Raw genomic sequence first — 144,179 nt, 5'->3', positions numbered from 1 at the left:
TGTCCAGTTCACACGCCCTTTGCACTAGGTCAGTCGAGCCGACTTTTTTTTTTCTTTAGATGCTCGGCTTGTATGCCGCTGCTTGTCTGTTGAAATTCAGTAAATGAAAATCCTTTTGTACAGTATTAGTGCTCACATGGACTTACTCGCGCTTTGAAACTCATCACGCTCTGAAACTGTGTCAACTGTAGCCGATTGTTGCGTACCACCCGTTTTTCACCATTCTATCCTTATCAGTCATTTTCGGCGACTGCCCTGCAATAGTGATGAACGTCTCCATTTGTTGATCACATTGCCAACCGTTGGTTTTGGATGCTCCAGTTGAGCGGAAATGGCGATTATGGACATGCCACCAATGTGATATCCCATGATGACACCTCTCTCCTGAAGTCCCTGAATTCACGTCGTGGTGTCTTGCCACCTACATTCAACTGATACGATGAAATACTGCTTCCTACTGTCTTCACACCTGTTTTTAATTTAATAACAAACCTTGAGTATTTCACAACTTCAAATAACAGGGGTATCCGTACACTATTGGTAGACAGTTTTTTTTTATACCTCAATAAATAAGCAGCAACCAACCATCGTAGTTCGAAACCAAACAAACCTTCCTTTCTTATTCTACTTCTTCCTTCTCTCCCCACTCCAGCTGGTGCTGCAGTTTTTTTTTTTTTTTTTGGATGAATAATGTTTAGTGTTTTTACCCGAAAAAGAGCAGTCAAACTGACATATTTCTTCTCTTCCTCTAGCCTGGAGCATTTATGATACTGGCGTACTGTATGTTGATTATTCTTTTGTATTTAATATCATTATAAATATTATGGGAAGAACAACGAGGCCAAAATGTCGTCAGTATCAGCAAAATTATGCGTTTAAATTAGAGTGACATAAGTCCGCACTATGTTTGCTCGCTAAATGAGAAATATGATTTGTTAAAAACTTCCAATTTTTTCCCATTTTGTTTATTCATTTATACCCACTCACGAATGTTGGCGAATTTTGGCATATTAGTACAACGTGTGCATGAGTCAGTGAACAGATAAACCAGAAATTTTTATGGAGAGGAAAGATCACTGCTTTTGTTTTGTAGTAAGCAAGGTAACACTGCAACATTCGAAGATAAAAATCACCTTCAGATTATAGTTTTCTGCTCCTGTGCATGTTTCAAGCATCTCTGATTTTAAAGAGTATCATAAAGTCTATTTACAGAAATTACTCTAATTAAAGAAATTAGAGTGATTTGTGCATTACTGTCTTTGTAACACTAAAAACTGTGATTTCATTTAGATTATACTGGTGTATGAAATTGGATATTTGTCATATGCTAATATTTTAATATTTGCACTTTCATCAGAATTTCTGTTCACTTTGAAAATTATTCCTCATTGTGACCTTTTAATCCACGAATTTAGGGAGATCCTGGTAGTTCAGTGATTACCAGAATTTATAAGAAATGGTACCTTGTTGGAATACTACCCTCGAAAATAGAATGTGGAATACAGGGTATTCAAGTGTTTACTAGCGTTTCCTTTTCTAATTCATTGATTATTCGATTTACCAAGGATGATCCTCCCTGCTACACACTATCTCCCATGTTCCAAAACAAAACAGGTAAATAATTAGTAAATAGAAGAGAGAGAGAAAGAGAGAGAGAGAGAGAGAGAAATTGATTTCTTTATCTTTGATAAGCTTGATATCAATTTACAATATTCTTCAATATAGAATCTAATTATTTGAAGCATTTACTTTTTCTCATCTAATTTTTGTTGCAAATCATAGAGGGATAAGTGCATGCAGTGTGATGTTGTGTTCGGTGAAGCCTTGAACTTTCCTGATGGGATGGTGGAGCAGATCATTCTACGAAAGTTCGAGGTTTCACTGAACATCTCACTGATGAGAAATTTTTTTATGTCATTCTCAAGGATAAAACAAAAACGCTAGGTCTACAGAATGGATAGTGCAGATACTACACCTGACTTGCCAGGCCAGTATTTGGATTATTAAAATAACCATTTGAGTTTGGGGTGGGTGATTTTCAAAAGAAGTACGGATCGGCAGTTGGCATTTTTGAATCTCAAATAATCGGAAAACAATTTGAATCCTGACTGCAGAAAATGACAAAGCAAGTCGACATGGGAGAAACCCTCCCCCTGCCCCACATTATTCTTTATGAACATTCCCAACTCATTTTCATTTTCAATGTGTAAAAACAATAAATAAATATCTAATAGGCTATGCACATGTCAGCAGTTAACCTTTAGTAAGTTAACCTTTAGTAAGTCTTTATATCTGAAATTTTCAGAAACTTCGCCATTAATTGTTTTTTTAATTTATTCGTTGCGTGATTCGTGATGTTGAATATATTTGATTCTGGGGTTAACTACATATAAATAATTGCAGTAATCTGAGACAACTGCAGTTAGCGAGTTCTAATCTATATGCATAAAATTGTGTGTGTGTGTGTGTGTGTGTGTGTGTGTGTGTGTGTGTGTGTGTGTGTGTGTGTGTGTGTGTGTGAGAGAGAGAGAGAGAGAGAGAGAGAGACAAGAAACCAATTATGAAGCAGAACATGAAGTAATTTCCATGGAAATGTGGCACTTTTAGTAAGGGTAGTTGCATAGAGTAATAAGCTATAGATATTTCATAGTTTTCTTGGAGATAGATGCAAATAGACACTACTGAGGTTATTTTTATTATGTTTCTCTCTAGTAGATATTATGAAGGTATTGTTTAGTTTAATTCCAAATTTCTTTCCTAATTAAAATTATTTTTTTAAATATATATTTTGTCGTGTCTTCTATTTCTATACTACTTATGAATTAGCGGTCACATAAGATGGGAATACCCTAGAGCTCTCGGGAATCCCGGCCACTCTTGAACACGAAGCGAACGAAGTACTGCTCTGTCGGACTGAGTGCTACTTCGTTTACACAAGCCGGACCAAAGGCGATCATGGGTATCATGTATGGCGATTACTGCAGATGCTCAGTCATAGGTCTTGTGCAATGCTTCGTGTGTATTCTCAAATCATATACTTCTCCCCTCCCCCCTGCGCAAGATTAAATCCTGAGTGCGTCCCTTGACATAGCACATATGCACTTGGTTATTTCTTAGCATAATAATTCAGTACAATATTTTACTTGGTTTTCCTTTAGTTACAAAAGTGCTTCCAGAACCACCACCACCATCACCATTTGTGCCACCGATTACTGAGTGCAGTAAGTACACAAATACTTTCTTGAACTTGTAATTATTTTTTCCTTCATGCGTCATAATTACTTAAAAGAGCTACAAATTTATTCATTTATATTAAGAGATCAAATAAGTAAATAATTAGTTTATTGGTGTTAACGTCAACACATTAATCTGTAAAATAGTTAAGCCATATGTTATCTTTTTCTACTGAAATTATTTCAAGTTTTATGTATATATTAGCATGTGGCATAGAAAATACAGATGAAGACAGAATTATAGAAGGCGATGTTGTTCATCCACCCGACAGATATCCCTGGATGGTAAGGAAATATTATTGTTATTATTATTATTATTAATTTTATTATTAAAGAAATTGTTCTAATCACTCTCTTACCATACTTATAATATGAGCAATTGATAAGAAATTCTTCTAAACCATTTCCAGCTCTTAACAGACCTTAATTAAAATCTTGCATGTGGGATGAAAAATCCGAGTTTTTGGGACTGAAAATCATGCTTCCTCAGTATGAGATGGGCTAACTCACCTTCAGTTGAAGCAGTCGGTATAACGTTTCCTCCCATCACGATCAGAATCCAAATCAGGACTTTTTCAAGCCCAGTGTTCTATCGTTTTTTCAATTGCACTTTTTCAGTGGAAGTGCTTAAATAAATTTCATAGCTAAACAGCATGTGTATATTTCAGCAACTATACCACTGTGATCATTTTTGTCTCTAACTTTTCGAAAATAAACCGATTTTTTTTTCCTAGTAAGTTTGTTCATCACTAAATGCTTTTAAACAAGTTGTGTTTCCATTGTGCTAGGCTTTGGAAGAAGGATGGTTTAAAGATCACTTCTAGTGATCAGTAGAGAATTTTGTTATTCGGTTTTCTTCTAGGAAATTCGATATATATATATATATATATATATATATATGAAAAAAATTGAATGACTAGAACCGAGATTTAATTAAAAAGGTTTTAATATAAGCACACTACTAGTTTCGGCCTGTAACAGCCTTCTTCAGGTGACATTATAAAAGAAGAAACATTAAACATTGAGGGTTAAAAGACTATGAACAACATAGACAGTCTTTATACATAATTAGCATGAAAACGTTGTAGTTGTATTTGAAGCTGTTCTTTCATTTGTTGCATTGTTGGGAGAGTGCGTGCTTGCTGCATCACGTGAACGCCAGTACATGATTACAGCTGAATGACAATCTGGGAGGTTGTAGCTTAAGTTGTTATTTAGATGAACAGGATTGAAGATGATTTCTCTCGATTCCACAATTTTTCTCTCTATTTCGTCACTGCAACGGAAGATGTTTGTAGATTTTTCCCAGCAGACTTTGTGACTTTGGTTATCATCATTAGGATTAGACGAGAAGAGGATATGACTTGATAATGCACTTGCTCGCTGTCTCTTGTAAGTAATGTCTCTCATGTTTTCTTCCATACGCATTTCGACAGATTTGTCTGTCTGCCCGAAATAAGGAATATCGCAGTCACATAATATTTTATATACGCCAGGGTATTTGAGTTGATGATGACAAGGTTTTGGGTGGCTAATTAAGGAATGGATCTTTGGAAGTGGAGTGAACAAGGTTCTGATATTGTATTTTTTTAGAACTTTTGCTAATTTATGTGAAACAGTACTTATGTAAGGAATAGATATATTGCCTTTGAATCTATTTGTTTCTTCTGAGTGATGTCTAGGAGGATTAAGAAGGAATTTGTCAATAATTTTCTTGGAATATCCATTAACTTCGAAAGAAGTTTTCAGATGGTTTATTTCTGTAAGCAGTTCATTTGGGTCATCAAGAAGAGAACGGGCTCTATGTCCCAAGGTGGAAATTATTCCAAGCTTATGAGGAGGAAAATGATGGGACTGACTGTGCAGATATCTGTTGGTATGTGTGGGCTTTCTATATATCGATATTTTTAGTTTACCAGAAGAGCGAGTCAGTTTGACATCAAGAAAAGGCAAGGAATTATCCGGTTCAAGCTCAGCAGTAAACTTAATACTTTGATGTCGGCTATTGAGATGTTCGAGGAAAACCATAAGGGATTCATGTCCATGGCTCCAAACAATGAAGACATCATCCACATAAGGTTTCCAAACTTTAGGTGTTAAAATAAAGGAAGAGATAGCCTTGGATTCAAAATCTTCTAAGTAAATATTTGCAAGAACCGGAGATAAAGGATTACCCATAGCCAGTCCATGATTTTGTTTGTATATATTATCTTGAAATTTGAAGTAACCGGACCTGATGCAATGTGTAAGCAAGGCTAACATTTTTTTGGATAACTTGTCCTTGAGTAATGCTAGGACTTCATCTGTTGGGACATTAGTGAACAAAGAAGTTATGTCCAAGCTAGCGATGATGTCATTTTCATCAACTGTAATATTTCATCAACTTGCACGCTCCCAACAATGCAACAAATGAAAGAACAGCTTCAAATACAACTACAACGTTTTCATGCTAATTATGTATAAAGACTGTCTATGTTGTTCATAGTCTTTTAACCCTCAATGTTTAATGTTTCTTCTTTTATAATGTCACCTGAAGAAGGCTGTTACAGGCCGAAACTAGTAGTGTGCTTATATTAAAACCTTTTTAATTAAATCTCGGTTCTAGTCATTCAATTTTTTTCATAAAAAAAAAAAAATATATATATATATATATATATAAGCATGAATTTTGGGACACCTTGTGTGTGTGTGTGTGTATATATATATATATATATATATATATATATATATATTTCATAAATATATATATATATTTTAGATTAAGAGATTAAGAGAGATTTGAGATTTGAGATTAAGAGATAAAGAGCCTGTGTAGCTCAGTGGATGTGGCGTTTGCACACCACCGCGCTAGGCCGCACGAAGGAAGTCTTGGTTTCGAGTCTAGTCGGCGACTAGAGGAAATTTTTCTAAGCCTTTTTTCGACCGGTTCCCGAGTTAGTCGATCTCTGGCACGGGCAAGCAGGTTTTTCCTCCCGGAAACTCGGGTTTTTCGTCCTGTAAACTCAAGAAAATCGACCATAGAACCCACATTATTTCAGACATTAAATATATTGTGTTAGGGTTAGAGACCACGAGATGGCGGCACATTTGAGCCGTCTCTCTTCACTGCGTACCGCTTAATTAGTGATAGCCTTGGGCCATCTGTCTCTGATTGGGTACCAGTGGAGATTGAACTGCCCACTCAGTCTCCAAAAGTTAGATAGGGCTAAATGGCCTCGCCTACTCCCGTATATACGGGAATAAAAAAAAAAAAAAAAAAAAAAAAAGGCGTTAGCTGATTTTTTTTTATATATATATATATATATATATATATATATATATGTAGAAAGTATTTTTACCTTGGGTATAAATATGTTAAAGATACCAAGCAAATTTTAAACCATTTCCCAAGTAAGCAAACAGACCAAAAGTCAAGTTTGCGCCTGCAATTGATGCAAGTCTAATTGATCCCACAGGTAGTGCAAGACCAGGGCAACTCGTGGCAAAGGTGGAACAAGCTCCGATCACTAATCTTAATATTTACCCTTAATGCCAAAACACATCTCCAAGAAGGGGATGTATGATGTTTTGTATTAAAGGCAAGGGGCCACTCCCACTGACGAGACCTCAATAAAGTCGAAACCGGTCTGGGTAGTGGCCCTTTGCCTTTAATACAAAACATCATACATCCCCTTCTTGGAGATGAGTTTTGGCATTAAGGGTAAATAAATATTAAGATTAGTGATCGGAGCTTGTTCCACCTTGTTTTACATTTATATCTCCTCCAGAGATTTTTATTTAATAAGGTTAAAACACCTTATGGTAACTAGTTTTGGTGAAATACTTACAAGCTCTGTATTACTAAATCTTGATATTTCTAGCCTAGCTCCCACTGACGAAACCTCAATAAAGGTCGAAACCGGTCTGGGTAGTGGCCCATTGCCTTTAATACAAAACATCATACATCCCCTTCTTGGAGATGTGTTTTGGCATTAACGGTAAATAAATATTAAGATTAGTGATCGGAACTTGTTCCACCTTTGCCACGAGTTGCCCTGGTCTTGCACTACCTGTGGGATCAGTTAGACTTGCATCAATTGCACGCGCAAACTTGACTTTTAGTCTGTTTGCTTACTTGGGAAATGGAGTAAAACCAGGTTTAAAATTTGCTTGGTATCTTTAACATATATATATGTATATGTATATATATATGTTATGTATATGTATATATATGTATATATATATATATATATATATATATATATATATATATATATATATATATATATATATATAAAACACAGGTTTTTAATTAAAAATGGTAATTTCTTATTGATTCATAAAGTATACAGTATAGGGTTATGCATGGAATAGCATATCGGGTGAATGGCCTCCACAGCTTTGCTGGCACATACGCACTCTTTTGTCGAAATTTTCGATGACCGTTTTGCATAAATGTGGCCTAATTTCGTTGATACAGCGCTCAATTTCCTCCTTCAAGGCGTGAATGGTCGTGGGCTTGTTGGCATAAACCTTAGACTTCAAAAAGCCCCAAAGAAAAAAAAAAAAAGTCCAACGGCGTTAAGTCACATGATCTGGGCGGTCAATTCTGATCACCAAAACGAGAAATTACACTACCAGGAAATGACTCTTGCAGTAAATGAATTGTTTCTCGGGCTGTATGGTATGTGGCACCGTCTTGTTGAAACCGCATGTCGTCCACATCCACATCTTGCAATTTTGGTACAAAAAACTGGATTATCATGTCGAGATAGCGAGCACCATTAACTGTTATTGCCTTACCAGCCGCATTTTCGAAGAAGAATGGACCGATCATGCCTCCAGCCCAAAATCCGCACCAAACAGTGACACGTTGTGGATGCATTTGTTTCTCAACAATCACTCGTGGATTTTCTGAACCCCAAATGCGACAATTTTGTCGATTAACGAAGCCATCAAGATGAAAATGAGCCTCATCGCTGAAGATGATTTTGTTCGAAAAATAAGCATCCACTTGTTGTTGTTCCATAATCCATTCAGCGAACTCTCTTCGCTGTGTGTGGTCAGTAGGCTTCAGTTCTTGAGTCAATTGAACTTTGTAAGCATAAAGATGTAAAGAAAAGTGTGATGATACGCTTGCCTAAAATAGAGAGAGAGAGAGAGAGTGTCGGCTTGGTTGGGAGAGTGGTTAAAGTATTCGCCCCCCCCCCCAGCCAATAGGCTGCGGTTACGAATCCCGCTGTGGACATGGATGTTTGGGATTGTCTGTGAAAATACTAGTGGTCGGCGGTAGATGGAGTTGATGTAGAAGATGAATGTAGCTCCGGTTGGTGGAGTGCTGGAGACGGAAAGTTGTAGAGGAGATGCCCTCCCTCGATGAGTCATTGGACTCAGTGGAGGTGTTATTTGTTACGTCCATATAAAACGTTCAACGCTGATGATGAATCCGCGTTTAAAATTTCAACGCGCTCACACACACACACACACACACACACACACACACACACACACACATACATCCTTCAAAGGAAAGAAAAGAAAGAAAGAATCACTTTGAGATGTAGAAAAACATGACCTGTCCTGGTATGGTTGCCTTCTTTACAAAAGCGAAGGTGAGTTAGCCTGTCTGATTCTAGAAATGGGAAAGCGCTTTTCTCTGAAGAATAGTCTTTTTTTTTATATCGCAAACAAACCAGGAAAAAGATGAATTCAAGCATTTAACAAACACAATAGAATGGTTTCGCCGCTGTTCCTTCGCCTATAGTTACAAACAACATTTTTTTTAAACGATTTAAAAAAAAATTGGAATCTAAAATAAATCCCACTGTACGTTTTTGGTGATAATACCTACGAAACGGTAATGACTCATTGATTTTTGATGTTCAGATAATTTTTCCGTAACTATAATAAATATTGAGCCAAAGCAAGTTATTCACATTTCCGGGAGAAGAAAAAAAGTCTATGAAATTTTCGATAGGTTCACTCCAGTGTCTCCTCGTAAAATCCTACCTCCCACTGATTAATTACCTGTATAACGTTTTTGAAGTTATTATAGTAACATTACAAGAATTTGTCAATCGATAACAGAAGCGGTATAAATAACAGACAACTCATCACGTGCAATATTTTGTTATTGTTTTAGAGATATTTTCATTTGTGTTATTCGTATTCTTTAGGCTGGTGTGCTGATTGATGAAAATAAATCGTATTGTGCAGCAACTCTTATTACCAGACGATCTGTTCTTACTGCAAGAAGCTGCGTGCAAGGGTAAGAAAATTTCTGTTTTCCGGGAAAATACACTGCGTTTTATTTTAATACTATTTTCATTTTAATTTATTTTAATACATTATCTACTATAATAAATTCCAAAATCACGATATTTATTTCCTTGTAATAGCAAGTTACGTCCTATTAAAATATATGTGAACTAAATTCTAATTTAGATTAAAACTGAAATAATGCAACTGTTATATCCCAAGTTCATCTTAATTTAATTCTGGAATATTAGCCCGCACAGCTTTCCTTATTTCTCAATTATGGTGGATATTATTAAGAAGATATCCTGTCTTTCGTGATTTCTGTGAATATGGTACATTCAGAAGAAAGCACATTAATTAAAGCGAGAAATGAAAACTAATTACATAACCAATCATTTTATTTTTTTTTATGTTGAGCCCATACATGATAGGTTGGTTGATTCACCTATAATACCGTATATGGGTGGCGGGTTTGAAAAGGAGAAACTTGTTTACATTTGATTTAAAAGCCTGCATATTGTATTCCTTAGGAAATACATCAGGGGAAAGACTGCTCCAGAGTACAGCAGTAGCAGGGATGGAGGGGAAAAAGAAACTTGTTCTGTGGGTTTCAAGTTGTATTGTGAAAGGATGTTCTGCGGTAACTGTAAGTGTACACGCTTAGTACGGAGTGGAGCAATTTTTGATGCTATTTCAGGTGAACTTTTGCCATGGAAATATTTTTAGAATGCACAAATTGCAGAGACCAAACATCTCTGTGAAAGTGTGGGAAGGTGGGTTGGTAAAAGATAAGTTCTTATTCAGTCTAACCTCCTGTGTATTGAATCAATCACTTTGATGGAGTTTTTAGGAGTCCCACTCCAAATTTGAGAGCAGTATTCGATAGTTGTGCGGATTTGTGGTCTGTGTAAGGTTAAGATCTGTTAAGAGGTGAAGTAACGTCTTGACAGAAAGAGAAATAATAGTTTTTTAGAAGCTCAGGATGTAATGGTTTCTGATCTCTTTCTGGCAAAAGGATATAGAAAGTATCGTATGTTGGTAAGCTGGAATGGTTGGGGGCATTTACAATTACAGATATTTTACAGAATTCAGATATTTACTTTATATTACAGATATTTCGCGATGTGAATCATGCCGTATCTTCAGCAACTAGAAAATCAAGTATATTTATGAGCAACCCACTTCACAGGAGTTCAGCGATCCTCTGCTGTCATGTCCACGGTAGCCACTGAATTCCAGAATGATTAAAACACTAAAACCTTTGGAGTACAAATAGACATCGTCTTCAATCGCAATGGTGGGCTAAAAAATGAATTTCTAACTTTAGGAATACTTACATCTCCTTGCGATTTAGGACAATATACAAGTAACTGGACAAAACTTCCCTTATACAAAAGGACACGTATCATCTTATACTGTATGTGGTGCAGTTTTATATTGATCCAGAGGATTCTATGTTGTGTTAGTCGCAGCCTCTGTAGTTTAATAAATTTCATATAATTTAACTATGCCGTGATTCATTCACTTCTCCATGTAATGTCCAATTTGACAGAAATGTGATAGATTACAGAAAGAAAAAGGTACAGATAAGGAAGATGTTCTATTTCTTTTTTCTTTAGCATATGCGCAGCACAGTCCGATCAATCAGCAATATATAGGACTGAATCTCTTTATTATTCCTAAATATTATTCATAGACTTTTTTATTATATATTTTATTATATTATATATATTATAGAAGATATATATATATATATATATATATATATATATATATATATATATATATATATATATATATATATATATATATATATATATATATATATATATATATATATATATATATATATATATATATATATATATATATATATATATATATAATTTTTTAACTTGGGGATACTGTATATTAAGGATACCAAGTAATTTTATAAACTTGGTTATTTAAAAAATAACCAAGTTAAAAATTTTATTACATCTATATCTCTTCCAGAGATCCTTCTTAACACGTTCATTGCCAATCACGGGATATCGCGCGATGCGAGTTCTCACCAAATTGCCAATCACGCGTTATCGTGTGGACGTCGTTAACTAAATAAAAAAATAAAAAAAATTTGGCACCACACGAAATTCCAATTTTCAGCTTGGCAACGAAAGTGTTAAAAATAAAAAAACAACTTGCAGCAACTTGTATAGGTAAAGTTTATAAGGCTCTGTATTACTAAAACCTTGGTATTTAGGGTCTAGCTACTCACTGAGGAGACCTCAAAAAAGGTTGAAACAGGTCTGGGTAGTGATCCCCCCATAATGTATTGCAGTATACATCTTTTAGTGAGATGTACTTTACATTATGGGAAAATACTAAGAATAGTGATCAGAGCTTTAACCACCTCTACAATGAGTTGCCCTGGTGTTGTACCATCTTTAGACTTGAACTATGTTTCAGGCGCAAACTTAATTGTTTGCATACTTGGGATTAGGAGTTAAATTACCAAGCTTATGAAATTACTTGGTATCTATATATATATTTATATATGAGATTTATTAATATATTAATATATATAAATATATATATTATATATATTTTAGATTAAGAGATTAAGAGAGATTTGAGATTTGAGATTAAGAGATAAAGAGCCTGTGTAGCTTAGTGGATGTGGCGTTTGCCAACCACGGCGCTTGGCCGCACGAAGGAAGACTTGGTTTCGAGTCTAGTTGGCGACTAGAGGAAATTTTTCAAAGCCTTTTTTCGACCTGTTCCCGAATTATTCGATCTCTGGCACGGGCAAGCAGGTTTTTCCTCCCGGAAACTCGGTTTTTTCGTCCTGTAAACTCAAAAAAATTGACCGTAGAACCCACATTATTTCATACATTAAATATATTGTGTTAGGGTTAGGGACCACGAGATGGCGTCACATTTGAGCCGTCTCTCTTCACTGAGTACCGCTTAATTGGTGATAGCCTTTTGCCATCTATCTCTGATTGATACCAGTGGAGATTGAACTGCCCACTCAGTCTCCAAATGTTAGATAGGGCTAAATGGCCTCGCCTACTCCGGTATACGGGAATAAAAAGGCGTTAGCTGGTTTTTTTTTCCTTATTTTTTTATATTTAAGATTTATATATATATATATATATATATATATATATATATATATATATATATATATATATATATATATATATATATATATATATATCATCCTAAACCTTGAACATTTAAATAATAATTTAAGCTATAATCTCCCAGACTGTCATTCTGCTGTGATCAAGTACAGGCACTCTCGAGATACTATACGCGCACAATCACCCAACAATATAACAAACGAAGGAACCACTTTGAATAAAACTACAACGCTTTCACGTAAATCTGTATAGTAATTTCCTGTGTGGTTCACAGTTTTTTTATCTTTAATGTTTATTGTTTTAGCTTTTCTTTTATAAACACATCTGAAGAAGGTAAAAAGCTGAAACTAGTCGTGTAATACTATTAAACCATTTTCCATTTCTCTAGGTTTATATCATTCAATTCCTTTAAAAAATATCTCATATATATATATATATATATATATATATATATATATATATATATATATATATATATATATATATATATATATATATATATATATATATATATATTATTAATATGATCTGTAAATGTGACAATCGCGTTTTTTAATTTTCCTTTGATTATTCTGGTAACACAATAGCTGTTAAGGATCAAATCGGAATAAAAAGAAAATAGTAAAGTACAAATTGTGAAATGAATATTAAAATTTTCTAAATTGTTTCTTTTCTAGATTAATATTCTTTTAATAATTTCAGATATGCGCCATTTGATTTGAGAGTTACGCTTGGTGAGCATTATAGGCAAAATTTTACGTATACCCAACCGGTGTCCAAAATCATCATTTTTAACTACTACGTCGGCGACATTGCCATTCTTCACTTGGATTATCCAGTTGAGTTCAATCGTACTGTGCAACCGATCTGTGTACTCCCACCAAACATAAGAACAGATTACATAGTTGGTCGATTTTTTGGTTGGGATCCATCACCTGGTAAATATACATTTTCTATGTAAGCAACTGAACAATTAAATAAATAATGAAATACATTAATTTTTTAATAGGTTGGAATTAATTGTAGCCCAATCACAGCGTGTGTTCAATCGTCCTACATCATTTGATCATAGTTAATATAAAGAGGAGAAAAATAACTTCTCTTATTGAATTAGAGGAAGATTTTATTAACAGAAAAGCACTGCAGCAGTTTTATGGTTTCCTTAAGGATTTTCCTTGTACTACAATTACGCAATTAGTCAATGTTAATCTTACTAATGACACATCTGTTTGTCCATTCGATATTTACACAGCAAGTTATGCTTGACAAGAAATGATGTTCACGTTTTCATCCTTATTTTCCCAATCACTGTATAATATGGACCGTATACATATCTTCACGACTAGGTTGCTTATATGGTACTGAGAGATTTCATTAAGTTGTTCTAGTAATAACCCATAAGGCACTACATAATTACTTCTCAGGAGTGTGTAATACCTTTAATTATCAAAGAGTTACTACTCAGACCACGTTCTATCTTTATAGAATCTCAGCATATCACTTAACCTGGAGATACGCAGAGCTGATAGTAGATAATGGAGTATCTGAGAATCAGATACACGAAAAGTGAATGGCTGGCAATACGCTGCAAATTTTATATGCATATCATTCTGTTAAATTCTTTGATGGATGGACTAAATCCTTGACTCTTAATTCCTTTATCTGCATGTGCGGTTGAAAGTTACGGTGCTCGGCGTCTTCCTTGTAATTTTTTAACGGGGAATTTATTTTGAATTATTTATGACTTCTTAATATTCCATTCAGTGGTGTGTCGCTAGGCTAGTGAGGCGTATGTTAGTGGAGATCTTATCACTGTTTTGTAAATTAGAATCTTGTTGATTAATACAAGTACAGCTGGGCAATAGTCCAGTTGTAATTTGTGTTTGCTGAAATTTGTTGCATTCTGAACTGCAAACCTTCATTTAATTGTTCTCATAGATATTTGCCAGGACACCGGTTTTTGAAACATGTGTAGCTAATATCTTGTCTTCTGGTAAAGAGTACCGGAGAGCTTTCTTCTGAACTGATGGAGACTTTTAACCGGGTGAACGACTTTTCGAGTTTGTCGGATGCTATGATGATTTTACCATTGGCATAAAAGCGGTGATAGTAGGAAATATAGCGAAGGCCATAGTTTTGTGGCAACGACATGTTGGTTTTTCTCCCAGATAAGCTGGGTTATTTCTTCGAAAAGTCAATTAGTTGGCGTGCGTGTGATAGTGGTGGTGACTGAATTTAGTGCTGTTAATAGATAAGTTTATAAAGAACTTGTTCCATTCTCTTCAATTGTAGTTATGAACGGGACTGATCAGAGATTTCCTTGAAGAGCTGCAGGGAGTTGATTCAATTCCAGTTGATAGCGATAGTGTTGTCTACGCTAAATTATGCGCAGTGTCTAGGTAGATATAATGGAGTTAGGGTGAAAACTGAAGTCTTTGACTATTTGTAATGGTATGTGATAAATTTTTCAGTCTTGCTACATCTAGAGCATCTGCGCAGTACCGCGATCGATATGATGAGAAACTATCATTTCTCAAGATGACGAATGTGTTGAGGATTTTGCGTTATTTTTGGAGAAAACAATCTTCCAGGTTTTGTTCATGGCATTCAGATCACTGGCAGTTATTACTGTTGTGTTTAATCAAAACGCTTTTGGTTTGGAGGGCTACGTACTAAAATTTTCAGGCTGGCTGAGTTTGCATTTTATGAATTTCTATCCCGGCGGTTTTGAGAATTATAGTGAGAGGAATGGCAACTGCAATTTGGTTTATATCTTTTCTGATAAACATGGCAGTGGCCCCGGCATCGGGAATCAGTCTATCCTTAAGGAAAGGAATGTAGTGTCTGATTCTGAGTTTGTCGTCTGGGTGGAGATGAGTTTCTTTGACGACGATGATGTCCACCTTATTTTGTGTGGTATATTCCTTTTGTTCTAAAATTTTATTGTTCACGCCGCTGGTATTCCAGCTGATAATCTTTACTGATATGGGTCTTATGTTGTGGCTAGTCATAGAGAAATGCCAACAGCATTATCTGAGTGTATTTCAGAAGAATAAAACGACTGCTCTCCCATCAGCTTGATGGGAGCGCACTTGTTTCCCGTAGTGAATTTTTTTGTTGAGTAAATTTAATTACACATTAACTGAGATCTCTGGCTAAGTATGAAAGATGAACAGCTCTAATTAGTGGGTGTGGTCTCCCACAATTAGCATATTTCGCTGTTGAGTTTCTGGTTTTTTACAGGAGATGGGTTGCCTGCTTCCGTCAGGTGTCACAGGCTGTTTGTAGATCATATATATATCGTTGGTCGTTACTGATTTCAAATATATTAGTGGATATAGAGTTTTGTTTGCTCTATTCATACTGCTAACTTTAACTGGTTTGAATCCTTTCTTTTGAATATAGGTTGCAATTTCTTCTGTAGAAATAGACTCTATTACTCCGAGAAGTACAACTAACAGATTTCCTACCCACTATTAAGAGCAAATGTATTATATTATTATCCGAATAATCAGTTGCCGATGTTTATCAGTATTGAGTTGACGTGTTGAAATATTTTGTGTCAGTTTGATATTTCTCCATAGATTTTAGTGATGGAAAAAAACAGGCGACATTCATATACTTCAAGTTACAAATTGCAGGTTGTAAAATATGCGGAAGAGCACGTGTTGTGTCGACTTTCTACTATTATAACTATTCTTTGGTCTTTGGGTCAAATCCCCGTTATACTCTCTATCGGGTATCATGTGGTACCTCTGAGGGACAATGGAATTTCCTCGAGATCGAGGCAACACCAGAGTATCTGAGATCTACCTCTCGTAAAACACCAAGAAAATTTATATTTCGCTGCGCCACTTAGTGCTATTAGATTAACAATATTATCAATCAAGAGGTGGTCTCAGGGCAGTTCTTAAATGATACCTAGCAACTTTGCAGACGTGGCCAAACTTTACTTTTCTCTAGTCTCCCGCATAGGTTCGAATTACTTTTATAAGAGGTGCATCGGATTCCAAAAATCACAGATAGTCTTAGTTAGATACAAAAGCAAGGTTTATTATATATCAAAATATGTACATCCAATACTATTAGCTTAATTCCCATCATAAGGGAGTTCCTGACAGTTAGGACAGAGTTAAAATATTACAATACTACGAACATACTTATAAGTGATTATGCTGTAATTCTCCAAAGTAAGAATCTTATTTATACTCTTAAATACTTTAATCATGCATGATTATCACAATCTTTCTAATTCTCAGTAGTTCTGTCAAACCACACAAGATAGCATTTATATCTTTTACAATCCCTTTATAAATTAGCAATTCCCCACTCTAGACATATTCGTAATTTCTTACAACATATTAATGAACTTTATCACAGTGATAGGCAGTAAGAGGCTACCCCTCTCTAAACAATAGCAACACAGTCCTATTCAATATCATTTATGTTCCCCTTTCTGCTTTATCAACGTAGCACAAATCTTTCATTCACATTTAGAAATACAAATAAAGTCTATTTATCTGCCCTTTGGTTCTGTGTCGCGTCAATGGTCTACTGGAATCTGCCTCTCCTAGACAAACACTAGGAGATCCATGAACAAAAAGCCTTTATTCAGGGGTGCATGACCCTTATATTTCCCTCTTTTTTCTCAGCGTTTCTCGCATTTCGCGATCCAACACACTCACGTGATCTTAAGTCACGGCGTCCAGCCTTCTCTGCTATCGCACGTGCGCTGACGTCACTCTGTTTGCTTGGGGCGAGCCGCTCTCCCGCGTCACTGCTCTGTGACCTTTGGATTTCACTCCCCCCCTCATGTTGAATTTTGTGCTAACATGCTACATCTACTAATACATATTACTTTATAAAACCCTGCTAAAGGTTTACACTTTCATTATTGATTTTAACTCATTTGTGAATGGTACAAAATACACGCTTATTTAATTTTTCCTAGCAAAGTTTGCTTGATATATCTACATAGCAATAATTTTATACTCAGAGACAATCACCTGTATTTATATCCCTTTTTTGTTTGGAAACGGATGTTAGATTGTGATAAGATAGGCGTTACCTAATATTCCACTCTATCACAATCCAACACACGGGAATAGGGAAGCTGAAAGACATTTTGGACCTCTGCATACAGAAAAAATGATTAGAACTTGGCGTGGTTAGAAGAAGATTTTGTACAATTTGCATAATGAAAAGGGCGTGGAACTTGGAAAAACTGTGAAGTGGCCAGAACTAGAGACCGAAGTTTTTAAATGGGTGCAAGAAAATCGGCAAAATGGCATTGCCATTTCAATAGAAACGATTCGAACACATGCAGTCGTTTGCATGCGGTTTTTTCCAGAAAATTATATTAAATTTCTTGGGTTTATACATAGGAGCGTCTTATACACCGGAAAATACGGTAGGTAATATTTCAAAGATAAATACTAAGAAATTATGAATCCTCTAAGTTCCGGGCATATCACTTTTTTTCATCACTATTAGTTCTGGCCATTTTCTGGTCCATTCTGGTTTGTGTTCTCATTGCCAACCCTTCTCTCCTCATGAAGCTGAAGCACCATTTTCCTATCCTGTGAAATCAATAATGTTCTTTTCTCTTGCAAACCTTTTTACCTCAAACATACATTTAATATGTTCGAGGAGAATCGACACACATATTCCACTCTGGCACTGCTCCATAATCCATGTCTTAAGCCTCTGCTCCAACTTTGGCCATTTTTCTCATCTCCTCTTAAGGCACTCCTATTTTTTGGCATCTTGAGTAGTTATACTTCCTGTCTAAGCATACACTCAGTAGTGGGTGGTCCAAACTGTCGCTCTGAAGCTTTATTTCGATGTTCTTTGAGGATTTTTAACTTGAATTTTGAAGATATTACAATAGTTTTTTTCGGATATTTTTATGGGCTAGTGCTCAAAACATTGTTAATGCATTAATTTTTGGATCGACACACGGACTGTTCGTGGAGTATTAATCCAGTGCAATAACACCAGAACTCTACCCAACCAACGAGTTGCACACGTATGAATGCTTTCAGAGTTCTGATTGATTTATTCAGAATCAGCACTTAATGACGTCAATCTACAGGGTTAACGAAATCTAGTCATTGGTAGAATCCTGTTGCGGAGACAAGGTACCAGCAGTTTCGCCACGGCAACTGGAGGTCTCTCAACCGCTCACCCCCTTCGTGTATGAGAAGACCCAAAATTTTTGGTCTAAAAAGTTTAGAAAAAAGTATCGTCTTATACACCGAAAAATACGGCACACTTGATTAACCTATCTGATTCCTAATTCCTAAGCCATAGAAAGAAATGCAATTCCCTCAGAACTACCTCCCCATTAGCCAAGTTTCTTACATAGACAAAGTCGCTGAACGAGCAGCCCTCTTTCAGCTTCAAGAAGCAGCAGAAAATGCACAAATTATTCCAGATAACACTTCGGATTCAGAAAAGGCCATTCTATAACAGATCAGATTTACCGAATTGTTGAAATACATCAAGAAAGGATTCAAAGTGACGTCGCCAAATAATTTGACAAGATCTGGCACTACCGTCTAATTTACAAACTATTCCAAGCACAATTCCTAACATCTGTCTTCTTACTCATCAAATCCTATCTCAACAAATCCAAATTCTGAGTGAAAATAAACGAAATCAGATTTAGAGTAATAAGAATGACAGCAGGATCTTTATTATTATTATTATTATTATTATTATTATTATTATTATTATTATTATTATTATTATTATTATTATTTGTCACCTCCAGGGATTCCAATGACTCATCGAGGGAGGGCATTCCACCATTCAATCCCCCAACTGATCGCAACTACACCAACGCCATCTACTACCGAACATCACCATTAGTCTTTCCACAGATAATCACAAACATCCATGCCCATGGAGGGATTTGAAACGGCAGCCTCTTGACTGCAGAGCGGACACGATAACCACTCAGCCTGCCAGCCTGGAGAGTGGTTAACGTGTTTCCTCAAGAGGAGTTTCCTCAAGATTTCCTGCTTATCCCACTGTTTATCTCCATTTTCATGGCAGATCTTCCTGAATTTATTTTCTACTATCACCGCTGTTTGTGCCGATGATACATTCATCATAGCAAGATCACTTCGACTGGAACTAGTGACCAAGAAACTCCAAATTATAGCAACGAACTAGAAAAGTGTTTCTCCAGGTAGCAAATCTCCATCGGTCCGAAAGAAAAAATAAAAGAAAATAACTCTTTAGTACTCTTCACCAAAAGACAGGGAAACCCGATAGAAGCTCTACAGATGTTCGGAAAATCTACACCATGGCAAACCGCTGCCAAATATTTAAGAGATAAAGTAGATAAACCCCGAACTTCAGGATGCACACAGATTTCATCATCACCAAAGCTACCCAACTCTATTCCTTCTTGAAAAATAATAGTCACCTAAACATGAACAATAAGATTCTTCTTATTGTATATTTCACCAAAAGCATTGGTAAAAGCTCTCCTAACCTACGCCTCACCAGCCTACGGGAAATACCATAGTAAATATTATCAAGAATCTATAAATAATCCAAATTAAATGCCTAATGGATGGCGCTGAACACTCCGTGGTTCGTCAGGAATAGCCAGCTGTATCGTTATGACAAGATACCAGATATAATACCCTTCCTAAAAGCAACTGCTGCTGAAACGATAATCACGACTATCGACAATCACTGCAACCAACCAATCCATCAGACCGCCTACTACACTCCTGGAGACTACTCTAAATACAGAAGAACCGAAATCCATTGTAGCAGACAAATCATAAGCATCCGTTAAAAGCTCACAAGTAAACAGGCTGAGCGCCCTCTACCCGCCACTCTTAACCTCTAATAATGTTGATACATCACAACTATAGTAATCCCTCGATTAATGTGCCTCCGATTAGTGCGTTTTCAATTAGTGTGTCATTATTTTTCGATACCTAAATTCGATGTTACAGATTTTAAAAATTTTATATCTGTACATTTTTATGGCTAACTATTTTAAAAAATCACTCACCAGAATGAAATAATTTAGTTACCGATTTAAAACATTTTACAAAGTTATTTTTAATGGCATACTACACTACTTCCATGTACACCATGTTCCAAATTTTTACTGCCAAAATGTATCGTTCGCTATAGTACGCCCACAGATTCGAGACCCTTCGACACTTCTGCGCATGTCACAAAAACGAGAATCCATTCCAATAATAGGGTAATGACTTCGTCTTCTAGTATGATTTGTTTATTATTACACGTGAGAAAATTAACTCTTCTTTTATCGTCATTGTAGTTTTTAATGTGATAGCTATTTTGTTTGTATAACACTTGGGAAATTTTATATATAAAGCACGTGATTTCGCGTGTTGGCGACCAATTCGTACGTTCTTCATTTCTTTCTCCCCTTCAATAATAACGTCCAAGAGTTAATTAAATCTCATTCTGAAGAATTGAGTGATTCCGGCCTGCTAAATTTAGATGCACAGCGGGAAGATCCCGAAGAATATGAAGAAAATTTAACCACTGATAGTCAGCCAAAAGAAATTTCACAGAAACAATTTGAAAATATTTTTCATACAATCGACGTTTTTGTTTGGAGACTGACCCTGATGAAGAGAGAAGCAGTAAATTTTGCAGAAGAGGCAATAAGGCCATACCGTCGTTGTATGAAAAAAAGAAACAAAATGCCCGCCAAACTACGTTAACTCAATTCTTAAGAAGAAGAATAACATAATTTATATTCTGATTGGTTTTTTTTTTTTTTTTGTCTTTCAGCTTCATAGTTTCCCTTTAAAAAGGCCCCGAGACATACCTTAATTCTTTTATAAAACAATTAAGGTTCACAAAAGAAATTTGAGGAACGAATTATAATTTTTCCCATAGGTTACTATATTCGATTAGTGCGTTTTCGATTAGTGCGTTTTCGATTAGTGCGCCTGTTTTCAATAACGCATTAGGCACACTAATCGAGGGATTGCTGTATAAGTTTTATGTAATAACTAGAAAGTAAGATTGCTGTCGGTATTAATAACAAACAAAAGATTGTTTCGGTGTTTATGTTAATAATAACTACAAGTTAAAAAAAAATACGAAGAAAGATATTAGAGATAGTTAATATATCATCTACAAAACAAGATAGCAGTTAATATGCTCCCGTTATTTACAAAACTAAATTGGGAATAACTTATTCTAATTTCTATTCTAAGTGTGTTTCCAATTACCAATTACATGACAGTGATATATTTAAGCTGTGTGACCGAGTGGTTTATCAACTTGTTTCGTGTCGGCTTGATCATTATTCGAAAAATAATAGAAATCTTTTTTTTTTTTTCAAGAAATAATTAAAAATGGTTTGTTTAGGAAGACAACTTACTAAATGATCCGACGCAATTTTGTGTCGGTAGACATGTTACCAAGTTAAGAACTGAAATTCAAATTCTTGTTGAGATTATTGGTCAACCGACTTTAGCTTTAGCAGTTGAAAACGTCTCAGTTTTCAGTGTAAAAGTGGTGGACGCTAGAGTTTCTCATACCGAAAATGGAAATTAATATTCCACAGTCTATATTTATTTAGTCCACCTCGTTTAACCGTATGTTTTAAAATAAACAACAAAATTATAGCTGTATGTTTTCCTAAAAAATCGTACGTTTTATTTCAGGAGAATTTAAAAGCAGCATTCTCCGAGAGGACACTTTATTAATAGCACCCGACTACCAGTGTGCGGATATATATCCCAATATAAATGAAGGTGAACTATGTTCATTAGACGAAAATATTAAAGGTGATTGTTGGGTAAGCGGAAAATATTAAATATTTAATTAGCAGAAAGAATTCTTAAGAAAAACATAGATGCAGAAGTATTTAATTTAGTGGAGAATTTAGTGAAACAAAATGATAAACTTTTCGAAAATGGGCACGAGGTTAACTTCATCTCATCAAAATATAAAATGAATCAAAATTCAACTAGCTAAAACGTGAATGATCTGGGGTGCTCATTAGCCACAGTAAGCGAATGGAGCAAAATAACTATGTCATTTTTTTTTCAGTCATGCAGCATTCTAAACAAAGTGATTATTCACAAAAATTATAAATTTTTATTTTTTTTCGCACATTGCTGTATCTAAATCTATCGATGATTGCCAATGTAACAACAATATTATTTCTTCCACAGTACCTGTTAACAATAAAGGTGCTGGGAAGAAATAGAATCAAAGGAATAAATGTGGAGTTACAGATGGCACATCAAGTATAATGAAGTGGAGGATTATATTACACGCGCGCGCCTGCGCCAACACACACACACACACACACACACACACACACACACACACACACACACACACACACACACGCACGCACACACACGCACGCACACACACACCCTTGAAAACATTACCAAATTAGAGTAACGAAGATAACGTCTTGCCTTTTCCCTCATTTCGCATTCTACTTCATCGCATGATTATTTTATATGGAGTTGGTTTCTTTGGAATTATAGCCGAATTAGTTTAGGCTTATGGACCAGTGTATTATGCCTTTTTCTTAACTGCATGCGTTCTTCCAGCTGGTATGGTTGTTTTGACTGTTTAAAATACCGATTTTAAGCACAAATTTTTCGGCAGGAAAACCCCTGACAACCGTACATGATTATTATATCAGTTTTAGATAAATATTGATGATGACAGTCATTTCGATATCACGTGGAATGTTGCCGATTTGAAAGTACCAGGATTAATACCTTAAGATTTTTCGATGTATGACAACCAAATGTCCCAGAACATTCGTTTATGATCTAGTAGGCATGATTTCCATTAGTGAGCCTAATCTATTGCACTATAATTAGTCCTATATAGGGAGTGGAAGGAAGGAAGGAAAAGTCGTTCCTTTGCATAAAGGTAGTACTAAAATTGCGATAGTTAATTACAGACCATTCACCATCTCGAAAGTGATGGTAAAAGTATTGGAAAAGTTGGGTAAAGACAGAATTCAAGAATGGGTGCATCAGAGTGTGACACTAGGTAGGAGCAATAATTGATTGGTTAAAGGTCGATCCTACCTTAGCAATTTATTAACTTTTTATAATAGAAGGACATCTGACTTGGACACATGGCTACACAGGTTACTTCTGGATATTGCTAAGGATTTTCACTGGATTCCACATGGAATACAGTTGCACAAATTGGAGTATATATGGGCGAATACTAAACTGGTGATACTGATAAGAGAATGGCTCCGGAGAGATAAGAGAAAGTTGTGTATGGGAGAGCAGAGTCGAGGATGAGGCAGGTGACCAGTGATGTGCTCAGGATTTGTGGTTGGGCCGTTATTCTTTAATTTGTACACAAATGACATAGGAAATGGCTTAAAGGGAGATATTCAATTGTTTTCTGATGACGCAAAGTTGGGCAGCAAAATAAAAAATAAAACTGATGTTAAGAGTTTGCAGAATGATTTAAATAAGCTGGCAAAATGGGCAAAAGGTAATGGATATCAATTCGATGTGGAAAAGTGTCAAGATATTGTATTTTTAAATTAAAGCAATACATCTCTTGTTAACTTTAACATCTCTTTAACTTGTTAACATCTCTTTAACTTGTTACATTTAAATTTTTCAAAATTGTTTGTCACTTTTGGGTTGGGGACGCGCTAGTTAGACACTTGCCACAGGCTCTTGATATCCTTGTTACTGTACTGGTTATGCATTTTGGGATTAAACGATTACCAGCTGTGTGTACTACATTAATGGAACGGTTCTCCAAGAGATTGATGAGGCTAGGTATTTGGGTGGGTTGGTGGATAGGGATGATGAAAGTTCAGATAACATGTTGCTAAGGTGTACGCTAAACATTACGGTGTACTTCAATAAGGCAAGTAATCCAATCACCGTAACGTCCAGAGATAAAGTGGTTATTATTCCCCTTTATATGGCATTCATACTTCCACATTTGGATTACTATGCACACGTCTGGTCACCTGGATTCCTTGGAGATGAGGAGTTCGTTGGGAGGGTTCAGAGGAGAGTGACTAAGTCGGTGAGTGATGTAAAAAATGCTCCCTACATTGATAGATTGAGATCTTGTGGATTGCAGAGGTTGTTAAAAGGCATAGAAGAAGGGAGATGATAGGAACATTTAAATTACTACAAGATTTTTGTAAGATTGCTGCAGGGGAAATATTTCAACTGTGTCATAGTGATGGAAGAACAAGAGGTCATCCATGGAAATTAAGGACAAGTGCGTTTAACAAGGATGTGAGAACGAGGTTTTTCGCCTGGAGGGTGTGAAAAAGTGAAATGCCTTGCCTGCTCGGTCGTGAGTTTTTTGACTGTAAATGAACTCAAGAAGAGTTATTCTAGATATTGTTTTGATTGTTTGGATCTCCGGCGATGAGTCCACCGACTCCATGAAAATACCCATAATAATAATGTAGGCCAGGCTTGGTGGACTGAGTTGTAGCACACCTCCTCTTCAATCAACAGTTCGTGGATACATTTCTCTTCTCTTCTTAGGAAAAGAAGAGAAATGAAATACATCGAAGTTGATGACAGAAAAATCATCGAAGACATTCATTTTCTCTAAATACCTATCTATTTCTTAACCATCGTAATTCATGATTGTAATGTGTATTCACTCTACACTATTTACCGATACTTGTCCGAACACTTTGGGTTTGGCCTAAGGTGGACAAACCCAAATATTGGGTATGTCCACCTTAGGCCTCCGCTACCTTCGAAGGAGGCTTTCCACCAATGTGTGGCAGATATCAGGTGGAATATTAAAGCAGCAATGAGTTCAACCACACACCGAGGACTTGCTGCTCTGGACCTCAATCACCGCTCAAATTCGTTCCATAGGTATTCGATTGGATTAAGGTCAGGAATCTTCATGGGCAGGCCAATCGTTTAACATCCATCTCTTCATGCCATTCCATAACAGCTGCAGCTTTGTGTAATGGGACATTGTCGTCCTTAGAGTAACAAGGGCCTATTCCATAAAAACTCCATAGTGCAGCCAGCACCTGATTATCCAGAATATCAAGGCACCTAGCTGCCTTGATGGAACCATGGTCAACGATCAGTAGTCTCACTTCAAACCTGCTGAATACACCCCACACCAATACCCCTCACAACCAAACTCTACTGTGGGTACAATATACTGTGGAAACGAACGTCCATTAGACTGCGTCTGCACCCACATCCTGCTATCATACTGGAAACAGGTGAATCTCGATTCATCACTCCAGAGCACATGGTGAGTCACTGAACGACATATTTCTGAACTTGTCAGCTGTCCAGTTGCCACGCCCTTTGCACTAGGTCAGTCGAGCGGACTTGTATTTTGTTTAGATGCTCGGCTTGTATGACGCTGCTTGACTGTTGTAATTCAGTAAATGAAAGTCCTTTTGTACAGTATTAGTGCTCACATGCACTTACTCGCGCTTTGAAACTCATCACGCTCTGAAACTGTGTCAACTGTAGCCGATTGTTGCGAACCACCCGTTTTTCACTATTCTGTCCTTATCAGTCATTTTCGGCGACTTCCCTGCAATAGTGATGAACGTCTCCATTTGTTGATCACATTGCCAACCGTTGATTTTGGATGCTCCAGTTGAGCGGAAATGGCGATTATGGACATGCCACCAATGTGATATCCCACGATGACACACCTCTCTCTTGAAGTCCCTGAGTACACCTCGTGGTGCCTTGCCACCTGCATTCAACTGATACGATGAAATACTGCTTCCTACTGTCTTCACACCTGTTTTTAATTTAATAACAAACCTTGAATATTTCACAACTTCAAATAACAGGGGTATCCGTACACTATTGGTAGACAGTTTTTTTTTATCCCTCAATAAATATGCAGCAACCAACCATCGTAGTTCGAAACCAAACAAACCTTCCTTTCTTATTCTACTTCTTCCTTCTCTCCCCACTCCGGCTGGTGCTGCAGTTTTTTTTTTTTTTTGAATGAATAATATTTTGTATTTTTACCCGAAAAAGAGCAATCAAACTGACGTATTTCTTCTCTTCCTCTAGCCTGGAGCATTTATGATACTGGCGTACTGTATGTTGAATATTCTTTTGTATTTAATATCATTATAAATATTATGGGAAGAACAACTAGGCCAAAATGTCGTCAGTATCAGCAAAATTATGCGTTTAAATTAGAGTGACATAAGTCCGCACTATGTTTGCTCGCTAAATGAGAAATATGATTTGTTAAAAACTTCCAATTTTTTCCCATTTTGTTTATTTATTTATACCCACTCACGAATGTTGGCGAATTTTGGCATATTAGTACAACGTGTGCATGAGTCAGTGAACAGATAAACCAGAAATTTTTATGGAGAGGAAAGATCACTGCTTTTGTTTTGTAGTAAGCAAGGTAACACTGCAACATTCGAAGATAAAAATCACCTTCAGATTATAGTTTTCTGCTCCTGTTCAAGTTTCAAGCATCTCTGATTTTAAAGAGTATCATAAAGTCTATTTACAGAAATTAATCTAATTAAAGAAATTAGAGTGATTTGTGCATTACTGTCTTTGTAACACTAAAACTGTGATTTCATTTAGATTATACTGGTGTATGAAATTGGATATTTGAAATATGCTAATATTTTAATATTTGCACTTTCATCAGAATTTCTGATCACTTTGAAAATTATTCCTCATTGTGACCTTTTAATCCACGAATTTAGGGAGATCCTGGTAGTTCAGTGATTACCAGAATTCAAAACAAATGGTACCTTGTTGGAATACTACCCTCGAAAATAGAATGTGGAAAACAGAGTTATCAAGTGTTTACTAGAGTTTCCATTGCTTATTCATGGATTACGCATTTTACCACTTTTGATCCTCCCTGCTACACTATACCTCCCCCGTGGCCTAATATAGCAGGTAAATAATTAATAAATGGAAGAGAGAGAGAGAGAGAGAGATTTCTTTATCTTTGATAAGCTTGATATCAATTTACAATATTCTTCAATATAGAAGCTAATTATTTAAAGCATTTACTTTTTCTCATCTAATTATAGTTGCAAATCATTAAAGAATTTTATTTTTTCAGTAGATGTTCCTCACCAACGAAAAAATTTCTACCCACGCGATGGCCCTCTTGAATTACGTATGAATGGAAGACTGTACTTAGAGAGGGATAAGTGCATGCAGTGTGATGTTGAGTTCGGTGAGGCCTTGAAATTTCTTGATGGGATGGTGGAGCAGATCATTCGTTCAAAAAAGTTCGAAGTTTCACTGAACGCCTCACTGAGGAGAAAATATTTTTATGTCATTCCCAAGGATAAAAAAATAACGCTAGGACTACAGAATGGATAGTGGAAACACCCAACTTGACTTGCCAGGACAGTATTTAGATGATTAAAATGGCCATTTGAGTTTTGGGGTGGGTGATTTGCAAAAGAAGTACGGATCGACAGTTGGCATTTTTGCATCTCAAATAATCGGAAAACAATTTGAATCAGGACTGCAGAAAATGACAAAACAAGTCAGCATGTGAGAACCCCCTCAGACCCCCTTCCCCACAATTTTCTTTATGAACATTTCCAACTAATTTCCATTTTCAATGTGTAAAAACAGTGAATAAAGATTTAATAGTCCTGACAAGCCATGCAGGGGTGCTTAAGGGTCAAAGCTATATAACTGAGAGGAGACCTCCACATAGCATTTAAAGGAATGCAGAGAACCGACCAGGGATTCTGACCTAATGTCCAATCCTCACCTTCTCGTGGTGCACCTTGTTGGGTATCTACTTTGATACTGAACGAACGAGGATGGGCTGGAAATTTGGGATTTAGCCGACCAAATTGTATTCTTATTGGTTAAACCAAAATAAAAAATGATGGCACAACATGACAAAATTTCATGCCGGCTGGGGCGTCGCCCGGTTAAACAAGGCCCCCGTTGTTTTCGCCAGGGAACCAGGGCGAACAGCGAAAAGTCAGCTACTGGAACAAATCTGAAAACAAACCCCAACTCAACATCACCAGAGTTAAAGATCGGTACTATCAACGTAAGAAGCCTGAATGGCAAAGAAATGGAGCTAGCTGAGGAATTAGATAAGTACCAGATCGACATAATAGGGGTGACTGAAACAAAAAAGACCAAAACTTGTGAGATCTTTCTGAGCAATAAATACAAAATGTTATATTCAGGCAATGACAATCAAGGAAAAGAAGGGGCAGCCATAGTATTCAACACAAAATACGATGCAAATCTTCTTGAATGGCAATCAGTTTCAAGTAGAGTATTGTGGGCAAATATGAGAATGGGGAACTGGACAATGAGACTTATTTGTGCCTATGAAGGTCCCACAGAAGGTTCTACTAAGTAGAAGTGGAGAAATTTTTTGTGGCTTTAGAAAAAGCAACTGACACAATGAAAAAGGAAAAGTTGGTCCATGTTGGGGATCTAAATAGCAGAGTAGGAAATGATTGTGAGACATACAAAAATATTTTGGGAAAATTTGGAGAAAAGACCAAAGCTAATAATAATGGCCAATATCTGTTGGATTTCTGCTCAGAACATGGACTGCTTATTACTAACACGATGTTCCAACATAAAAATGTGCACAAATTCACATGGAGCGAAGAGGCTAGGAATAAGAAAAGTCTCATTGACTATGTTATTGTTGATAGTGATGTTTTCTCCCTGGTGCAGGACACCAGAGTGTACAGAGGATTTGAAATTCGAAGTGATCATTATTTAGTCTTGAGCAGGATAAACTTGAATTTCATATTGAAAAGAATAACATAAGAAAGTTTTAAAGCGAATAAAAGTTGAGCAGCTCTCAGATGTGAACTGTAGACTAAAATACAGAAAGATTATTGAAAAGAAAATGAAAGAGTTTGAGAACAGGAATCAAACCTTGGAGATTCAGTGGCAAACTCTGAAGAAAACATTGATTGATTCTGCCAGAGAGGCATGTGGTGAGGTTGTGTGCAAGGATAAAAAAATCAGAACTCCCTGGTGGACACAGGAAGTTAAAGAGGCAGTGAAGGAAAAGAAGAAAGCATATCAAAAGTTCCTGGCAAATAAGTCAGCTTTTACTCTTACAGAATACAGAGACAAATGTAAGAAACCTAAACAGTGTGTAAAACAAGCTAAACAAAAGTCATGGGAGGACTTTGGCAAGAATATAGAAAATAAATATCAAGAAGGTGGCAAAATATTCTGGAAGTTGTTGAAGAAGCTTAGGAATGGAGGATAGAGTGCTGTAAAAGGAGTTAGAGATGATAAAGGTGACATGAAAACAGGAGAAAAAAATATCCTTGAAGTATGGAGTAATTACTTTGAAAAACCGCTAAATGAAACAAGCAGTGATGACAGCACAGTGATAAAAAACACTGACCAGGCATGCAGTCAGAAATACATATCCGTACTTGAAGTAGAAAAAGCCATCAAAGGCTTGAAATGTGGAAAGGCAGCAGGATTAGATGATATTCGACCAGAAATGCTGACGTATGGTGGTATAAAAGTCTCTACAGAGGCCGCACTGCATAGTTTAGAAAGCCTGGACAGAGGGACGAATTCCTGATGTTTGGAGTAGAGCTCTCATAGTACCCATATATAAAAAGGGGAATAAAACTGAATGTGAGAATTACAGAGGTTTTTCCCTACTGAGTGTTCCTGGCAAGATCTATGCAAGTATACTTGAGAAACGGTTGAGAAGAATTGTGGAAGAAAAGCTTGGTGAAGAACAAGCTGGATTCAGGCCAAATAGAGGCTGTCAGGATCAGATCTTCACTTTACGACAAATAGTCGAGAAAGCATGGGAATATAACAAAGATCTGTATTTAAGTTTTGTCGATCTGGAAAAGGCATATGACAAGGTGCCAAGAGAGAAGCTATTCAATACGCTGCACTTATATGGTGTCAATGGGGCATTATATCAAGCAATACTTAGTCTTTATTTGAGTTGTAAGTCAGCAGTTAGAATTGAAGGAAGTACAGGAAGATGGTTTAATGTTAAATCTGGTGTGAGACAAGGATGTACATTATCCCCTCTGTTATTCATTATCTATATGGATCACATTATGAAGGAAAGTGGTATTAAACATGAAATCAAAATTGGAAATGTTAATGTCAGCTCTTTGCTTCATGCGGATGATGTTATACTTCTAAATAAATCCGCTACAAGTCTGCAAGATTCTCTGACTAAATTGAATAGTTGTTGTAATAGATATGGTATGAAGGTCAGCAATAAAAAGACAAAGACAATGAAAATAGGCAGAATCATTGAAAATGTCAACTGTGCTGTGAATGGAGAACCTGTGGAACAAGTAAAACATATCAGCTAATTTGGCACGATTTTTACTGAAGATGGTAAATTAAATATAGAAATAGACAATAGAATCAGCAAAGCTGGTATGGTGGGAAGTCAATAGAATAAATTCATATGGAATAAGAAAGAAATTAGTCGGAACACTAAATTAGCAGTATACAAGACAGTGTTCAAACCAGTTTTAACTTATGGAGCTGAGAGCTGGGTCAGAAGTAAAACACTTGACCAAAGACTAGAGACCGCAGATATGAGAGTCCTGAGAAAGATTAGAGGCGTGAACAGATGGCATCAATGGCAATATCATATATATAAACATTCATGTTTTAAACCCCATATTCTCAAAAATAGACTACAAAACTTATCCTATTACAGAAAATGATACGAACGTCAGAGTTTAGGACTAAATCCCCATACGCATTCTCATTTTAGAAAATTACAACTAAACAAATGAACAAACGTTTTAGACAGTCAACATCTAAAGATCTATAACTTAAAAATTCTAACCTCTGAATGATTCTATTCTTATTGGCGTTCTGTTAATTTACTTAAATCTAGTGTAGCAATATATATTAACCTGCCTTTTTTTATCATTAAAAACAACTCTATTCTTTCATCCTTACTTTTGATAATACCCACGTTTCGCTTGGTAGGGATATGTTATTCGATCAAACACAACTTATCAAGTTCCTCCATTGTCGAATGAATGAGAAGTCTTAAAGGATGAGTTCAAATAAAGAACAAAGATTATGGAACAAAGGCGTGACGTGAAACGACTTGTGACACTACCTACCTATCAATCTCTACGAAAATAAGAATCACCATTTACAAATGGAAGCTTCTGAACAATTAAAAATTTTCCCTCCTAGAATGACTCTAACTTCCAATCTTTCATAATGAAAACAATAATCGCTTCAGCAACATTCAAGTAATTATGTTTCATTTTCTTCCTATAAGTTACTTTGACTTGTAGCAACTGGAGATTCTGTAAATCCATTCTGGCCATTGAACATATTCTTACATTTGAGGTAGAAATCCAAAGCATAGTCTAAAATTATGACTCGCTACAGCAGAGAATTAATTTGATGAAAACCAAGGCCTATCTCTCAGTAATTCACTTCGGTTTTTTCAAAGACGTTCAGCTTCTGCTGCTTGCCTTGTCTGCAGATATTTCTATGATCACTTTTCTAATCACTGGAACTGGCATTGGTAATCTCTCACTCTCCTCGAATCTATTAAGACACATCATCCTCCTCATCATCATCATCGTTTCGTAAGTGTACTCAGAAAACATATTTTCATCCTGTCCCTTTATCCGATCTCTTTGCAAAATCCTTCACCCCAGTATGTATTTCGTAAAGAGGGCAAATGGATTCTCGAAATCTAAATTTAAAAAATTTCTTCTTTCTTTTCAACTTTCTGTCCATCTAAAGTGCTATATACAGGTTGAACTTCCTTTCTGGAATTAGATTACCCTAAAGTATAATTTGTCTACAGCTGAAACCTCATGTACGAACTACCTCAACTTCCTTGGTAAAAGCTCGACAAGTATTCGAATCACCTTCCGGACTGGATTCGATCCAACATTTTCTTCCAACTCAAAGGCTGTCCAGTTGTTCCTCTGGCTACAGAAACTTTATAGTTATTAAATTGCTTAACATCAAATAAAATGATTGTCTGGCTACTAAAGGTAGATCATTGCACAACACATAACACAACTGACTTCAAAGAAATGCTGCACGTTTTAGAGAAATGCTTGGTGAGGATAAATTTTAATCAAACTGGAAAATGTGTATATTCAAATGAGTATTTTCTACTCTTAGGCCGAATAATTAAGTTATAGTTTGATTTCTTCTCTAAAATTCATCATGTTGTATACAGCTATATTCTGACTTTTACGCTTAACAAACAAAAAATGGTGGGATGGGAAACAACGAAAGATTAATCTAGGAATTATCTACTGTGGTCTTCAAGACGAAAATGTTAATATTTAAATCTGATTTTTGGTAGAATTTCGAAAGATGCCAAAATCAATCGCTTCAAAGAAATGTTTGTAGAGGAACATTATTAAATTCGTACTCACAAAATGTGAAGTGCTAAATGAAATGTTTGTCTTAACTTTGCACACCATTACAGAAATTTTCTTTCTTTCAGACTGTGGAATACCAAACAATCGCCCAAAAGTGAAAGTTGTTCGTTGGAGAGAAACTGAACCATTTGAATATCCTTGGGTGGTAATATTTCTTTTATTTTCTTCGGTTTTTTCTTAAATTTGAAGATTCCTGTAAAGGATGTAAAAAAGTAATATATTATAATATAATATATTAATATAATAATATAAGTATATATAATAATATAGTAATATATTAAAATATTTATAATAAACATCATATTTAAGTAATAATTAAGTGTATATAATGTTCTATAAATAATAATTTAAAAAGTAATCCAAAGCCTATACCACTTCCTTTTTTTCCCTTTCTTTCCTATTTTTTTTTTTTTTTTTGAAAACAACTAATATAGTAGATAGCTACCACCGACTTGGAGGAAATTTTTAAAATTTCCACAGCTTGCAAACCGATATCTTTATTACTATTTTTTTCCTGACTGGCTGGAGAAAATACAGTCCTATTTGTCTGCTTCGGAGATTGATTAATCTTGACATCGGCAGAACAAAAAAGGGTGATTGAACCTAGTAGCGCATTTGTCTTTTACTTAGTCCAATTTATAATGAGATTCAAAAAATTTTCTGTTCTGTTCAGAGTTAACCTCAGACTAAGATGGCTGAGTTCCCTTCCATTTTCTTCTCACCGACAATTTAAATTAAACAGAATGCCCTTAGTTGCCTTTCTCTTAACTTTTCCTGAAACTTTATTTATGATATATTTGGAACGATTTTTAAATTTTCTTCTGTTATAGGCTCGTATCTCCAACCAAACAACTATGAAAAGTATCGGTGCAGGAGCATTGATTACCAGGCGACACGTCCTTACAGCAGCGAGCATATTTCCCGATAGGTGAGTTGTAGAAACCAGTACTGAAATCATGGCACACTTCTCTAGAATGTTATAATTTTATAATATATCGTAAAATTATGTAAGTTAGCTTAAATTATGGAAGTGGCCACTGCATCCTCTGCGCTTGGCTGCATGAAGTTTGACTACACTTCGAGTCTAGTCACTGACTGGAGAAACTTTTTCTAAACCTTTCTTCAACCGGTTCCCGAGTTAGTCGATCTCTGGCAAGGGCAATTGGTTTTTTTTCCTTCCCATAAACTCAAGTAAATCGACCGTTGAACCCACATTATTTCAGACAGCAATATATCCTGTTAGTGTTAGGTACCAAGAGACGGCAGCAGTTGTTTGCCCGTCTGGTAATCGGTGGCTGCCTATAATTAGTGATAGAATGGGCCAGCTATCTCTGATTGGCTACCGGTGGAGATTGAACTGTCCACTCAGTCTCCAAAAGCTAAATAGGGTTTAAAGGCTTGGTCTACTCCCTATAAGGGAATAAAATGTGTTAAATTATTATCTTTTTATTATTTTATTAAAATCATATAATAATTTTATCCATCCATTCAGCTTTTCTTTCTGTCGAAATGCTGTCATGGTAAACCTATTCAGTTGCATTCGAATCTGCTTACTGTTTATGTTAATGTTATTAATGCTATTTGCATTGTCTGCCATGTGAGTGAATTGCATGCGCCCTTTTAGCATGTTTTATATGTTAAAGAAGACTGATAGAAAATGTGATCATTCTCCGAAAAATTCTATTGAAATTGAGTGAGTAATCCGAAACAGCATAAAATGTGCGCCAACGAAACATATGTTCTAGAGAAGAGGAACAAAATAATCCACTTTTCATGAGGTTATAGTATAAAACACATTGATCTCATTTTCATTCCCTTCATGACCCTTATGCCTCTTCGAAATTCTATAGCGATTATTCGTGCATTGAAATTCTAATTCTGTGTGTGTTGGCAGGAGAAATATCACTTTACTGCAATATCTTAACCAATTAAACCTCCTCAGTTTCATCCATGTTATCCAATATTTCGTTGTGGAATATCGTGCTACGACCTTTTGTTGCCATTTATGGCTTACAGATATTGAAATGTGTCTGAAATATGCAAACATGATGAGTTCTAAAAATCGATATACCATTTTTGTTTTGTGTTTTAAATTTCACTAAACATTAAAACAAGTCAAAGGATATTACTGTTTTCATCTTTATCAAAGGGTGACCAAACAAAAGTTTTCTTTTGAATATCTTCAAGACTAGACACTTGTGTATATAGAGTGCAGTTGACTTCTTTGCTCACGTCGGGTTAAGATTAAAGATTTCCTCTTTTTTTCCGGAGAGACAAAAATGCTACACATTCGTTCTTTGTGAATAGACCGTAATGTACTGAATGAATGCTGACATCTAGCGTCAAACGCAATTTTTTAAAAACCTCCTAACATATCTTGTTCGATTAAATAACACTAAATCATTTAGGTCATTTTACGATTAGAATCATTTAAATGATTTTAAATGATTCTAAATCATTTAAAATCATTTTACTTGGTTTTCCATGTATTACATAATAAGGTTGAAATAAAAATGATTAATAACCATATCTTATTATTTATGAAAATCACCACTTTGTTTTAGCTGGAAGATTTTCAAAATCATTCCGAAAATTTGTTTCTGAGCGATATGTTACTTTCTAAATGGTTATCCCAATGAATTTATTTATATCTGATTTTTATTATTTCTTTTATATACGTAACCATAGATTTATTATTACTTAGAATCAAATTTGATTATTCGCTGGAGTATATACATTCAGTAACCACTTAATTCAGTAAACCAAAAATTATTTTATAGTATTTTTTTTAGTTTTCAAATCAGCTGTGGTTTTCTTAGCTTCTCTTCCTTTGATAAACAAAAGCATTCGCAGGTATTTCCAGCCCATGATGAAAATAGTTCACACTTGCAGAGTTGCAATAGTTGGATTGCGAGGAAAATCCTTTAGGTGTTTGTTCTAATCGTTCTGAAATGTCCAACCAGTCCAACGAATCTCAAAATTCAATTCCTGCCGTGTTTCAGAAATCCTTCTGCACGATATCAGTGTTGTGGCTGGCCGCATTATTTTAGAAAATAGGTTTCAAATGAATTCCAATATAATTTTCTAACCGAAGCATTCTTTTTATTTACAATTTTCAAACTTTTTTGATCTTCACTTAATTAGAAACTGACATCACATTTTTTATTATTTACAGTTTTTGTTTCATTTTTAGGGAGAAAATTTTGGAGTATTCTCAAATCGTCATTGTGCACTTACAGACAAACAATATCACATTCTCGAAAACCCCATATTTTATTGATCGATTTGAAGATTGGTATGGAATTATAGGTATTCACATACATGAAAGTTTTGGTGAACCTTCTCCTTATAACAATGATTTGGCTATAATAGAATTAAACACTGGATTTACTGGAGTAAGAGATATACAAAAGCCAATTTGTTTACCTCAGTCAACAGATCAATATCATGCTGGTGATAACCTCATTGAAGCAGCCTGGGGATGGAGTAAGTTTAATCTCTATACTAATAATTATTAGTCATTCGAATGTAGCATTTGTAATATAATGTATGAATAAAAGTTTACATAAAACTTTAATTCAATTTCCTATACGAATTTCCATTTAGGAAACTGAAACACTTTTTATTTTTAAAATAAAAAGTGTTTCAGATTAATTTTTAAAATATTTAACACAATATACTGTTTCAAGATATTTGTGCGTTACGTTACTTCATGAACATCGATAAAATGTATTTCCAGTACAATGGACCAGAGTGGATTAGAGAATCGTTGGATGAACATTTCCTTCAACAATGGATTGGTCTTCGTGGACAAGCTGAGTACTCTGCCCGATCATGTAATCTTACTCCACTGGATTCTTTTCTCAGGTCCCCCATAGGGAACAATATGGTGGAGTAAGATCCCAATGAGCAACTTAACGCACGCACACACACACACACACACACACACACATATATATATATATATATATATATATATATATATATATATATATATATATATATATATATATATATATATATATATATATATATATATATATATATATATATATATATATATATATATATATATTATCCTAATATATATATATATATATATATATATATATACAGAGAGAGAGAGAGAGAGAGAGAGAGAGAGTTTTTAGTTCTCTGCAGTCACGCAGAGAGGTTAGATGCACATACTCTTCTTGAGGGATGTCACATCGAAATATCAGCTATAAGCTGAATATCTTTTTTTTTCTTTTAAATTAAAGCCTTTAACGTTTATTTTGACATAAGACTGTGGAAGAACATAAAATCTGACATGTATGTGGAAGAACGTAACAGTTACTGAAGGAAAATATTATCTATTTACATAAGGGTGAGAGCTGATTAATATTCGCACTGTTGAGCACAAATGATGTCACTTCTATGAAAAGTGGACTACGATACAATCGCCCTTCTCATTCAGGAGTTGATTGTGTGGATTCCAGTCTTGGTGGAAAGATCTAAGGTGTTGTCTTGCCTGTAGTGGAGATCGTTTAGGATCCGACTTCTCACCTTTTGTTTAAACGCTGCAAGGAGTTGGTCACCTAACTCTCTGAGACGTTGCTTTGCTATCTCGTCTTGAGGCAGAAGCTGTATATTACCGCTTTCGCAGTGATTAAGTGGTAATTGCAGAATGACTGATTATTTGACTCTGCATTGACGAAATTGAAATACTCCTCTTCTGCATGAAGACCACCACAGGTGAGATCTGCCGTTTCCCGAGTCAAACGGACTAATTGGGTGTTGACGGGGCATTCCAAGTAGATATGCTGGACTGTTCCTGATTGGTAGCAGAACAGACAGTTATTTGAGATATCTGAGTTAAATTTTCGTAATATAGTCGGAGTGGATAATACATTGTGCGACATTCTTCACTGAATATCTGCGTCGGGTATGGTTGCTCCTGTGCGATATGATAGGTCCCATTGAAATAGTGTTTGGTGGGAAGATGCAGGATTTTCCAATTAAGTGCTTTGGTTCTGCTGCTGTGTTAGAGTGCTGTAGATTTTGTTGGTGTTGCTGGGTGTAAGTTTCTCCCATGAATTATTTGCTTTTATCAGAAAGATAGGCACCGGATCTTTTGAGTTAGGAGGGATAAGCCCCTCTTCCGTTATGCCATCAGGCATTGTGCCTTGAAAAGCGGCCTTTACAATATGAGTATCTGCTCAGCTTAATTCCCATATTCCAGGTTTTCGAGTGATTTTGGAAAGCTCCAGATAAAGCTCGGAGAAAGATGTCACCCAAGATCCAAAGACCTCGCCAGCTCCATGGAGGAAAGAACTCTTTCTGAGTGATATGGTTTCTTACCATCGTGATGTGGAAGATGGGGTTCATGAGGATTACAGGAAGGGATGATGTCTTCACTGTATGCTGGAGGTTTAGCTTCTTTCGTCTTCGAAGGGCATCCTTGTAGAAGTTTGTTAGATTCACTGGCACGTGCGCTGTTCTCATTCTTCACCTCTAGTGGCAGAGGTGAAAATATATTCACTGTGCATTTATATGCTGTTTCCTGTTATAGGGCATTAAGGAAAAATCAAGTGCAGAACGTTATTATCCTATTATATCAATTATTCCTAATTTTAGAGCCCTTTTTTGTGAATTCCAATTGTGACTCCTGATCCATGAAATTGTATGACAGGACAGTGGGGTATGGCATATGGCCGGTTCTTCCAGTGTTGATCTGTAGCTTTGTTGATCTGTTGCAATGGAAGTTATTTTCCTGCAGCATAACTATTTCTGACCGGTGGGCAAGGATATGCTACAGAGCCAGTCTGTTTCGCAGTGTTGTGGTACATCCTCTATCGTTTATTGAGAGGTTTACTGTGGTGCTCATTATTTTATGTTTTTGTTTTCTTTTGTTGAAGTAGTCCCCACTTCCTTTACGGATATATATATATATATATATATATATATATATATATATATATATATGTTAAAAATACCAAGCAATTTTAAACCTGGTTTTACTCCATTTCCTAAGTAAGCAAACAGACAAACTAGACAAGTTTGCGCCTGCAAGTGATGCAAGTCTAGCTGATCCTACAGGTAGTGCAAGACCAAGGCAACTCGTGGTAAAGGTGGCATAAGCGATGATCACTATCTTAATATTTACCCTTAATGCCAAAACACATCTCCAAGAAGGGGGATGTATGATGTTTTGTATTAAAGGCAAGGGGCCACTACCCAGACCGGTTTCGACCTTTATTGAGAACTCATCAGTGGGAGCCAGGCTGGAAATATATATATATATATATATATATATATATTTTTTTTTTGGGGTATGTTACATCGAAATATCAGTTATAAGATTAATTACATTTAAAACAAAATTTATTCAAATTTAACCATTAACAAATATTCTGAAATGCTACTGTATAAGAACATAAAGTCTGACATGTATGTGGAAGATCATAACAGTTGCTATAGCTCAATATTATCTATTTACCTGAGAGTGACAGCTAATTCATATTCGCACTATTAACCACAAAAAATGCTTCTTCCACCTTTCTTTTCTTTGAGGGGAGAGGAGATGATGCCACTTCTATGCTGGATTGTGGACTATGATGCAGTCGCCCCCTCAGCCAGGAGTTGATTCCGTGGATTCCAGTCTTGGTGGAAATATCTAAGGTGTTATTTTGCCTGTGGTGGTGCTCGTTTAGGATCCGACTTCTCACCTTTTGTTTGAAGGCTGCAAGGAGTTGGTCAGCTGCCTCTCTCTGAGAAGTTGATGTGCTGTCTGGTCTTGTATGTTTGAGGCAGAAGCTGTATATTATCGCTGAAGTGATGAAGAGGTAATTGCAGAATAAATTATTATTTGACTCTGCATGGACGAGATTCAAATACTCCTCTTCTGTATGAAGACTACCACATCTGTGAGCTGCCATTTCGCGAGACAAAGGGATTAATTGGATGTGGACTGGGTATTCCAAATAGATATGCCGGACTGTTCCTGATTGCTAGCAGAACAGGCACTTATCGAAGACATCTGAGTTAAATTTTCGTAATATAGTTGGAGTGGATAATACATTGTGCCACATTCCTCACTGAATATCTGCGTCGGGTTTGATGCTCTTGCGCGATATGATAGATCCCATCGAAATAGTGTTTGGTGGGAAGATGCAGGATTTTCTAATTAAGTGCTTTGGTTCGTTGTGTTGGAGTGCTGTAGATTTTGTTGGTGTTGCTGGGTGTAAGTTTCTCCCATGAGTTATTTGCTTTTATCAGAAAGATAGGCACCGGATCTTCTGAGTTAGGAGGGCTATGTCCCTCCTTTCGTTATGCTACTAGACATAGCGGCTTGAAAAGCGGTCTTTACAGTATGTATCTGCTCAGCCTGATTCCCGTATTCCAGGTTTTCGAGCGATTTTGCAAAGCGTCAGAGGGGGCTCGGAGAAAGAATGTCACCAAAGATCCTCACATCTCGCTAGCTCCATGTAAGAAAGAAAATCTCTTTCTGAGTGAACGGGTTTCTTACCATCGTGTTGTGGAAGATGGGTTCCATGAGGATTTCTGGAAGGAATGCTGTCTTCACTCTGTCCTAGAGGTTTAGCTTCTTCCATCTTCGAAAGGTCTCTTAGCAGAAGTTTGTTAGTTTCACTGGCACGTGCGCTGTTGTCATTCATAAGGTTGTGGAGAGAGAGAGAGAGAGAGAGAGAGAGAGAGAGAGAGAGAGAGACTTCTAATGGCAGAAGTTAAAATATATTCACTGGTGCGTTTGTGTGCTACTTCCTGTTGTAGGGTATTAAGGAGAAATCGAGTGCGGAACGTTGTTATCGTGTTGGCAGTGGTAGCCAAGTTTTGTCCTCTGTGTTTGAGAGAAGTAGGTAGCTTAGAGTAGGAAAGCCAGTTTGTTTTGTTCCATATGAAACGATAGACGGTTGACTTCATTTGCTTGATGAATTACACTGGCTGCATGAGAATATTTATTGTATGCCAAAAGACAATTGTGGCTATTTGGTTAACAATTAGTAGTTAACAATAAGTTTAATAACAGATGTTGTCATATGGAATGGAAAGCAGTTGGTATTGGCTTCGATATATACTCTGTAAAGGATAGGTCCAAGCTGTTCCCAGAATGACTGCTAACATTCAATGGTAAGCCTGTCTCCGCCAGGCGATTTATCTTTAGGTAAGGAGGTGCAGTCGGTCAAATCGTGTAGCATGATGGGAAGTTCTGCCTTATGTTGCATTGCTGGTGAGAGTCTTTTCATCGGGGCAAATTATATTCGTGGTATCCATAGATGTTGAGTTTGCTTAGTATAAAGTTTTCTAGTTCTGCAAGGTATACAAGAGGATTCGTCATGATTTTCTATGATGTTTCCACCATCTGTTGTTTTATGGCAGATATAGTGGTGCGCTCTTGTTGGTGTTTTTCCAGTGAGAAGAAATACTTGTGGGTGCATCTGGGAAGTTAAGGTGTTTGCGAAGTGCTCTTATTAGTGCTCCTCTTGAAGAGTGCTGTAGGTGTGCGCATATTGCAACTTCTAAAGACTGGTATTCTTGAGATTCCAGATCATGTAATTGCTATTGTTATTGCAGATTTTTAAGGGCTGAATGCTTAATCAAATTCCTCTGGTGACTATATTTTTGGATAAATACCCTAACTTTGGGTTTAAAGAGTGACCACCACTCGGAAATTGATAGAGAAGTAGGTATATCTGTGGTGAAAGTTTCGATATAGTTTTTGGAAATTCTGAGATATTCTGTATCCTGTAGTAGGCTGTATTAAAATATCCTATATACTCCTTTTTTTCCGGTATGTCCAGCAATGGAAATGCTCAGAAGGATGGTTTTATGGTCTGATGCATGAGATGAATGGTATGTGACTCTCCTTACATAAGCTTTTGTATGCATAGATGTGTAGAATCTATCGATCCGTGCCTGGTATAGGATACTGGTCGGACCATCTTTGGTCCTCCAGAAGAACCCTTTCTCATGTGGGTGCAAGTTGCTGAAAGTATCAGCCAGCTGGCAGCCATTTATTTAATCCTGGAGAAGCTGAGCTTGTGAGTGTCGATGTTTCTGACATTGTTGTCCGTCCATCGCAGGATCCAGAGTGCAGTTGAAATCCTCTGCCAGTATGAGGTGGTCATTGAACCTGCTTAGATGGTTTTGGACGAACTCTTGTACCTGCAGTGCAAGTTGTTCGCTTTTTGGAATGTATATATTAATAATATGTATTTTCTTTCCTGTCAGAGTTGTAATGAATGCACATATTGCACACTCAGGAAAGGTATCGATTATTCCTAATTTTAGGGCACTTTTTTGTGAATTCCAATTCTCTCTCTCCTGATCCACGAAGATGTATGGCAGGACTATAGCATATGGTCACCTTCCAGTGCTGATCTGAAACTTTGTTGGAATGGAGTTTATTCTCCTGCAGCATAACTGTTTCTGGCCGGTTGCAGGATATGCTGCAGGAGTGGCCTGTTTCGCAGTGATGCGGCAGATACTCTAGCATTTATTGACAGCAAGTATACTGAGTGCTCATTATTTATGCTTTATTTTGTTTGGTGGAGTAATCCTCATTTACTTTAGGGATAGGTACACTGTCGCTGGGATTCAAGCCCATTGATCAGGTTGTATATTCTTTTCCTGAAAATGATTGTTTTTCTACCCCTTTTCCTGCCAGAACTGTTCTTAATTCTTCAATCTCTGATAAGGCCATTGATATTGGCGATATAGTCGTATGCTCTGAGCAGTTTTTGTGAAGAGCCTCGAACTTTCTTAAGAAAACTCTGAAGCTGCTCATTTGTTAGTGGGCCTTCAGTTTGCGAATCCTGTATTTTCAGTTTCCTCTTCATCCCCTGAGGACTCAAGAAGCTTAATCTCTTCAGCTCCCTCTATAGGCTATTGGGGGAGTTCAGAATGTTTGGAGGCAAAGATTTCTTTTTGCAGTTGCGCTGGTTCATCTTTGGCTGTTTTTCCACTTATGTTTCTTGCTCCTGTTCGTTATTTCTATTTTTGTCTTAATTGTCTGTTTTCTGTTTTCTTTTCTGTGGGATGGCTTTTTGTGGGATGGCTTTTAATCGATGTTGACACAAGTTCTTCTGAAAGACAGGTTTCGTTAGTGCTACTTGGTTCTGTCCCCTTGGTATTTGACTATGATTTTTTTTTCTTGAGACTTTTGTTTTTTTGTCAGGAATGCTCTGTTTTTTTTTTTTTGGGGGGGGGGGGTTTGGATGTTTGCTGCTTCTGATTTTCTGTTCCACTAGGGTTGGTAGTATTTATCCGGTTTCTTATTTTTGGGTATATATGATCATAACTTCCTTACCTGACATGCTTTGTGGCAGTAGAAGCACTGAGAAGCAAAAGTGATATAAAAGGTTTAGGGTTCTCCATCTATTTCCCGTGTTGATTATTTTAGGTATGGAGTCGATTATGTTGTAGACAAAGTGCATTAGAGCCTGTCTTCTAAAATTCTTGATGGGAGCGAATTCAGGAGTGGTAGGGTAGGCACTAATAACCAGATCAAAATCAAGGTAAGATAAGGAATTGTGACGTGATTGGTTGTTCATCTGATGACGCCATTGTGTGTGACGTCATGGTTTTGGAATGTTTGGAATTTCCCTGGGGGTATATGTGTCAATGGTTTCAGTTCTTGTGTTTTGGTTCGCGTATGGAATTATGGGTGATGGTAGAGATAATGAATCGTTTCGTGATTGGTGGGATACTTCTGACCAGATCAAGATCAAAATAAGATAAGGAATCGTGTCGTGGGTGTGTGTTGTTATCAGATGTAGATAAGTGACAGATAAGTGATTAGATAAGTGACATAATTTGTTAGTTGTAAAAAAGTGACATTATTTGTTAATTGTAAAAAAGTGACGTGTTTGTTTTGAATGGAAAGGAAGATATATCAGTGGATGAGGAATCGTGTCGTGATTGATGGGACACTTTTAACCAGATCAAGATGGAGATAGGATAAGGAATCGTGACGTGGATGTGTGTTATTATAGAGTTTGGAATGTGTGAAATTTCGCTGGTTCCCCCCCTTCTGTCAGGGGAATCACGTGGTGTGTTGGGTTCGCGTCGTAATATATATTGTGGGTGATACTTAGAGATAAGAATCGTGATGTTATGTGATTTGAAATTTCTGGGGAACATATGACTCTCTGTGATATCACATGGAGTTTTGGTTTGCCTATGGAATTTTGGGTGATGTTTTTGAAATAACATATCTTGAACTTTTCCCAGGGTGACACACATCCATCATTGTTATCATGTTTTGTCTGTGGTTGTCTATAGATGGCTGTACTAATTTTCGAATACAGTTTGGGGTATTTCTTTCCTGTTAAAGGGTGGGAATTCTTAGAGTCGTGTTGGTGTCAGCGATTAGGCTTTTCTGATTTAAATATATGCTGGTGTCCCTCAAGCACACACACACACACACACACACACACACACACACATTAGACATTTAAAGTCGCTAATGTATCCATGTTGATATTCTAATATGTACCCTATGATTATTCTTATGAAAAAAAAAAACTATTCAGTATAAGAATTATGCTTACCAAAACATATGAGCAGTGATTATTGAAATTACAATTATCAGTTGTTATGTTTAAATTTAAAAAAAAAATCAACTTACATTTCTTTCCAGAATTAGAACATCTTGGTACTATCTAGGTTTTCTGAATATTCCAAATTGTTGATTTTTAACATATATTCACAGCACAGAATGCAAACACAAGTCTGAAAATGCAGTTGACTTTTTCATTATAGGTTACTAAGGCTAATATATTCACAGCACAAAAAAGACTTGGAACTGTAGTTTAATCTGTTTGTATTAATCACATTCTGTAATATATGAGTTACGGTATTGTTCAAAAGTATCATTTTCCCATGGTTGGTTTCTCAAACACTTACATATGACTAAGTGATTAGCATTCACATGATTGTGATAACACATATCCTAAACTTATTTATTCCTGATTAAGGATTTTATACACTTATTGTTTTCAAGTAGATTGTTTGTTTGTTTGTTTGTTTGTTTGTTTGTTTGTTTGTTTGTTTGTTTGTTTGTTTGTTTGTTTGTTTGTTTGTTTGTTTGTTTGTTTGTTTGTTTGTTTGTTTGTTTGTTTGTTTGTTTGTTTGTTTGTTTGTTTGTTTGTTTGTTTGTTTGTTTGTTTGTTTACATTTTGTGTAGCTAAGAAACTGGAATTTATTTCAAATGAATATTAGCTCTGTAATATATACTTTGTTAATTTCTATGTTACCTTTTATTTGACTGTAATATTATTAATAAACTGTATTTACTGAATCTAACATACAGAAATTAAATAAAGTGAAAAAGACAGTATCTTTTTTCTTATTCTTCTGATTTAACATTTGCGCTGATGTCATAGTGTATGATTTGCCACTGGTGCTTATGTGTAATTCACATGATTTTTCTCCATGTGACATTTCAAAACATGTTGAACTATGGTGTTTACATAGTTCAACGATGTAAAACTCATTTCCGTTAATCCCAATTCACTGTTTTCCTCTCAGCCCGACATTTATTTCATAGTAGGGATATTTATATATATATTTTTTTTTATCACAATTATTATATTAAATATTCTTTCTAATACAAATAAATTCTTATTTCAAATGAAAATTAGCTCAGAAAGAAAGAAAGAAAGAAAATGTTTACTCTCAAATAAATATTTATGATCACAGCAAACAAGAAATTTATGAGCTTTTTCAAAGTTTTGAAATTCATACAAATATTGTTTTCATCATTTGGTATCATTTAAATGAAGAACAGGTCTGGCTATTAAGTTCGTTTATGTTTTATTTTTATTTTTCTCTTCCAATGATGAGTATTATTTGATATATGCATGTTGATTCACTTGATTTTATCTGCACACTATGATACCTTTTTTCTATGGCAATATTTTTAAGAATTTTAGTAGCATGTTGGTTTAAAATATCTAATGTCTCTCTCTGTAAAATAACCAAATTCTAACAGTCGTACTTTCAGTATGACTGTTTTTTCTACTCTGTTGGAGGTATCTACAGCTATAATAACAAAATAGTGACTTTTCAGGCAAAATCTTCTCCACTAAAATTCTAGCTATTAATGTAATACTGGATTCCTTTTGCTTCCAAGAGTTGACAGTTTCTTGAAATGTTTGATGGCTTGCATGAAAAAATAAGACTTTTAATTCACTTAGTGGATTTTCAAAAAAAAAAAGGTCTTACTTAAATTTGTGTAACACATCAACAACACCCAATTTGTTTGTTCTAATTTACACGTTTTATTTGAGTGAAAATTTTATTTATAATATATTTACTGAATCTAACATAATAGAACATAAATAAAGTGAAAAATACAATCTTATTTTTGGTCCCTAATATGCTTATTGTTAATTTTGCATGGTTGTTCAAAGGTTCTTCCCATGGTTGTGGAATTGCCATCTTGTGGTTTTCGACAATGTGACTCTCATCTGAAAGTTTCTTCCTTTGTGATCATTGGGAATTTTTTACTGCAGTAAAATTAAGGGTTACATTTTTATTATTTTGAAACCAATACATATATTTTTGAACATTATTAAAAGCACAGCAACATTTGCTATGTTTTCAAAAGCATTTAAAAGTACACCTTATGTTTTCATGTTTGGGCATCCAATTTCATTTAAATCAAGAACAGGTCTCTCTAACAACCTTGTTAATGTTTTTGATTTTTCTCTTCCTTCAGCGAGCAATATTTGATATTTGCATGTTGATTCTATCATCCAATTTCTTAGTTTGTCCTGAGATATTGAGCCAATTTCCCACTTCAGCTGATGGTTATATTTTATTAACCAAGAATTCTGTTTTTTAGCTCTTTCAGGTAATTCATTTCAACTACAAGGTGATTTTGTAAATGCATATCTTAAAATAATTCCATCAGAAATACAAATTTCTTTAGGAAATAAATTTGAAGTCTTATTCAAAAGAAATTGAACATGAATTATACCAATGATAACTGAAAATTCGTATTTTTTACCGACAGTCGATTTTTCATATTCATTTTCCCTTATTCTTCTTCTTAGATTACTTCATATGGCACCACAAATAAATAGTTATTTAATTATTATTATTATTATTTCACTGATTATTGGCTCGTATCTTATATTTTATGTTAACTTTCTGTTACAAAATTCTAAACAATTAGAATGTTTCACAAAGAAACTTTCAAAGAATTTTGTGGCCCACCGATTATATTTACATTACTGAACACAAAACACCACAACACAATATAGCAGCTGCAGTGGATGAACGATTACCTTAAGTCCAAAGTTTCTCGCCTCTATGGTTTTTTTCTTATAGTACTGTTTACCCTTACTATGCCCTACCCTGACCATTCCTTCAAAAATGAACCCTTTGCGCAGATGACTCAACGACATATTTTCGCATGCTGTTGGATACACTTTTGGTGTGTTTTTATCTTACTTTGTGTGGGGAAAGGTAAAATTTGCATTTGTATTATCTGGAGAGTACAGACATTTTTTCTATACCAAACTTTAAGCGTTTAAGTCACATTTTGGGGTTAAATTATCTGCTGTCTCTCTGAACCACCACTGAAACCACCAAATTCTAATAGTTCAGATTTTCGATTATGTGAACGAAATGTTTTCAGATAACTCAAACAATGTCAATAGGTAGCATTAGACAATTTCAAAAATAATCAATTACATGAATATTAGTTTTCACCACTTTTTCCCCATTCCTGGCATTAATTTCATAGTAGTGATTTTTTTACAATAATTAAACAGAACTGCATTAAGGTATAAAGTTGTGGATTTAAATATCAATTTCTAATCAGAATAACTAAGTAAAAAGTTCACTGTGGAAAAACACAACAAGAAAATCACACATTTTTGTTCATTTGAGTTAACAAATACATATTTTATTTTGCTGAAATACTATTTACAAGTATATTCACAGAGAAAAATTTGAAACATGTAATTACCTAAAACTATTTCACAATATTTAGTTTACACTCTTAACATTTTCCAGAGAGTTCGATGAATAAAATTTTCGTTACTCACTGTTTCTTGGTTACATTACATCAAAATAGCTGGTCATGCAAAAGAATTTTTAAAGCAGAAACCATGGTAAGCACAGATCCATACATTTGATATTGTGCCAGTCTTGAAATGACACCATGCATCCCTAAACTTTTTGTGTATTCTTTTATCACCAAATATACATGAACAGCTTTCATAAAATGTTTGTAAATGTCCCAAAATAAAGAATCTTTATCGTTTGGATAAAATCTTGAAATTCTAATTTTACCATTGATGAATTTAAATGATTAGCTATAATTTTCCCCATGATACGAATAGCTGGTAATTCAGTTTCCAAAAATAGTAAATGATTATCAATGTCATACATTTTTGGTGAAAATTTCTCAGCTTCTTCACAACTAATAGAAAAAACTTTACTTCCATCAGCTCCTGTATCATCAAGTATTAATTCCCCATCTTGACACAGAATATAACACTCAACGAGGTCCATTTCGTAGTCAATTTTTCTTTGCAAGTGGCCGAGGATATCATACCATTTCCTGCATAACTTTTCCCAAGTGGTCCTGAATAAATACATCACAATGTACGTGATGTATCTAAAATAATAATCGGTTTCCATCGTTATAGAGCTATGTGAAGAGTTTTGTCTCGTGCTATTTTCCTGAAGAAAGAAAATTTCAATGACTTTTGTGACTCACCCATTATTTTACTTTACTTTCCTGGATACAAAACACCACAACACAATATGATATCTGCACTGGATGAACGAATTGCCATAACTGCAAGGACACTTTACTCGTTTGTTTTTCCTTATAGTACTGTTTACCTGACCCTTAACCCTGACCGTTCCTTCTAAATGAAAATTTCATGCAGATGATTCACAAACATGTTTCTACATGCTATTTGATATGATGTTGATGTGAGATTATCTTATATTGTGAAATCATTGGGCAAACCTTATCTCTGTGGCTCGAAGGGTATTCTATATTATTTGTCCTTATTATGTTAAGTATTTTATCCTCAAACAGCGTTTTTGGCCAAAATTGTAGGGATGGTGGAAAAAATAGCATTAGGTTGTGGAAGTGAAAGGGTAGTCAAGAGGGTGACAGGAGTCTTCCCTGCAATGCTCCCACCCTCTTCTCCCACTCTCCTCCAGAAGTTGTCTGCTCAGGCTAGTGAGATGAGCGAGCTCATCATTTGCAAATATCTTTTAGTGATGTCACTTCCAACTGATACTGATAACTTTGGAGGGAAAAAATGCAACGCGTTTTTTTTTAATGTTCAATATATTTTTTTAAATATTTATTTTTCTTAAATATTCAATACCGCACAAAATCAAGATAAAAGCAGAAGCAATTTCAGGCACGTCCATTCGCATCCGAGCTGTGCGACTCTCTCTCTCTCTCTCTCTCTCTCTCTCTCTCTCTCTCTCTCTCTCTCTCTGTGGTGGGTGGGTGGGTGGGTGTCAGATTTAAAGTAACCAGTGTGTTTCCGGGATCACTGTTGTTTAATCTGTTCATTTATAATATTTGAAAGCGCCTGACAGGAGATATTCAGTTGTTTACAGATGCATAAGTAAGCAGGGTAATCAGAGATGCTACTGATAGTCGTCATTTACAAGGCGATTTGAATAGGCTTGAAGCTGGCCAAACGATAATGGTTATCAGTTCAATGTTAGAAATGTAAATTATGCCCTTTGACATGACTCGATATTCAACAGCATTTTATATTGATGGGATTTTGCTTGGAGTAACTGACGAGGCTAATCTTGGACATACCATGGACTGGAATTTTAACTTTGAAGATCATATTGTAAAATTTGCAAATACAGCTCAGAGGATAATTGAAATATTGAAACGAACAATGGCATGTAAGGATATAGAAATCATTTTACCTCTTTACACGGACCTTGGTTCGACTACACGTGGATTATTTGCATAGATTTGGTCTCCTTGATTCCAAAGGGATAAAAATGTGGAAAGGCTGCAAAGAAGAAGAGTTACAACGATGAAATCTGGGTAATGAAACGAAGTTTAAGAGGATAGATTGAGAGTATTTACAGTAGAGTATATAAACTGGTAGACAGGAGAAATAGGGTTGTTTTGGTAGAGGTGCATAAACTTTTGAGAGCGTGTTACAGGATATTAGTTGATGAAAGTTTTCATTATACGATAGAATGGGGATTGAACATTGGGGGAATTCGTGGAAGTAAAGTTTCTTTGTGGAAAATAAAGGGGATGAGAATTAAATGTTTCTCTCACAGAACTGTGAGTGGAACAATTTGTTTTTGAATTAGTGAGTGTATTTAGCGTGAAGTAATCTACGAGAAGGTACCACAGCTGGTGTGGGCTGTTATGTCCTCCCTCGATGAGTCGTGGACTCTCTGGAGGTCTCTGAAGCCATACAAAACCGCAATAAAGAATACCGACATGTGCCAGTGCAGTATGTATATGAACTGTGCCATCAAGTTTTGATATATATGAATATACAGAGCCAAGATAAAAACAAATATGTAATTTGTTTTATCTTACTTTCTATGGCAAAGTAACATTCTAAGTATTGTCAGTGCTTGTGTATCATGCAAAAATATCACTATTTACCCACTAATATTACAGAGTAATCATTATTACTACTACTTCCATTCTTTATTTACATGTATTTCATATTTCTCTTCTATATGTTTTTAAAACAGCTGCAAGAACAATTGAGGCTTATGAACACGAAAAACTGGTCGTTTCGATCCAAAATTCATGTAACTACACGTACGAGGGCAAAATAACAGATATGATGATCTGTGCAGGTTTTGAGGAAGGAAACAGGTGTTTGGTAAGAGTAAAATATTTCATTCAAAATTATATATATTAATATTTTCGGTAAATACATGCATCCTATTTACAAAATATACAGTTTTTATGCTGCCATCGCGAAGTAAATATTCTGGATTTTATATACCTCAATTTATACTTCTCCTCCACCACTGAAGACTTTCTGCAAACATAAAGGTACTTGACTCGTTCAGAATCCAACGAACACAAGAGTTGGGAATAGAGGTAAAGTCGAATGTAGCATAACTACTTTGGATGTCCCAAGGTGGCAGCATTGAATGAGATTGACCACGTAATGGAACTTTCTAAGAAAGTGGCAAGGGACACCACCGGTTTATTATTATTATTATTTTAATGAAATACTTGGGAAACTGGAAAAGTCCCTAAGGAGCAGACAGAAAAGTTTTAAAAAGTGCCTTTGCATAAGAGGAATAGTAGAATGAAGGCATCAAATTAAAAACCTGTTTGTTGCATAGACTGTGTAGTGGTTAAAATTTTGAAGAAACTGGTCAGAGCTCGTATACAGTTTTCGTAAGATGAGAGTAATATTTTCTGTACAGGTAAGCATGGATTTATCAGGGGGCGCTCTTTTTTTTTTTTTTTTAGCAATTCCAGTTATTTTATCAAAATGTCTGGTTTCTTTTCTTAATAAAATAATAAGAGTGATTGATGAGCGAAATGCATTGATTATCTGAATATCTTAAAGACATCTGACAGGTTGCCTCACTGCAAAGTATTGATTTCGATATTCGGCTTGTATATGGGAAGCAAGGTCAAGAAAATGGAAAGATACCAGTGGGTTCCACAAGGTTCTGTCCTGAAACCATTACTGTTCAACCTTTATATCAATGATATTTTCATCCGACTGCAGAGAGAGATATTGAACTGTTTGCGTGTGATGTTAAGCTAAGAAGAATTACTGTTTAATGCCGATATATTGGATCCTTCAGAAAGATCTGAATAAGCTGGAACACTGAGGAAAATACGCGAAAAGCAGTTTAATATCGCTAAGTGTACGTTTTTGAAATTTTTAATCCACTAATGGGAGACAATAATACTCTATTTGTAGAACTATACTGAAGGAAGTGGAAGAGGAAGATATGAGATCTTGGGGTGATGGTGCATGGAAATTTGAAATTCATTCAGGGGAAATGTTACAAAGGTAGTAAAGATAACTCAGATGGTTTCTGCAACGATGAGACAAAGGGTGATCAGGATGAATAAAATGCTAGTATCACTGTATAAGGCCTGATCAGGCCAACACATCAGAATTATAATGTTTAGAAAGGGTTACGAGAATTCGGAAGGGAAGAAGCGAATTTGAAGAGGGTGCAATGACGGGTAACAAAATAATTCCCGTACTGCGGAAGATTAGCAATAACGATTGGTTGAAGTTTTGTAATCTACAGAGTTTGGTAAATGAAATACGAAGAGGTGATAGCATCAAACGGCTCAAATTGGCTCAAATTTATATAAGCAAATTTATGTTTGCTTAAATATAAATTATGTGTTGCTCGAAAAGAGTGAGGAAAGCACTATTATAAATGCTATCCCTTTGGGTAATAAAAGGCAATAGGAGATTTATTTATTTATCTATAAATACAACTCCAAAGTCTCGAAAATTAAGAAGAAAAGTGACGTCAACGCTTTCATATCTGAATGGTTTTTTTCTTAACAGTTTTTATGTTAGAACTAAAAACAATTCAAAATGGTGTGGTAAACGAAACATTTACGTTGCATTTATATTATACAATTCTATAACAATAATTAATTGATTTGTTATATTATTTAGAAATACTTATATTTTTACTACTGCCTACTTAAGTGGGGGAGAGCTGTGAATAATATCTAAATTTTGTTATTTAAATAGGGTGATGTTGGCACTCCTTTGATGAAAGATAGAGGAAATAAATTCTACATAGTTGGAGTAACTTCTATGGTTGGAAATTTCTGTGTTACTGGCAGGCCTCGTGTATTTGCAGCAGTCAATAAGAACCTGCAGTGGATCGCAGATAAAACAGGATTAGATGTAGCCTAGGAAATGATGACATTTTGGGAAGAAATATAACTTCTAAATCTAATAATTAGATATTGTATTAATAGAAATAACAAGGCTGTATTGATAATACTATCTGAATAAAGAATTCGTGAATTATGTGCAACCTTCCAATACAAGAAAGAAAGATGACCGACTGTTTTTCAAACTATTTTTTTTTGTAGTTTATAATCTTTTAAAATTAAAAAACAAACAAAAAAAAGAACGAAAATAGTCTAATGAAGTTTTGCTGAACAACCTCATGCTAATTCATTTTCCTTTCACAAACAGCATTGTAATGTCCAGTCCTTCGATAATACAAAAACTTGTAATAATCATGTGCTTAAAAAAGCACAAAAAAATTCAACTCACTGTAACAGCGCATGCTGTCCATTTAAAAAGATACTAATTGATATCTATTAGCACATTTATTTATTTATTTATTCATATGGAGTTTCCTCCCGTTTCATCCCGTCCCTATTGGGGCGAGTTGAGCCCCTTCATGGGGGGGTGGGTGGGGGTTAAGTATTTTATGGCTGTAGATCCGTGTGTGTTCACGGATCCACACCGCTGGAAACAGGGTTTGGATGAAAGTCTTTTTTTGCTGCTAACTAACAAAAGAAACATTAACACGCAAATTCAACCTGCTGTAACTTTCGTTGTGAGGTGAAAAATATCGATTCCTCTACTTTTGTGCGGCAGAAGTATTCAACAATACACAGCCGTCCAAATTTAAACAGTTAAATACTGTTTTAATAAAATGTAATCAAGTAAACGAAATAAAAAGAAATACAAAAGAAAGCTTTGGAAATAGCGAAAAGCTGTTCAAAAAATTTCCAACTAGTTTTTAAAATTTTTCATCGCGGTGAAGAATTTCATGATAAACTATCTAATCAGAAATATCCGGACAACCCTTTGTAGTAGTGGATATGGCTATATATTGTACATCATAACCACGTCTCATACAGGTTTTTGGAAGCAAAAAGTCTTGCAATTTTCATAGAGAATTTTAACAGTGAAAAGGACAGTGCTAGAGAGCTCAATCACTTTCGATGTGTCACTAGCAGTGCACATTTTTTTGGGGGGAGGGGGGGGTGAAGAACGCAACAGCACGACGTACCGGCATCTTTATTAATTATGAAACGTGATATGCGATGAGGTATGGTCTTAATTTTCAACTTTCCTGCTAGCAAAGAATGCGCACAGACACCTGTTCTTTTACAATATTTAGAAAAACAAAAATAAAATGTTCGGGAAATTTCTGTCCTGCTGCGGCTTCCCCGATGAACTGTAAGTAAGTGATGTTATTGTGAAGTGGAAACTCCCAGGAGCAACAAGAACACAATCGCAATCTAGTAGGTTACGTATTGCCACAAAGCGGGACCGCCGAGTGACGAAGCGCTTGGTGCGAAAAAGTCGCTTGTTCACCAATGAAGCATTCGCTACCGATTTCTGAAATGCCCCTGCAAGTAACACTAGCACCACACCGGCTTGTCTAGGCTTGAAGACCATGACGTTCTATGGCTGCATAGTCGCACAAACGACTTAATATCAGTAAGAGCAACTATAAACGTTGAATGCTGTTAAGCTCGCTACCATTGGAGTCTGGAGAAGTAGAAACGTGTTCTATGAAGGGAAACACGCCTCACTAGTTAGCAGTCCGACGGGACGAGCCTTGGTTTGACAAATATCAGAAGAATGCAACCTCCCCAAATGTGTTATTCCAATTGTGAAATTTGGAAGATGAGGCATCCTGGTCTAACGGTTTTTTTTGTTAAAGCAGTGCCCCCGTGAGTTACAGGGACAGGGAAGTTTAACGTCATGTCCTACAGTTACCTTCCAGATAGCTCTGTGTTTCCAAGTTTATCGAAATACTTTTATGAAGGCCCTTTTATGATTCAACCCAACAATGCCTCCATCTACAAAGCTTTTATGATTCAACCCAACAATGCCTCCATCTACAAAGCAAGATCTGTAGAGAAATGTTTTAATGAGATGGGTGTTAAAGACGTGAGACTATCCTGCATAGCGCCATGAGCGCAATCCTGTCGAATACCAGAGGAATGAACAGATATGCTGAGTACGAACCAGGCCAGTAGTATGAGGGTCACTAGGAAACAAGATCAAGATAAAGATAAGATAAGGATTCGTGATGTCATTGTGTGTGATTGGAAGAGTGACGTCATGAGTATGGAATGATTGGAATTTTGCTGGGGGACACATCTGTCATTGACGTCACGTTATGTGTTTTTATTTGCGTATGGCATTCTGGGTAATTATTCGCGTATGGAATTGTGGGTGATGGTTAGAGATAAATTTGGATTCCTTGAAATTCCTAGGATGACACATCCGTTATTGACATCACGTTGTGTCTTTGGTGCGAGTGTGGAATTGTGGGTAAAGGTTCGAGTATGAAATTCTATGTGATGGTAAGAGAAAAGATTGAATATAGAGTCCTTAGAATTTCCCAGGAGGGGGGACACATCTGTCTGTGACATCATGTTGTGTGTTTTGGTTCAGGTATGAAATTCTGGGTAATTGTTGGCATATGGAATTCTAGGTGATAGTTATAGATATTATAAGATCGAGTATGGAATCCTTGGAATTTCCCTGGGGGACACACGTGTCAGTGATATCATGTTGTGTCTTTCGTTCGAGTGTGGAATTGAGGGTATAGGTTCAAGTATGGAACCTTTACCCACAGTGTGTAATGTGATGTTTAGAGAATGGAATGTTTAGAATTTCCATGGGGGGCAGGACATCCATCATTGACATCAGGTTGTATCTTTGATTTGAGTATAGAATTGTGGGCACTAGTCAGAGCATGGAATTCTGGGATATGTTGGTATTTGTCAGTGATGTGAGATTAGTTTTTTGTTTGCTTGTGGCATAATGGGTAATGATTACAGATTGAACTTCTGGGAGGATATTTGATCAAGTGATGGGGGCTTTCGCTCTATTGATATAAGTAGACATTTTCTTAAATAATTAACTTCTGGTACCAGTGGTTCCCCCATCATCTCTCTCTGTCTCTCTCTCTCTCTCTCTCTCTCTCTCTCTCTCTCTCTCTCTCTCTCTCACACACACACACACACTGTACTTTTTTCTTTCATGTTCACATTTTCTAAAATAATTCACTACTGTAATCTCCATTTTACAGCTTTTTTCTTTCCGTTTTTCTTGTCAATAGGTAGTAATTAGACATTTCTAAAATTATCAACTAATTGAATCTCAGTTTTGCTACTTCTATGTCCTATTTAAGATCTTAAAAACTTCAATACTTTATATAATTAAATGTTACCTCTATTACAAATTCTAAGCAGAATAAATATTTTTATACATGGAGAAAGCATCAACAACAACTACATTTGTCCTTTTAAGTTTACAAATACACATTTATTTCACTGAAATATTATTTACAGGTGTACCTAGAATTAAAACTAGAGCATGTAGTAACCTAGAAATATTCCACAAGATTTGTCTCACATGCTATTTTCCTGAAGAAAAAAATTCCAAAGGGTTTGGGATCGGTCATTTTTTTTTCCTTTACAGGATAAACAAAACAGTACAGTACAACACAAGATTATCTGCATTCTGAATGAACGATTTGCACTAAATTATCTGATAATGCACTCAATTATTGTTCCTTATTGGATTCTGACCAAAGTGACATCATGGAGTTGAAATGGAAACGACTCTGAAAATTTTTAAGCAGAATCATTGACACAGATCATAAAACTTCGCAATACAATAAAATGTAAAAGTAAAAAAAAATATCACTAATGTGAAATTAATGCCAGGAATGGGAGAAAAAGTGGGGAAAACTGAAATCCTGTAATTAATTATTTTAGAAAAATGTCTGAATGTTATTTTAGAAAAATGACATCGTTTAAGTTATATATGTTAAAAAATTATTGGAAACATAGAGATTACTGAGAACATAGATTTCTGCTTAATGATGCATGCAAGAAATATTTAAGATTCTTACTCAGTTATTCTGCTTAGAAGTTTAAATATCATTTCATAATTTTATCTCTTATTAGAAGTCTGTCATTAAAAACCAAAAAAGAGTAAGGGAAATAATCAAAATTAATAGGCAAAATCTGTTAATGAAAAGACGATATTGGTTGTCCATGTTACACACACCCTACAGTAAACAGTCTATATACTCAAAACCGGTACGGATATTTCAATTAGAATGTTGGTGTCATTGGAATCAAAAAGGACCGCCATTAAAATCAAAAAGGGAAGATACGAGTTATGATTAGACAATCTTGAATTAACACTCACATAAAACAAACACTATAGGCTAAAGTTTTAAGTGTTTGGAACTTTGTAACATAGAAATTAACAAAGAATACTACAGAGCTAATATTCTTTGAAATAACGATAAATAACTATTTATTTGTAGTGGCAAAAGAAGTCCCTAATAAGAAATCGTTAGCACAGAGTCCAAACCTTGTTTGTCTCACTTCCTTTAGTTAAACTTACTAATGCCAAAGAAAATACATTTTGCAGAAAAATAAATTGAAATAAAATTTCAGCTACAGAAGTATCTTTGAAGCACAAGGAATTGAAGGTAAAATTTATAGCCCGAATGGCCAACAAGTTGTTATTATTATTTAACACCTCCAGGGAGTCCAAAAACTAATCGAGGGAAGGCACCTGCTCTACAGCTTTGTCTCCGCCACTCAATCCACCAACGCCATCTACCGCCGACCATCACCCCTAGTTAATTTCACAGACAATCACAAACATCCGTGGCCATTACGAGAGTTGGAACCCACAGCCTTTTAGGTAGAAAGCGAATACGCTAACCACTCGGCCAGCTAGGCCGGCTCAGTTCTTTTTCACAGTTTTGCAAGTGAAAGTAGTTTCTGTATGTCAACAAAGGAGACATAAAAAAATAAATCTTAAAAGCATATTTTAAAAACATAAAAAATAGATCTTAAAAGCATATTTTGAATTTTTAAACTAAAATTGACAAAAACAACTAATCAGATTGAAAAAAAAAAAAACGAACAAACAAACAAACATAGAACCATATCAAACGCCCGCATCGAGTGATGCGAATTTTCGGGTCGCGGTATTTCAAATGATGAAAACAGTACGAGTCCGAATGTGAAAACTTTGAAAAGCTGATGAATTTCTTGTTTGCCGGGATCATAAATATTATTTGAAGGTGAAAATGTTTTTTTTTACAATTTTTAAAAAAAATTATGGTCGTCATTGATATCGCATATTGTTTTCAAGAAATATGATAACCTGACATTCAGACACTTGTTAGTCTTAATTTCTATTTAGTTATGAACGCGAAAAAAAAAAAAAACGAATGCAAATTACCAAGTAGTAGTGCAATCTATCACACTATCCTGTGAAATTAGCAGAAGAGGATAGCGGTGATTTTTAGTTTACTTTCAATGCTGGTTTTTCTCATTTTCTTTCAGTCCACAATTACTAATGTAAAAGAAAAATATGGGAGTCTAAAGTATAATCTTCAGAAGTTGCAACAGAGGAAATAAGTTGAAAATTATAGTACCAGAGCTAATATTCAGTTGAAATAAAAATAAATAATTATTTATTTGTGTTGAAAATAATACGTACTATAGTAAATGAGTTAAAAATATATCGCTACTGGAAAATTAACGCCAGAAACTGAAAAAAATATCATAATGCCTCATGCTAACAAACAAACAAACAAAAACGTATATCACATCTCAGAATTCCATACTCTAACGATCAGCAAGTATTCCACACACAGAGAAAGTCACACATACCCAGGACAATAACGTCCCGCCTTCCATTTCGACTCAATGATGTCACTTTGGACAGAAACCTCTCAGGAAGAATAATTGACTGCATTTTCTATTCCTTTAATGCAATTCATTCTTTCAGACCACAGATCGTCTTGAGTGTGTTCTGGTGCACTGTATTGTTTTGTGTATCCCACAAAGTAAAAAAAAAAAAAAAATCTGCGAACACAGAACTCTGAAATTTTTCTTTCTTCAGGAAAATGGCAAGAGAAACATATCTTGTGAAATATATCTAAGTATTTACATGTTCTAATTTTCATTGTGAATATACTTGTAAATAATATTTCTGTGAAATAAATATAGATTTGTAACATAAATGAACAAATTTTGGTATCGTTGATGTGTCCTCCATTTTTAAGAATATTTATTCTGCTTAGAATTTGTAATAAAGGTAACATTTAATTAGAAAAGTAATGAACTTATTAAGGTCTTAAACATGACATAGAAGCAATAAAACAGATTCTAGTAGTTAATTATTTTACAAAATGTCTAAATACAACCTATTGACAAGACAAATGTAAAATAAAAAAAGTTGTACAACTGAGATTCCAGTAGTTAATTTTGGAAAATGTTAACATGAAAGAAAGAAATATTTGTGCGTGTGTGTGTGTGTCTTAGAAGTTCATGTTAGGAGCTTAGTGGAGTGAAACACCACCAAGCTGAAATCACAAACCCCCCCTTATATTCTTCAGTTCTTCTCCTCCCCCAGGATATATAGATTACTAAAAATACAAAAACCCAATATCCCCCTCCCAAGACCTATAGTTTATGCTACAGATACCCAATGCTATAAATCAGCAAAACAGTTAACACGCTCTTAGCCCAGTGTTTCTCATCGTTGGGCGTATACCCCACAGGGGGGCAATTTGAATATTTTGGGGTACAATTAGAAAATCATGTTGCATTCACCACCGATACAGTCAAGAAATCGACTTCATCGGTGATAAATCGATGTTGCAAGTCTGACTTTCCGAGAAAAAAAAAAGCTGGTATAGTATAGTACGCGCACAGATACGAGACCCTTCGACACTTCTGCGCATGTCAAAAGAAAGGGAATCCATTCCGAAAATAGGGTAATCAATCTGTCTTCTGGGATGAGTTGTTTATTATTACACGTCGGAAAATTAACTTCTCTTTTATGATCATTGCAGTTTTTAAAGTAGTAACTATTTTGCTTGTATAACAGTTGCAAAAGTTTACGTATAAAGCACGTGATTTCGCGTGTTGTGACCAATTCGTACATCGCCTTATTTCTTTCTCCCCTTCGACATGAATTGACTCTTCTTGGCAGTTTATCAACGATAGCTCTCGCTTTTGTGTTCGGACTATACAGCAGTCAACATAAATAATTTGCGGCGTAAGTGTATTACGTTCGTTTGACAGCTGAAAACATGAACATAATCACTCATTAAGTATAATTTCTGGGAAATTCCCATGCTACTCCTCTAAAACACTATTAATATAATTAACGGCTATTTTAGCCTGTTTTTGTTTAGGAGTGTCCCTTATATTTAATACATTGGCTAACATAACTCAAAAGGGTATATATATATATAATTTAGGACATTACGGGCGAGTGTAGAAGGCAATTATGACAGAATAAAAATGTTGAAAAATTATGTACATACCTTGATTTTGGTTTAAAGATGCCTTCTAAATCCAAGCTCTTGTGGAAGGGGGGTGGGGAAGAGAGGGAAAGAACATGGGGATGTACTGGGAATAATCTCTCATATTTCGTTGTTTCTTTTTCTCTGTTTGTGACAGTAGACTTTTAAAATTTTACGTTTTTATTATGTTAACTTTTTATTTATTGTATGTCTTTGTATAACTCGTAATGTAAATACATGTTATGCACCATTAATTTCCTGATATAATCCACATATGCGTAGTATACTTTATAGACCTATTTTTTTTTTCTTTCAGTTGCTAATCCCATGCATAAAATGAGTAATGCAAGCAAGAAAAAAAGTTAGTCTTTTTTCTTGCTTGCAATTTGAGTATTTGAAGATCGGTTTCATACCCACCCCTCAGGATGAACGGTCACCACTCTGTCTATTGTACGAACATTGCTTGACCAACGAATCAATGAAAAAAGGTCGTCTCGAAGCACATTTGAAGGCGCAACATAGCGCTTATGTGAACTATGATTTGAACTAATTTAAGTCTCTAAAGGAGAAGTTTGAGAAAAGATCAACAATAGATTCATTGTTCTCTGTACGAACTGCTACCCAAAATCGTATTCTTGAAGGTAGTTAAGAAATTTCTCAGCTCATAGCTAAATCAGGGGAAAAAACATACTATAGGGGTGGATTTAATTAAATATGAGATATCAACTTTTCTCAAAACAGTTCTGGAGAAAGATGGCAAAGGAATGCCACTGTTAGCAGAAGAATAGATGAAATGGCTAATGACGTGGAAACACAACTTATTGAAAGTTGAGATCAAGGAAATTCTCAATACAGTTGGATGAATCAACTGTACGAGACAGTGAGGCTGTATTGATGGCTTATGTAAGATATATTGACAATGGTGAATTTACTGAAGGGATGTTGTTCTGGAGAAGCATTGAAAACCACCACTACTACCATTGATATATACAATAAACTCAAAACGTATTTAGATGAAGCTCCCATATCAATGAGAAATATTACATCTTATGCTACAGATGGTACGCTGTTATGATGGGCAAGAAACGTGGCTGTTTAAAAATTAATGAAGACTGACAATTCTGAAATGTTGCTTGTGCATTGTGTTATTCACAGAGAAAATTTCGTTTCCAAAAACTTTTCACCTGTTTTAAATGAGGTATTGAATTCAGTTATAAAATGTATCAACGCTAATGCCAAAATGTGAGCGTCTCTTCAAACAATTTTGCGAGGATAAAACTGCTGACCATGTAAGACTACTGCTTCACACCGAGGTACGGTGGCTGTCGCAAGGGAATTGCTTGAGAAGATTCATGGAACTATTTGATATTCTTGGTGAGTTTTTGAATGTCAAACTTGAAATGAAACTCTTACGAACAATTGATGGTCGTGCATTTGTGAGTTATTTTACAGATATCTTTGAAAAACTGAATATGTTAAATAAGCAACTGCAAGGAGCAAATAAGACCCCTGTTGATGCAAAGGCCAAGATTGGCTTTTGAAATTAATGGCTTTATTGCATTTCTGCAATTATGTCAAAATAATGTTTCCGCCAAAAAATTTGACCAATTTTATTGGCTAAATAAGTGTGAGAAAACTGATTTTGCTGTACTTGTTATTGTCGATCACCTAAGCAAAATGACCTGTGATTTAAATGAGAGATTTTCTAATTTAAAAGAAATTTATTTTCCATCTTGGATAACTCAGCCAATGCTAGTGGACTTAACTGTTGTGGCGATGTAGTCAGTGCCGGATTAAGGGGCAGGCTGACCGGGCAGCTGCTGGGGTGCCAAAACTATGGCCGACAATAGAGCCTTATATCTATGCGACTATGGAAAAGTAGGGTCTATTTCTTATTAAAAGTCCATAGGGAAAGGTGGGAGAATGAAGAATGTATTGATTGCAACAATAAACGTAACAATAAAATAAACCACCGCTAGATAGCAGGGATTTCATTTTATAACAATCATCATCACTATTCATTATGCGTGATATTTTTATTTTTAAATATTTAAGATAGGATGGATCGCAAAGAAATTAAATTAAAAATACCATGTACTATAAAGTTGTTTTAATTGAAGCTCGAATTATAAAAGTTTAGTAAATAAATCAAAAATGTACATAATATTCAGTAGGCGAGGTGGAAGCGTGCGCAAAAGGTTGAATATTGGTGCGAGTCGTATATAATAAGTCTACATATACGAGTCGTATATTTAGCTAATGCGCCGCACCGTACGACCCGGCGCATTGGCATTGGCTAAACCACTTAACTAATTTAAAGCTCTCTCGGAAAAGTTATTAAACAAAGACTTTCTCCATATTGATTCTAATTTTAGGTGTTAGTTCATTAAATTAGAATTATACAAGATTGTCTTTGTCCGTTCTGTGTTTTTGTGTGTGTTATGTGTTTTGAAATTATTAAGTATTTCTTTTTGTTTTATTTTTTCTGTCCTTCAATTTATAATAATACTGGTGATTTAGTGGTAGATTTTACATTTTATTATTTTTACTATTAAATCCCCTTTTATTGTTAATTCAATTTTTTTTTAATCATAGAAATTTGGAATTTCTAACTCTTCAAAATGTCTTCTATAAATTATTTGGAGCAGAAAACCCGTAAAAGAAAATTAGAAAAAGAAAGAAATATTTCTAAAAGTGCAAAATATTTAACTAACTTCCTAAACTCAACAAAGTCATCATCACCTGACTCTACTTATAAGATTTCAATAAAATAAGATGCATCACGTGATGAAAATTCTAGAGAATTAAACTCTGATAATATAAGTCTAAATCAAAAAGATCAAAAAAATGAAAATAATGATTCGCAAATTTCAAATTCAAAAGTGACAAATTTCAAAGAAAACCCACAGAACATTTCTGAAAATACTTTTCAGTATAGTGGTTAATAGTTGGAAGGGGACCAATCTTTCGATGCTGTTGGCATACTCTCCCTCGATGAGCCTTTGGACTCCCTGCAAGTGTTACATAATAATAATAACGATCCTGTAACATGGCCATTCCCATTAAACTCTGAAGTTCGCGATTATATTTTATCTTCAGGTTTATTAGAATGTAGCAGAGATGAAAGCACTGATTTCGTTTATCCCAGAGACACAGAAAATCGATGCTTTTCAGCATCAATATATTATACAATAACTCCAAATGTTGAAAAATATTTACGAAAATGGGTTATGTATTCAATGAGTGCCAACAGTGTAGTTTGCATTTGCTGCAAATTATTTTACTCTAATAAAGTAACTTCAGCGTTAGAATCGGTTGGTCAATGTAAGTGGAAACATAAGTGATTACTTAAAGAGTCATGAAAATTCACCAGAACATGTAAAAAATTATTTCAAATGGGTTGAAACAAATACGAGGTTTCAATAAAGTAAAACAATTGATGAATAAATGCAGTCAGTCATTGTTAAAGAACAAGAGCACTGGAAAAGGTATTGAAAAGGCTGTGTGATATTATACTATTTTTATCAACCCATAATGTGGCTTTCTGCGGTTCATCAGATCGGTTGTATACTCCAAATAATGGCAATTTGTTGGGTTTGATAGAATTATTGAGTAATCATTTTGCACGAACATGTACGTCGCATTTTGTCGAAGGAAACCCATGTAACATATTGAAGCAAAACTATTCAGAACGAAATAATTTCTCTTTTGGCATCAGCTGTTTGCGATGATATTGTTAAGCGTGCCAAAGAAGCAAAATACGTTCCAATTATTTGGATTTCACCGCAGATATTAGTCACAAAGAACAACTTTCTTTTACTTACCGATTCGTAGATGTAATAGAGTCTATATTAGTTATTCAAGAACATTCTGTTTCATTCTATGAAATCAATGAATCTACAGGAGAATCATTATATGATAAGATCATTAAGTTGCTTTTATATTTAAAATTAAATATTAATGATATTAGAGGACACGGCTATGAAAATAGGAAAAATAAAGGTGTTCGATCTCGTTTACGGCAAGTAAATCCCCCAGCATTTTACATACTTTGTGGATGCCATGCTTTAAATTTAGTTATAGGAGATGCAGCAATGTCATGCCCACAATCTGTTTCATTTTTTGGTGTTATTCAACAGCTTTATACATTATTTTCAGTATCGGATGTTAGATGGAAAATTTTAACTGATAATGTACCAAATGCACCAAACTCTTTGGGAGAGTCGTATTGAATGCATAAAGTCAGTTAGGTATCAGGTATTAGGACTGTCGAAATTCATGATGCACTGATAATACTTAGTGAAAATTCAACTGATGCAGCCACCAAATCTGAATCTTCAACACTAGGAGAAAAACTTTGCGATTATTCCTTTTTAGTTATGTTAGTGACGTGGTATGACATACTTCGTCGGATTAACATAGTTAGCAAATCAATGCAAACAACAAGTATGGATTCAAAAACGGTTATAAATTTATTAAAATCATGTACGGAGTTCATTAGACAATACCGTACACTAGAATTTGAAAATACTTTGACTCAAGCTGAAGAATTAGCAAAGCGTTTAGGAACGGAGCCAATATTTACTGAAAAAAGGATAATTCGTAGGAAGAATTATTTAGTTATGAATCTGAAGACACTCTTGTTACTGTTGATGAGAGAACAAAGTTTGGAATAACGATATTCAACATCATTTTGGACGCGATATTAACATCTCTTGAAGAACGATTTGAACAAATAAACCGTACGAGCAAAATTGGGGTTTTTCTTTTTAATATAACTAAAATAGGCGATTTAAATTAATTAAAAAAACAATGTATGGATTTGTATTCAATTCTTCATCATGAAAATAATAGAAAATAATTGACGGGAACGATCTGTTTGAAGAAATTAAATCTCTAAACATTTGCTTCCGGAAAACATCAATTCGCCATTGTAAACTTTACAATTTTTTGAAAGAAAATAATTTGCAGAATATAATTCCGAATACGGGGGTTGCATTGAACATTCTGCTGACGATTCCTATTACAGTAGCAACAGCTGAAAGAAGTTTCAGCAAATTGAAACTTATCAAAACATATTTGCGATCAACAATGGGGGAGTGAGAGATTAAATTCTTTAGCCTTACTGTCTATTGAAAATGCAGTTGTTCAGAAAATAAACGTTATTGAAAGAATAAACACTTTCGCAGATTTAAAATCAAGTAAAATATATATGTAAATTATAATTGATAAAATCAAAAGTGTAAAACTCATAAGATTTTTAATGACCAATAATTTACTAATTTCTTTCTATTTATTATTCTATTTTTTTTGTTAGTGAATCGAAATGTTAAGTAGAAATCTTGAAGTTATGAAATTATTAATCATTTGAAAAAACTTTTACCTGCTTACAATCAGGAAGTATTAAATATAAAAAAAAAAAAAACCTTGGGGCGCCAAAGAAGGAGTTTGCCCGGGGCTCAAAATTGTCTTAGTCCGGCCATGATCACCTACGTAATGTGTAGATGGTAAGTACATGAAACAAAGTACTTACCACCGCTACATACAACCACTCTAGTGACTTGTATGTAGTTGTGGTAAGTGCTTTGTTTTCAAAGTGTTTCATGTAAAAATTCTAAATGGGGGGGGGGGGAGGTGAACCCATAGCACTGCCATTAATCTGTTTGTAGATTTTTCCTTCCCATGTAAAGTAGCCTGCATACATGGTAAATTTAAATATTTCAAAAATGTCTAGAAATTTAGACTATTTTGGGGATGAAATTTAGACTTGATTAAATCAAGATTGTCTATAAATGGTACATTGGTAAATAAAGAGGTGACATCAAAAAAACTAAGATTTTCAACTAGTGTTTTGAAATGGACTGAATTTTTTACAAAAGTAGAGGAGTGGCTGGTGAGCAAACGACTTGGATAACTGTTGGGTCAGTTTATAAGTGGGACTATCAATGCTATCGACTATGAGCCATAGGGGTTATTAGGTTTGTGTATCTTTTTTGGTAATCAATAAAACCCGGGTGGTTTAACATGAGCTGGTTTTATTTATTTATTTATTTTTTTTTGATGATTTCTTTGGGCCAGGACGTCACTTTTTTCATTAAATATCTTTAGATCTTTTGTCCATTCCAATTGCATCGTTTCACTCACTCACTATCGCGTGTACAAGTGTGTTGTGCTCTGATGATGGCGATTTGAAATTCAGCGAAATATAAGCAGTTAATAAAACATCTTTTACATAAAATTGTTTAGTGTTGTTAATACCGCTAAAATGTTTTTCAAAGCAAGTTATATCCTCTCCCGTTGTTTCTCAGATTCCTCTGAAGTATGATGAGTTTCTTACAAGTCACCTATATCGAAGTCATGTCTCTTCAGTGTTCACTGGCAACAAAAATGTTAATCTTTCGGATCTCTCTCTATAGCATGATTATCCTAGCGGAATATTCCAAATTGCAAAGTGGGCGTTCTTTTCGATCGCTGAATAATAATCAAAGTCGTGAAAATGATTGCTGAATTAGGAACAGCTGCCGAAACACCCCTGGGAGAGAACACTCTTCAAATGACAGATGATGGGGAGGGGGGGGATTATAGTAGATTCTTTCAAATTAATAGTAAGAAAGGCGTAAGTAAACAAATAGAATCAATTGCTATGTCATCCATTTTGTGCAAAGGATCTCTTACAACTGTGCCACTTCTTGAAGTGACCAAAATTCTGGTATGATGGTGCCTTCAAACAAATTTGCAGAATAATCAGAGCCTCATTTAGGGCTTAGGTGGAGAATCCTGTTCAAGAAGTATATTACAGTCTCCAATACCGGCCCCTGTTACTATGAATGAGATTCAGAGAATATTAGTCATTAAACTTAGAGGTGGAGATTTATAGGCACATCGAACAGAATGGCTATGAACTACATGTGGGAGTTTTGACATTCTGTAGAGAAATGGACAAGTACAGAAATGATATCCTGGTAATTACAGACGCCAGATGGAACGGAGTTCATTTCAGAAGGTAGGATGAAGCTTTCCTTGCCTGAGGAAAGGTCAGGCAAGATCCCTTTAAACCTGTAAATTATAAGATATATAATTTACAGGTTTAAATATATAATTTACAGATTATAATCATCATACCAATATGCGAATCATGGTAGTTTATGCAACCCATACAGAAGGCTTGATGAAGAGATTGAGTTCTCTGAATACCTACAGAGTGTGTTTGTACCTTGCCAGGCAGAGATCTTCTCTTTATATCAATGCAAAAGTGGAAAAGATAAAAGATATGACAATGAGGCCTGTGTTGGACAATTGCCTCTGGATAATGCAACGTTTGAGGTGAAAGAATGTCAGAATTTGTCCATGCTAACATATTAGTTATTACCAATATTTCTCTATAGAAGCTACGACGTACCACTTATTAATGTTTGCTACTTGGATAGCAAACATTAATAAGTGGTCAAGGCATTATATTCTGACATTCCACGTGCAGAAGGCAAGGATCTTCGATGTGCGCCCTTGTCCTGAAACAGACTACCGCAAAAACCTGTTTTCAGCAATTGCGAGGGGTAATAAAATCAAAGGGTTTTTCTCAACACATTGTGAGATCATTAGCTAATTTGCATACAGTGAGCAAGAAGCCATGGTTAAAAGAAGTGATGGATAAACTGCCTGGCTTTGAATGGGGAAGGACGCCTCCTTCTCCTCTCAATTGTTAAATATTTATCTATCTGTGACGATGATATGATGCCTATAGAAATGGATGAACTGAAAACAGTGATTGGGATTGGTGAATAATCTGATATTCGCATATCATATAGTATTCCTATGTAATGACAGGGAATAACTAGGATTAACCGTTGAGAGCGTAAAGGAAATCAATAACATCGGAGGACTTACGCTCAACCCAAAAAAAAGACAACGATTGTGATTCTGGAAGGAAATATAGAGAGGGATGCCCTGAGAAACAAATGTACATTAATTAGAAATAATTAAGAACGTGAGCAATTTTCAGTACCTGGAATCCATTACCAATGTAAAGAAATGCTGTTTAGAAGACATCAGAAAACAATTAGGGGTGGCTCCAGCAATGGTCAGAGACTTCCATAAAGTTTGGAAGGACAAATTTATAACCCAGGAACAAAACTGAGGATTACGTACGGATCACTGGCGGCTCGTGGCTTGAAAGCGTGAGGGTGCTGCAACTTTCGAAATATACTTACACACTGTAAGTACAGTGTATATGTGTTTGGATAAAATATCAATATTATGGTAAAAATTAAACATGAAAAAATATTGTTTATTATCGATAAAATAATACAGTTTGGTATAATTCAAAATTACTTCAAAATAAAATCCATTATCATAGCCCCAATAATGTTCTAAAATAAAAACTATAACAAATGTTATGTCGAAATATTTAAAGAGACGAAGTAAACACGATAACCACTACGAACACTCTACTACTGGGGCAAACTGCATATAAACAACAGTAGAACCGCGCGACGGACAGTGCCGCGTGACGCTAATAGCTCGTGTCTCATGACGTGCATATGCTTGTGCGCGTAGCATATGGCACTGTGCTAAACACAGTGCTGCTAGCGTCCTTCGCCCTCCTAAATGCTACAAGATGAATTTTTATTATTTTTCATACAAAATAAGAGAATTGTATAGGATTATTGATGATGAAATTAAATATTACAAGCAAATATAAATAAATTAATAAATATATTTATATATCGAGAAAAATTGGGGGTACTTCAGTTCTACAGTGCTTATTCACGAGCCTGATACGGATGCAGCTGTTTTTTTTTTTTTCAGTAGTATCTTATAAATTTAAAACTAGGAATCCGAAGAAGCCGAATAGAAAAAGGATAGCTGCTTTTAAAATGCAGTGTTACCAGAGACTGCTAAATCCCATACAAAGAAAGGCAAACAAATCGATAGGTTCTAGAAATTATCTGAACTTCAACACACCTTAAGAATATTGACAGATTTAAACAGAAATATTTTGGATACGCCATACATTCCAATGGTGATGGAATGTCTTGATTTAAGATATGTCACCAGTTCCTCTGAGAAACCAATTGTGCTGGAGATCAAATCATCAGTCTTGGTAGATAACAATCTAATATTCAAGGCGTCTTGTTGAGATAAAAACTTCGCAGATTTGCTAAGATTTTCTATTTATGTCCACCTCGGGTATGTGACGCGGGATAATTGAAAAGCAGAAATCCTTGCTCCACACTGAAGATTTCATTTTGTTTAGCTGATAATTCGAAAATTTTATAACCACTTTATTTACTGGTGGTGACTTTGTGACTTTATATTTCGATATCTTATATGTTGCAGTTTTTAAATTTCTTGAGCAAACAGTCTTTGCAACTTGTCTAATTTGCGATTTTTCTTTTGTGAAATGGCAAAGGCGTCAAGCTTTTCTGTCTGTAGAGAAGAGTTCTAATCTGGTGATTTGTATTTGGCCAATTAAGGCAAAACTGGCTTTGTTATAAATCCTCTTAGCTTTTCAACAATGAAAATTCTGCTATGTTTTTAGGAAATTAGGAGTAACAGAATTGTCTGTAAACTCTAAGCATGACATCTTTCATGAAACGTCTATTATGTTATCAACTGTTAAGTGTTCAGATCTTTAATTTCATTTTCTAATTAAATCTGTGAGTCTCACCTAGTATTGCTTTCGTTTGTGACTATAATCCTTCTATTTATCGCGTCAAATAGGCAAACTCCTCTCTGGATTTAAGGTTTCATGTTTCGTAAGCTAACTTTTAAGGGGCATCAGCAACTAACCTCGCGAGCCAAGGTTTGACCACTGCTGATATATAGGAACATCATCTCTTATTTGGAAGGCGGTTCTGGGATGCACACGGAATGAAACGAAAAGTAAATAGTCTATCAAATGCTTTGTCTATTTACTGAATTTCAACTCATGAATATTGATCATTCAAGAACGTAATTCCTCGGTTCTGTCTGAAAGGATATTATAGAAATCAAGTGGTGTACTGATGTACACCACTTAATTTCAGTAACGACCATCAGTAACCAATCTAACAGTTGGCAAAACATGCTTAAAAAGGTCACTGAGTTGAACTGCTATCATAATGAATATCGTCATTAGAAAAGAATGCTATTGTGAAATATACTCTTTGTAGTGAAAAAATACTGAAAAACAAAAACCAATTAAAAGAAAAAAAACTTCGTTTCCGGGATTCTTTTCCCTGCATATCAATATCTCCTTGTCAAAAGTTCACGTACTAAGCATCATCACTGGTAGATAAAGATTACTTGTTAGAAGATTTACCTATATATATATATATATATATATATAAAGAAAGCTCTTTAATGTTGCATTAACCCAGTGTTTACCCATGGAAGTGAGACACGAACAACAACTGAAAAAAAGGAGGTCAAGTTGCGTGTGGCCCAAAGAGCCTCGGAGAAAAGAATGTTTATAATATCAAAACGGGGGTTGAATAAGAAATACACTGCTCAAACCAATTAGAGGATATTTTTGCTTTCTTGTAAATTATGAAATTGTAAAAATAATTTACAAATGTAGCACATTTATTTTAAAATATTCTTAATATACAACAGTGTAGAACACGCAACTGCATACAAAATCATCTAAGACTTGTCGAAACATGTCTTAGCCATATTAGCATGTGGGGGATATAAAAGCGTGGTTTGTTGAGCTCACTTCCACAGTGCATAATTATCAGTTCGATTGTAAACTTGTGTCACCTACCACCCATTATTTTCTTAAAAATGGCAGAGCAACATGATATCCCAGAATCCATGGCTTGGAGAGCCATTGGTCGATTACAAGCTGAACAAATGCAGCAAGTGATCGCTGAAGCATGTCATGTATCTCAAAACGTAATTTTGCGACTTTGGAATCCAGTGGTGGCCGGTGAAAATTTTAAGTGGTTGTGCTGCATATATAAAATAAAAATAAATAAATAAATTATTTTTTCCTAATCAGTAACTAATTCATTAATAAATAAATTTACATATTAAAAAATTGCTTTATTGAAAATATTTCACCCTCACCAAGAACAAACACCAATAATAAAAGTTTCGTATCTCACAGAAATAACGCGAGAAAGCATACGATACACTACCCAAACGTTTAGTGTCGGAATCAATTGTAACGTACAATGAGAAGTGCAAACGTATATCAGCGAGTCTAGTTGCAATTGGCCGAATGTGATAATTCCGACACAGCGTTAGATCGCAGTGCATTTGTTGGAATTCCTCCAGTGTTGGAATCGCTTTCTGGTGACGGGAAATATTTGCCGAAGAGAAGGTCAAGGTCGCCCATCTTCATCAACTTCAAAAGACGATCAGTATCTGTCATTACTTGCCAGAAAAACATGCCTGGGATGTTTTTAGTAGGCGCGTTTCTGCTCGACTGATTCCACTACGATCGCTTCAAGAGCTCGAAATTGCTCTCACAGAAGAGTGGGGAAATATCCGAAGAACTGTTTCATCTTCTTATCCGGTCCATGCAATTGAGATGTACCGCTGTTTTGGCTGTTAATGGAGACCATACGCCCTATTAACAATTAACAAAAGCGTTTTTGGTTATTCTTGTTAAAATTATTTCACGCAAAAATGTATAATTTATTAAATAATTTGAAATAAATATCGATTATTTAAACAATATCTCATCAATTACACACTATCCATAAGTAAGTATAAAGCACCTAAGAGTTATAATTATTTGCAGAAATTTGTAATTATCCGACTAATTAACTAAAATATCCCCTACTTGTTTTGAGCAGTATATTAGAATTAGTGGGACTTATATATCTTCTACTCTAAATTAGAATTTAGAGTAGAAGATATTGTGAATTGTTTTAAAGCATGTAAATCGAGATGGCTGGCGATATTAGTAAACTTCCAGATATAAGGAAGAAAAATTAAGCACTAAGTAAAATACCAAGAAAAAGAAAGAAAGAAAGAAAGAGAAGGAAATGTTACCAATGAACAAGATAGAGGGATGATCTACAAGCATTTGACATGAGAGATGGTGGACATTGCTAAAGACAGACAGAACTGTAAAGTTAAGGGAAGGACTGTGTGTACAACAATGGGTGGAAAGAAGCAAAAGAAGAAGAATTTGAATCTTTGTTCAAGTGCATCGTTTTTGTTTTTTTTTTAATTTCTTAATAATATGTTTTCAGGATTTTTGAACTTTTCTTTATCTGTTATTATTAACACACATAATATGTTGGTCTAACAGATTCTTGCTTCGGCCGATGACACCCCAATGTCACAAAGAGACTTGAAGACAATCATTAAAAAACCTATTGCAATTTTTAAATGAATATATTTTCTATTTTTGCAACTTCAATTATTCTTGGTGAGAATATCTGTGCAGCATCTTTTTGAAATCATATTTTGAACGTTTACTGCAGTTTTAGAAGTTGTTAAGGTAACAAGTTTTAAAAATTGCTACTAAAATTTAAACTGTGTACGAAATGAAAACAAATTACTGCTTTCTTTTTAACACAAAGTTGGCAAAGGCATATGCTATCCTTCCTTCGCAATAAAATGCTATTTTCAGATTTCCTCTCCCCGTCTCTAAAAAGGGAATGAAATTGAAGAATGTCCAGCAAGTTATAATATTTTTATATGAGTACCAATACCTGGCACACTAATACTATCGCCGATTTCGTTCTTTTCTTCCCCCCCCCCCCAACCCACAAGTGCAAAAAAAGATGTGTTAGGTAGGGTTGGAGTTAAATGCAGACCGTTTAAATATCATCATTATGTTGCAGTTATCTATCGCCAAACGAAATGTTGTTATTTCTGTATACAGAGAGAAAAAAGAACTACATTTTAAAAAGCAACGAAAATTCTTACAATGAGCTCCATACTCGCAAACTGTAGCATGCTATAGAACAAACAACAATTAATTACTTAATCTACTTGTAAGTAGGAAAATTACTTACCAAGAACTAAATTAAATTAAGATAACCTATATTCACATTATTTTTCGGACAATATGAGTATGTATTGATACTGCGAGGAAATACAATAATAAACTTCCTAAAAAGAGTTCACAAACGAACTTTTATCATTCTGAGATACTGTGATAGCTTTGTAGTATAAACTTCAGTCGAACATTTCTTGTGATTGTGAAAGAAATCTTAAAATTCAAATTTCATCTGCGTTCAGAGAAAATTTTTCGATTTTTTTTTTAATTTTCAGACTGTAAGTAACGTTTCTTTACCGAAAACATGTCTTTTCCCTTACTAAAATAAAAAAAAAAAATTAATAAAAAAAACAGCTCCTTGAAAACACATATTTGATTTGACTACGGGCAAAGGACATGAAGTTAGATTTTTTTAAATTTTCTAACTTTCAGTTTATTAGATTAAAAGTCAATTACTGTGCCATAACAGGCCACTGAAAACATTACGTGAAAAAGCAAGATGATACGGATAATTGATTTTCTTTTATAGCATTTTTATGCCGCTTGGTGCTGGGTCCGCTATGATTATGCGACTGTGGGAAAATGCCAACCCGCCTGTCGCAGAGTCTGGCATTGGGAGGAAACAGTGGATGCTTGTGTTTACGGGGTCAGTTTGCCTGTTCTTGGGGGAGGGGAAAACCAAAACCCCGTCATCATCACCATCATCATCATCATCATACATATCAAGGATTTAGGCCTAGTATGGCCTGTTCCGGCCTTAGAAGTCATCGTTGAATCGTTTAAGAGGACGTCCTGGTTTTCTTTTTCCTAAATGGCCTTGTACTTTAAGGCTTGTTTTGGTAATCTTTCTGTTTTCATTCTTTGAACGTGTTCCATCCATCTATGTTTATATTTTTTAATTTTTTCAATTACTGGTTCTTGGTTTAATTCTTTCATAATATCTTCGTTTCTTTTGTGATCAAATAGGGTATACTTTGCAGTTTTTCTCATAAACTTCATTTCTGCTGTTGTTAATCTTTGTTTGTCTTTTTGTTTTATTGTCCAGATTTCGCTTCCATACATTAAGACCGGTAGGGCTAATGTATTGTATACTTTTAGCCTGGTTTGTTTTTGAACTAGGTTTGGTTTAAATATAGTGTTAATTACACCTGTTATTTTTAAATATTTTGCAATTTTTATGTTTATATCTTTTTCTTTTTCATAAGTGATCATACATCCTAGGTAGTTAAATGAATTCACCTGTTCTAAGATCTTGTTATCTAATACTATTTTAGTTCTTGCTGGATCTTGTCCTTTAAAGGCCATAGTTTTTGATTTCTCCGTTGATATTATCATACCATAATCTTTGGATATCTCATTTAGATTTAAAATAGCTTTCTGTAAGTTATCTTCAGAATTTGTAATTATTATTTGGTCGTCTGCAAAGAGGAGAGTGTTTAAGTTAACTGTAGGAGAAAGTTTAATTCCTTGATGTAAATTTTTACTCCATTTTATTATTATTTCATTTAAGTAGATATTAAAAAGAGTTGTTGAGAGGGGACATCCCTGTCGGACCCCTTGGTTTATCTCTCTTGTATATGATAGCTCATGATTTAATCTTATTTGTATTTGATTATTTTCATATATACTTGTGACAGCTTTTAGGATATTATTTGGTATTTGTCTTTCTTTTAATATGTTAAATAATATGTTTCTTTTAACTTTGTCAAATGCTTTTTCAAAGTCAATAAATGCAATATGTGTTTCTAAATTATATTCTCTTCTTTTCTCTATTATTAATTTTAGGCAGAAGGCTGGGTCTATACATGATCGTCCTTTTCTAAATCCATTTTGTACCTCTAGAATAAAGTTTTCGGAATATTTCATTAGTTTGTTATTTAAGATTCTGCTATATATTTTGTAACATGAATTTAGTATACTGATACCTCTATAGTTTTTAGGGTCATCTCTATTACCTTTCTTAAAGATAGGAATCACAATTGCTTTTTTCCATTCTATTGGGGGGATACCAGTTGAGTAAATTTTATTTAAAAATAATAAGCAAAATAACCAAAACCCCATGTTTCCAGCTAACTCACCTTTAGTCTAAAGAGACCAGATAAAGACTCCTCACTCATGGACGGGAATCGAATCCAGCAGAATAGACTGAGGTACGGAGGCTCTATGAAAGGGAGTTGTTATTTATTTATTGCCATTTTAATCTATTCTCCTGGCTCATAAATGAGAAATCGGAAGCAGTCTTTAAGAGAGTTTAGAGGAGCCATAAACGACATTAAAATATTGCTCGCCTTTATCTTGACTTTAATACCGCCAATACACTTGAACATAGTTTCTGTACTGATTTATTTTGTATAATATTAAATGTATAATATTTATTTTTGTGTAAAACGTAATCTAATCGAATAAAGTTTTGTATATATATTTGCTTAGTATTAAAATTTAATTCTCGTTTTTTATTTATTTAGTATAATTTCCCTTAGTATTATTTTACTTATAACGACTCGAATCTTTCTTTGGTAAGTTTGCGTATAGTAAGTTGAACCGAATGCTCGTAAACGGAGACCTAGAAGTAACAGTAATAATAACAATTTTATTATCCTTTCGTAATTTATTATTATTATTATTTAATTATTAAATGAATTTTGTTTGCTGTTATTAATTGATAATTATTTTGATTTTGGAATCTTCGGTAGTCGAAGATCTAAACCAAGAAGGTTACTTTTTTTTTTTTGCTTCAATGTGGAGTCTCTAACTGTTCTGTTACTTCTGGACCACCTTGTACGTTAGAAACTTATCTTGGCTAATCATAATGAATCATAATGATTCCATAGATTCAAACTGTAACATGCTACAGAACACACCACAGCTGAGTGGTGTGTTCTGTAGCTGAGTGGTGTGTTATGAAAACACTGAATTGTTGAGAGACTGGGAGATAAAATAAAATGCAATTGATATTAAACTTCAAATGATACTCTCGACCTTGGTGTCATTTTAGTTAACAACAAGACGTACCTTTGTATGTCTTTGTAAGAAAGGCCTGTGTATCTCAGTGGAAGTGGCGTTTGTGTCCTCTGCGCTTGGTCGCTCGAAATTAGACTTAGGTTCAAGTCTAGTCGCCGACCAGAGGAACTTCTTTCTAAGCCTATCTTCGACTGGTTCCCGAGTTAGTCGATCTCTGGCAGGGATAAGCGGGTTTTCCTCTCGGAAACCAGGGTTTTCGTCCCGTAAACTCAAGAAAATCGACCCTAGTACCCACATTATTTGAGACAGTAACACATTCTGTTAGGATTAGGTATCAAGAGATGTCAGGACTTCTTTGCCAGCCTCTTCATCGGTTGCTGCCTATAATTAGTGATAAACATGGGCCAGCTATCTCTGATTGGCTACTCAGTTTTCAAAATGCTAGAAATGCCTCGCCGATCCCTATAAGGGAATAAAAAAGGCGTTATCTGATTTTTTTTAATTTTTATTTTATTTTTTTTTTTTTATGCAGAAGCAACTCTGTTAGAATACACACAATTACGTACATAAATTGTGTAATACTAGTCATGGTTCAGAACATGAGATTGACCAGTTAGCTTTATTATCGCCCCTTTCTCCTGGCTCTCCGTAGAGATCTCGTTCTGGCCGAAGAGATAACCGATTTCCAAAACATTAGCGTTGAAAAAGTGCCGTTTACTCCTGAAGGAGAGGGGTGTAAAGAACAGTCTATCTTTAAGTGTGGAATTTTAAAAATATATTTAAAAAAAAGTCTAAATACGAAGTAAAAAAGTTCAGTAGTGGAGTTCGTTCATTTTAATATTGAGTTGCTAACTTACCAAAACCTATCTCGGCTTTATAATGAACTTCCTGAGCACTTCATCCCAAATAAAATCTTCACAGATACATAAATAAATGAATTGCCTCTACGTAAGTAAAAAAGAAGTAAAGAATGTTCCTAAATTGCACATGGATACACACACACACACATTCCCAGTTAACTGCTGTCTACGAATTAGTCTGTGAACCACAGAAAATTCCATTTTGATTAAGTTTTTTGTTCTTTTATAGAAAGACATTCATACCATTAGCAATCACTTTCGAGTGATTGCTAATGAAGATCATTTAAAAATTATTTAATTACTAATGATGAGGATTAAAGAAATTGTCATTAATTTAAGTTGCATTCGCTGCAATTCAGTAGCATTCAACGACTACAGGAAAGACATTTGTATTAAACATCATTTTAATACTCAAGTAACTCTGTGTGTATGTGTGTGTGTGTCATTTTTATAACGATTTAGAGAGTGGAATATACACCATTTATTCGCATGCATAACTCCTGTTTTAAATCCTGTATTGTAACAAAACCAACGGTTTCCATTTTTTTTTCTATATTTTTGATAAGAGGCCAATGTGAAATATTGCATAACTTTTAACTCCACCTGCAGTAGTTGCTTCCAAACTTCTTTGTCTTTTGTTCAGTGCTATCGCCTACGTTGAGGTTACACTTCCCGCTTTAAATTTTATAGTAAAACACTCTTCAGTTTATACCCGGAGATGAGAAGGTTTGTTTGATTTAGCATTATTGTACTGGATTCTGGCGTAACAAATTCTTAAAAGCTCAAATAAAATTTATAACTGTTCTATCTACTCTTGACATTATTGAGTCTGCTGCATTACTGGGAAATTCAGGAAGCTGTCTTGCATATCCGTGAAAAGAGACTAAGAGATATACATATATTTTACTTTCTGTCTATTTGCTTTTATTTTATTTGATCTAACCACGTGATCGCAATTAAATTCAGGTCGCTATTTGGATAAAAAGGAAGACATAATGCATAAAAATGCCGTTTTTGAGGAACTTAGAAAGTTGCTTGTAAATAAAGGAAAAGTGTAGCGATGGCTAACCTGTTAACTATAGGAAGTGCTTTTACAATATTTATCATTCTAGTTAAGGCTGAGACTGAGGTAAGTACTTTTGGAGATTAATACTGCAATGCGAACTGCGAACTCTGATCATGCAGTTATGATGTTTTGTATTTGTTTCCACACTAAATAACATAATATTTTAAAGCTTAAAATGTCTGTGGCTCTGTCTTACATAGTTACAATTTGAATAATAAAATGAAATTATTTCACTAATATTTACTTGTCTACTTCTATTAGGTGATAGCATTAAATATCACCTACTTACTGCGTTCTCGTTATTATAATTAAGTCTTCTCTTTAATTCTTTCTTGTGTTTCTTTTGTTTTATTTTTTTTATTATTATTATGGGAAGAGTCGCAACGTGGCCACTCTAGAGAAGTACTGGAATTATTTAATGAAAACTTTGTAATGTATTTCAAAATAGTTGGAGGGTTTCTAACCTTTTCCAACCAGGATCTTTCCTAGATCCTGGTTCGAAAAGGGCATCGTCGAAACCGACTGAGCTATGTAGCGTCCATTATTAATATATGAAGCAAGTTAATATATTTTATTAGCAATGTTAATACAATATACTAAACTTATTAATAAGGCTCTATACTAAGATGATATACTGTTTCAAACATTTTTGTGAATACCCTGTGGACATTTTTCCCATAGGAAAGATTCCCAAGAAGTGTTGAGAAAGAAAAATAATAAGACATTCCATAAGGGCAGTGCCACGAAAGGTTTCGGATCTGGATCGATTTATATTTCTGTAGCTGAAGTACTAATTAGAGTTGTAGAATACAAAATTTGACTGATAAATAGCGTATTACTGTCCCTCCCCCGTCTCTCTCTCTCTCTAGACAAAAATACCAGTTAGGGTTTTAGAACATGTGGTGGCGACATTGCCTATTATAATCCCCCCCCCCGCGGTCAAAATCATAATCAAAACTGATTATAAAAGGACTGATGACATCACGCGGCTTTCACAACACTGTATGCCATTCCAAAAAAAAAAAAAAACATGTTTTTTTGGAATGGCATGCATATTCACTAATAGTCAGAAGCTTGAAACAAAACAAACGAAGTTGTGCAATTTAGGATATATAATTACAGCATTATTAATGATTATTATTAATGATAGAATCAAAATATAATCAAAATTAATAATATAATTTGATTAAAGCATTTAATTATGCTGGAATAATAGGATTTCATAATCAAAACAAAATTTCGAAGATTCTTTTGACCTGTAGTAATCATCTTTAATCGCAATTTCTAACCTGGAAGTTTTTCAACAAACTCTTGGAACAAGTAGCGATGCAGTCTTCAGTATCAGCTGTGCACTGGTGGATGAAATGAAACAAAACATACTTGTAGAATTATTATCATTATTCATAATATTATATCTAGTATGTATATTTTGGATTATTTACATAAATTTAATGCGTGCGAGTGCGCGCCGCGCGCGCGTGTGTGCATGTGTGTGTGTCACTTGTTCATTTAGTATCCTTCCTAGCCCTAATTTTTTGGAAAACTGTGTTTCTTTCGTAATCACCAGGTTGAGTGCCCTGATGCAGTGTGCTAGCTAACAGAGTTTATCCTAAGTTCTATTTATTTGTAAACACTTTTGTGTGTTTTCTGTGGTCAATTTTGCAGAGATTTTTTCTCTTGAAGAAAATACCTGAGTCAAAAATCGACAAACTCTAAAATCTGTTGAAAAAGGACTAGAAAAACTTCCCTAGTCGCAAAAGACTTAGCGTCATCAAAGTTACTGAGTTACTGTGATGCTAATCCAAGAGTACTACAAACTAAACGCACTTTGTAGGTAGGATTCACATTAAAATAAAAAATAAATAAATAAATAAAAAGGAAAAGTAAAAATTCTGTTTTCTTTTGTAACTGCCCAAAATCGGCAAATTTTCGGTCACAAAAGATCTTCATGTTTTGCAGCAAGTCCTGGGACGAAATGGATGAAGATTAATAATAATTATTATAGTTGTTGTTGTTGTTGTTATAATATAGTCATTTCTGTATACAATGACTTTATTTATTTATTTTTCCAGTACTCTTCGCCATGGTTTCCAAAAAGAGGATTAAATATGTATGCAGACAGAAACCGAACAAGTAAGTGTAAAAAGATGTATATTTTGAGCATAAGGTTTGTTTGTTTTTTATCTCAAAAATATATACAGTGCCTATATGAAAATTTCCAAGTTCCACTATAACAGTAATTAATTAATTAACTCTGACTAATTAATAAGTATTGTTCAACCGCTAATACAAGCTGCATGAGTCGTTGTTACTACGACATGTAGCATCATTTTCTGAATATCTTACAAGATTTGTGTGCTCAGTATTCCTGAAAAATTCCTAATATCTCCTTGCCTTCAAAAGCAGCTAATCTAAAGTGTCTTCCTTACCTGTTTTATGAATATTTATTAATTGGGTTTATTTTTCAATTTGTTATGAATTATTTGTTATGATAACAATTTTTTATTGATACAGTATTGTTAGTTATTACTGAGGACGAGAGAGAAATTAAAGGATGTCAAAAACAAATTGGATTTGCTTGTTTCTTTATGAAGTTTGTGGTTTGACCCGAAAAAGAATTATACAGAATCACTGCTAAACTCAAACCTCCATACTTCGTAAGAACCTTCACTTGTTTAGCAAAAACCAGCAACTTCCCTCTCCTGTTCAGGCATCTATTAAGATTCCAAGCTGGCAAACCTTTCAACTATGACGATAAGAATGCCACAGTCCGAAGGGAAGAACATTAATAATAATATTATTATTAACACAAGATTTGCTGGAATAGAGCTTCCATATGAGACGGGGTAACTCACATTCAGATAAAAAGCTTTATAATGCTTTTTTTTCTTTCTGTCTGGACACCTCAGTCGACAAGGAGTGAGCTGCGGAGAGTTCTCTTATCTTTGATGATTACCATGTAGCCTGGATGAAATATCGGATTTATTTTAATATGGTTTATCCCAATCCTACCATATGCTATCTTTTATTAAATCATCGTTTATTCTAATACAAAAACAAACATTTAAATATTTATTCAGCTCCTCTGCAAAAACGTTTGTTATTCATGTTATTGGGAGAGAAGGAATCTTTAGCTCTGTGACACTTTGCGATAATAAAAGTCAAAATGTCACAAAGCCGCATAATAGTATTTAAGGAACACGCCTAAAGACATTAATTAAATCGTTTTTGATTTACATTGTTCATTTTATTGAAATGTGTGATAAATCTCAGAAGAACATGAAAACGTTTCAGTTTTAAAAATCATTCATAATTTAAATTTAAAATATACTTGATTTATCCGACATTTCAACTGAACTGCACGAGATTAGTCCTTAATCGCCTTCTGTGATATGCGATCGTAGCAAACGACTCTCTCAATATATGTCGAAGTGGCAACCCTCCAGGAAATTCAGGAATACTGTTAATTTAAAGATTTGAATAATTCTCACGTTATATTTTTATTTTTTTAGTCACTGACTCATTCATAGTTGGAGAACTATCCTTAGACGATACACTTTTGATTCAATAAACAACATAAATGAAGCTCGAAATTTTCGTTGCCGTACTGATTAGGCAAGGCTCTTTCTCAGGAATTCTTCCATTGGTTATTTCAGAACATCTTATCTTGTACCAAAAGGGTGCCCCTTGATTTATCATCCTGTCTGACATTTTATGGTTAATATCGCTCTATGAGTCCTCGTAATGTTCAAACCTAACCTAACTTAACCAAGACGCATCCAAGAAGAGTTAGTAAAATGTGCAATATTTCCTAAATCTTTACAACGCCGTTCATTTATTCTCACTATTTATTTAGTCTATGACGTTACTTTTTTTAATTTCATATCCTTGATTCGTTTAACATTCTTTTTCCTTTATAAAGAAATGTCAACAATATGATAGCAAAGAAAGTCATATAAGGACAACTACTTTAATGCAGTATCTAATAAAGAGTTCTCTAATCAGAAGCCACTGGATAGACATTAGAGTAAACACAGACAGCTGAGGAACTAACATCAAAAGCCTGCGTACGATTAGATATCATGGCTGTGCACTGTTTGTAGTCAATACCATTTATTCACTTCCCATAATGTCTGTTATAGTGCAGAGTTGAAACAAAACTATTTGCAGTGCAGCCAGTTGCAGAATTACCTGAAGCTATAAATCATTACACGGTACAAAGTGTGGTGGCCATGTGTGAATCTCACGTGCAATGTTAATATGGATGCGATGGTGTATTTTAAAAGAATCTTTCTGAAAGGACTGCAAATTAGTTGGAGGCAATGGTGTAAAGTTATTTCATATGCATTAATCTAGGTCTGTTAACAGGATATACATGGGACCCTGAACTCGAGATTTATTTCAATATTGTAGACAGGTCTAATCAAATCCAAAGACTGACTGAAATGTTCTGTAAATATACTAGGCGAGGGATATAACAGTAACCCTACATTTTTTTCTCAGAAATATATATATTCGACAACTGCTTTTAATCTTCCATTTTTAGCTAGCATTCTGTCATTTGTTTTTTCAACAAAATCTCCATCATTCTATATATACTTTTTGCCATTGCTGAGTGAGATGATGTGTACCTACTCCGTGAAAGCATTCCGACGTCAGAGCTCTTCATAAACAAATTGTTTTACTTCGTCGATGTCTTCAAACTGGCGTCCTGAGAGTAGTCAGATACTGAAAACCAAACTGAAGGGAATCAGATGGTACCAGATCGGACTATGGGTGGAATGGGAAAATCAATCCACTAAAGTCAAATATTGCACCACACTTAAAATGTCTGACCCCCAGCGTCTAATTATGCTCACGTCAAAAGTGTCGTCTCCACATTTTGCAGATGAGTATAAATTTGCATCGGAATCACATTTTCCGCAATAAGGAACTCACTCATCAGGATGCGTATTGTACTTGCATCTGTAAGAGCTGCCATTTTGAACCAACAGTGTGCCGTGTTCATACGACCGATCGCAGTGTCACTCACTGTGGTAAAACTAAAGACTGCCACTGTTCAATCAATAACATGTAACGTTTACTGCCGATGTCGAATCGAAAGAATAAAAAAGCAACAGGGATTATAACTCTTCTTCTACTACTGCGTTGAGGGGGAAACCGACATAAAATTATTTGCAAAATTTATGTTTTTTGGGCATGCAATTCTGCAGTTATGAAGTTTGTAGTTTGATCCGAAAAAGAATTATACAGAATCACTGCAAGTGTACAGTGTCCACCTACATTATTATTATTTGTATATTCAGTCAAAGAGTAACAAAAAACATGAAACAGCATAATGAATCTTTGACTGGAAAATGAGTCCAATCAAAGCTCTAAGAACCAACTATATATCGTCGTAAAATTTCAGATATTCCTAAAAGTACAGTTTTTTGCAGTTGGGATATTTGGGAGGCTCAACTCTTGCTGTTGCTCTTAGCGCGTCTATGACAACTGAAACTATTGTTGCTTTCTTGTTGCAAAGTCGTTGAATTTCAATCTCCATGTTCCTATAGTTGGTCACTTTTTCATTCATTTTTCTTCTACTCTGCTATCCTCTGGTATTTCCACATCAATAAACCACACATACTGTTTTTCGACAACAGTGATACTTGGAATATTATGTTCTAGAAGTCTGTCTGTCTGAAATTTATTATTGTTATAATTATCAAGCTATAGATTTTTTTCTGTAATATCTCGATATACGTTGGCAGAGTATAAATGCTTTCATTCCTAAAAACTGCTCATTGATATTTATGTTTTAATTTTCAGCCTTAATATCCTTTATGTATTTTGCAGAAACTGTGAATTCTGACGCCAACATAATTACTTTGACAGAAGATAATCCGTTTGCTTATATCACCAGTCCTGGTTTCCCGGATTCCGACTATCCGCCAAACATGTTTATTCAGTATCAAGTCAACGTAAGTATTATTATCAACAATTCAACATTTGCTGCTTATAGAGTAATAGTTAAACCAAACATCGTTCTTTTATTAAGGATGTCCTCTGAGATTAAGAACTTGAAGAGAACCTTTATCCCTTTTGCTGAGATACAATGAGTAAAAAGGATTAATATTCTCTTCGATAGCACAACAGGAATTACTCTCACCTCTGCTCAATGATTACACCACTTTAATAATATTATAAAATTATAATAGCTCACGATATTTATAAGCGAAATATATTTTAAATATTCAGTACAACCATAGTAGAGGAATGGGTAGAGGACGATTTTGTAATGGTTTATCAGATCGACCATTGTGCCCTTGAATAAACAGTTAATTACAAATACAGTTAACCCTTGACGAACGCTGGTTTGAACTGCGCGGATCCACTCATATGTGGTTTTTTATGAACAAATATATTGGAAAACTTTTTGAAGATTTGCGGCAATTTGAAAAAACTCGCACACCAACCTCGTAACTTAGAAATACCGATAAAATTAAGAAAATGTTAGGTATGTCATGAATGCATAAAATATGGGTAGATACTAGTCTATTTTATTATTTACTACCATAAAGTTACACAGATCTATTTATAAAAAGTTAAAATTTATCAAAACTTACGCACACAAACACTCACAAACCGTATATGGCCGTATATATTTACTGCCAGAGAAATGTAAACAAACGTAAATATGCAGTGTTAAATCATAACTGCATACAACTAACTATTATTAATTAGTTAAATAGTTTAAATAATTAATTAGAATAAAAATGAAAAAATTATAACGATTCATTCATTAGTATATAGGCTAGGCTACCACGAAGCAATTGTATCGATTGCACTAGACTAGTAGACCAAAGCTTCTTAAACTGTGGGTCGCAACCCCAAATGGGGCCGCGTAAATGAATGTGAGGGTCACGAAAAATTTGGCAACAGCAAAGGTTTCTGAACGTGCAGCGACCAAAAATTGATACAGATTCGAGACCATTGTTTAATTCTTTATGTAAATAGTAAAATTATATGTATACCAAGAATTGTTTAAAATAAATTTCTTTATGATTTATAATCAGTAAATGTTTGATTTGTATACCTATTTTACATACCTATATATCTGGGGTCACGTAAAAATTTCTCGGTGAAAAGTGGTCAAGTGGAAAAAGTTTAAGAAGCGCTGTAATCTAGACTACCATAAAGCAATCATATTGCTGCTGCTTCGTATGAAGCGTTATAACTATAAATACAGTAAATATGAATAATTTCTTTTTGACGTTATCTTTTCATTTTGTCGAGTGTTAGTAATACGTATAACATCTACAGTGCTTTGTATCGTATAAGACAATATTGATGTATTGATATAAGTACTGACAGAAATAAGCTCCATCTTGTAAATAATACCGTCAGTTTACATAAGACGTAAACTGACGGTATCGATAAATGCAGTACAGTACTCTAAGTGTATTTAACTTCCTTATGATTCTGATTAATAACATTTTCTTTTCTCTAGCTTACTTTATTGTAAGAATGTAGTATATATACATACATACATACCATATAAAATATGTGTTCATCGACTGTTTATATTATCGGTAAGGCTTCCGGTCAACAGTAGCCTATTAGTAATTAAGTTTTTGAAAGACAAAAGTCATATGCGGATTTTCGAACAGTACGGGGATGGGTAAGCGCCCCTAACCCCTGCATTGTTCGAGAGTCCACTGTACCTCCCTCCCTAATGGCGCGTTGGAACAGCATGAACTTCAGAGCACCCTGGATATGTCTGAGTATTATATTTCCACGAAGTTCCGGAAACACTCGACAGATAACCTCCGATGGATAGATTTCTATTTCAGCAATGTTGGCGGTGGTCGTTCCTTGTCGCAAACATCTCATTCTTCAATATATACATGTATAATAATAATAACTATAATAAAAAAAAACGATCAGTGAGTCAGAGATCTAGTATGAGTGCAGGGGTCTTTGCGGTTAATGCAATAATGTAAAATCGCTATATATGTAGTCATTCAAGGATTCTCCTTTGCTTTTATTGTTATACTTGGTTCACAGAGTTGTTTAGACAGGCTGTGCTCTAATAGTGTCAAGGGGATGAGGGTCGGTAAAATATTTCTCGGATCATTACTCCACCTCTGTTTGAATCTTTGCAAACAAGTATAATTTTTTTTTGTCGGCATGCCTTTCGTCCTTGCTGCAGGAAATTAATAGAAATCGTGAATCGTCATTGCATGCATCCTTTTCTCAAGTTCACTTCTTATCCATTTAATATGCCTTTTGATTGCAATTATTGCTTGTTTTTTCTAGGACATGATCAGGTTTCTACAAAGACAAATACAATCGCTCATTCGTCCTTGGCGAGCAGTTTTTTCTAGCTGGCGAGCAGCTGGAAAATAATACTATAATAATACTATAAGACTAGACAAAATGGAATATTTTTTATTTACCAAAAAATTATTTTGCTAAACATTTTTATTTTACTTTTAGAAAAGAGGAATATACGTAATACTGAGAGCGTTTCTCATAACAAAAATTAATGTAACAAATTATATTTCTGAAGAAAAAAAAACGAAAAAAGAAAAGTATGTTGTGTTGTGTTGACTATTCTTCCTATTATTGATTGATTTCTCTAACTTGGAATGATTTTCATAAAAAGGAAATACTATATTCTCCAAACAGCGATATATCACTAATCACTTTATGAAACCCTATTGATTTATTGGAACATATTAAAAAAAAAGGGGGTAGGCGGGTTTAGGGTGTAAATTTTTTTCTTGGGGAGTAGAATTTTGCATAATTTGTCAATCCCTGGACATGAGCGATACTGTTAATGATTTTCTGTTGTTTGTTGCATCCATTCGGCTTTCAGATACTCTCCCTCACAATCTGTACTACGCAGTTATTTGACCAGTTACAACACGTCTTGACTTGAAGCTTATCGATCATTTGTGTACCTCGGCATCAATCAATTGTTTCCATCCACAGGACACTTGTTGAATTGGTGTTTTCTGTTTATCACTCCATTCTGAGTATACAGTATGCTAGATAATATTGCACGTTGCTATACTATTAGAGAAGTAGTTAATGAGATGTTCTTATTGATCTCTCTGTTTCCCATTATCACTACCATTCGAAATTACTTAGGTAAGAAATGTGCCCACTTGATCGCAGACGCTACCTTCGAGAGGAAAAAATCTAATACCTAGATATCAATGTTCTAATAGCAACGAAACCATTTATGCAAATTTTAAAATCAAAATTAACTTCAGCATTCTTATTATTATTGCATACTTAATTTATATAATATCATACTAAATTCAATTATGTCGTTATTTCTTATGAAATGAGAGCATTTTCAATTTTCTTTACTTTAATCATAACTATCATCTAATATTTTTATTTCTATTCAATATAGAATAAATTATACATCTGGTGACATATTTAATGATATTTTTCTCACTCTGAACTCACTGTTTTTATCCTAGATAAAGCTGGCTGATCTTGTCAAGCAGCTGAGTTCGAGAATACTCGTGACGTTCGAAATGTTTGCTTTAGAATTCGATGACTTCTGCACAAAAGATGGGTTTGAAATAATTGGCCCTGAAGGAAAGGTGGAAGCGTAAGTCAAGAAACTTTGCTTATGAAAAAGAAAACATTCCTGCAAAGTATGACTGTGTTATTAAACCATTAAAAGTTTAGAATAAGGAATGTTGAAGAAACAAATCGTATTCTCGCAGTACGATTTGGAGCTATGGAGGCACAAGAAAAGACATTAATCATATCTTATTATCATTTCACACTAAATAATACTATAAAACAACAAATACAGTATAAAACACATAATGTTTTTTATAATTACAAAACTTTTTTCTGGAGTATAGAATTGAATGGTAAAATAACGTAGAAAGTTAAGTGCTGGACAATATTCAAAGCCTATTCTGATATTTCTACCATTCTGATTAATACACGTTTGAACAAACCTGAAGAGTACCATGTTTGATCTATAGGACAAAGTTTCCGAATTTTGTGGTCACTAGCATGCAATCAGTAGCTACTTGGTTTCGAAGAGGCCCTTTAACTGGAAAGACATTTGTTCGAATCCTACCTAGGTGACAAAGAACCTTTGTAAGAGCTTTTTAACTTGAGTTAGCCGGTGTCATACGGAGATAGAAGACTTTTTCTTTCAGAAAATCTGGTTTTTCATCCTCATAAACAGGCAAACCAGCCAGAGAATAACGCAGCTTATTGGCATAATACGCTAGCTTCAATGCCTTAGCTGCGTCGGCGTAAATCTAAAACAACCGCAATCCTAAACACACACACGGTACTTCTGCCATGAGGTTCTATAAGTGCCATCCACTTTTAGTGGATGGAATTCATTTAAAAAAGAGAGAGAGAGAGAGAGAGAGAGAGAGAGAATCTTCAAAGCATTTACCACGTGATGTCATGTCATGAATATGTATGCATCTTCAGTGCGTGGAAGCTATGGGTAAGATTATTCGAGAACCTACTCCTAAAGACGCAAATCAACTAAACCTACGCATTACAATTTGCTATTGCTTGCAAAATCTTGAATGTGTTTACTCAGAAAAGCGTTCCTTTCAAGGCGATCGAATTTAACGGATTCTTTTTCTAGATTTGTGTGCTAGAATATGCTAACATACATTTCTCACAAATCAAAGACTTCTCAGTGATGAGTTTTTCACTTTATGTTGCATTTTTATTACATACTCTTTGTTTATTTAATTTTCTTCCAAGTTAAGGTAAGTCTAGATCATAAGTTGCCAAACTTTTTTGGCCACCGCCCACTTTGCAAGACATAAATTTTGTAACGCCCCCCATTATAACAGTTTGAATGAAACCATATTTCAAATATTTGAGACTGAATAAAACCATATTTTAAATACTCAATACTGTACTGTCGACATTTCTTCTTATATTCAGATATAATAAAGTAATAAAATTTGCAAAACTATTCACAAAATAAAAGATTTAATTTACACTGTATGACTCCACTTATCTATCACACTTTCGACTGATGATTGTTGGCAAAGCACACAAAAAATAATGAAACTTATTCCTAAACCACTGGTATTTATAGATTTGAAATGTAGCCCGAATTGACTTACATGCATTGACTTGTTTGCGATGCCATCGTACTCATGCTTTGAACAAGTCACTGCAAGCACCCATATTCCTGTCAAAATATGCTGAATTGAGTGAATTACTTACTTAATAGTTGACCGACATACTACTAGTTAAGACTCGTCTGTTGCGTGGATAGACTAAAGCCTGTATGGCACGATCAATTTTTACAATAGCAAAAAATAAATACATTTTTTAAGTATATAAAAAATAGAAGTTAAAATATCCTGTATGACACGTTCAATTTTCTCACTGACATAGAAAATTGACATCTATTTCTATCTGACATGGTAAATTTTCAAATTATTAAATAATTGAAATAGAAAATTGATAAAAACATTGATCGTGTAAGACGGGCATAAGATGAATTAAAATTCAATAATTAAATTTTAAATGATTATCTAATCGCAAAATCACGAAAATAATTAATTTTTAAATATATATATTATTAATTTCTTCTATAAAGAGCCCACCAACCCCTAGACCGCCTGAACGCCCCCAAATGCTTCTGATCCCACTATAGCCCCGCTAGAAGGCTTCAGCACCCACTGGGAGATTTTACCGCCCACTTTGGGAACCTATGGTCTATATTGTCAAAATCTTCGATTAACCATTGGACACGTGAAGTAGTTTGAAAAGTTCCATGTTTGGTCTCCAGATCGAAGTGTCTGAATTAAGTAAAAAAATATTTAAAATATTTAATAATAAATGGAAAATAAAAACCATTACGCTACCTGCTAATATGAGATATATAAACAAATAAAGACTGCCCTTAACCGGTGTCATTCCATTTAATGTATTGCATTCTGAAAGTTTTGCATTTACACATTAGATTTTTAAAAAAAAAAAAATTATGTTATAATTGATATATTATAAGCCGGCCATCTCGGGGGTACGATGGGTGCAATGCACCCGGGCCCCACGATCGAGTGAGCACAGTCGGTACACATTTACGGAAACGTATTTTTTATTTTATTTTTATTTTTTTCTTCTTCTAATTTTGCTTATAACTAAAAGGATTTCGTCGACAGGATTTAGGGCCCCCTAAATTAACATGATTTCGTTAAAAATTAGCAAACGTGATTTCGTTTTTACCCTAAAATGCTAAAATGCCTGATTCATCATTTTTTTCTAATCTGTTACACATTTATATCATTTGGCTCGTTATCGAAACCGTTGAAAAAATATTTATTATATTCTTTATATATGGTTAGTCTAGAGCAGGGGTGGACAACCCTGCCAAAAGTGGCACGCCGATGACTTTTTTCCGACACGCAACCCAGGGCTCATCTTAAAAAATAATTCAATAAAACAATACATTTCAAACATCTTCGCTGACACATATTTTAACTTAATATAATACAATTTTATTAAGTACAGCTATACCAAATAAAAATGCAATAATTAATTAAACTCTACCAACTGTTTCATAATAATGAGTAATAAGAAAATTAGAAACAAACATCCTATTTCCAAGCCATCGATATATCTCCGCGATAAGAATGCTTATCACATTCTTTTAATTTGATAATTTGTGATGCTGCTTCCAGTAGTATATATTGTAAAAAAAAAAAAATTCGGAATATTGCGACGTTTATACTGCATCTACAAAAAGGTGGGAAATTATACAAACGCATTTAAATATTACGCTTAAACCATTATGTGATACTCGATGGGAAGCCAAACTAGACGCAGTCAAAGCAGTGTATATACAGTTTGAACAAACTTATAATGCCTTAGAAGAAAATATTGCCATTTATTTTAAGCTTATCGGTGTGATTTACAATATTGTCAAAATTAATAGTATCAACAAACTATTTCAAGCAAAAACAATTGTTCTTGAATCTGCTTTTAATTTAGTGAATAAAATTAAAAATTAAATCCAAAATTTAACACATTTTTAGACAACGCAAAAATGATAGCACGAAACATGAATATTTCCGAAGACTTCCCTGAAAAAAGAATTCGAAAAAGATTATTTTCCGAACCAGCAGAAGGTGAATTTACGAAAACCGATAGAGGAATTTAGATGTCACTTTTTTCAACGTTGTGATTGATAGTGTTATTGTACAAATAGATGAGAGATTTAAAAATATACCCAATGTTATTTCTTATTTTAAATTAATCACTGATATAAAAACATTAGAAAATAATGAACTAGAAAACCCATCAAGGGATTTTGTAAAATATTATAGTAAAGATATAAATGAAGACTTAATTCAGGAAATTGATTTGTTACGAGAATTGATCTTGGACCAAAAAAATGTAAATAACGCGCAATACATATTGCAATATATATTAAATAATAGTTATAATGAACTATTTCCAAATGTGCCAACTATTGAAAATTTTCTTTACGTTACCAGTTGCTATAGCAAGTGCAGAGCGTTCTTTTAGCAAATTAAAGTTGATAAAGAATTATCTTCGGTCAAGTATGTGCGAAGAACGCTTAAATGCACTTGCTATATTAAGCATCGAAAAGGAAATTGCCAAAAATTGTAAATTTTCGGAAATGATTAATGACATAGCAAAAAAAAAAAAAAAAAAAAAAATCGCATATTTAAATAAATACATATTAAGCAATATACGTGTTAGTAAAACTAGGCCCCTAAATAGTAAACCTATTTATTTTTTTATGTGCTTAAATTAATTTTGTTATTACTTTAAACAATAATTAATTGTAAATAGTTTTTGTGCGCTAGGTGGTGAACCAGGTTACTTTTGTTTGTGTTAAATATTTATTTATTTTAATTATTTAATACTTCTATTTTGTGTTCAGGAAAAAGTTATTTCAGTCATTCATTGAATGTATCATCGTATATCTTAAAACTCGCAAATTTTAACTCTTTTTTTTGTTTGTTTGTTAATTAGGTTCTGTGGGGTGCAAGTTGGCAGAACCGTTCTATCCGAAGAGTTAACTCTGAACTTACGTTTCTTCTCCAATTCAGAACACGAGGAACGTGGATTCAGCATTCGTGTAGAAATTTATTATTCCCAGTGTTCTGATATGCTTGAAGGATTCACAGAAGCAACATTTACTAGCCCAAACTATCCTGCACCCTATCGTAGCAACGATGTCTGTGTTTGGAAGATTGTGGTGAGTTATGCATTTCCTTATCTTTAACGAAATTAAACAATGTGACGTCACAAACACACACACATGGAATAATAGCATGCAAATACACACTCCGTATAATATGCTATAATAGGAAGATATGTTAAACTTTAATGTTAAAACAGAGCAAGATTTATTAGCATGCGTGTTCGCTGATAGTTAATAGCACACATTCGATAAATATATTGGTCAAATATCAACGATCAGTTGTACATTTTCCAGATAGAAACACGTCTGCTCAGTCCCTTGCAAAAGATACTAATTTAGTAATAAATGTTAGAAGTGCATTTGGCTATTTTTAATACATTACTCTGTCTCGCTTTTTAATTTGAAACATGATCGTAAATTGAACTATCTGATCGCTAATACTTTTGAAATTTATAGCTAAAGATCTTTTTCCTGCTATGTAACATTTCTGGCATATTTGCTAACCAACATCTAGTTTTTATTATGAATGAATAAAATTTGCTGTTTTCTATTATGCCTTAATAGAACTACATTTCTCGTTAGCCAGGAGACGAAAAGAGGCGTGTCCATTATTCCTCACAGTGCATTATGTTGAATTTGATCAAGATAAGTAAAATTGAATTGAATTGTATTGTCTCATAATAGAAGACGGGATATTATCATCAGGCAAACAAGAAGCACGCGAGAAACATTTCCTCTCATTCTTTTCCATAATTTTACAGAAAGTTTTCGCAGGAAGAATCTTCCTATCATTAAAACAGATAAATAAAAATAAAAAAGTGCTTCTCATTTCAGCCAAGGGTGGTTTAATACAGCCTATATTCAATAAGATTTTAGCGATTCTCTCTCTCTCTTTGAGCTTTTTTTTTTAATTTCAAGAATGTCCGCCTCTGCCTATCCAGCCAATCAATAGGTTTTGAATTTTAACCAAAAATCTGCCCCTTGTGGCGACCTCTCTCAATGCTCTGTCCAATCTCATTATTGCTGTCGCTTCTCAACATCACTGCTGCCCAACACAAGTGAATTTAACAATTACACCACTAACATTAGCAGTTATCAACAGCAGATACGGAATCATTGAAATAAGAACTTATATCGTTTACTCTTTCTTCTATAGGCTCCTCAAGGAAAGAAAGTAAAGCTAGAATTTGATGAATATTTTGATCTTAAAGGAGATGCAACTATGTGCGTTAAGGATTTTCTAATGATCAGCGAATACGGAGACTTTGAACAAGATGTCGGAAGGTAATATATAGCAGTGAGCCGATTACCGCAAAAAATCTTTTCTTAGATTGCTTGCACTTCTGCCAAGTTGTATAACAGAAAAATTACATGTTGCGGAAATATTTTCTATTTATTTTTTTATAACATATTTGAATGTTTCATTTATTTTTACTGCATTTGGAGCTAAAATTAGTATTTTAACTTTAGTTTGTTTTTGAATCTGACGTTCTTTATTTTATTTTATTTAATTATCTAAAAAGAGTTGTTTTACCCATAATATATATATTGGTAGTTTGAATAACAATTCATGACCATTTTTGATTACAGAAAAGTTTGTGTACATTGAGTGTCAAAGCAGCTAGCGGTCGCCGAAAACTCAGGTTTTTAATCTCACAAAACAGACAAATTTACAAAAAAAAAAAAAAAAAAAAAAAAAAGCAGTTAGGAAACGTAGTATAGTAGGCCTGAGCCTAAATTTACTCCTAAATTTACTAAAGAACATTAATCATTGAAACATTGCTAAGAATTGGAATGAAAGGAAGAGACTACTACAGTTGTATCTAAAATTTATTAGGGAATAGCTGTTTTGAATATAAATCACATAAATACAGGGGACGAAAACATTATAACACACAGCACCATGAAAATTTCGATAAATTAATAACAGGAAAAATTCGACGTCCTCTAAAGACTTCGTATAAAAAGAATGTCAAAAGCACCTAAAATTTGTTGATATGAAATTAAATACAAAATAAGGGCTTCGAGAAAAAAAATAGCAGTGAGCCGATTACCGCAAGAAGTTTTCTTAGATTGTTTGGTCTTCTGCCAAATTGTATAACAGAAAAATTACATGTTGCGGAAAAAATATTTTTTATTTTTTTATAAAAGATTTGAATTTTTCATTTATTTTTACTGCATTTGGAGCTAAAATTAATATTTTAACTTCAGTTTGTTTTTTAAACTGACGTTCTTTTTTAATTTTGCTTATTTTATTTTATTTAATTATCTAAAAAGAGTTGTTTTAACCATAATTGTTTCGGTAGATTGCATTGTGTAATAATTCAACTAACAAAAAATGCTATAGCCTGATGATTATAATGATCATAAATGTGCAATGCGTTTAACCTGTTTCTTTTATATTTAAACGCATTTACTCTATCATGTATTATATATGAATCAGTATAATCTACATTAGGAATATTTTCTAATTTCAGGTATTGTGGAACTAGTAGTCCGCCCTCTATAATATCTGTTGGCAATGAACTTCTGGTCATGTTTCGATCAGATTGTTGTTTTGAAGGCCGTGGTTTTAAAGCGACATTTAACATTATCGATGAAGGTAAGTTTGCTCTTTTTTTTCCAAGTTCCAAACCTAAAATGAAATGTTTAATAATACTACTTAATTATATCCCTGCTAATCAAAATTTATTATTCAAATTAGCTTACATACCAAAGAATCGCCATTATTCTTTAAAATTACTAATAAATTAGTATTTATATATTTATATGATTTCAGTGAAGTGCATTTCTTAATTTACACATAGACATAGCACTTAGTTATTCTTAGCATAATACTTCAGTATAATATTTTACTTCGTTTTCCTTTAATTACAGAAGTGACTCCACCACCACCAATTCTACCACCGATTACTGACTGCAGTAAGTACACGAATACTTTTTTGAACTTGTAATTGTTTTCTTCCTTCACACGTCACACTTACGTAAAAAGAGCTACAAATTTATTCATTTACATTAAGAGACTAAATAAGTTAATGAACAGTTTATTCGTGTTAACGTCAACACATGGATACATAAAATATTTTAGCCACATTTTATCTGTTGTCTGCTGAAATTATTTCAAGTTTTATGTATACATTAGAATGTGGAATAGAAAATGCAGATGAAGACAGAATTGTCGGAGGCGAAAATGTTTATCCAGCCAACAGATATCCCTGGATGGTAAGGAAAGATTATTATTTTTTTTTTATTATTATTATTATTTTTTATTTTAAGAGAAATTGTTCTAATCACTCTATCACTGTACTTATGATATGAGTAATTGATAAGAAAGTCTTCTAAACCATTGCCCGTTCTTAACAGTCCTTAATTAACATCAGTCTATTACGAGACACCTCCACTGAGTCCATTGATTTATTGTGGGAAGACAATATTCGCATAACCCACCGATTATACTACTTAATTATCCTGTCTACATCAGTAGCGGATTGTGTTCCTTTGAGGCCCTAGGTGCAAAAATAACAAATATAGATTGACTAAATTTTTAGAGGCATACTAACTTTTTGATATGTAATTTTTGAGGCCCCTCGAGACTACGAGGTCCTAGACGAGCGCCTAGGACGCCTATTGGGAAATCCACCACTGGTCTACATAATACGCCACCAACCTTCATGATATTTTGTCTGCAAATTGCACTAGGTTTGCTTGTATGTGAGATGAAAAATCCGAGTTTTTGGGAGTAAAAACCATGCTACATTCGTATGGGACCGGCTAATTCTCCTTCACATGAAGCAGTCGATATAAAGTTTCCTCTCGTCACGATCAGAATCGAAATCAGGTCTTTTTCAATGGAAGGGCGCAGTGCTCCATTATTCTTCCAGTTGCACTTTTTCAGTGAAGGTCCTTAAAAAATTTTCAAAGCTAAACAGCATGTGTATATTTAAACAACTATATCGCTGTGATCATTTCTGTCCCTAACTTTTCGAAATTAACCGAGTCCTTCCCTAGCAAGTTTGTTCATTACTAAGTGCTTTTAAACAAGTCTTGTTTCCATTCTGCTAGACTGGGGAAGAAGGACCGTTTCAAGATCGATTCTAGTTGTGACTACAGATTTTTTTTTTTTTTTTTTTGGCTTGCAACCGGTTCCAGAGTTAGTCGATTTTTGGCATGGGTAGGTACGGTTTTCTTATAGGAAATTCGAGTTTTTAACTTCGCAAGTCAAGAAGAAACGATCGTAGAACTCATACCATTTCTGATAATAATATATAGTGTCAGGGTTAGTGATTGAGATATGATGGAAGCTGTCTGACGCACTTTGCACTTACCAGAGACCTTTGGATCTTGATATTCTTGGACCAGCTTCCAGTGACTGATAAGGGTGAAGATTGACGGGCCATCGATTGTCAAAAAAAAAAAAAAAATTCGGCTAAAAGGGCCTCCAGTACATCCTTTGGGACCTTACAATAGACTTTAAAAAAAAAAAAACAATTATAATCCTTACTAGGTTAAAAATATTTTGGAAAATATCATTTCTATAATGCATGAATAAAATAGTTTTGGCTTTTGAATGTTTAAATATTATAAATCATGACAAGCGATATTCATATCATCCCTTTAAAAATGGTATACAAACAAAATGTCATAATATTTTTGTTCTTTTCAAGGTATTTTTTTACGCAAACGTGTCTCACAACAATATGAGAAACATCGACGCTTTAAGAAAAGATTTTCATATGTGAGAATAAGAAGCAAGTGAAGGTGGAAAGAGTTTGCATTCTGTGTACGGAGGTTATCGACTATCTTAATTAACTCATAGCACGTTTTTTTTTTTCATTCTTTTCACTTTCTCCTCTGTGGTAATAGAGTTCGGTACGGAAAGTGTGATGATACACTTGCCTGAACTGGTAAGATACATTGCTTAGCTACTTCTGTATAAAACGTTCAACCCTGATGATGAATCCAGATGCTCTTTCAGCACACACACACACACACACCCTTCAAAGGAAATAAAAGAGAGAGAGAGAGAGAAACATTTCGAGACATGGAAAAACATGTTCTATCCTGGTATCATCTTCACGCTTTGGTTGCCTTCTTTAAAAAAGTGAAGGTTAGTTAGCTGGTCTGTTGGCAAAAGAAGAATTCACTCACTTAATAAACACAATACAATGTCCTCACAGCTGATGCTTCGGCCGTAATTCCAAACAACTTTTTGAAACCATTAGAAAAAAAAAGAACGGGATAAAATAAAGTGAATCTCACTGCACGTTTTTGGTGATAATACATACCCAAAGGTAATAACTCAATGACTTTTGATGTTCAGATGCTTTTTCCAAAATTATTCACATTTCCGGGAGAAAAAAAATAAGTCTATGAAAATTTTTGTTAGGCTGACTCCAGTATCTCCTCCTCGTAAAATCATACTTGCCCACTGGTAGAATAATTTCCTGTATAACGTTTTCGATGTTATTATAGTAGCATTAGTAAAATTTGTCTATCGCTAACAAAAGCAGTATAAATAACAGTTTATGCATCATGTGCAATATCCGTATTATTCGTATTCTTTAGGCTGGTTTGGTGAATGATCGGAACAAATTGTATTGTGGAGCAGCTCTTGTTAACAGACAATATGTTCTTACTGCAAGTCACTGCGTGGAAAAGTAAGAAAATTTTCTATTTTAGTGGAAAGTACATTGCATTTTATTTTATTTATCCACCTTTTTATATTCATTACTCAATCTTGCATTAAATTGCTAAAACAATATAATTGTGCAACGAATTTACCAAACGAAAATTATTCCGATGTGTTTCTGATAATAAATGACAATATTTATTTCCTTGTATAACAAGTTATCGAATTAAAATAAATGTGGACTTCATTCTACTTGAGATTAAAACTGAAAGAATGCAACTGTTCTATTTCAGTGCATCTAAGGTCATCTTAATTTAATTCTGGAATATTAGTCCCCACAGCTTTTCTTTATTTCTCAATTATAATGGATATTATTAACAAGATATCCTATCTTTCGTGATTTCTACGAATATGGTACATTCAGAAGAAAGGACATTAACTAAAGCAAGAAAGGAAAACTAGTTAAATGACCAATCAGTTGTACCTTTTTCATTTTTTTTTTAATTTTTTTTTATGATTAGCCCATACACGCGAGGTTGATTGATTAACCTATCGTACCGTATATGGGTAGCGGGTTTGAAAAGGAGAAACTTGTTTACATTTGACTTAAAAGCCTGCATATTGTATTCCTTTGGAAATACATCAGGGGAAAGACTGTTCCACAGTACAGCAGTAGTAGCAGGGATGGAGGGAAAAAAGAAACTTGTTCTGTGGGTTTGAAAGTGTATTGCGAAAGAATGTTGGGCGGCAGCTGTAAGTGTTCCAAAAGGCTTAGTACGGAGTATGACAATTATTGATGCTATTCCAGATGAAGATTTTCCATGAAAATTTAGTATAGACATAATGCAGAAACCAAACGCCTATGCATAAGTGGGAGGAGTGAGTTGGTAAGAGATGGGTTATTAATCAATCTAATTGCGCTCCTCTGTATTGAGTCAAGCATTTTGAGGGAGCTTTAAAAGCCCCACTCCAAATGTGAGAGTAGTATTCGATAGTTGGGCGGATTTGTGATCTGTATAAGGTTAACAGCTGTTCAGAGGTGAAGTAACGTCTTGGACGAAAGAGAAATCCTAGTTTTTTAGAAGCTGAGGAAGCAATGGTTATGATGTGTTTATGGTAGGAGAGGCTTGATGTCATGATAATTCCAAGAAGAGAAATCTCATCTTGTCTGGACATTTGAGTGTTATCAAAAATAATACTGAGGGAAATGGTTCTTTTTTTATGGGAAATAAGACAGAACTGGGTTTTACCAGCATTTAAATTGACAAGGTTATCTGAGTCCCATTAAAGGATCGCGTGGAGATCAGAATTGAGGGCAGTAGTGGTTGATGTTCTGTAGGTTGAGATGAGTTGTGTACAGTAAGGTTTATCAAATGAAAGGGAAGAGTGCAATGTGCTGTCAGCTGCAAAACTGTGTATTGGGTTGGAGGTCAACTGAAGTAGGTCATTGAAATACAATAGGAAGACGTTTTGAGAGAGAAGTGAACCTCGTGGAACTACGGCATTAGCTGGATGGTGAGAGGATAAGAACCATCTACATAGTGTGCGTCCAGAAAGAAAGCTGGAAATCCACCTGTAGAAGTCCTGGAAATCCACCTGCAGAGTCCAAATGATGGGAGTTTGCTTACCTAGCCTTTGTGCCAGATCCAGTCTAAAGCTTTGGAGATATCAAGTGTAACCACTTTAGTTTCATCATATTTCTCCATGGCATCTGTCCAGAGATGGGCGATATATGAGAGTAGATCTCCTGTTGATCAGCAGCGACAGGATCCATACTGATGGTCGCTTAATAGCTGGGTGCCTTCACGGTAGTGTAGGAGTTGGTAATTGATGGGTTTCTCCATTACTTTAGATAGGATTCAGGTGGGTGAGATTGGGCGGTAGTTAGATGGTAGTGATTGGAAATTAGTTGAATATAGGCCAATTTCCATAGTGTAGGACAGATACCAGTGGACTAGGAGAATATGTACAGGAGGCATAGGATAGAAATCTGTTCTGGTGCATAAACCCTCAGGACAATTGGAGGAGTGCCCTCAGTGGCAGGAGACTTTTTTATGTAAAATTTAGACAATAGGTTTCTGATCTCTATCTGGAAAAAGAATATAAGGGGCATTGTAAGTTCGGCCATTGGAATGGTTGGGAACATTTACCATTACAGATATTTTACAGATTACAGATGTTTACTTTACATTACAGATATTTCGCGAAATGAATCATATCGTATCTTCGATAACTAGAAAAAAACAAGTATATTTAAGAGCAACCGACTGCACAGGAGTTCAGCTGTTCTCTGCTGTTCATGTCCACAGTTGCTGCTGAATTCCATTATGATAAAAACATACATTGAAACCCTTTGGAGTACAATTAGACATCGTCCTCAATCGCAATGATGATCTACAAAATAATTTCCTAACTTTAATAATACTTACAACACCTTGCAATTTAGATAATATAGAAGTACTTTGACAAAACTTTCCTCAAACAAACGGTCACGTATCAACTTATACGTTGTTGTTGTTGTTGCTGTCTTGTACTTTGAACGGTCTTATATATTTCCATGTGGTCCTTGAACTGCTTCGGCTATGTCAGTGGTTAAATTTTAAACGAATAAGTTCCGGAGGCCCTACACAAAATAACCAATTGTATTTACCTTTGGATGCTATCAAGGGAAACTGCAAACCTACCCGTTCCTTTCATCACGCGTTCGTAATCAGGCGACTTTGATATTATTGACCTTATATACACATTCCAAACTGTAAACAGTTGTTGAATAATAACACAATGATGTAGGCATAATTATCGTGAAGAAAAGTCACAAAACAGAAAAATGTTCCTACAAAACCGATTGTATTTACCTTTGAATGCGATCCACTGGTCGAGTGTCCAGCAAGTCAGCAAATCTTTCCTTTCGTTCAGCGTATTAATATTATCGCATTGCAACTGATGAGAATTCTGTGTTTTGGGGAATCGTTACAGACCTCTTTCTCTTTAGAAACTAAACACAAACTGTCATTACAAACTCGTTTTCTATTATCACTTTATCAGAGCTATTTTTCCGTTCAAAGAAGGTACCAATATACTTATCCATAATTGAAATACCAAACTTACTCGAATATAACTCGCCGTCGCATATAACTCGCACCTCTGATTTTACTTTTCGAAAACGAAATTAAAAAGTTTCGCATATACTCGCACATGAAAAAAAGTTTAAATACATCCATGTCGGGCGATAGTAACACGCTTGCAGCCGTAAACAACACGTCCTTCCCGACAGCCACTTCACTATACTGCACGAGGCAAGAAAAACAAGTACTTTTATTATGTCAGTGAATAAGGTATGAGCAGTCTGTGTAATATAGTTCTCAACAAATAGTACAATTAGAGACAACTGGAATAAAAACGACACTAATTAATGAATCACATACCCCCTCATACAGAAACTATGCTGTATAGACTCAAGGAAAACCGTATGTTGCACCGGCAAACACAGTATCTAACTAAAAACTATTGTTATTAATTAGATGTGTTGAGTTCGCCTGCCCCTGCTTTGGGGCATTCAACTGAACATGTTAAAATTCATAAACGTGTTAAAACTAAGAAATATATATAGTGAATGTTGTTATAGCAGTTTCAGTTATGGAATTCGGTTGAAGAGAGTTAGCATTTCAACTCAATGTAGGCTATGTTTTTATTTTTTCATCGTGGAACCTTTTGTTAATACCGCACCAATCATATGCACGTTTTAATAACCTGTCTTTGCTGTTTGTTTCGCGTTAGGCTTAATTACCTTAAAGGGAGTAAAGTCACAGAAAAGAAAAATGTTCTTGGTCCAGTGCATAAAAAAGTTCCAGGGCCGTGCTCTTGAGAGCCCCGACTGAATTGAACCATTGGGCTATGCCAATGATTTGTTTCGTATAGAGCTGTTGTTCAGGATTAGGGTGCATTGCTTGCAAGGCTGCTGTAATTGCTGGACAGGTAAAAATGTGAGTGGTGTCAGTTCAGTATTAGGGCAGTTATTGCAGTTTCTCTATGTTCTCATATCATCCATATTGATCTTCATTCCTCTAACTTATACGTAGTGCAGTTATTCTATGTTGTGTTAGTCGTAACCTCTGCAGTTGGATTAATTTGATAGTTTTCTTATTTTGTGATTCACTTCACCATGTAATAAATATCCGATTTATTGGATATTTTTAGATTAATTTAACTTTCGAGATTAATATTTCTTTTAATAATTTCAGATTACAGCCATCTGCTTTGCGAGTTATGCTTGGTGTGCATCATGTGCCAACTAGTCCGTATCCCGTACGGGTGTCTGAAATCATCATGCATCCCAACTACACCAGGGGAAATTACAACAACGACATTGCCATTATTAAGTTGACTAATCCAATTGAGTTCACGCGTACTGTGCAACCGGTCTGTGTACTCCCACCAAACATAAAAACAGATGGCTTAATTGGTCGAGTAACTGGTTGGGGTCGAACATCAGAAGGTAAATATATATTTTCTATATGAGCAAACAAATAAATAATAAAATACAGTAATAAAAATTTCTTTTTTTTATTGCATGGAATTAATTGTAGTCCAATCACAGCTTGTGTTCAATCGTCCTACATCATTTGATCATAGTTAATATAAAGAGGAGGAAAATTATTTCCCATACTGAGTTAGAGAAAGATTTTATTAACAGAAATGCACTGCAGTTTTATGGTTTCCTTACGGATTTTCCTTGCAGTACAATTACGCAACACTAGTCAATGTTAATCTCGCCAATGGCACATCTGATTATCCATTCTAGCAGTAGACGATATGTATACAGCAAGTTATGCTTGACGAGAAATGATGTTCACGTTTTCATCCTTATTTTCCCAATGTTATACGTGTATAACAAAAGATCGCAGAAATATCTTCACGTCTAGGTTGCTTACATGGTGCAGAGATTTCATTAAGTTGTTCTAGTAACCCATAATGCACTACATACTTCCTTTTCAGGAGTGTGTAATACCATGCATTATGAAAGAGCTGCTACTCAGACCACTTTCTACCTTTATAAAATCTCATCATATCACTTGACCTGGAGATACTGAGAGATGATAGTAGATATTGGAGGATCTGAGAATCAGATATACGAAAATTGAATGGTTGGCGATACGCTGCAAATTTTATATGGATATCGACTTATTCTGATATCAATATGTTAACTGTTAAGTTATTTGATGGATGGACTAAATCCTTGACTCTTAATCCCTTTATCTGTATTAGTGGTTGAGAATGGGGGGGGGGCGCTCGGCCCCGATCCTTGTGAGCGTCTAATGGTTGCTGATGTTGTGTCTTCTATAACGTATGTTGGTCTTGTGTATTTTGAGACGTCTCCAGGGAATTTATTTTGAATTATTTATAACTTCTTGATATTCCATGCAGTGGTGTGTCGCTAGGCTAGTGAGGCGTAAGTTAAGAGAGATCATATCACTGTTTTGTAAAGAGAGTCTTGTTGCTCAAGAGGAATAGAGTTGGGCCAATTGGCTTTTGTGGCGCTGAAATCTGTTGCGTTCTGAACTGCGGGCCTTTATTCAGTTGTACTCCTAGATATTTGCCAGGGTATAGGTTTTCCGAACATGTGTATACAGCTTATATCAGATTTGCTCATGTTCTGGTGAAGAGTACTGGAGAGCTTTCTTTCGTACTGATGAAGAGTGTCACCTGGCGAACCACTTTTCCAGTTTTTCGGATGCTTTGATGATTGTATTATCGGCATAAAAGCGGTGATAGTAGGAAATATTTTAGGAAGGTCTGCGATATAGATGGAGAAAAAACGGGGGGGGGGGGTTGCAGCGAGCCTCGAGGAACTCCTGCAATAATTCTTCTTACTGCAGATCTGATTTCTTTTATTTTTACGCTGTATTTGCGGTTGTTGAGACAGGGATTGATGAATAAGATGAGATATTTTCAGAATTTTGCTTGGAATAGTTTGTGAATTAGACCTTCGTGCCAAATCTTGCCAAATGCTTTAGCCACTTCCAAGAAGATAGCACCGAAGTGTTTATTTATTTGATCCATTGTTGATGTGTTCAACAATTCTGTAATTCTGATGTGTGATTGAGTGTCCTTTTCTGAATCCGAAGTGTTGATCTTGAATAATTTGAGCGTTTTCTCCTGCTTCTTGAAGCCGTGAGAGGACTACATGTTCTGCTACTTTGCCTATGCAAAAATATAGGCTAATAGGCAGAGGCGTAGCTAAGGAGGGGCGGAGGGAGCGGTCCGCCCCGGGCGGCACTTTGAACTTTTTTGAACTTTTGCAGTTAATTTCAAAATACACTCTCGAGAACTCATTTCCAAAGATTGTAATACTACTGCGAATTTTCATCACAATTGCTGTAAGTGTTGCTAGTTGTGAGAGGAGTTTTCTAAATAAAATTGATGACGAATTAATTACCTAGTTTACTATGAAATAAGCTTCACCAATCTCATCGACGATTTTGCTAACAGAAAAGCAAGAAAAATAACATTTTAAAATGTTGAAATTAATGTTTTACTTCAAAAATAAACATAGTGTTTTAATTTATTTCTCTCTACGTCATTTGGACTTTCTGTAGTATTTTTGGTGTGTATTTAGAGGGGAAGCAAACTCAGGGACCGCTCCAGGTGGGGGGGAAGCTCTAGCTACACCTCCAGCGTGTAGAGAAGTGAAAAATCGTACTATTCCATTTTTAATGGGCACAAGATGCATGATGCCTTTGCAGGGAAGGAATTTGTGTGGTTTGTTAGAGATCCCATCTGAACCTGGTGCTTTTTTTCATGTTTAGTTTCCTGATGATTTACTGAACCTCTGCTAGCGACATAAGTCTGGTACTGATTGGAGGAAGGGGTCTGCGGCAAATTCGGAGCACTTTCATTGTTAGAGTTTTGGTGTTGGAGTTTTATAACCCATTACCTGTTGAGATAGTCCTTTAGTGGGTAGCGAAAACCTGATTTGAAGCTCTGTTGAATGCTTAGCGATCAGCTAGGGCCATAGTTTTATTGCACTGGCGAGTTGGTATTTCTCCTGGATGAGTGAATTTATTTCTTCGAGAAGCCGATTTGGTGGTGTGCGTGTGATAGTGGTAACTGAATGTAGTTCTGTTAGTACCTGAGTTTCTAGAGGAAGATTTTATTAACAGAAATGCACTGCAGTTTAATGGTTTCCTTGTTGCATTCTCTTCTTCAATAGTAGTTATGCGCCGGACTGGTCCAAAGTTTTCTTTAAGACGTACAGGGAGTTGATTCCAGTTGATAGCGATAGTGTTGTCTACGGAGAAATTATGTGCAGTGCCTAACTGGAGTATGATGGGGTTATGGTCTAAATTGATTTCATTGGCCGTTTGTAATGGTATGTGTTAAATTTTTCAGTATTACTACATCTAGTACATCTGGGTAGTATGTGCCGCCATAGTGAATATGTTCTACAGGACCCGATAACTGCTGTTTCTCATGACGGCGAAGGTGTTGATGGTTTGCCGTTATTGTTGGGGAAACCAATCTTCAAGGTTTTGTGCCTGGCGTTCAGATCACTGGCAATTATTACTGTTATTCCTGTGTTTAGTCAAGAAGTTTTTTGTTTAGAGAGGGTTATGTACTAAGAAATTTTAAGGCTGCCTGAGTTCGCATTTTATGAATTTCTATCACGGTGCCTTTGAGGTTTTTGGTGAGGGAGACTGCAAGTGCGGTTTGGTTTATGTGTCTTCTGATGAATATAGCGGAGGCCCGCACCTGGAATCCAGTAAGGACTGTAGTGTCTGATTCCGAGTTTGTCGGCTGGGCGGAGATGAGTTTCTTTGATGACGATTACGTCTACCTGATTTTGTGTGGTATATTCCTTTAGTTCTAAAATTTTATTGTTCAAGCCGCTGGCATTCGAACTGATAATCTGTACTGATGTGGGTCCTCTGTTCGGGCTAGTCATTCAGAAATACCGACAGCATTATCTGAGTGTGTTTCAGAATAATAAAACTGCTCTCCCATCACTTGATGGGAGAGCAGTTGTTTTCCAGTGGTGGATTTTTTGTTGAGTAATTCTTATTACAAGTGTGAAATATGAGCAGCCTCTATAGTGGGCGTGGTCTTCTACAATTAGCACATTTCGCTGTTGCGTTTTTGGTTTTATACAGGAGATAGTTGCCTGCTTACTTCCGCATTTCACTAATTGATAATCCGCTTTACAACAACGTTGAACGTGGCCCAACCGTTGGCATCTGTGGTATTGTGTGGTGATGGCTTTATGTTTCAGGATTTTTTTTTATAACCATGTGTCACAGGCTGTTTGCAGATCATATATGTCTTTGGTTCGTATTGATTTCAGCTAATATTAGGGGATATATTAAGTTTTGTTTGCTCTATTCGTACTGCTAATTTTAACTGGGTTGAAGCCTTTGTTTTGAAGATAGGTTGCAATTTCTTCTGTGGATATGGACTCTGTTACTCCGCGAAGTACAACTATCAGATTTTCCCCCATACTATTTAGAGCAGGTTGCTATTGTCAAGGAATTTTGTGAAGCTCCCAACAGTCTATATTTTTGGGTAGAATACGCATTCTTTTATTCAGCAAATGGATCTGAAAACATCAGCTAGTTATCAGTTGATCAGATGATTGGTAACTGTGATAGTCTGAGGTATCTTCTTTAGCATCAGAAGGTGGTGGTGGTGATGGTGAGGGATTTTCTGTATAAGAATTTTGTTGGTGTCTAAGAATTTTCCGAGTCGCATGAATTGGTTATAAACTTGGACGAAGTCCGTCTCGTCTGTTTATGTCCTCTTCATTATTTGTACTGGTATTACATATTAATACTACTTTAAGCAAATACAAATAAATTAACCTACCTCTGAATTATTCTCACTATAAACTGAAAACGAAATTCGCCAAATATGAAATCAGGATGCATGATGATTTAACCCTAAAACACACCCTAAACTATGAATATGACTAAAGTTTTAGTAACTCCTTTTTACTCACACCATGAGTAAATCTGGTTACGATTTATCGCATTTCTCTTTTATGAGTAATCACTGTGATGCATTGAAATTCTTACTATGATACAGCATAAATGAAAATATGAATACATTTTTGCAGTTACTACAGTATTATTTTGTATTATGAATCAATAAAATCTTTTTTACTACTCTCTCTCTCTCTCTCTCTCTCTCTCTCTCTCTCTCTCTCTCTCTCTCTCTCTGCTCAAAAATTGACTTGAAACATGAAACAAATCCCCTTTTTTACATAAGCCATGTACGAAGAAGTAGTTATCAATCTAAAAAATACATCTGATGAATCCATTTGGTTCCTAATTCCAAAGCTGGTGAAAGAAATGCAATTCCCTCAAAACTACTCTGCTACTAATGGCTCACAAAAAGTTAAGCAAGTTTGAGCACGGTTAGTAGTTGGAAGGTGTTCATCGATCGATGCTGTTGGCACACTCGTTGAGTCTTTGGACTTCCTGGAGGTGTCACATAATAATAATAATAATAATAATAATAATAATAATAATAATAATAATAATTACTGCCCCATCAGCTAGTTACTTGCATAGACAAAGTCGCAGAACGCGCAGTTCTCTCGCTGCATCAAAAAGGAGCAGAAAATGCGTAAATTGTTCCAGATAACACTTCTGATTCAAATAAGGCCATTCTATAATACATCAAATTTACCGAATTGTTGAAACACATCAACGAAGAATTCGAATGGCGACAATACATTGGCGACGTTGCCAAAGAATTTGACAAGATCTACTTTTTGACAAGATCACTACGGTCTAATTTCCAAACTATTCTAAGCAAAATTCCCAACACCTCTCATCTTACTCTTCAAATCCTATCTCAATAAATTCAGATTCAGAGTAAAAATAAACGAAATCAAATCTCCAATAAGAAGAATCACAACAGGAGTTTCCCCAAGACTCCCCGCTAATCCCCCAGATTTTCTCCATCTATATGGCAGACCTTCCTAAAATGTTTTCTACGATCACCGCTGTTTGTGCTGATGATACAATCATCATCATCATTGCCAGATCACTACGTCTGGAACTAGTCGCCAAGAAACTCCAAACTTGCAGCAGACGAACGCCAAAAGTGGTTCTTCAGGTAGCAGATCTCCATCAACCCGAAAGGGAAAAATAATAACTACTCTTCAGTACTCTTCACCAGAAGACGAGGAAACCCGATAGAAGCTCTACACATGTTCGGAAAATCTATACCATAGCAAACCTCTGCCAAATATTTAGGAGTAAAACTAGATAAACGCTTGCACATCAGGATGGAGACAGATCTCATCATCATCAAAGCAAATTGGACCACTGCCCAACTCTATTCCCTCTTAAACAAAAAATAGTCACCTAAACATGAACAACAGGATTCTACTTTACAAAACATTGGTAAGACCTCTCCTAACCTACGCCTCACCAGCCTGGGGAAATACCTCTGAAAGGAATATCAAGAAGCTATAAATAATCCAAAATAAATGCCTAAGGATGGCGCTGAACACTCCCTGGTTCATCAGGAATAGCCAATTGCATCGCCAGGCCAAGATATCAGACATAAGATCCTTCCTAAAAGCAACTGTTGCTGAAAAGTTTATGACGACTACCGACAATCACCGCAGCCAATTAATCCGTCAGACTGCCCGACTACACTCCTGGAGACTACTCTAAATACAGAAGAACTGAAATCCATTCTAGCAGATACAATATCAGCAACCGTTAAAAGCTCACAAGGAAATGGGCCGAGCGTCCTCTACCCGCCACTCTTAACCGCTAATACAGTTGAAAGGATTAAGAGAGACAAGGATTGTTGATACATTGGCAGCTATATTTTTTTATATAATAACTACAAAGTAAGATTGCTGTTAGTATTAGTAACAAAGAAAGGGTGTAGGCGTAGGTTTCTAATTTGCGTTTTAAGTGTGTTTCCAATTACCAATTATTCCACAATGATATATTTAAGCTGTGTGACCCAGTAGTTTAACCACTTATTTCGTTTCGGCTTGGTCATTATCAGGGGGTGTAGTCCTAAAAGAAATTTCCAAATTTCGCCAGGAAATATCCTAAAATTTGGAAATATCCTAAAAGATATTTAGGATATTTGGAAATATCCTAAAAGATATTTCCAAATTTCCCTGCTCTCGTCTTTCTTCTCTGCTACATGTGGTGATTGTCGATCTTCAGCTGACCGGTGATGCACTAGCCATGCCTTGAGGTAAGGAAGCGCATTCCATGTGGAAAGTGGTGGTCCATTAAGCTTGATAAACATTGCAGCAGAAACGTTTTCATTAAGAGTTTTGTGCGTAACTTTGTAATTATAACGTTCATAGCACTAAATCCTCGTTCACACTCAGCCGTGCTGCATGGTATATTGTAACTGCATTTGACAAAGGGGCCAAAGCAAAGGGCATCTTCTTCCCTCCTTCGTCGAAATACTCTCGAAATCCATGTAAAATGGATCGCACATTTTCAAGGCGGAATCGTGCGCACATTCTTCTAAAATAATATTTTCTTCGCCATATCGTGAGTTTTCTTTTTCATCTTCAGGCCATGTGTCAGGATTTAGAATTTCAAAGTCAGCCAACATTTGGTTATAACTTTCAGTTTCATGGTTGCCATCTTTACTTTTTTTGATGTGATGCAACAGTGGTAAAGCAACGTCTTTCAAAATTATTAATAATGCTTGTAAGGAACTGAAGTCTATCAATACTTATTATTTGTGAAAGAGAAAAGAGATCCCAAGATTATTCCGGCTTCAGGTTTCTTTTCTTCTGGCTTTTCCTTCAGCGATTCTATATACCGAATTGTTTGTTTCTATATTTGTTTCTATATACCGAAGTTTTTCAGTTCTTCCAAAACATCATTCATTAATGCTAAGTCCTTCAGGAACTCGATAGACTCCATGCGTTTATAAAGCCCAGTGAATTTTTTGCTTTCATTGGCCGTTCGTTTAGAATCAGAAGCTGCTTCTTTGAAATAAGCAATTAATGCTATATATGCATTCCATACTGCAGACACATATCAGAAACTACTAGCAACCCAATGACCATCTAGGACTCTTCCAATTTTAGTTAACTGGACACTCAAGCTTGAGGTTACTGTTTGCAACTCTGTCATAATTTTGGTGATTGACTAAATAAGGCATAAATAGTGTCAATGAAACTTCTGAAATGATTAATGGCATTCATGTCAGCAATACAGTCAAGAACAGGCAACTCCAAACGATGATTAAGACAGTGCCAAATAAAAATATTAGGTTGTTGCAGTTTAATCTGAAGCAATTTCCCAACACCAGAGGATCTACCAACTAGGACACTTGAATCGTCACATACAAAACAAATCAAGTTTCTCTTCAGGTAATACTCATTGAAACCGTATGAGCAAAGGCATTTAAGAAGTTCGTTAGTGATTGTTTCAGCATTTTGGTTTGCAAGAGTAATTAAGTCAAAAAATATAATTTCATCTTTGTTTGTATGAAAGTTTTAATATAGACTATTAAAGCAGATTGCTTGCCTAATGTTGTTGACTCATCTATTAAAATGAAAATTTTATGATCAGCACCTGTAAGTTCTGATATCTGTCTCTTTTTAAATTCTGATGCAATATGTTTGATTATTTCGGCTGCACTGTAACGTGAATGAAGAGTTATCCCAACATCAAGTCCGTTTTTTTTTTGCAATTGAATTAAATTTTCATGGTCACTGAATGGTCGATCATTCTTAACCAAGCGATAAGCAGTGTTAAAATTTTTTTCTGTTGCACTGATATGATGCTCTTTTTGTTGTAATGTTAAACTTTCTAACTGAGATTTTTTAGACTCGGCTAAAACTGATTCGCATTTTTTGTATGCTATAGATGCCTGATGGGCAGAAATTTTAGTTCTTAGGTATTTCAATTGCTGAGTTTTTTCTGTACCGTTAAATGTAATTGTGCAATTCACCCATTCGTTACTGGGAGATAACCTAAGTTTTGTGAAGTCCTAAGTCCCCTACTGATGAACAATCACTTCAACCTAAATATCTATTCTTTGCTATGAGCCACTTATGTTTGTCCTTGCGTTCAAGCCACTGTTGCTCTGACCATATTGCAGGGTATTCTACATTTATAGAATTAGTGTCAACAGTGGCGGCTCGTGGCTTGAAATCGTGGGGGTTCTGCAACTTTCGAAATATACATACAGGGCCGGATTAAGATCCATAGAGGCCCTAAGCATTTTAAAGATTTTGGTGCCCCATATATATGTAATTCAAAATATAAATAATAATAAACCATAAAATTAATTTTTATTTTTCAAAATGAAACAAAACTTATAGTAAGATGGAAAATAATGTTTATTTTAGTATACTTCAGCTTTATTTAGATTTGAAAAGTGTTCTCCTACTTTTTTTAATTGCAAAGTCTTTGATCAGATCCTCAAAATTAATCTTACGTAACACATCTGCTTCTATACTTAGTAGAGTTAAGGCATTCAACCTGCCTTGTTGCATAGTTGTTCTGATGGGATTTTTAATATACTTCAACTGAGAAAATGAACGCTCAGCTGAGCAATTCGTGACCATTAATATTAAACATATACGAAAGGCAATGTCTCTATTTGGAAAGGCACACTCAATATTGTCTTCTACAATTATTTTATAACGTTCAGCATGATTGAATCTTGTTTTTACATTTTTTTGTTGCACTGAACTTGTGGCGCACATATGAGTGAAACTGCTGAAGCTCAGCTGAGAAATTAGTGTTCAAGTCCTCTGGGTAGCATCAATCAGCTTTTGACAACACTGAGAATACCTTTCAATTTCAATAGATGATGAAGTCACTGAAGTAGTATTATGTGGCACATATCACTTAGAAAAGAAAATCTCTCTGATATTTCTTTGTAAATCCCTCCTCTTCTTCTCATGTCAGTTTCAAGTTTGTCAACAATTGTGTAAAAGGTGGTGATACTAAATTTATCTCTTTCATTCAGATATACGTCTGGAGCATCTCCGTCATTGGGTACCTTCTTTCTGATACGTTTGCAAGTTTGAGCTGCCTTATAATCAACATCTGGTAGCATTTCCTTTGTAGCTGTCTCATATCTTTCAAATTCATTTCGTGAAGTGCACAATTGGTCAGCTAATGATCCATACAGATCTGCACATGTTTTCAAGTTGACATCCTCATTCTGTAGAACTTGGCTTACTCTATGAATATTTTGCAAAATCTCATCCCAAAAATTCAACATAAAAACGAATTCTAGCTCTTGCATCTTATTTGCAATATTATCTGCTTCTCCTCTAGTGTCTCCCTTTTGTGACTGGTCTTCGGCTATACAGTCCAATTCTTCTAAAATTTGAAGGAAACATTTCAAAATTGCCGTTGCCATAGCATGTGCCTCCCATCTGGTATCAGAGAGGGATTTTAAGACATTTTCATTTCCAATACAACCTTCGCACTGTAGAGAAGAAATTAACCGCCTCTTGACAGCAGTCAACAGCACTTCGGCCTATCGAATTTAGTGAATGAGCTGCACAGGTCACATATATAGCAAGCTTGTTTGTTTATAAATTTTTTTGCTGCATCCCCTTATAACGCCTGGACATGTTAGCAGCGTTGTCATAAGACTGACCCTTACATTTTGAAAAGTTTAGCTGACAAACTTTACGTAAGTACTGCAACACCTGATTTGCCATTTCCTCACCGGTATGGCTTTTCATTTCCAGAAAGGTTAAAAAGTGTTCAATAGGCTGTCCATCATTTAAGTACCTAAGTACAACACTTAACTGGTCGATATGTGACAGATCTGGTGATGAATCAACTGACAAACTAAAATAACCAGAAGATTTTACTTCCTCAACAATAAGCAGTGGACCTTTTGAGCCATCAGTTGAATGAGTTCCTCATAGGTGGCTTTGGACAGATAAGAAGGATTTCCTTTGCCACAATTTCCATATTTCGCAATATGACCTGCTAAAAATGGATCAAACTTACTTATGAGCTCAAGCAGCCCTAAAAAGTTCCCATTTTGCAATGATCCAAATCTTTCTTCTGTTCCACGAAAAGCCAAGCCACGTTCAGCTAACGTACGAATAACAGCTATGACACGCCTCAGGACATGTTCCCAGTAATCATACTCTTCCTGAATTTGTTTTTCCAACTGTTGTCCCAACCCTACACCTTGTCTGTGAGTTAAGTATGTTAGCATAGAGTTTTGGTGAGTAGTGCTTTTTTCATGTTGATCAATTACATTAGTATTTTGCCAGTCACGGAACCCTTCTCTTGTAACAAAATGTGAGAACTTTTTATGACCAAAGAGTTTACAAACAAAACAATAAACTGATCCCGTTGATGGTGAATACAATTACCACTCTCTCTTGTATTCCTCACCATTGGCTTTTGTCCCAACAAAAAGTTTCTGCGAACAGTATCTTACTGGTTTGCCACTACTGAAATGTCGGTAAGACTTGTCAAATGGCCCATTGTGGTGTTGGCAGTCACTTGGTCCACAAGCAGTCCAATAATCCACGTCATCAGCAGAGAAATCAAGCCACAACCCTGAATCTTTTGCTATATTTACTTCATCTTTTGCTATATTTACTTCATCTTTTGCAAACTGGATCATTTCACCACCATCACCATGGCCCAGTAAACTTTCATTTTCAGCAATTATTTCAACCCCAGAATGTATTTGTAAAGCAACTTGCATCAACATTTGCAGTAGAGATATCAAGAGAATTTACAGACAAAGTGAGGTCAGTAGTGAGACATGTGCTAGATAAACCTGCTTGTGACACCTTCATGATTCCAACATCATATTTTGATTTTGAAGTGATCAAAGTGGTATCTGTGTCCACTTCTGATGACGGAGATTGGCTCTGATCAGGAATTGGTATATAATGTTGTGGAACTTGTGTGCAGCTTTGCAGTCTTGGAATCTAATTCCAAAGTCTCCTCTTGTTTCTTTTTTGATAGATTTCGCTTTTGTGCACCGCTTAACTGAACACGTTTCATGTTAGTTCTTGGGATCTGTTAAATACAGAAATAAAAAGATTATTTTGTTGATTACTAGGTGGCAATCAACACAGTCACACATATCACAGGCAAAATTCTACGAACAATTTAATTTTCGGCTTACAGCTGAATCTTGTGCTTTCGTGCTTTAATTAACTCTGATTTTACCGGAGTCACACTTCTGCGACACCTACGCCTTTTACCGGAGGCGCGTTTCTGAGACAACTACATGATTTGTTTTATATTTGCTTCTAGAACCATTTATAACACATAATTTATTAAAACAAAACCTAAAACAGACAGAAAAATAAAAAATAAAATGGTTACGTTAGAGTTTTATTAGGTCTTCTACATGTGTTATTATTTATTGAAACAAAGTAGGTAACAGTAAGAAAAGATAAAAACAATGAAAAACTAATTAAAAGTTAATTTAAATTAAATTCGTCATCTCACTAAAGCAGAAATTCTGTGGTGTCTCCCTTTCCATGATGCCCTAAGCATGTGCTTATTTTGCTTAATGGTTAATACAGCCCTGTATATATACACACTAAGTACAGTGTATATGTGTTTGGATAAAATACCAAAATTATGGTAAAAATTTAAAACAAAATTAAACATGAAAAATTATTGTTTATTATCGATAAAATTATACAGTTCAGCAGAGTCGGGACAAGGATGAGGCAAACGAGGCACTTGCCTCAGGTGAACAATGGGAAAGGGCGACAAATTGGTGAAAAATGAAAATTAATAATTTGCAAAATAAAAAAAAATAAATAAAAACCCAAATGTATCTTGCAATGTTCGTCAAATACTTTAAGCAAACTTACGATTTGCGTCGGACGCTCTCGCTTGATACATTCGTTTCCTCGTATGATATCACCCTAGTAAGCGGTATGGCACGCGAGTTTGGGCATTTTCGTTGTGCGTTATTTGTGCAGTGTGCTAGTATGACAGCGAGCAGAAGGTATTATTTTAAATACGTTAAACTTAAGGTAAGTTTTCTATTATATAAATTTATAGAAATGTTTCATTGTATGTTACATTATATTACGACTGCAATATTATTTTCCATTTTTATTTGTAATGTAATCAAAAGTGATTACATTACAAATATATATTTTTTCTTTTTCAGATGAACTAATGGCGTCAAGCAAACCCAGTGGTGCTGAATATAGGAAAAGAAGAAAATTGAGAAATTAAACAAATCAACATAGTGTAATACAGTTGCAAAATTGGCTAGAAAAACAGAGTACTTCAAATACAAGCAGTTCACTCGAGACAATACCGGTCATGACTCAAGAAAAGACGATTGAATTTGAAGAAAACACTACCATTGAAGATCAAGAAAAAGGAAGGGAAGTTGAAGAAGAGGAAATTGAAATACGAGAAAATTCGACAGAACAAGAAAAAGAGGTATTTATTTCTATTAATTTCAACGATCCTCCTTCATGGCCGCCTATTACGGATAAAATTAGATGTGTTCTAATTGAACATGGACCAGAACAAGAAGAAGACGCAGATGTTAGGGAATCTGCTTCAGAGGATGGCAGATTTTCAAAGGAATGGTTTTTTAAAAAACGTTCCAATGGAGAGCGAGTCCATCGTAACTGGCTCACTTTTTCAAAAATATCTATGTCGATATTTTGTTTTCTATGTATCCTTTTTGGTAAAGGAGGTAAAACGTATTCTGCCATCTGCAATTAAATCCGAGGATTTAAAGATTGGAAAAATCTAAATCGAATTTCCGATCATGAAAATTCTGTATTTCATCGCGACGCGTATCTCCATTGGAAATGCTTTGAAAAGAAACTTAAAACTGACGGTTTTATAGACGATTTGCTGCAAAAAGCAATACAGACAGAAAATGAAAGATGGCGAAATATTTTACGTGTTATGTTGGATGTAATTTTATTTTGTGGAAACAATAATTTACCTCTTAGAGGTACGCAAGAAATTATTGGTAATCTGAATGCAGGAATTTTTCTAAACTTGATTGAATTAATAAGCCGATACAATATGACCATCGCAGAACATGCTGCTAATCATAAGAAGGGGTCTGTTTCATACTTATCTAATAAGATTCAAGACGAATTTCTTTTACTCTTAAGGAACCATGTTCGAACTGAAATTCCTTCTAGAATTAAAGAATCGAAATACTTTTCCTTGATGTTTGACTGTACACCTGATGTATCTCATCACGAACAAATGTGCCAAATTATTCGATATGTAGTTATTAGGAAATGATTCTATTACGATTGAGGAAAGCTTTATAGATTTTATAGCGACAAAAGAAAAAACTGTAACGGTTTAGCCTATGAAATTGTCAATAAATTAGAAAAAAGATGGACTCGATATTCTAAACGTTAGAGGTCAAGGATATGACAATCGGGCAAACATGGCGGGTGTTTATAATGGGGCCATAATTTTACAATATTACAAGCCATAATTTCTCAAAAAAAATGAACAAGCTATGCACATTTCTTGTGCGGCTCATAGCCTTAATTTGGTTTGTAAAAATGCTGCTTCTTCAAATGCTAACATGATCACATTTTTCGGAATCGTTCAGAGACTTTAAAAGGTCATACAGACACACGATGGGCCTCAAGAGCAAATGCCATCAAGGTATTGCACCAACAAATACCCCAAGTGTATAAGATATTAATTGATTTGAGAAATGATCCATCATTGCAAGGCGCTGAAATTAAAAGCATATTGAAACAAATAAATTTTAAATTCTTATCTACATTATCTACATGGAATTTAATATTGCAAGAAGTTGATAAAATAAACAATGCTTTGCAATCAAAAACGATAACTATAATTAAAGCTTCATGTTTAATAGAAGGGTTATCTAATTCCTTTCAGCAAATGAGAGACACCATATGGGAAAATATTTTTTCTAAGAGTGAAAATTTGGCTTCAGAAATGGAATTGTCTACAGATTTTGAAAACGAACGAAGTCAAATTATTAAATTAGATTATTGATCTCAGCAATCAGATCCTTATAATGATAAATATTTATTTACAGTAGAAATGAAAGGGGTAATAGATATTTTAATAACACAACTTAGATGGAGATATGAAAAACTGTATGGGATTTCGTCTAACTTCGAATTTTTAACAGGTGAAAAATTAAAACCGATGGATACAGAAAATAAAAAAAAAAAAAAAAACTTGTGATTTATCCCTTAAATATCCAAACGATATAAATTCTGTAGAATTATTATCAGAAATAATCAGTTTCAAAAATCAGGCAATGACGTTAATTCCAGAAGTTTAGATCTTTTAAAAACAATTCATGATTATAGTTTAGTTCAGTCCTATCCAAATTTATAAGTTACCCTGAGAATAGTCCTAACACTACCTGTTGCTGTAGCTTCTGGTGAAAGAGGCTTCAGTAAAATAAAAATTATCGAAACATATTTAAGATCATCACTTGCTCAAGAAAAATTGTCAAATATGGCAATTTTATCAATCGAACAGGAATTTACAAAACAAATTAATTTTGTTAATATAATTGATGAATTAGCTTCACTAAAAGTAAGAAAAGTAAAACTTTAAAAAAGATTTTATATTGGGCATTTATTTATATATGTATTGTTAATATTATTTTGTCTCTATTATTAAATTAAATTACTGAAAATTTTGTAATATTAATTCATCTCATGTGTAATACTTATTTTGTTTTTCTTTTGTTAAGGTTGGTGTGATTTTAATTTTAATATGTGTAATTTTATGTTCCTACTACTATTGTACTATTACTGCGTTCTGTGACTTTTTTATTTAATTATTAATAAATTTATTTTGTTCCCAAAATCATTTATTTATTTATTTTTATTTAATACTTATTAGAAATAAAATAAAAAATACAAAAAAAAACTATATACATAGAGGTGAAAATTAATCCTCCTGCCTCAGATAAAAATACCTCTAGGTCCGGCTCTGCAGTTTAGTATAATTCAAAATTACTTAAAAATAAAATCCATTGTCATAACCCCAATAATGTTCTAAAATAAAAACTATAACAAATGTTATGTCTTTAATTGTAATATCCAAATATTTAAAGAGACGGAGTAAACACAATAAGCACTACGAACACTCTACTACTGGCGCAAACTGCATATCAACAACAGTGCAACTGCGCGACGGACAGTGCCTCATTACGCTAATAGCTCATCTCTCCCTATGGCGTGCATATGCTTGCGCGCGTACCAAATACTAGCAATATGACACTGGGGTAAATATAGTGCTGCTAGCGTCCTTCACCCTCCTAAGTGCTACAAGATGGATTTTTATTATTTTTTATACAAAATAAGAGAATTGTATAGGATTGCTGATGATAAAATTAAATATTACAAGCAAATATAAATTAATAAATATAATTATATATCGAGAAAAATTGGGAGTGGAGTGCTGCTGTTCCGTAGTACCTAGGCACGAGCCGTCCCTGCTTGCAAATAAATTTATTCATGTTCTTTGAGGATTATGAATTACTTTCGAGGTTTCATTTTTTTTTTTTTTTTTTTCAGGGGCTTAAGGATGTTCACTGTAAGTGCCGTGTTCAATTTCTTTTACGGATATTTCGGTGATCGTATGTTATTTTATTAATATCTGGATCGTTTTAGAACAATTACATTTTGTCATCCGATTCACTCATTTTTCTGCAGAAATAATTGTAAATGCATTATTTTGGAAGACAATTTACTAAGTTGTCCGACAAAATTTTTATTGGTAGGTATGTTACAAAGTTGAGAACTGAAGTCTTCAAATTCCTGTGGAGATTGTTGGTAAACCGACATTAGCATTAATAGTTGAAAACTTCTGTGTTATCAATTTAAAAGCGATGGCGCTATAGCTTCTCACACTGAAAATAGAAATTAACATTCCACAGACTATATTTATTTAGTCAACCTCGTTTAACAATACGTGTTAAAATAAACAACAAAATTATATGTGTATGTTTTCCTAAAAAAATTATGCGTTTTATTTTAGGAGGAGTTGAAAGCCAGATTCTCCAAGAAATCGATTTACCAATACTTTCCCATGCCCAGTGTGTGATAAAATATGGCGGGATAATAATTGAAAGTAAAATGTGTGCAGGAGGAGAATTGAATAAAGATGCTTGTCAGGTAAGGGAGAAAATTAAATATTTAATTAGCAGAAAGCATTCCTAAGAAAAACATAGATGCAAAAGTATTTAATTTCCTTGAGAATTTTGTGAAACAGAATGATAAACTTTTAGAAAATGGGCACGAGGTGATCTTCATCTCATCAAAATACAAAATGAATCAAAATTCAACTAGCTAAAACGTGAATGATGTGGGACGTTCATTTGCCACAGTAAGGGAAATGAGCAAATTTTACTGTATCATTTTTTTCAGTCATGCAGCATTCTAAAACAAAGTGATTATTCATAAAAATTATATATTTTTTATTTTATTTCGCGCATGGCTGTGTCTAAATGTATAGATGATTGCCAATGTAACAACAATATTATTTCTTCCACAGTACCTTTTAACAATAAAGGTGCTGTGGAAAAAATAGTGCACATTACTAAGTTAGAGTAACGAAGATAACGTCTTGCCTGTTTCCCCCACTGCGTATTCTAGTTCATCGCATAATTATTCTATATAGATTTTGTTTCTTTGGAATTACAGCCGAATTACGTGTAATTCGTGTGATTACATGTAATTAAAATCCGACATTGTTTGGCAGGGAGTTATAATCATATAGAGGTGGCAGGAGGTTTCCTGCCGGAAAACTCGTGCCACCTCTACATGATTATTATATCAGGTTTAGATCAATTTTGATGATGCCAGTCATTTCGATGTCACGTGGAATGTTGCCAAGTTCAAAGTCCCAGGATCAATATCTTAAGTTTTTTTCGATGTATGACAGCCAGTTGTCCAGGACATTCATGTGGGATCTAGTAATCACGATTCCATGCATTTCCATTAGTGAGTCTAATCAAGACCACTCTAAGTAGTCCTATATGCCGACATGGGTAGTCTGAGTGGTAGCACACCTCCTCTTCAATCAACAGGTCATGGATTCAGTTCTCTTCATAAGAAAGAAAGAGAACTAAAATACATCGAAGTTCATGACAGGAAAATCATCGCAGGCATTCGTTTTCTCTAAATACATATCTGTTCATCGTAACCATTGTAATTCATAATTGTAATGGGTAGTCACTCCACACTAATTATCGATAATTGTCCAGACACTTTAGCGATTTACAACTGATACTAGCAGGCGAATCCTAATATCGGGTATGTCCACCTTTGGCCTCTGCAACCTTTGAGGGAGGCTCTGCACCAATGTGCGCCAGACATCAGGTGGAATTTTTCACCATTCCTCAATTAAAGCAGCACTGCGTTCTACGACAGATTGAGGACATGCTACTTTGGATCTCAATTGCCGCTTCAATTCGTTCCACGGGTGTTCGATGGGGTTGAGGTCAGGACTCTGAGCTGTTTAACATCTCTTCACACCATTTCATAACAGCTGCAACTTTGTGGAATGGGGCGTTATTGTCTTGAGAGTGACATGGATCCATTCCATAAAAACTCCACAGTGTAGGCAGAACTTGATTATCCAGAATATCAAGGCCCCGAGCTGCCTTCACGGAACCATGGACAATGACCAGTAGTCCCACTCTAAACCAGCTGAATGCATCCCCACACCATTACTCCTCGCTACCAAACTTTACTGTGGATAGAATACATTGTGGTAACGAGCAGAGCCGTAACGAGGGCGTGGCGAAAAAGTCGGACCCAACTTGGTTTGGGGCACAAAACGTAAAAAATAAAAATAAATAAATGGAGATAAAAGTCTGCTATTTTATATTGTATTTTTAAATTTCTGCAATACACCGCTTTAGACATACAAATTCTGCAACACAGCGGAAGCACCGGTGAGTTCCAATTCGTCTCGAGTTAGATGGCAACGACAGCGCCTAATATCACGACTTGAACCACTTGAACATAACATTTCTTTGCAATTGTTCTCGTTTTTGTCTCAAATAAATTGTTCCGTCGCACCATTAACTACTAATGAATGTATTTTCCTATTTTATGATTTTGTAGAATTTTGTATCTCCAAATTCCCGTCTAATCCTAAACATTTGCATAGATAATCTAATACATTCCTCCGTTATCCTCCGAATGTGTCTTTCTGCCCATCCCAAGTTTATTACCTTCCATATTATAATTTTAATCCCGTTATGACCTCCTTCGATATCATTCCATCTACTTGAATCCCTCGTTTCATGACCTACCCACAAAAATTATTCGCCAGCCCTTATTTACATCACACCCAAGATTCGTAATTATTGTTAGATATTTTCGCTCTTTTGTGGAACTAAACATACTAAAAAAGACAGATAATTTTGTTTATACAATATACTGAGTAAGTACTATAAATAATTATATTAATAAAAACACAAATTTAAATTAAAAAACACTTCTAAGGTAATATGCCACCAAAAAAACCTTCCCGTGCACAGTTTAAAAAAAATAAGAGAACAAAAGATTGAAAATATAAAGAAAAATAAAACTCCAATTGATATTTTTATTTAAAAAAAAGCATCTATACCACCTCTAGTTCATTCAAGCTAAACAATTGAATTAAATCTGCCTTCTACAAGTAGTTATGTTTCATGTGAAATTGAAACAGAAGAGAAAAGTACAATTGAACATCAAAACCCGGAAATCGAGAAGCAATGTAATAATGATAATTATATAATGGATGTTAAATTAAAAATATCGATAATGCAAAAGGAATAGATTTTAATGATCCCACAACATGGCACATAACCAATAGTAACATGCAAATATTTGTTCAACATGGACCCGAGTTGTTCGATAATATAAGTGTTTATCCTGATACAGAAAATCGGCATTTTGATTAAAAAAAAAAAAATGGTTTGTAAAAACCATGTCAAACGGAGAACAAGTGCACAGAAATCGGTTGATATATTGCAAGCGAAAAGATGCACTGTTCTGTTTTCCATGTATTCTTTTTGGAAAAAATCAGAATGTATGGACCGCTGCGGAGTTTCGAGACTAGCAACATTTGAATCCTATGTTACCACGTCATGAAAATTCATTATATCATAAAAAAAATTACGTCGAATGGAAAACTTTCGAATAAAAAATTAAGAAAGGTGGTTTTGTAGACGATCAATTATAAGAAGCAATTTTAAAAGAAAAAGAAAAGTGGAGGCATATTTTAAAAGTTATTTTGGATGCCATTCTGCACTGCGTAAAAAATAATGACGCTTTGAGAGGAACTTGTGAAAAAATTGATCATCCCGAATGTGAAAAATTTTTGATCATTGCGATCCTATTATTGCACAATATATTGCAAGTCATAAGAAAAATCAAGTTAATTATTTCTCTCCTGTAACACAAAATGATATAATTAATATAGTTGCTTCTAAAATTAGACAGCATATTATTTCAAATATTCAAAAAGCAAAATATTTTTCTATTTTATTTGATAGCACACCTGACACTTCTCACCAAGAACAGATAACTCAAATTTTGCGCTATGTTACCATTGATCCTAACACGAATAAATGTAGCATTGAAGAAACCTTCATTGATTTTATTGTGACACGAAAAAACTGGCGAAGCACTTTATGGTAGGTAAATACAAGGGGATACAAACCAGGATATTACGTTTAAACAAGATGGCGAAGTTTGTTCCATGCACAATCTTAATTTAATAGGCGTTCATACTGCACAAACATCTGTTCAAATGAAATCATGTTTTGGAACGATTCTATAGTTGTTTAACTTTTTTTTTGTAAATTCAACTAGTAGATGGGATCTTTTAAAGGAAAAATTATCTGTTCGTCTTAAAGGTTTAAGTGACACGAGGTGGTCCGCGAAAGCTAACGCGGTAAAAGCCTTACGAAATCAAATGCCTTTAATATTACAACTTCTTAATGAAATGTGTGATGGACAAAGACAAGTTACAGTAGACTCTGTAACAAATGCTCGAATGTTGCTAAAATTATTAACAAAATTTAATTTTGTTGCACTATTAATATTTTGGGATACACTATTAAGAAAGATAAATAAAGTAAATTGACTTTTACAAGCAAAAAAAAAAACCACAGTCTAAAATGCTGCGAAAATGATAAAAGCTCTAAGAAATGAAATTCAAACAGTACCGAAATGATTTTTTCGATTCGCTTCACGATTCGGCAAAAAGTTTAGCCGAAACAATAAATATTGAAACTTACATTCCAGAAAAGAGACGGCGCAAAATAAAAAATATGCCTGGTGAGAAAGCTACTGATGATTCGTTTGCCATGAATGAAACTGCATTACAAAAAAAGAAATGTGTGAAGTTTTAGATCTAATACTCATACAACTCAATGACAGATTTACTGCTTTTCAAGAGGTTCCAAACGACTTCAGTTTTTTAAATGAATACGCGCTAAAAATTATAAAGCTAGATGATCTCAAAACGATGCGCAGCTGACCTGGCATTGAAATATAATAGCGACTTAGATGCTCCAGAATTTGTATGTGAAACTGAGAGTTTCAAATATCAAGATATGGAAGTGGACACTTTTCAAATCTTGCAAAAAATTACGAACTCTCATTACAAAACACGTATCCAAATCTAGACATAGCATTAAGGATTTCCATAACAATATGCCTGGAACAACAGCTTCCTGTGAACGTTTGTTTAGCAAATTGAAAATTGCAAAATCATACCTTCGTTCTTCTATTGGACAGCGCGATTGACAAACATGTCTATAATATCAATTGAACAAGATATTGCAAGAACATTAAATTATGACGATATAATAAATGTGTTTACAAATGAAAAAACTAGAAGAATTTCTTTATAAAATATGCTGAACTTATTTATGTTTTTATTATATTATTTTATATTATACCTATGTCGTGTATTTCTTAAATTTATTTGTCACTGAATACGAATAAAAATTTGTTCTTATTTAATAGATTATTTATTTATACAAATACATAATTGGATTTACAGGCAACTCATTTTGATGTGATTAATAGTAAGTATTTAACATATTGCATTTAGTAAAATTTAACTTGTTACATTTAAATTTTTCAAAATGTTTGCCACTTTTGGGTTAGGGGGGCGCAAGTCAGACACTTGCCACAGGCGGTTCATACCCTCGTTACGGCACTGGTAACGAGCGTTCACCAGGGTGAGTCTACACCCACATCCTGCCATCAGGCTGGAAACAGGTGAACCTTGATTCATCGCTCCAGAGCACGGTTTCCCACTGAATGGCATCTTTGTGAACTAGTCAACTGTCCAGTTCACACGCTCTTTGCACCAGGTGAGACGAGCCGCCGTGTGTTTTGTTTTAATGTTCGGCTTGTGTGCCCTTCCGTGGAAACCCAGTAAATGGAAGTCCTTTTGTACAGTATTAGTGCTCACCTGGTCTTACTGGCGCTCTGCAATTCATAACAGATGGTCTGTGCCGACTGTAGCCAGTTTTTGCGTGCCACCCATTTTAACGCCATCCTGTTCCTGTCAGTCATTTTCGGCGGCTGCCCTGACATGTTCCTGCAACAGTGATGAAAATCTCCATTTGTTGATCACATCGCCAATCTTTGATTTTCGATGCTCCAGTTGAGCGGCAATGGCACGTATGGACAATGCACCAATGTGACAGCCCACGATGACATCTCTCTCTCGAAGTCACTGAGTTCACGTCGTGTTTCCTTACCGCCTGTATTCAACTGCTACGATGAAATACTGCTTCCTACTATCTGTACACATGTTTCTATGTTATTAACACACCTGGAATGTTCCATAACTTCAAATAACAGGGAGTGTCCACAACTATTGGTAGATAGGTTACTTTTATTGTATATACATCAATAAATATGCAGCAACCAGCCATCGTAGTTCGAAACCAAACAAACCTTTCTTTCTTATTCTACTCCGTCCTTCTCTCCCCATTCCTGCTGGTGCTGCAATTTTTTGGACAAATAACGTTTTGTATTTTTCCAAGAAAGAAGACCAATCTAAGTGATAAATTTCTTCTTTCGTCTAGCCTGGAGCATTTATGATACTGGCGTACTGTACGTGGAATATCCTTTTGTATTTCTGATCATTATAAATATTATGGGAAGAACAATGAAATCAAAATTTGGTCGGTATCAGTAAAATTATGCCTTTAAATTACAGTGACACAAGTCAGCACTGTATTTACTTACTAAATAAGAAATATGATTTGTTAAAACTTCCACTTTTTTTTCACATTTTGTTTATTTATTTATATCCACCCAAGAATGTTGGTGACTTATAGCATATTAGTATAACGTGTGCATGAGTCATAGTGATCAGATAAACTAGAAGTCCTGGTATGGATAGGAAAGATCACTTGCTTTTCTTTTTTTTTTCCTTTTGTAGCAAGCAAGATAAAGGTCCTACATTTGAAGATAAAAATCGTGTTCAGCCTACAGTTTTCTACCCATCCTCAAGTTTCAAGTATTTCTGATTTCAAAGAATATCTTACAGTCTCTTTACAGAAATTACTCCAATTCATTCAAGTTCATTTGTTCATTACTATCTTTTAAAAAAAAACTGTGATTTCATCTAGATTATACTGGTATATGAAATTGGATATCTATCACTAATTATATGAAGAACCAAAGGCTTCAATTCGGCGACATGAACTTATTTAAGTTAAGAGATATTATATCCCATATTGTTTCTTAGCCGAATAAGAAACTCAAAGAGTTTCGTACCGAATATAGAAACTATATAAAGTTCGGCGATTCCAAGCGTAAGCAAATACCTGGACAGTGCAGCACCTGATCCTTTAAGGTAGTGCAAGCTGTAAGTTCTGTTCGCTACAAACTTGGTATTAACTAGGTCTACCTACTCACTGATGAGACCTCAAAAAAGGTCGAAACCGGTCTGGGTAGTGACCTTCTCTCATAATGTTGAACAATAATACAGCTCCTAGGAGCTAAGTTCACATTATGGGTAAATATCAAGAATTGTGATCAGAACTTGCTCCACCCTTTCTATGAGTTGCCTCAGCTTGCACTACCTTAAAGGATCAGGTGCTGCACTATCCAGGTATTTGCTTACGCTTGGAATCGCCGAACTTTATATAGTTTCTATATTCGGCACGAAACTCTTCCAGTTTCTTATTCGGCTAAGAAACAATATGGGATATAATATTCCTTAACTTAAATAAAAAATGGATATTTATCATATGCTAATATTTTAATATTGGCACTTTCTTCAGAACTTTTGTTCACTTTGAAAATTAATCCTGATTGTGTCCTTTTCATTCATGAATTTAGGGAGATTCTGGTGGCCCATTGATTATCAAGAATGAAGAAATATGGTACATTGCTGGAATAGTATCCTGGGGAATAGGATGTGGAAGAGAGGGCTATCCAGGAGTGTTTACTAGAATTTCCATGTACTATTCATGGATTAAGCAACATACCGAGGACGCTCCTCCCTGCAACAACATTCCACCTCCTGTTTTACCTAATATAGCAGGTAAATAGTAAATAGATGGAAAGAAAGAGAGAGAGAGAGAGAGAGAGAGATTTATCTTTGATAAGCTTGATGTCAATTTATAATGTTCTTGAATATAGAAGCTAATTATTTAAAGCATTTACTTTTTCTCATCTAATTATAGTTGCAATGCTTTAAAGAATTTCCTTTTTTTCAGTAGATGTTCCTCAATAACGATAAAATTTCTACCCACGCAATAGCCCTCTTGAATTACGTATGAATGGAAGAATGTCCTCAGAGAGGGATAAGTGCATGCAGTGTGATGCTGCGCTCAGTGAGGCCTTGAACTTTTCTGATGGGATGGTGGAGCAGATCATTCCATCAGAAAAATTTGAGGTTTCACTGAACGCCTCACTGATGAGTAAAAATTTTTATGTCAATCCCAGGGATAACGCTAGGAATGGAAAAACGCTCCACTCGACTTGCCAGGCCAGTATTTGGATGATTAAAATGACCATTTGAGTTAGGGGTCGGTGATTTGCAAGAAGTACGGATCGACAGTTGGCATTTCTGCATCTCAAATCATCGGAAAACAGGTTGAATCATGGCTGCAGAAACAGGCAAAGCAAGTCGACATGCAAGAAACGACCCCCCCCCATGCACACACACCAATTTTCTTTATGAACATTTCCAACTCGTCTCCATTTTCTATGTCTAAAATCAGTGAATAAAGATTTAATAGCCCTGATAAATGCTATGTAAAGCTATGTAAAGGCTACCACGTGCCATGTCACGTGGTAGCCTTTAATAAGCAAATAATAGTCCTTATGTCTGCAATTATCAGAAACTTTGGCCATTAATTTTTTTTTTAATTTATTCATTGCGTGATTCGTCATGTTGTTGACGTCAGTCGCTTCTGGTGTTAATTATAAATAACTGCAGTTAGGGAGTTTTAGCCTATATGCATAGCCTGTGTGTGTGTGTGTGTGTGTGTGTGTGTGTGTGTGTGTGTGTGTGTGTGTGTGTGTGTGTGTGTGTGTGTGTGTGTGTGTGTGTGTGTGTGTGTGTGTGTGTGTGCACTATGGCCCATTCCTCTTAGTAAATTAAAGATCATGTTATTCATGTAGCGTAAAAAAGAAGGACGCATAGTCGACAGGTAGAGAACAAGAACCAAAGTAATTTAAATTTTTAATTCCCACCTCATCCCAAGGATTGTTCAGCATGGAATCCTCAAGCAAATTTATAGAAGTCATTCTTCATTGGGATGGTCTGCAAAATGTAAATCCTGTGATGTTTGAACAGACTTTGTATGTGGTTGTAATGTAATCATATGACACTCTATGAGATTTCGTTCAGTGATGAACTGATTTTCTTCTGGCTTCTTTTCGATTCAGAAGAAAATCCCTGCAGAAATGACGTTTGCTTTCATGACAATAAACTACCGAGAAATATTTGTTATAAGTTCGATTCTGGTTGCCAACTAGAAGAATTATTTCTAGACTTTTCTTGGGCAGGTTCCCGAATTAATCGGTCTTGGATTTGCTTAATTGCTTAACATCAAATAAAACGATTGTCTGGCTACTAATGGTATATATCATTGCACAACACATAACACAACTGACTTCAAAGAAATGCACGTTTTAGAGAAATGCTTGGTATGGATAAATTTTGATAAAATCGGGAAATTTGCCGTTCAAATGAGAATTCTCTACTTTTAGGCCAAAATAATCAGTTCTATTTTGATTTCTTCTCTGAAATTCATCATTTTATATGCTGCTGTATTCTGACTGTTATGCTTAACAAAAAAAAAGGGGGGGGGGGGGGTTGGAAACAAAAAAGATTAAGCTAGGATTTACCTCTTGTTGTCTTCAAGAAGAAAATGTTAATATTTAAATCAGGTCATTGGTAGAATTTAGAAAGTTGCAAAATCAATCGCTTCAGAGAAATTTTGGAACAGGAACTTTATTAAAATTCATACTCACAACTTATGAAGTGCTAAATAAAATGTTTGTCTTGCTTTACATGCCATCAAAGAACTTTTCTTTCTTTCAGACTGTGGAATACCAAACAGGCGGCCACAAGCCCGAGTTGTTGGCGGGATAGAAACCCAACCATTTGAATATCCTTGGATGGTAACATTTCTTTTATTTTCCCTTGTTCCTTAAATTTGAAGATTCATGCAAAGAATGTAAAAAATTACATATTCAAATATTAATAATAAAACGTCATTCTTAAGTAATAATTAAGTATATAAAATGTTCTATATATAATATTTAAATAAATAATCCTCCAAACCCTTTTTTTTTTTTTTGAAAAATCAGGCAACTACCTCTGATCTGGAAGAAATTTCTAAAATTTCCACAACTTGCAAAGGAATTTCTTTATTTTTATTATTTTTTATTTTATTTCTGAATTTCTGTTTGTCTGGAGAAAAGACAATCCTATTTGTCTGCTCTGGAGATTGATTAATCCTGAAATCGGCAGAAAAAAAAAAAAGGTGATTGAAACTGTTAGCTCATTTTCTGTTTTACTTAATCCAATTTATAATGAGTTTCGGAAAAGTTTCTGTTCAGTTCAGAGTTAGTTAACCTCAGACTAAGATTGCAAAGTTCCTTTCCATTTTCTTCTCACCGACAATTTCAAGTAAACAGAGAATGCACTTGGTTGGCTTTCTATTTACTGTTCCTGAAATTTCTTTACGATATATTTCGACGATTTTTAAATATACTTGTGTTATAGGCTCTTATCCTATACAAACGGCAAATTATCGGTGGAGGAGCATTGATTAGCAGACGACACGTCCTTACAGCAGCGAGCATATTTCCCGATTGGTGAGTTGTAGAAACTAGTATTGAAATTATGAAATTATTAAAAACACATTTCTCTAGCATGTTATAATTTAATAACATACCGTAAAACTATGTAATAATTTACTAAAATAAAAAGCCAAAAGGCTTCAGTTCGGTGATGCAAAATTATACGATGTTAGCTCTGTAACATCGTATAATGTTTTACGAAACTTTCATAGTTTCTACATTCAGCTTTGAAATAATGCTGGATTTAATATCCGCTTGATTTATATAATGATGTTATAATTTTATCAATTCATCCACTCATCTTTTCTTTTGGAATCAATTGACTGTCATGGTCAACCTATTCGACTCTATATAAACCTGCTTACTGTTTACGATAGTGTTATTAATACTATCTGCATTGTCTGCCATGTCGGTAAATTTCGTGTGCTCTTGTAGCAAGTTTGATATAAAAGAAGACTGATAGAAAATGTGATCATTCTCCGAAAACTTCTATTGAAATTGAGTGAGGAATCTGGAACATCAGAAAAAGTGCATGAACAAAACATATGACTGGTACCTACAGAAGAGGGGTAAAATAATCCACTTTTCATGAGGTTATAGTAGAAAACACATTCACCTCGTTTTCATTGACTTCATGATCTTATTCCTCTTCGAAATTCTGTGGAGATGTGTGGTGCATTGAAATTCTGATGCTGTGTGTGTTGGCAGATGAAATGTCACTTTATTACAATATCCCAACCAAGTAAGTCTCCTCAGTTTCGTCCATGTTATCCAATATTTCGTTGTGGAATATCGTGCTACGACCTTTTTTGCCATTTATGACTTACAGAAATTGAAATGTGTCTACAATATGCAGACATGCTGTGTTCCAAAAATCGATATACCAAAGTTATATTACTGTTTTCATCTTTATCCAAGCGTGACCAAACAAACATTTTCTTGTGAATATCTTCACGACTAGGCATTGTGTATATAGAGTGCAGCTGGTTTCTTTGCTCACACTGGGGTAAAATTAGGATGAGAATAAAAATATATCATATAAAATGTAATTTATTTTATTTCCCAGTAGGGGAAAAAAATCCTACAAATTACGCTCTTTGTGAATAGACCACGAATGGATCCAACGAACGCACAGATCTAGAGTCAAAAGAACATCCTAACATATATTGTTGGAATAAATAATTTCGAATTCCTGTTTCACGTAGTTTTGCATGTATTACACAATAAGGTTGAAAAGGAAATGATTAATAACCTTATATTATTATTTATGAAAATCGTCATCTTGTTTTAGCTGGAAGATCTTCGAAATCATTCCGAAAATTTGTTTCTGAGCGATATGCTACTTTCGAAATGGTTACCCCAATGAATTTATTTATATCTTATTTGTATTATTTCTTTTATATACGTAACCATAGATTTCTTATCACTTAGAATCAAATTTAATTATTCGCTGGAGTATATACATTCAGTAATTACTTAATTCAGAAAACCCAACCAATATTTTATAGTACTTTTTTAGTCTTCAAATCCATTGTGGTTTTCTTGGCTTCTGTTCCTTTGGTAAACAAAAGCATTTGCAGCTATTACCAGCCCATGATGAAAACATTTCTCACTTGCAGAATACTTGGATTGCAAGGAAAATCCCTTTGTTATTTGTCTGCATCGTTCTAAAATGTCCGACCAGTCCATAGAATCAGAAAGAAATTCCTTCCGTGTTTCTGAAATCCTTCTGCACGATGTCAGTGTTGTGGCTGGCCACATTATTGGGCTGGAAAATAGCCATTGTTAAAAGAGTAACAGCACGAGGGAGCGCACTTAATCTTGTTACGCACAAAGTTTGCCTCCTTTCTATGGTTTTCTTACTGAATGAAATGTAATGCGTTTATGGATTACATATCTGATATTTTCATCAAAAAAGTACAGTAGCACAGATTGGGAAACGATTGTCTGATACTACGCAACCGTTTTCGAAAATAAGTTTCCAAATGAACAATTTCAATATAATTTGTATAACTGAATCAATTTTTTTTTTTTTTGATTTGCACTAAATTACAAACTGAAATCACGTTTTTTTATTATCTAAATAACAAAGTTTAGGAGCGAGTACTATTTTTGTCTCATTTTTAGGCAGGAAGTTAGCTGGTATCCTGATGTGATCGATGTGTTCTTAGGTGCACACAATATCTCAAGCAAAGGAGAATATAGAATAATCTATAGAGCTAAAAGGATTACCTTCCATGAAGCTTTTGCTAACCCTTCTCCTTATAACAATGATTTGGCTGTAATAGAATTAGATGTTTCAGCTAATGGAGTAGGGGATATATATAAGCCTATTTGTTTACCTCGGTCAACAGATCAATATCCTGCTGGTGATGACGTCATTGGAGCAGGCTGGGGAAGAAGGACAACAAGTAAGTTTAATCTCTATATTAATAATTATTAGTCATTCGAATGTACGTTACAAGCAAGCATTTCTAATATATTTCATTAATAAAAGTTTATATAAAACCTTGAATTCGATTTCCTAAACGAATTTTCATTTAGGAAATTGAAACACTTTCAGATTAATTTTTAAAATGTTTAACACATTTTGTAGACAATCAGTGCACCATTATACCCAATAAATAGAAATTTTGATTTAAACGTGATTTTTTTTTTATTACAGCTAACCATTTGCTACATAATCATGGCATTTTTTATATATATATATATAAAACATTTATATATATATATATATATATATATATATATATATATAAAATATTTATATATATATATATATTTATATATTTATATATAATTTATATATTTATATTTATATATAATTTATATATTTATATATATATATATATATATATATATACAGTTTAAGCCGAATAAATTATTCGGCTTAAACTGGGATCTCTGACTGCCTGATAATACTTTTTTCCTTTTCGTGACTGCGCAGTGAATATCAGCAGAAATAAATGTAATCTGCAGATTTACCAAACATATTTTTAAGAAAATCTTTTTTTTTCTATGGAAAATAGGGCTAAACCGGCCTCTTACCCTTATAGGTTTTATATATAATGCTCCCGCTCCTGAATGATAATTGCTTCTGATCTATTATAAGTACGCATCTTGTGAAATTATTGGAAACGGGATGAAAACTGAAATGAAACGTTCAAGCTCACAAGCAGTTCCTATTTTGGGATATGTTTTTTTTTTCTTTCTTGGGCGATTTGTTCGTTTCTCTTTGTTTCTATAAATTGAGTTTTAATGTTCTCTTTAAGATATCGCAGTTCATCGATTCTTGGAATGAAGAAATGCATCTCCAAATTACCATGATGGGTATTAAACAAGTATGAGAATTAAAGGTGACTTAAATGGTCGGATTGTTGATTGGGTAACAGAAAAACTCATGATAAGAAAGAAGGAGAATTTATTGAGCTGCTCGACAACTTTCTCAAGCAACGTGGAAAAAGCAATACATAGCATTAGAAGCTGTCTCAGTTGAAGATATGACTGTTTTGCTGAGCGTGTTGAGGCCACTAACTCGGAAAGTAACCAACTATATGGATGTTGCAGTCAAGACAGGTTTTATAGTTTAGCTTGAAACCTGTCTTGACTGCAACATCAGAATTATGATGATAATTATGACATCATGATAATTCTGACAAAGATCAGAAGAATCCTAGTTGCATGGTATCAGTTTCTGAATGGGAAAGCTTTTAAAAGGTGCTTAAATGAGGCAGTATCTGAATGGGTTCCTAAAGTTCTAAAAATAAGTGGGGTGGAAGTGAAATGGATGTGCACCCTAATTAAATCCTTAAGAAGATGTGGAAGGAATATTGTGAGAGTGAGTGGCGTTATGAAATACCGTATATGTCGGCTTACAAGACGGCTCTCAAATACTACAGAAAACCACTCGAAATAATGGGTCGTCTTATACGGCGAGTATAAAAAGGGAAGCTTAATTTCTTGGATGAACATTTCGTTAGTTACAATACATCGTTATATAAGAAAATAGGCAGTGTTTACAAACAAATCAGATTACTTTTTTGTTACATAAATTTATTTAAAATATTACAATAGATGGAGTCTTAAAAAACAAATAATAATTATTAACCTCAATTTTCACGTTAATTTTCTTCATCATCTGTTGAGAATAGTCTTCAGATTCATTATTTAAATGATCGTCATATGGATCCCAGTTCGAATCCGGTGAATTGATTTCGTTTTCATCGTCATCAGTGTCCCACAACAGATCATCTTCCGTACCATCCATAAGATTAGAGATACCACACTTTTTAAATGATTTTATTACAGTCTCTAATTTTACTTTATTCAATGGTTTGATCACAAAATTGCACAACATATCAAGTGATGCAGCGCGCATAGATCCACCGTTTGTAAATGATTTTTCACCAATCAACATCCAATTATTCCACTCTTCTCACATGTGATCTTTAAATGGTTTGTTTAAGCAGATGTCTAGTGGTTGCAATATAGAAGTTAAACCAATTTTTTTATATAAAAAAAATCTTCTTTCTTTCTTCCTCCATTCTCTTACCATCTTCTCGGTGAGAAGATGGTAAGATTAGTCTTGCAGCAGCACAGTTATTAGTTTGCTTTGCCATTTCAATTACCCTTATTTTAAATCGAGCTTCATACTTTCTTCGTTTTGTTGCTGGTTCCATGATTTTAAATGATAACAATTCGACCGGTTCCCGAGTTAGTCGATCTCTGGCAGGAGCAAGCGGGTTTTTTCTCCCGGAAACTCAAGAAAATCGACCGTAGAACCCACATTATTTCAGACATTAAAAAATACGAGCGCTAAGGTTAGGGACCACGAGATGGCGGCACCTGTAGAGCCGTCTCTCTTCACTGCGTGCCGCTTAATTAGTGATAGCCTTGGGCCAGCTATCTCTGATTGGTTACCAGTGGAGATTGCACTGTCCACTCAGTCTCCAAAAAGTTAGATAGGGCTAAAAATGGCCTCGCTTACTCCCTATTACGGGCATAAAAAGGCGTTAGCTGATTTTTTTTAATAATCCTAAAATTTAAAAAAAAATGCAAAATTAATAATTAATTAAAATTAGGGCTAATCACTTTTAATTAGAGTAATTCGCGTAAATACTAAATTTATGCTATGCAAAAAAATAACGGATATAACAACAATACCTAACGTTGCATTAATACAAGAAAGAAGAAATTGGGGCAGGGTCGTCTTATACAACCGACATAAGCTTAAAACCTAAAAATAGCCTAGAATTTTGGCCTCGTCTTATACGCCGACATCTACGGTATATAAAACATGGACTAGAAAACTTACGAGCATTGTACAGAGAACTAAATTGAATTACGAAAGAATATTGGCTGTACAGATTAAAGGTAATCCAAAAGAATTTTATAGTTATTCAACTAGTAAATAAAAGTGTGACTGCAGAAGAATAACTAATAAATGCAGATGATACACTTCTGTCAGAAGCTAACACGATTGTTCATATGATGAGTGCTCACTTGTCCAAGATCTCTCATCCTGATATATGTAACATGGTGCACATTGTCGCCACTATTTTGGATGAAGAGATAGAAGCACATGAGAAGGGGGTTCTAGAGCTGTTGCATACTCTAGAGAAGAATTCAGAAATAGGGACAGATGGGATGTCAGCACGTATGCTAAAGAAATGTTCAACCGAACTGGTAAGGCTATTGACATGTTTGTATAATTTGTCTTAGCTCAGGAAGGCTCCCACAGAAGAAAGAATGCATGACAATCCCATTGCAGAAGGGTGGTGCAAAGACTGATGTTTCTATTTACCAACCAGTAACTCTTGAGTAACTCTAAAGATTTTAGAGAAATCAGTAAGAACTTGCATAGAGAAAATGTGGACAAACAAAATATATTTTCCAGGCAACAGTATAGGTTTACTAAAGGAAGATCATGTTTGAGCAATTATATTTTATAATAACGTTAGAGCTGAATTGAACAATGGGAGTGAAACATTGTGACACTGTTGGATCTTGCTAAGACATTTCATGGAATACCACACGAAAGACTGTTGCATAAACTGAAGGCTGTTGCATAAACTGGAGAATATCGAACTGGAATGCAAAATATCGACTGGATAAATGGGTGGCTGTTGGACAGATATCACAAAGTGGTGTGTGTGTGTGTGTGTGTGTGTGTGTGTGTGTGTGTGTGTGTGTGTGTGTGTGTGTGTGTGTGTGTGTGTGTGTGTGTGTGTGTGTGTGTGTGTGTGTGTGTGTGTGTGTGTGTGTGTGTGTGTGTGTGTGTGTGTGTGTGTGTGTGTGTGTGTGTGTGTGTGTGTGTGTGTGTGTGTGTGTGTGTGTGTGTGTGTGTGTGTGTGTGTGTGTGTGTGTGTGTGTGTGTGTGTGTGTGTGTGTGTCAGATTTAAAATGACCGGTGTGCTCTAGAGATCAGTCCTAGGACGATTGTTGTTTAATCTCGAAAGCGCCTGACAGCGGGAGATCTACAGTTGTTTACAGATGCATAAGTAAGCAGGGTAATCAGAGATGTTTCTGATATTCAGCATTTACAAGGCGATTTGAATAGGCGTGAAGCGTGGCAAACGATAATGACTATCAGTTCAATGTTAGTAAGTGTAAATTATGCACTTTGTCGTGACGCGATATCTAACAGCATTGATGGATTTTGTTTGGAGTAACTGACGAGGCTAGTGATTTTGGAATTACCGTAGATTTTAACTTCAAAAGTCACATTGCAAAATTTGCAAATACAACTCAGAGGATAATTGAAATATTGAAACGGACATTGACATGTAAGGATATGGAAATTATTTTACCCCTTTACACGGGCCTTGATACGACCACATCTGGACTATTTGCACAGATTTGGTCTCCTTGATTCCGAAGGGATAAAAATGTGGAAATGCTGCAAAGAAGAGTTACAAGGATGAATTCGAGGTTATGAAATGTAGTTTATGAGGATAGTTTGGGAGTATATACTGTAGAGTATATACTCTACTATTATATAGTATATACTCTAGTAATCTGTTAGACAGGAAAGAGAGGGTTGATATGATAAAGATACATAAACTTTTGAGACCGTGTTACGGGATATTAGTTGATGAAAATTTTCTTTATATGGTACATGAGGAGAGAACACGGGGGAATCAGTGGAAGTAAAGTTTCTCTGTGTTAAAAAGAAGGGATGAGAACTAGATTTTTCTCTCACAGAACTGTGAGTGAGTGGAACAATTTGCCTTTGAATTAGTGAGTGTCTCTAGCGTGAAGTAGTCTAAGAGAAGGTATCACAGCTGGTGTGGGTGGCTATGTACTCCCTCGATGAGTCCTTGACTCATTGGAGGTCTAATAATAATGATAATAATAATATATCATTTATGTTGAAAGTATGGTAAAAATTTCAGGAATGGGTACGTTCCTTAACAGGTACGATTTCATTAATCCGGCGTTAGTAAGGTGGGGTGTCACAGACCCCAGAGATTTTAAATTGACTATAACTTTTTAACAACGCGTGGCAGTGAGTCAAGCCTCAGTATAGCTTCCCCTCCTCTAACCGCTACTCGACGCCATAGACGACAGGGTGTTGAACGCAAGCAAGTTTAGTGTGCAGAGGTGTAAAGTGTGCTGGGGTCCATCAGACCCCACCTTATTTCCGAAACGTAAGTTGTTTGCATGTATATTCTACTAAAATATTATCGTTACTGTTGTGTCTTCTATATTTTTACATACCAACTATAAGCAAATACGTTTTTGAAAATATTTAGAGAGTATTTTGAAAATAATATATTTTTTTACTAGATGAGTTACGAGCAGGAAGAATAGAGGTTATGTCAACATAATTATAAATGGCGCCTTGACAGACGAGGAGCCATTTAGCGGAGATGATGATAGTGAAATTGATTTAGAATTAGTGAGTGACCATGAGTCTGATACAGAACAAGACTGTGAGGAAGAATCCACAGAGAATCCACTAATATTGATTAAAAAGATATGGATTTCTATAATACACTACATTATTTGGGTGGGTCTGTGGGACCCCACCTTACCACTTTTGTTATATTTTCCCAGTGCCGGGTTAAACCAGAGTCATCAATACAGTTTTAAACATGGACTTGTTTAAAGTATGGGAAAACAATCTGAACTTTTTTTTTTAATTAAATGGATCTTGTCACTCCGTTTTTAAATGGTCGTAATTCTCCCATTTATTTGTTATTTTTCTAATTAATTAAACAAGACGACCTACATACATCTGTGGAAGTGAAATCTTTATCCATAGATAGAACCAGGCCACCCAAAGAAAGCTCTTCGCCATTCGAATATAGTGGACGACTCGAAGAACTTTTTCTAATCCTTTCTTCGACCGGTTCCCAAGTTAGTTCGTCTCTAGCACAAGTAATCGATTTTTTCTCCTGTAAACTCAAGAAAGTCGATCACAGAACCCGCACTGTTTCAGATATTAATATACTACCATAGCATTAGGGACCACTAGATGATGGCACTTGTCTGCCTCTCTTTAGCGGATGCCATTTATAATTAGTGATGGTTTTTGGCCAATTACTTCTGATTGAACTGCCCTCTCAGTCTCCAAAAGTTATATAGACTTTTTACTCCCTACAGGGATTAAGCCAGTCTGAAACGGAGTGGCTTAATCCCTGTAGGGAGTAAAAAGTTGTAAGCGGATTATAAAAAGAACTTATATATGAATTAAACAACACTTATTGAAGATTGGGTTCTTATAACAATTAAATGACCTCGATTCCACTAAATTTTCTTTGTCATTAAGAAACAAATAAACAGATCTCATTCAAAGCCGTTAGCAGCAATAGTTATGCGCTTTGTGAAAATATTTGTGAGTGAGTCATTTTTATCTGATTTGGATTCAAATACGCATTCGAAAGGAAAAGATATGAAGCCATACAAAACCACAATAAGGAAAAAAACATGTGAAAATACAGTATTTATATGAATTGTGCCATCAAGTTTTGATATATGTGAATATATAGAACAATGTAAAACAAATATGTAATTTGTTTTATCTTACTTCTATGAATTCTAAGAATTGTCAGTGCTTGTGGATCATGCAAAAAATCACTATTTACCACTAATATTATTATTACACAACACCTCCTACTGCCGTCCACTACCATTATTATTTTCACAGACACTCACAAACATCCATGCCTATGGCTGGATTCGAACCTATAACCTTTTGGTGGGAAAGCAGATATACTAACCACTCGGCCAACCATGCGGGGAATATCTGACTTATTATTATTATTATTACCACTTCCATTCTTTATTATTATTATTATTATTATTATTATTATTATTATTATTAGACACCTCCAGGGATTCCATGGACTCGTTATTTACATGTATTTCATATTTCTCTTCTATATATTTTTAAAACAGCTGCATCAGGAAGTGAGGTTCTTCTACGTGTGGTACTGAACATTGTGGACCACAATACATGTAGCAACATTTATCCGGGCTGGGTAACGAATAAGATGATCTGTGCAGGTGCCCCGAACAGAGACATGTGTATAGTAAGTACAAAATATTTAATTCGAAATTATACATATTGATATTTTTAGGAAATGTGCTTTTAATAATTCTCTGAAGTATACGTATTGGTTTCAAAGAAATAAATACACAGCCCTTAATTTTACTACAGTAATAAATTCCCAACGAACGCCAAACGAAAAATTAACTTTCAGATGAGAGTCACATTGTCAAAACCATACGATGGCAATTCCACAACCATGGAAGAACCTTTGATGTATTTTTCAATTTATTTATTTTCTGTATTGTTAGATTCAGTAAATACAATTTGTAAATAATATTTCGTTCAATAAAATGTGTAAATTTAAATGAAGAAATTGGGTGTCGTATATGTGTTATACAAATTTAAGAAGGAAGATAACATTTTTTTTTTTTTTTTTTTCTCTCTTGAAATTTTATGCCACAAAGTAACCAGAGAATTTTTTTTTTTTTGATTCATTGACTTAAAAATCTTATTTGTTCGTTATCTACAAACAAGGTTAATGAATGAAAATTAACAGTGTGAGAAAATAATTCACAAATAAATTCTACTTACAGAAATAGGTTAAGAGCACAAGGAAACGAAGGTAAAATTAATAGTTATATTGGTAATTTCCCAACGGAAACCAAGAGTTCGAAACAAAACACACGATTTCTCACCTACGTACAACAAAAGGCGACCGGATAAGATAAGAGTTAATGAGAAATATACAGTGTTGGAAAATAAATTCTCATATACTTTATATATTTATTAATTCTGCTCAGTTATTCTGTTAGAATATGACCTGTAAAAGTAAAATACAGAAAATAACCAATCAATTTGAAAAAAATAAATAAATAAAAATTTCACTTGTCTGAATTCCATACTCCAACAGCAATCGGAATTCGAAACCGGAAATAACACTTACCCTAAACAAAACGGCGCATAGACTTTCCAACCAAGGATGGGCACCCGTGGGAAAGATTAATACAGAGAACCAAACGGATACTAAAGTAAATTAAGTAGTCCACTAGCTTTTCTGGTTATTTACAGAAATATCTATCAACTCCTATGTTTTGTGTGTTTTGTGGTGTGAATATATGTTAGGCACAGTAACCTATAATGAAAATGTCCTTTCAGACTTGTGTTTGTGTTCTGTGAATATATGTTAATCAACATTTGGAATATTCAGAAAACCTAGATAGTACCAAGATGTTCCCATTCTGGAAAGAAATGTAAGCTATTTTTTTTTTTCAAAGAAATGTTATGCCAAGAAAAATACCATTTGCATTGGTGATATATGTAAATTCCTATTTCTGCATATTGCATTGTAAATAATATCTGTGAAATAAATATGTAAACTTAAAAGAACACTTTTGCAATAACCGTGAATACACACACGATTTGTTTATTTATTTATTTATTGAATTTTAAGATCTTAATTTTAGACAAATCAAAATATTCGGATGAATTATGAATAAAATATGAACTTGATTAGAACATGTATATAGAAGAAATACAGATGAGGTATGGAAAAAAAAAGTATGTGTGTTTGAGTGACATCAGTATATAATTAATTAATTATTCAGAAAAGCTCGAAAGACTGCCGCCATCACGACTTACTCTAAGAATCCCACCGTTTAACAGGAAAGAAATACCTCAAAATGTATTGGAAAATTAGTACAACCATCTATAGAAGAAAAAATAACTGTATGTTTGTGTGACATAGAATATAGTTAAATTAAATTATCATTCCAAGCTCAATAAAAGAAATTTCATTCTTTGTGGTTTTTGTGTTTGTGTTGTGTTATGGATATAAAATTGAACTGTTTTGGAATATTCGTATTTAGAAGAGTCATCTGGAAAGCTGTAAGTACTTTTTTAACTTAAACATAACTGATCGCGTGTTGTTTGGTAAGCGTAATTCTAATACTGAATAGTATTTTTTTTTTCATAAGAATAATCATAGTGTATATATTAGAGTATCAACATGGACACATTAGCGATTTTTTATGTCTAATGTGTATGTGTGTGTGTGTGTTTAAGGACAGGTACTTTAAGTATATAATTAATTATTCAGAAAAACTCGAAACACGAGAGCCATCACGACTTTCTCTAAGAATTCTCACACTTTAACAGGAAAGAAATACCCAAAATGTATTGGAAAATTAGTACAACCATCTATAGAAGAAAAAAAAAACTGTATGTTTGTGTGACATAGAATATAGTTAAATTAAATTATCATTCCAAACTCACTAACAACAAACTTTCACGTCACGATTCCTTATCTTATCTTGATCTTGATCTTGTCAGAAGTGTCCCACCAATCACGACACGATTTCTTATCCACTAATATATTTCCCTTTCCATTCAAAACAATAACGTCACTTATTTACAACTAACAAATGACGTCACTTATCTACATCTCATAACAAACATTCGCGTCACGATTCCTTATCTTATCTTGATCTTGATCTTGTCAGAAGTGTCCCACCAATCACGACACGATTTCTTATCCACTAATATATTTCCCTTTCCATTCAAAACAATAACGTCACTTATTTACAACTAACAAATGACGTCACTTATCTACATCTCATAACAAACATTCGCGTCACGATTCCTTATCTTATCTTGATCTTGATCTTCTCAGAAGTGTCCCACTAATCACGACACGATTCCTTATCCACAAATATCATCCTTTCCATTCAAAACAACAACGTCACTTATTTACAAATAACAAATGACGACATTTATTTACAAATAACAAATGACGTCACTTATCTACATCTGAAAACAACACACACCCACGTCACCATTCCTTATCTTATCTTGATCTTGATCTGGTCACTAGTGCACCACCAATCACAACACGAATCCTTATCTCTACCATCACCCATAACCCCATACGCGAACCAAAACACAAGAGCTGAAGCCAGTGACACATATGCCCACAGAGAAATTCCAAACATTCCAGACCCATGAAGCCATGCACACAATGACGTCATCAACCAATCACGTCACGATTCCTTATCTTATCTTGATCTGGTCACTAGTGACCACCCTACTACTCTGGATGAAAATTGACCACGTTTTAAGGGAGCATTCTAAGGAAGTGGCAGGGAGTCTGACCTATTATTATTATTATTATTATTATTTTAATGAAAGCCCTGGAAACTGGAAAAGTTTCCAGGGCTTTCATTAAAATAATGAAAATAATGTTTCCCTAAGGAGCGAAAAGAAAATTTTAAAAATTGCCTTTGCATAAGAGGAATATTAAAAACACTCAAATTAAAAAGCAATTTGTTACACAGATACGAGCTCTGACCAGTTTCTTTGTTGGAGTAACTGGTCAGAGCTCGTATACAGTCTTGGAAAGATAAGGGTAATATTATCTGTACAGGTCAGAATGGATTTATCAGGGGCGCTCTTCATTTTATCATTCCAGTTATTTTAGCAAAATGCCCGATTGTTTTTTATAAAAAAATAATAAGAGCAATTGATGAGCGAAATGCATTGAGTATCTGAATATCGTAAAGACAGCTGATAGGTTGCCTCACTGCTGCGTATTGCTTTAGATATTTGGCTTGTATATGGGAAGCAAGGTCAGGGAAAAGGAAAGATACCAATGGTTCCACTAGGTTCTGTACTGAAACTATTACTGTTCAAACTTTATATCAATGATATTTTCATCGGACTGCAGAGAGATATTCAACTGTTTGCGTGTGATGTGATGCTAAGAAGAATTCCTGTTTAATGCCGATATATTGGACTTCAGGAAGATCAGAATAAGCCGGAAAGCTGAGGAACCTATGGGGAAAGCAGTTTAATATCGCTAATTGTAAGGTTTTGAAATTTGGGATCCACTAATGGGAGACAATAATACTCTATTTGTAGAACTATACTAAAGGAAGTGGAAGAGGAAGCTATGAGATCTTGGGGTGATGGTACATAGAGATTTGAAATTCAGGAGAAATGTTACAAAGGTAGCAAAAATAACTCAGAGGGTTTCTGCAACGATGAGACAAACGGTGATCAGGATGAATAAAATAGTAGTAGCACTGTATAAGGCCCTGATCAGACCACCACATCAGAATTATTATTTTAGAAATGGTTACTAGAATTTGGAAGGGATGAAGCAACTTTGGAGAGGGTGCAAAAAAGGGTAACAAAATGAATGTTAGCAATAATGATTGTTTAGGTTAGATTGGTAGATAGAATACGAAGAGGTGATAGGATCGAGTACAATAGGTTAGTGGCATGTAATACTGTAGGGATATGGGGAAAATATTTCAAACAATTGATATTTGCTGAAATTTATATTTAAGCAAACATAAATTTTATGTTGCTCGAAATGGGGTAAAAGCACTATTATAAATACAATCCCTTTGGGTAATAAAAGGCATTAGGAGATTTATTTATTTATCTATAAATATAACTCAAAAGTCTCGTAAATAAAGAATAAAGATAATAAACGATTTAATGTCTGAATGTTTTTTTTTCTTAACAGTTTTTTTTCTTAGACCTAATAACAATTCAAAATGGTGTGGTAAACGAAATATTTGCATTGCATTTATATTATAAATATTATGGTTGTGTTAGTTAAGCTTTCGATCAGATACGAGAGTTAAGTGACCGTACTAGTCCCTCAGGATATGTGACTATAACTGATCGTATTCTGTAGCAGTCCACAGCTATTTATTCATAATTTAACACTTCTATAATAATGACTAATTGATTTGTTATATTATTTTGAAATATTTATGTTTTCTACTACTGCGCACTACTTACGGAAGAAAAAAAACGAACTGTGAATAATATCTAAATTTTATCATTTGAATAGGGTGATTTTGGAGCTCCTTTGATGAAAGACAGCGGTAGATTCTATATGGTTGGAGTTACTTCTTGGGGAATTAAAGATCAGTGTGCTGTTCCTGGCAAGCCTCGTGTATTTGCAGCAGTCAATGCAAACCTGCAGTGGATCGCAGTTAAAACAGGATTAGAAGTAGCCTAGGAAATAATGACATTTTGCGAAGAAATATTACTTCTAAATCTAATAATTAGATATAGTGTGGATAGAAATAACATGGCCGTATTCTCTCTGAATAAAGAATTAGTGAAGTAAATGTGTTGTAGTGCAATTTTCCGTTACAACAAAGAAATATGACTGATTGTTATTAAAACTATTTTTTGTAGTTTTTAATCTTTTAAAATGAAAAAAAACATAAAATTGGAACGAAAATTGTCAAATGAAGTTTTGCTGAACTGCCTCATGCTAATTCATGTGCATTTCTTTTAATGTCCTGTCCTTAGATAATAAAAATCTCGTAATAATCATCTGCTTAAAAAAAAGCCAAAAAAAAAAAAAAAAGACGTCAACTGGCTGTAAATAGCGCCATGCTGTTCATTT

The 144,179-nt window shown here is 34.7% G+C and overlaps 1 protein-coding gene across 1 annotated transcript; it reads left to right on the top strand.

Moving 5' to 3' along the window:
• Window positions 1-78,141: 78,141 nt before the first annotated feature.
• Window positions 78,142-143,783, top strand: LOC150098753 (transmembrane protease serine 9-like). Its single transcript, XM_090405741.1, has 18 exons — window positions 78,142-78,210; window positions 80,220-80,280; window positions 83,986-84,110; window positions 87,627-87,760; window positions 92,158-92,383; window positions 93,486-93,613; window positions 94,807-94,931; window positions 95,207-95,251; window positions 95,472-95,551; window positions 97,895-97,986; window positions 102,200-102,453; window positions 118,949-119,085; window positions 126,280-126,484; window positions 128,495-128,574; window positions 129,182-129,273; window positions 131,386-131,669; window positions 138,661-138,794; window positions 143,613-143,783. Exons 1-18 carry the CDS (start codon window positions 78,142-78,144, stop codon window positions 143,781-143,783), a joined length of 2,442 nt encoding a protein of 813 aa, XP_090261867.1.
• Window positions 143,784-144,179: the final 396 nt, after the last annotated feature.

The sequence above is a fragment of the Typopeltis vanoorti genome, chromosome 15 (genome assembly GCF_054136105.1).
Source record: "Typopeltis vanoorti isolate ZY-2024b chromosome 15, IOZ_Tvanoo_1.0, whole genome shotgun sequence".
NCBI lineage: Eukaryota > Metazoa > Arthropoda > Arachnida > Uropygi > Thelyphonidae > Typopeltis > Typopeltis vanoorti.
The sequence above is the reverse complement of the archived record's forward strand: the minus strand, read 5'-3'. Positions and strand labels throughout refer to the sequence as shown.

What these genes read in the sequence shown, in the direction of transcription:
- LOC150098753 (XM_090405741.1), top strand. Translation starts at nt 78,142, where the DNA reads ATGGCTAACCTGTTAACTATAGGAAGTGCTTTTACAATATTTATCATT. An exon ending in TGAATAAAGATGCTTGTCAG is followed by an intron (nt 119,086 to 126,279) that starts GTAAGGGAGAAA and finishes TCATGAATTTAG; the next exon opens with GGAGATTCTGGTGGCCCATT. An exon ending in CTGGGGAAGAAGGACAACAA is followed by an intron (nt 131,670 to 138,660) that starts GTAAGTTTAATC and finishes TTTTTAAAACAG; the next exon opens with CTGCATCAGGAAGTGAGGTT.